The following is a 133166-nucleotide window of genomic DNA, read 5'->3' as shown; positions in this document are numbered from 1 at the left end:
AATCCACCAGTTACCGGGGGCAAGTCAGCCAGTTCAGAACACACCTCCCAGTTTATAGTCGATAATTAAACCATGGGGTCTCAGGGTATTAAGTTGAAAAATCCACTCCAGTTCTTTCTTTTTTAGTAAGCGTGCCTGTAAGGGGGTCGAACACTGTACTTCCCCTTACGTAAAAGAACTGAGTTTATGCTTTTTATTAAGTCTGTTCCATTGTCTATTTGTTTTGCCGTGTATGTATTAAGTGTGTATCAGCTGTAATAATTTACTTTGGCCACTAGATGGCTCCATCCTGGCAGGAAGATATAGAAAGCAGGAGGGAGGAAGTGACGTGCAGTGCAGGGTGAGTGGAGAAAGACTGAGAGGGGCTGCTGAGTGTGTGAGCGAGGAGGCCCAAACACTGACACTTTGGAGTAAGCGGGTGAGCTGCAATATACACACGTGGCCACTGGCGTAGCTATAGGGGTCGCAGCGGTCGCAATTGCGACCGGGCCCCGAAGCCAGGGGGGCCCACGGCCCCCCCGCACCATATCAATAAAAAGTTACTATAGTAACTCGGGCCGCGGGCCCCTGTTACTATAGTAACAGACTTTACTTACCTTCCTGGTTCCGGATGGCAGCGGAGGTCCTGAAGTCACAGCGCTGTGCGCAGCGCATGACGTCACAGCGCTATGCGCCGCGCACAGCATCGAGTCTACAGAACTCCCGCCGCGGCCGAAGAGGAAGGTAAGGTTAGCCCTGACTGGCGGGGTCCGACTCCCGGGACCAGCCAATCAGCTGTTCTGAAGGGGCCGCAGCACTCGTACGAGAGCTGCTCCCCTTCATTCCGGTCACTTCATTCCGGTCACACTGTGAATCGGTGTCGGCGATTCACAGTGTGGGCGAGTAGTGAAATGAAGGGGAAGCAGCTCTCGTGCGAGTGCTGCGGCCCCTTCAAAACAGCTGATTTGCCGGTCCCGAGAGACACATCAGCTATTGATGGCCTATCCTGTGGATAGGCCATCAATGTTTAGGGACTGCACAACCCCTAAGCCTACGATGTAGCAGGCTTAGGGGGCCCATGAGACAGGATCACAGATTGTGTGATGCTGTCTGCTGGGCCCTGTATCTAAGCCAATCACATGGTAGGCTTAGATACATGGCCCATGCGTGATCCTGTCTGATGGGCTCTGTATATAAGCCTACCACACTGTCGGTTTAGATACAGGGCCCCAGCACACAGTAATCTTATACTGTATAAGATTACTGTCTGCTGGACCCTGTATCTAAGCCTACGTTGTGGTAGGCTTAGATACAGGGTCCCACAGACAGTATCACACATGGGCCCTGTATCTAAGCCTAACACGTGTTACTAATCATTTTTTGTGTGTTTTCTTACAGGTTCGGTCGTTGGACTACGTCGGATTCCAGGACTACTTCGATGACGGCTTTTTTTATTATCAATATAATGGATAATGAGGGCTGTGTGGGTTTTTTTTTTATTTCAATAAAATATTTTTTCTATGTCTTTGTGTTTTTTTTTTTTTAAACTATATTACTACCGCCTTAGTAATGGCCGCCGGCTGATTGACAGCGTCCATTGCTAAGGCGGGGCTTAGTGTTAGCCGATGCAGAGGCGAACACTAACCCCCTTTATTACCCCGGTACCCACCGCCACCAGGGGTGCTGGGAAGAGCCGGGTACGATCCAGTACCTGACCATCTGTAGTGATGGTCGGCCACTGGGGCGGCCGCAGGCTGGTATTATCAGGAGGGGAAAGGCCAAAAACAGTGGACCTTCCCACCCTGGTGATGCTAGGCTGCTGCTGCTTTATTGTATCTGGCTGGTTATGAAAAATGGGGGGGACCCCACGTCATTTAAAAAAAAATAATAATAATTGGAAAGAACGATGTGGGGTCCCCCCCAATTTTCATAACCAGCCAGATACAACAGCAGCAGCAGGCAGCATCACCAGGGTGGTAGGGGCCACTGTTTTTGGCCTTCCCCAGCCTAATACTACCAGCCTGCAGCCACCCCGGTGCCTGCCCGTCACTACAGATGGTCGGGTACTGGTTCGTACCCGGCTCTTCCCAGTACCCCTGGTGGCGGTGGGTACCGGGGTAATAATGGGGGTTAGTGTAGCCTCTGCACCTGCTAACATTAAGCCGCGCCTTAGTAATGGAGGTTGTCAATCAGCCGGCGGCCATTACTAAGGCGGTGATAATAAAGTTTAAAAAGATACAAGCACATAGAAAAAATATTTTATTGAAATAAAAAAACACAACCCTCATTAACCATTTTATTGAGAATAAAAAAAACGCCGTCATTGAAGTCCTCGTATCCGAAGTCCAACAACCGAACCTGTAAAAAAACACAGACACACAAAAATAATCAGTAACACATAAAGAAGCAAAATTATTATTCTTACCTGTCCTGGGTCCAGCGCTGGAGACGCAATGTCAGCGAGCTGGGCCCTGTATCTAATCCAATCATGTGTAATACTGTCTGCTGAGCTGTGTATCTAATCCTATCATGTGTGATACTGTCTGCTGAGCCACTGTATCTAATCGTATCTTGTGTGATACTGTCTGCTGGGCCCTATATCTAATCCGATCATGTGTGATACTGTCTGCTGAGCCACTGTATCTAATCCTATCATGTGTGATACTGCCTTCTGAGCCACTATCTAATCCTATCATGTGTGGTACTGTCTGCTGAGCCACTATATCTAATCCTATCATGTGTGGTACTGTCTGCTGAGCCACTGTATCTAATCCTATCATGTGTGATGCTGTCTGCTGAGCCACTGTATCTAATCCTATCATGTGTGATACTGTCTGCTGGGCCACTGTATCTAATCTTATCATGTGTGATACTGCCTTCTGAGCCACTGTATCTAATCCTATCATGTGTGGTACTGTCTGCTGAGCCACTGTATCTAATCCTATCATGTGTGATACTGCCTTCTGAGAAACTGTATCTAATCCTATCATGTGTGATACTGTCTGCTGAGCCACTGTATCTAATCCTATCATGTGTGATACTGTCTGCTGAGCCATGTATCTAATCCTATCATGTGTGATACTGTCTGCTGAGCCACTGTATCTAATCCTATCATGTGTGATACTGTCTGCTGAGCCACTGTATCTAATCCTATCCATAGTTTATAGGGTCGTAGTGCTATAGATATGCTATGCTGTCTCATATACACACTTTTTTTTGGGCGGACACATATGTATTGGGGCTATTTCCCTGACATTTTAAGCCCTGGGAGTATGTTCACACGGCAGCGTCTGTTACGGCTGAAATTACGGAGCTGTTTACAGGAGAAAACCGCACCGTAATTTCAGCCGTAATGGCATGTGCAGGCGTCTTTCGCTGCGTCCATTACGGACGTAATTGGAGCTGTTTTTCTATGGAGTCCATGGAAAACGGCTCCATTTACGTCTGAAGAAGTGACAGGCACTTCTTTGACGCGGGTGTCTTTTTTACGCGCCGCCTTTTGACAGCGGCGTGTAAAAAAAAATGACCGTCGGCACAGAACATCGTAAGACCCATTCAAATGAATGGGCAGATGTTTGCCAACGCTTTTGAGCCGCATTTCCGGACGTAATTCAATGCTAAAACGCCAGAATTACGTCCGTAAATAGGGTGTGTGAACCCAGCCTTAGTGACGCCCCGGCTGCTAGTGCTGCATTGTTGGGTCACTTAGAAGACCCAGCGATGCAGCTGAAAGCTGCGGACTGTCGGCCATGAGAAGTTTGCGGGGGGGCCCTGTAAGAATTTTTGCATCGGGGCCCATGAGCCTTTAGCTACGCCCCTGCACGTGGCAAGGACTCGAGTGAGGGACCTGAAAACCCTGAGTACTGAGCGGTGCTGTACAACTAGGTCCGTGTAATGACATGGGGATTCAAGCCAGTTTATGGAACACATGGAGCAGTGAGCAGTAAAGACTTGTCCTCCCCTTTGATAGCCAAAGACTGGTCTGAGGACACGAGTAAAGTAAGTGACCACAATAGATGGCCGCCCGGATCACAGATAAGGGTGTGTGTGCAGAGTCTAGATATGCCAGGTGGGCCGGGAGCCACCAAGGACTGTGAATACCCAGATTGCTAAGCAGGGCATAAGCCACGGAGTACTGCTCGAACTGTATGCCAGACGGGGCGGGAGCCGTCAAGGGCTGTAATCAGCCGGATTGCCAAGCGGGGCGAGAGCCGCTGAATAGGCCTCAGTGCTGGATTGCCAAGCGGGGCAGGAGCCGCTGAATAGGCCTCAGTGTTGGATTGCCAAGCGGGGCGGGAGCCGCTGAATTGATATAAATGCTGGATTGCCATGCGGGGCACAAGCCGTCAAGGGCTGGTAATGACCAGGTTGTCAGCCAATGGATATAGTTGCATTTATTAAGAGACTGTGTTATTGCATTTGTAACGTTCAAGAATTCTGCCTCTCCAAGAGAGTTTATCTCCAGTAAAGTGTGAACATTGAATCAACTGTGTCTGCTACATTATTGTACCTGTATAAAGGGGGCCTGCAATTTCTCCTGGTGTGGACTATTTAGTTGCAAACCAGACTAGATAAATTAGCCACTGTGGCCCCCATGCACCCTCTAACATGCCCTATCCCCCCTCATCTCAGGGGTGGCCCACTATTAATTACACGGAATCTCAGTAGTTTTGTGTTTAGCCTCCACAAAATGTTTGGGGACTGGTAAATCCAGGCGTCTACACCGAATTGTATACCTGTGTTGATTAATTCTAATCTTCAGATCCAAAGTTGTTCCCCCACATACAACAGATTACACGGACATTGTATTAAGTAGATCACAAAATCACTATGGAATGTCAGGAAATAAATGATTCTATACACCCTATTGGTGATGAGGTGTGAGAATGTGTCTCCCTTGAGAGGGACTGCAGGCAGCAGTGAAGAATGGTGGAGGGTTCTGGAGAGTGGTATAATTATAAGGGACTGCAGGCAGCAGTGAAGATGGTGGAGGGTTCTGGAGAGCGGTATAATTATAAGGGACTGCAGGCAGCAGTGAAGATGGCGGAGGGTCCTGGAGAGCGGTATAATTATAAGGGACTGCAGGCAGCAGTGAAGATGGTGGAGGGTTCTGGAGAGCGGTATAATTATAAGGGACTGCAGGCAGCAGTGAAGATGGCGGAGGGTCCTGGAGAGCGGTACAATAATGACGGTCTGCAGGCAGCAGTGAAGCATGGTGGAGGGTCCTGGAAAGCAGTATAATAATGACGGTCTGCAGGCAGCAGTGAATATGTGGAGGGTCCTGGAGAGTGGTGCAATAATGAGGGTCGGCAGGCAGCAGTGAAGAATGGTGGAGGGTCCTGGAGAGCGGTAGAATAATGAGGGTCTGCAGGTGTCAGGGATCATTACCATGTATATTGTTTGCAAAAATATTATCCTTACACGCCTATGGAAGACACCGCCCCTGGAATGCAAGAGGAGTGTACAGATGAACTTACAGCTGAATAGAGCCAATCGGGCTTAAGCACGTCCCACATCTCTAGGGAGGAGATATTTGTGTTTCTTTGTTCAATAAAGTTTAGTCTTTACTTCCTACTTCACTGAGGGAGGATCTGTACCAACTTGTCTCCTGGTATATTTCTTCCACACATGCCCTCAGTTTCCAATTTACAGAGGTGGCTATTCGGTGTGGAATAACAGGGAGAAGGAAGTTTACCCTGACAATTGGCACCCAAACGTGGAGCCACACTCGAGGGGATCTTGGAATCCGGACAACCGACAATCACAGGGTGAAGCAGATGACCCGCAACTGCCCACTAAAGGAGCCTGATCACCTCCAAAATAACACGGTAAGTCAGTTGATTTTATAAATCTTCGACTTATCTGTGTTAGTTGACGGTCTTGTGGTAGTCTGTATAACCCTTGTCGATGGCCTGGATTAGCTCAAGCGTCAGGAGCGACATCCCCGCTGTGTGGTCACGAACCCGTAAGAAATTAGTCGCGCCCGACTAACCATCCTCTGGGTAATTAGGGACTAGATAGAAAATATAACCTGTTTTATACAGGGGCACGATACGGCATGTGATAAGTCGTGAGTAATTTTCCAGCGAGACCTGTGAGTTGCAGACTGGGAAATTGTAATATTCCAGCCAGATTTAATGAGTTGCAGACTGAGAAATTTTAATATTCCAGACAGATTTAATGAATTGCAGACTGAGAAATTTTTATATTTTGGCCAGACCACGGTGAACCGGTCACTAGGGTTACAGACCAACAGGTGTTATATAAATTACGTGAAAAATATAGACGGTTAGAATAGATGGTTTACAGTCCATATTCAAATCATCAGGATCACCCGTACCCGGACGATCCTATTCCTATGATTTGGTGAAGCGAAGGGAAGGGAAACCGTATGTGAGTAAAACAAATAAATTGATGGAAGTGTGTGCGATGCATAGGGGAGGGTGGCTACAAGCCGGAGACTGGGCAAAAGGTATTCGAGAGAACAAAGGGAAGTTGGAAATAAGAACGGCATTGTATGTTATATGTATTAGAAACCACAGGACCAGCCGCCGCCCTGTAATGGAGGCAGTCCCTCATGTTGGGTGTGTCCTCATTGTGGGCAACAAAACCCCCCCTCACAGTTGAGCAATGTGCTTCCTGTGGGAGAGGCTGCCCCCCACCCCCTGATGAGGTCACGCCCGGCCCAATCAAATCAGTATGAAATGATAGCCTTGTTAATTTTGTCATTTCCCTCAGTAACGAGTTGCCAGTAACACATGCTGCAGTGTTTTCTTCTATTCTAGATTCCGTCCCAGGGGTGCAGGACGCTGTGCACTGTTGAAAGACACGTCATCATAATATAGAGATAGTGGCCGACAGATTGGACACTGTTACAGATTATGTGTTTGATGTTTTGAACGTAGATAATTCCTATACAATAGTGTGATGAATGATTGCAGAAACGTACGTTATCTTGTGTTGTTGTACAGATGTGTGACTCTTGGAGGTTCATTGTATGGGAGAATTTTTGCCGGCATTGAAATTGTTAAGATTGTGAGATCAGAAACTGTGAGGAGTGAGTGCATGACCCCTTCCTGTAGAATGCCATGACTGATATCGATTGTGTGGGGAGGGGGGCTGTGTGCAGTGTGAAGTCTGAAAAGCAGACTGGTATATAGAGCGTGGACTGATGAGACAAGTGATTACAATATTGCACTGATTTTAGATCTATATTGTATGCTCTTATTTTTAACAGCAGTAATGTCTTAAAAAAAATCTTAGTGTTTTGTGTATGGGGTTAAAATCAGTTTCTTTTTTTTTTCTGTGTAAAGGAAAGTTTCTTATCTTTGCACATGCGCTGTTGTCCGTAACTTCACCAAGCGAGGAAAATATTACAGACCACTGGATATGTCTGCAAAACGATAAAAGTTACGCTGCATATTTATGTGTTATGATGTGATAAGATTTAATGTTGGAATGTTTTGATGTTAATTCACATAAATTAAACTACAGATATTGTGAGACACGGGGTCTTAAAAATGTATGTACCCCCACTGTTCCCTATTTTTATATATAGTTTATTGGTTTGCAGTAATTAATATTACCATTAGAGATGAGAGCAAACTTATGAAAAGTTCGGTTCGGCTAGTTCGCCGAATTTCACGAAGAAGTTCGATTCGGACCGAACTAGTTCTGACCGAACCTGTAATTTTCGTGCGCCGAGCATGGTACTGTCAAGGGTGCTGAAAGAGTTAATGGGCTGCACTAACTCTTTCAGCAACCTTGACAGTACCATGCTCGGCGCGCGTAAAATACAATTTTAATGTAATAAAAAAATAAAATAAATACGTTCATACTTACATTCCTCCTGTACGGCCTCCAGCGATGACGTTTCATCCATGTCGCCACTCGCTGCAGCCAATCACAAGCTGTAGTGGCGGTCACGCACGTCACGTGACCGCCTCTGCAGCCAATCACAGGCTGCCGCGGCCTCTGCAGACAATCACAGGCTGCCGCGGCCTCTGCAGCCACTAACAGGCTGTAGTGGCGGTCACGCACGTCACGTGACCGCCTCTGCAGCCAATCACAGGTTGCTGTGGCCTCTGCAGCCAATCACAGGCTGCCGCGGCCTCTGCAGCCAATCACAGGCTGCAGCGGCCTCTGCAGCCAATCACAGGCTGCCACGGCCTCTGCATCCAATCACAGGCTGCAGCGGCCTCTGCAGCCAATCACAGGCTGCCGCGTCAGGAGAGAAGGTCGGACTGGAAGAAGAAGAGGGACTCGTCACCAAGACAACGACCGGGAACGTATGAAATGCTTTTTATTTTATTTTTAATCAGCAGCCTCTTTTCTCTATCACTGATTGATAGAGACAAGTGGCTGCCGATTTGTATAATATTTTTGACCGGGTTCGGTCAAAACGTGTTCGGCCGAACCCGGTGAAGTTCGGATTCGCTGCGAACCGAACTTTTCCCGATGTTCGGACCGAAACCGGGTTCGGTTGTCCCGGTTCGCTCATCTCTAATTACCATATATATTATTTTCTGTTTTATTGAATAACTAATTACAATTGTTTTGTTTTTGTTTTCACACATGAGGCACGTGCTATAGTACTGCCTAAATGTTCTTTTGGATAAAATTTATTTTTGTCAGGAGAAAATCATTTTTGTTCCAGGCTATTGTGTATTACAGGGGGTTAAACTAGTGCCCCCCAGATAGAGTGCCCAACCTTATTATGTTGAGATGTAGTTTTGAACCCTGCTACATTACTTTCGCAGAGTCCAAAATTGGGGGAATGCTGATGGACTAATCATGTACAATTTTGGTTTGTTTTGAATTAATGAATTTGGTTCCAGGAGATCTACAAAATGTATATGAGACCCCAATGAGTAATCCAGATCAAATGTGTATGAGAGTAACCTAAATGTTGAGTTTTTTTCTGTGTAGATCCTTCCAGAACAGTAAGTATGGCACTGGGTATGTTGTGCTGTAGTCTCCACCCAATATGAGGTATTGTGTAAGAGACTATCCCCCTCCATCAAATTTACACAAGAGGCCGAGGTCACTCACAGATCAGTCTTTACAGATTTAGGAGGGAAGGAGGTGAAAATTATCTGAACATTGTTAATTTTATGTAAAGATTTTAGTAATTTTTATTTGTTTTTGTATTAATCAAGTATTTACAGAACCTGATAAAGTGAGATTCTCAAAGTGCTCTGGATTATCAGATGAGTGTGGAGAAGTGTATAACATTTGGTTTTATTTTTGAGAATGACGACGCCACCCCTTTGAGATGTTCTATCTATATGTGACATGGGTTTCCAATGTAAATTTGTAATGTAGAAATACTTGATCATATACAGTATGTACAAGACAGGATACGAGGCACCAGGTAAATTATCCATATACCACTCTCACATTCTCATTCATCTCAAGGAGCGGAGCTGGAGGTGCTCGCTGAGGCTGTAACCTGGCAGAAGGTAAGACGGCCGACATTTACACTGACTCTAGGTACGCTTTTGGCATCGCCCACAATTATGGGCCCATTGGTAGTAGGAACTTTATTGGGTCATCGGGTAAGCCAATTGAGAGAGCAAGAGAAGACAGACCTGACAACAAGGGTATGTGCAGCCAGGTATCAGTAAATTGGCTTGTCCCTGGATACAATAATGTCACCACTAGGTTTGTAGCAGCCGGCATGATGTGCGCACGGCATGACATAGGTAAAACAGCAAAGGTACCCGGCCAGATTACCCGTACCAGCGACTGCAGAACATACAACTACCCGAGGTAGAAGTGTATGACAATGTGCTCGTGTGTGTAGATCTGTTTTCAGGGGGGCCTGAAGCCCGGCCGGTATCTTCCCCACTGCAGAACATACAACTACCCGAGGTAGAAATGTATGACAATGTGCTCGTATGTGTAGACCTGTTCTCAGGGGGACCTGAAGCCCGGCCGGTATCTTCCCCACTGCAGAACATACAACTACCCGAGGTAGAAATGTATGACAATGTGCTCGTATGTGTAGACCTGTTCTCAGGGGGGCCTGAAGCCCAGCCGGCATCTTCCCCACTGCAGACGTTGTGTGTAAGTGACAGGGGAACAGTGTTATCCCAAGTATTGACCTGGTGTTTGTACAATGATAATATGTCAGCAGTTCTCCAGATGTTATTCCAAAGTTAGTTTGTTTAATAACGAACGATATTCAAAAAGTGTTGTGGGAATATTAAATACTGAGGTAAAGTTTTATGTAAAGTTCTGGACCAGCCTTAGTATTGGACTATTGGAGGCGTCAGTATTATGTTTGTGTAAATTATAACTTCTCAGTGCAAGTAGATTCCCATTTGAAAATATTTTTGTTGTGAAAGGAAAATTTTAGAGCAGAGAATTCTGTGCAGTGTATATGTGTATGTATGACTCAGTTTGTAGGTATCAGTTTTAGTTACTGCCCAGTGTGAACGTTTAACATAAATCTGCCATTGTTAATGTTTTTCTTCAATTGAATTATCCGATTAAGATCAATTACTGATTATGCGATGAAAAGATTGTTCTCCACAGGAAGTGTCCAACTGGGAGCGAAAGGCGTGAGAACCAGATTCTGACAGAATGTGGACGGATAAAGGCAGGTAAACCGGTAGCACCCAAGGCACTCTTGATGGCCCTTGCATTGATGGCGTGACCTCACATATGCCCCAAGACTGCAAGGATCGATGTGGTGAGATCTAATTGGTATGTCCCAGGCTTTACAGCTGATGCTGCTAAATTCTGTTAGAGATGTTTGATTTGCCTACAGAACAGTCCTGGCAGACCGGTGCCAACCTTATCATACCCGCCTCCCACAAAGAGAACAGACTTTGAGAGGCCTTCCCAGGTAAAACAAACCAGAGTAGGGGGAGAAAAATTGGTTTGAGACACTTGTCGGATAAACATGTGGAATCTGTGTATATTTCTGTGAATAGGAGCTGTTACAAGTAATCAGCTGAGAATAAGATATAAATCCTGCTGGAAAGGGTAACACCAAGTGCAAATACAATGTATCCAGTAACTACACATTGTCTAGGTGCCCTGTCCAGTGGAACAGAGAAGTTTTTCTTATATAAAGGCGTTTGATGTAGTTTAAGGGCCTGACATTATTATTGTATGTACTTAGAACAACGTTTATAGTGTATGTGGATGATGTTATCACCAGATTAGCATTTATTTTAACAATTGACAAGGGTTGGGGGTCCCCGGAAAGTGCCAGTACACATGAACTAGAAGACTTTTAATATGATGAACTCCATCACTGAGATGCGGCAGGTGCAGCCTGAGCCAGTACAACGCATTTATCATGAACTGACGGCAGTATCACAATTCTAAGCATCCGGCCAGACAAGTAACTTACTGGAGGAAGAGGACAGATGCGGAGGGTTTGTGGTAGTCACAATAAAACCGGCTCACAGCATGAGGTGCTATGTACAGCCCGGTGACGTATACTAAAGGAGACGGTGTCTGACATTAGAGAAGGACCAAACCAAGTCCTGATGACATCAGCAAAGATCAAAGTAAAGACCACAGACCTGAGTGAATCCGTCAGCAGTATCAAGTGTTTTAATAAGTAAGTGACCAGGTGGAGCATAATAATAAATCCCCCACTGGACACCACTGTACAGTCCGACTCCACAATTGTGTGGGTTACCCTGAGGGCGACAGTCAGTGAAGAGCAGAAGACAGAAGAAGAAGAGGACGATGATGTACAGGACTTGCAATGAACTGATGGGACCCAAAACCTGAAGGTGATAGCATGAGATTGGTGATAGCATTATATTATTAGTTGAGGCCCTATTGTTTATATTGTCTGAGGTTTATAATTATAATGTATGTAAATATGCCACTGTGCTGCAAATTACAATCTGAGGTGTTTTATGTGGAGGTGTGAGGTGAAGGTCACTGGTTGTTGTCACTCATGTGTAAGAAGTACATGGCTGCAATGACAGCCCGGAGGTTATGTTACCCGGGTGTCTTTAGGTTTGGGGAAGATGCTGCCCATGACCTGTTATATCTGCAGGGGTAAAAGTCCCATTAGGACAGTAACTGACAGTGCAACAATTATTACCATTAATAAAAATGTAGACTGGATTAATGATATATATTACAATTAGCAGTGGTTTGTAGATTATACCAAGACAACCATCCTGTATCCTGAGGAGAATAGGGAAAGTTAGGACCATTCCGAAACCTTGGAAGTCCAGGTACAAATGGGGGGGGGGGTTACTCATAAGGAGTAGCTCGTCTCAAGCTGGTGAAGAAATAAAAACCCCCTACCCGCCTGGTTCGAGTGGTCAGTAATAGGTTGCTAGGCAAGACTCAGGGATAGAGTAATAATATTTTTAGGGGGGACTGTCAGGGATCATTACCATGTATATTGTTTGCAAAAATATTATCCTTACATATATATATATATATCAGTATATTACACAAAGAGATTGAATCTATGCAACACAATGGAGTCTGTATGAGGTACACGCCTATGGAAGACACCGCCCCTGGAATGCAAGAGGAGTGTACAGATGAACTTACAGCTGAATAGAGCCAATGGGGCTTAAGCACGTCCCACATCTCTAGGGAGGAGATATTTGTGTTTCTTTGTTCAATAAAGCTTAGTCTTTACTTCCTACTTCACTGAGGAAAGATCTGTACCGACTTGTCTCCTGGTATATTTCTTCCACACATGCCCTCAGTTTCCAATTTACAGAGGTGGCTATTCGGTGTGGAATAACAGGGAGAAGGAAGTTTACCCTGACACAGGCAGCAGTGAAGCATGGTGGGGGCTTCTGGAGAGCGGTACAATAATGAGGGTCTGCAGACAGCAGTGAAGCATGGTGGAGGGTCCTGGAGAGCGGTACAATAATGAGAGTCTGCAGGCAGCATTAATTTATGGTGGAGGCTCCTGCAGAGCGGTACAATAATGAGGGTCTGCAGGCAGTGAAGCATGGTGGAGGTACAATAATGAGGGTCTGCAGGCAGCAGTGAAGCATGGTGGAGGTACAATAATGAGGGTCTGCAGGCAGCAGTGAAGCATGGTGGGGGTCCTGGAGAGAGGTACAATAATGAGGGTCTGCAGGCAGCAGTGAAGCATGGTGGAGGGTCCTGGAGAGCGGTACAATAATGAGGGTCTGCAGGCAGCAGTGAAGCATGGTGGAGGGTCCTCGAGCGCGGTACAATAATGAGGGTCTGCAGGCAGCAGTGAAGCATGGTGGAGGGTCCTGGAGAGCGGTATAATAATGAGGGTCTGCAGGCAGCAGTGAAGCATGGTGGAGGGTCCTGGAGAGCGGTACAATAATGAGGGTCTGCAGGCAGCAGTGAAGCATGGTGGAGGATCCTGGAGAGCGGTATAATAATGAGGGTCTGCAGGCAGCAGTGAAGCATGGTGGAGGCTCCTGGAGAGCGGTACAATAATGAGGGTCTACAGGCAGCAGTGAAGCATGGTGGGGGTCCTGGAGAGCAGTACAATAATGAGTGTCTGCAGGCAACAGTGAAGCATGGAGGAGGGTCCTAGGGAGCGGTACGATAATGAGGGTCTGCAGGCAGCAGTGAAGCATGGTGGAGGGTCCTGGAGAGCGGTACAATAATGAGTGTCTGCAGGCAGCAGTGAAGCATGGTGGAGGGTCCTGGAGAGTGGTACAATAATGAGTGTCTGCAGGCAGCAGTGAAGCATGGTGGAGGGTCCTGGAGAGCGGTACAATAATGAGTGTCTGCAGGCAGCAGTGAAGCATGGTGGAGGGTCCTGGAGAGCGGTACAATAATGAGTGTCTGCAGGCAGCAGTGAAGATGGTGGAGGGTCCTGGAGAGCGGTACAATAATGAGGGTCTGCAGGCAGCAGTGAAGATGGTGGAGGGTCCTGGAGAGCGGTACAATAATGAGGGTCTGCAGGCAGCAGTGAAGATGGTGGAGGGTCCTGGAGAGCGGTACAATAATGAGTGTCTGCAGGCAGCAGTGAAGATGGTGGAGGGTCCTGGAGAGCGGTACAATAATGAGTGTCTGCAGGCAGCAGTGAAGCATGGTGGAGGCTCCTGGAGAGCGGTACAATAATGAGTGTCTGCAGGCAGCAGTGAAGATGGTGGAGGGTCCTGGAGAGCGGTACAATAATGAGGGTCTGCAGGCAGCAGTGAAGATGGTGGAGGGTCCTGGAGAGCGGTACAATAATGAGGGTCTGCAGGCAGCAGTGAAGATGGTGGAGGGTCCTGGAGAGCGGTACAATAATGAGGGTCTGCAGGCAGCAGTGAAGATGGTGGAGGGTCCTGGAGAGCGGTACAATAATGAGGGTCTGCAGGCAGCAGTGAAGATGGTGGAGGGTCCTGGAGAGCGGTACAATAATGAGGGTCTGCAGGCAGCAGTGAAGATGGTGGAGGGTCCTGGAGAGTGGTACAATAATGAGGGTCTGCAGCCAGCAGTGAAGATGGTGGATGGTCCTGGAGAGCGGTACAATAATGAGGGTCTGCAGGCAGCAGTGAAGATGGTGGAGGGTCCTGGAGAGCGGTACAATAATGAGGGTCTGCAGCCAGCAGTGAAGATGGTGGAGGGTCCTGGAGAGCGGTACAATAATGAGGGTCTACAGGCAGCAGTCAAGAATGGTGGAGGGTCCTGGAGAGCGGTACAATAATGAGGGTCTACAGGCAGCAGTGAAGCATGGTGGAGGGTTCTGGTGGAGAGGGCTGTATTACAGCGCATAACAAACAGATGCCAGAGGCAGAATAGCCTTATTTCCCAGCTACCATTAAAAGTCTTTTGTAATCTTTATTGTGCTATATTTAGCAAAAGGACCAACAGACAAATCAAACATAAAGAGTTAAAATTGCCAATGCATGGAGCGGGCTAACGGACTTGAGTAATTATGGCAGAGTGCACGTGTATACGACCCCTGTCAAACAAGATGTACAACCTAAACACAGAGACCGCTGGTGTTAGCAGCAGTCACCTAGGTAGATTAGTATTGTGCCCAATATCCAAGCATGAATTAAAATTGTAAGAGTAGCCCCCCCAACATGTTTCGCCACAGATGCAGCGTCCTCAGGGGTTATCGGGGCTAATGACGGCGCGCCGGAATGTTCTCTCTGTTATGGGAATCTCCGATGACGTAGCAGAAGGTGTGCGGATATGCTGTACCAATCAAAACGGGACCAGGCAGGGTCAGCCCTCCCCACTAAAGCGACAGATGAAGTCACCAATGAGGTAGGGAAGAGGTCAGCCGCCTGAAGACGAGGATGCGCGCATGCGCTTATGTGTTTTTCAGCACATCGAAGATCAGCCCTGGTCACAGGAGTCCACAATAAGGTAAGTAATGTGCCTGTGCAAAGACCTAGTTTAAAAAAGGACAATCGTATCAATATTAATACAATGGATGCTGACGCTGCGCTTGTGCATAACTTAGCACATATAAAATAATTGAATCCACGGTCCAATATGAATAAAGGATAAAGAAGATAAGTGCTTATACGGAGACATATGTGCAATGAATGCAATACTAAGTGGAAGCTATAAAGAAAATATATAATAATCTAAGGATAAAGATAAATGACGTGCTGTTGTATATATAGGAGGGCTTGATCATTTTTTATAGTAAACGGCCAAAACCTCCCAATAATGTTTTTATATATAAATAAATAATGTTGCCAAATTTAGAACGTGAATTCCACATGGATTATAACAAGTGCCATCAGGTTTCAGATGGAAATATGTTAATACGTTTATTTGACCTTAAAAATAGAAGGGGAGATAACCTGCATGATCCCAATATATCTTGATATTAGCTGTTATTTAGAATAAAAAGGGGGTGGAGAAAGAGAGAAAGAATGGGGCCGCCACCATTGTTTTCAATGAGCCCGGACCGCAGAACAGGGCCGTAATAAGACATGCCCGTTCTTTCTGCGGTCCGGGCTCCCGGGCCGTGCACGGACCGCAAAAACTACAGTCGTGTGCATGGCCCCATAGAAAAGAATGGGGCCGCAATTCTCCCGTGGATTTTCGGGGGAATTGCGGCCGCAAAAACACGTTCATGTGCAAGGGGCCTTAGACGGCGTAGGGTGCTGTTCTGGGCTTGGGTTTACGGTTTGTGTTAGGCGTAGGGTTTAGGTTTAGGTTTGAAAAAAAAAAAAACGTTTCATTCTTTTAGTGTTCTTAGTTGATTAGGCTTCATGCACACGACCGTGCTCGTAATTACGACTCGTAATTACGAGCATGGCCGGGCACGGCCGGCCGCGGGCAGCCGGCCGCCTTTGCGAGCCGTGCTGTCATTATAAGGTATAGCAGCACGGCCCGTAAAATAGAAAAATAGAACATGTAATTACGACCCGCAATAACGGGTGTTTTTACGGTCGTGTGCATGAGGCCTTAGTTGATAAAAAAAAATTTTTTAACCGCTAGTTCCATTTATTATTTGCGGTTTAGACTGTATTATCATTATGGCTGCCAGAAGATACAGCGTTGAGGACGCCTATCAGATGCTATGCTCAGATACGGATTCTGCATCTGAAGTTGAGCTTTTAGGGTATGTGCACACGTAGTGACCAAAAACGTCTGAAAATACGGAGCTGTTTTCAAGGGAAAACAGACCCTGATTTTCAGACGTTTTTTGAGCAACTTACGGTTTTCGCTGTGTTTTCGCTGCGTTTTTTACGTCCGTTTTTGGAGCTGTTTTCATTGGAGTCTATGAGAAAACGGCTCCAAAAACGTCCAAAGAAGTGTCCTGCACTTGGAAATTTTCAGCAATAAAGAGGCAGAGACTCTTCCTCCCCATCGTAGAAATGATTGCCCAGTCGAGTTACTTCTCGACGCCTTACCACTCCGTGGGCGAGTCTATCCCCTCTCTCTGCCAGAGACCCTAGCCATGTCTGCCTACGTTAAGGAGAATCTGGAGAGAGGGTTCATCCGAAAGCCTTCCTCCCCAGCCGGAGACAGATTCTTCTTTGTGTTAAAGAAGGATGGATCTCGACGTCCTTGTATCGACTACTGTGGTTTGAACCAAATCACGGTCAAGATTAAGTACCCCTTGCCGGTCATTTCAGAACTCTTCGATATAATTCGCAGGGCCAAGGTGTTCACGAAGCTGGATCTACGTGGGGCCTATAAGTTAATCCGTATCCGCAAAGATAATGAGTGGAAAACCGCATTCAACACCTGAGATGGTCACTACGAATATCTCGTAATGCCCTTTGGACTGTGTAACGCTCCAGCTGTGTTCCAGGAGTTTGTGAATGACATCTTCCGGGATCTGCTGTATGTCTGTGTGGTGATCTATCTGGACGACATCCTGATCTACTCGACCTGATTTGACGACACACCAGAGGCATGTTCACCAAGTTCTGTCTCGATTAAGGGGGAATCTCCTGTATGCTAAACTCGAGAAGTGTGTGTCCGAGAGGAACTCTCTGCCCTTGCTGGGTTACATAGTGTCCGACCGTGGACTCAAGATGGATCCAGAGATGGTGAAATCCGTCTTAGAGTGACCACATCCACAAGGGCTTCGGTCCATACAATGATTTCTAGGATTTGCACATTTCTATCGGAAATTTATCCCGAACTTCTCGTCTCTGACTGCCCCAATCTCCTCCCTCACCAAGGGGGTGAACGCCAAGGTTTGGCCTCTGGAGGCAAAGTCAGCATTTATAAAACACAAGAACGCTTTCACCTCAGCCTCCATTCTTCATTACCCTGATGCATCTCGGCAGTTCTTTCTGGAGGTGGACGCATACTCTGTTGGTGCTGGAGCACTACTATGTAAAAAAAGGGCAAGATGGTGGCTTGTGGCTTCTTTTCAAACTATTCTCTACGGCTGAACGTTTACTCCATCTGGGTTCTGGAGTTGCTTGCCATCAAGTTGGCATTAGAGGAGTGGAGACACTTGCTGGAGGGTGCGGTTCGCCCTATTACCATTTATACAGAGCACAAGAACCTCACGTACCTACAGTCAGCACAATTACTAAATCCTCGCCAAGCCAAGTGGTCATTGTTCTTCGCCCGATTTCTATTCTTGCTTCACTTCCATCCTGCTGATAAGGATGTGAAGGCTGATGCCCTGTCTCGATGATTTGAGACTAGTGACTCTGAGGAGATTCCTCAATATATTATAGATCCTTCTAGGATTATTACCGCTAACCCTCTGCAAATTAGAGACATTCCGCCCGGAAAGACTTTTGTTCGGCTTGCAGACAGGAGGAGAATTCTCCGCTGGGGACACAGCTCCAAACTGGTGGGGCACTATGAATGTTCGAAAGACTCAGGTCTTGGTAGCTCGTCATTACTGGTGGCCCACGTTGCCTAGAGATGTTGCGGATTATGTCTCTTCATGTATAAACTGTGCCTCGAACAAGTCCACCCGCTCTTTTCCTCTCCCTGATGCCCCTTAGCAGCATATCGTTTTGGACTTTATTACAGACCTTCCCCCCTCAGCTGGATGTACTGTGGTCTGGGTAGTAGTGGATCGTTTCTCTAAAATGGCACATTTTATTCCATTGACTGGTCTTCCGTCTGCTCCTCGCCTGGCAAACCTGTTTATTCTTTTCATTTTCCGTCTGCACGGACTTCCTCTGCATATTGTCTTGGATCGGGGTGTACAGTTCACGTCCAAGTTCTGGAGGGCCCTGTGAAAACTACTAGATGTTAAGCTGGACTTCTCCTTCGCCTACCACCCACAGTCCAATGGTCAGGTGTAGAGGACCAATCAAATTTTGGAGAACTATCTTCGTCATTTTGTTCCCGCCCAACATGACAATTGGGTACAACTTTTGCATTGGGCGGAATTCTCATTCAACAATCACACTAGTGAGTCTACTACTTCTCTCCCTTCTACAATGTGTACAGTCAGCATCCTTGAGTTCCTCTTCCTGTGCCAACCATGACTCAAGTACCGGCAGCTAACTCTTCATTTGGGACTTTTGTTCACATCTGGCAGCAAACGAAGGCTGTCATTCTCCAATCTGTGGCCCGCATGAAAAAGCAGGCCGACAAAATAAGAAAAGTTCCTCCTCAATTCTCTCCTGGAGTCAAAGTCTGGCTGTCCTCGAGAAATATTAGACTCAAGATGCCTTCTCACAAATTCGCTCCCAGGTTCCTCGGTCCTTCCGAAATCCTGCAAAGGATAAACCCTGTATCCTATTAACTTCGGTTGCCTCCTACGCTCAAGATTCCCAACTCTTTCCACGTGTCCCTCCTTAAACCTGTGGTCCTGAACCGCTACAGTAAAACTCCTGGTACTGTGGTTGCTCCCAACGGTTCATCTGATGTGTTTGAGGTGAAGGAGATCGTGGACTGCAAGAGGGTAGGAGGAAGTACTTTCGATTTATTGGACTGGGGAGGATTTGGTCCTGAGGAGAGATCCTGGGAGCCAGACGAGCACCTCAATGCCCCTACCCTCATTAAAAATGTCTCTCTCGCTCTGGACCCAAGAAGAGGGGGCGTAAGGGGGGGTACTGTTATGGCCACGGTCACAAACTGCGACCTCCACTTACCTGCCTCCCACAGATCTTCCTCTTCCTGCAAGCGTCTCCCTCCCCGGAGATGACGGCACAGGCGCCCGCTCTGTCCCCTAGCTGCTCTGTCCCATAGTGCTCACTAGAGGGCGCACGCGCGACGGGTTCCTGGCCTTAAAGGGCCAGCGCGTGCATATGTAAATAATTAATTATTCCCAGATCACCCTGAACTATAAAAAGGGCCCTGCCCTTCAGATACTTGCCTGAGCGTTGTTTGCAAATAGTTCCTTAGTGTTGTCCCATTCACAGTGTTCCTGTATCCCGTGCTGTGTTATTGTTCCTGAGCCTGTTTAGTGATTGGACTTGTGTCCTACTATACCCGTTGCCCTCCGCCATGTCTGGCGCAACCTACTGCACCCGTTGTCCTCCACCACGTCTGTCGCAACCTACTGCACCCATTGTCTTCCACCACAACCTACTGCACCCGCTGTCTTCCGCTGCATTTGGCACAACCTGCTGCACCTACTACCATCTGTGCCAGAGCCCCTGCCACCATCTGGACTATTTAAGGTACCCTTGTGCTACGAACTTGTACAGACTTTTGCATAGACTGTGATTGGCCAGCTGCCTCTCCACTACAGCGAAGCGGCCTAGTGGGTCCACATACCCCTAGATCGTGACAAGCTGCATGGAGGATATTATGCTGCAGTACTGAGCAGAGTAGCTGGGTATCCAGAACTGGTGTGAGATATAACACCTACTAGAGCAGCATTGAGAACATTACAGCAATACTGAGCAGTGTAGCTTTGAATCCAAGACTGGGCTGAGACTTAACAATTACTAGAAGCTTTAGCATGTCAGACATTATACAGCAATAATGAGGAGTGTAGATGAGAATCCAGCACTGGGGTGAGACATAGCTCTTACTAGAAGCTGCAGCAGCATGGAGGACATTATACAGCAGTACTAATCAGTGTCAATGTGAGTCCAGGATTGATGTGAGCTCGAACACTTGATAGAAGCTGCAACAGCATGGAGGACATAAAACAGCAGTACAGAGCAGTGTAGCAGTGAATCCAGCACTGGGGTGAGCTAGTACACTTACTGAAAGGATTTATTTCTTTATTTTTGCAATGGTACCTACAGTCTTCAATGTACTCCATGGAGTGCAGAGAAATGTGGGAGGACACAGTGACTATAAGGGTATGTTCACACGGCCTATTTACGGACGTAATTCGGGCGTTTTTGCCCCGAATTACGTCTGAAAATAGCGCCTGAATAGCGCTGACAAACATCTGCCCATTGAAAGCAATGGGCAGACGTTTGTCTGTTCACACGAGGCGTATATTTACGCGCCGCTGTCAAATGACGGCGCGTAAATAGACGCCCGCGTAGAAGAAGTGACCTGTCACTTCTTTGGCCGTAATTGGAGCCGCTATTCATTGACTCCAATGAATAGCAGCGCTAATTACGGCCGTAATTGACGCGGCGTTCAAGCGCCTGCACATGCCGGTACGGCTGAAATTACGGGGATGTTTTCAGGTTGAAACATCCCCGTAATTTCAGCCGTTACGGACCCCCGACGTGTGAACATACCCTAAATGGTAATAAAATGGGACCAATTAGAGGTACTGAGTTGCTCGCAGCTGTGATTTATTTTGAGCTTTGAGCAGGGGGCTGGAGCTGTGCTTTGAGAAGTCCTGTGGGAGGGGCTGTGATCTGTGAAGAGTCCTTTGGGAGAGGTTGTGATCTATGGAATTCAAAGCCAATCCAAAAACAAAGGCCGGAACCAAGGATCCAGCAGAGATCAGCAGAGATTCAGACGTGACATTGTCCATATATCAGTAACTGCAAAGTCCATCCCTCTTTTGTTGTGACATCAGGAAGTGCGGCCATATTGATTGTTACCTCTGAATTTTATTTTCAACAAGCGAAACAGATTCAAGACATTAAAGGAGACAACAGTTTTTGGGGACATTCAACCTGAAACCTTCACACTGCCGGGGCTAAACCAAACAGTAGAGAACCCACGTGACGGAACATCATTGTTTTACGTGCGGATTGGCCACGCATATTTTCGTGCAGCAAATCCACAACATAATACAGAACCAGCAAAGTAAATGTGATCTTAAGAAATCTCATTCCCACGTTGCGGATTTTTTTCTGCACATAAATTGACCTGCAGTGCGTATTTTAGAATCCGCAATATGTCGATTTATCTTGTGTTTCTGCCTGCGAACTGTATCTGATTAGTTCCGCAGCATAAAATCGCACCTATTTCCACATCAAAATGTAAAAACTGCACCTAAAAAAACAAACACACTATTGGGTGCGGATTTGACCGCGGAATTACCTGCGGTTTTGACGCAATGTGTGCATGAGGCCTTACAGTCTAGATATTGTGGCTCCTGTGATATGTCCATATCCCGGTAATCGCAGCATATCCATGTTTGGGCCCCGTACGGTCACTAGTCGGGCCCCTTCATGGATATTGGACAGTATTGTATAATCCATGTAAATAATGTTCTTTTACCTTTGTTTTATTTAACAACATTTTATATTTTAACCCCTTAATGACCGGGCCAGAAAAGCCCTTAATGACCAGCTACATTTCTTAGTTTTTGCCTCTCTGCCTTTCAGTAGCCATAACTTTTTTATTTTTTCACTCTTTGCGGCTGGATGAGCCCTTGTTTTATGTGGGAAAAAAATCTGGGGGTAGAAAGTATTTACTGTGTAAGGCTTCGTTCACATATGCGTCGGGGCTCCGTTCGTGAGTTCCGTCAGGCCTTTCCTTCAGGGGAACCCATGAATGGAATCCAAACGGATGACAAATGGAAACCATAGGTTTCCGTTTGCATCACCATTGATTTCAACGGTGATGGATCCGGTGCCGATGGTTTCCGTTTGTCACCGTTGTTTAAGGGTTCCGTCGTTTTGACGGACTGAATAGCGCAGTCGACTACAGTATTAATTCCATCAAAAAGAGGGAACCCTTACACAACAGTTACAAACGAAAACCGATCACTAGAGGGGAGATAAAAGATACACAACGGCGTAAACATCGTGCATTATCCCACGTTTAAATGTAGAATTGGTTCTTCTGTTAAGGCGTGCTCGTCTGGTGACGTCCTGCTCGGAGCACGACACCCCCGTAGATATGGTCTTTCCGATGTGAAGGCCCAGGGAAATGCAAGCCACGGGTTTTTCCGGATACGAATTGTCCAGTTCCAAATGATAGTGTTATTGTGAAAATCTCACTCTAAGGCCTCATTTACACGAGCGTGTGCGTTTTGCGCGCGCAAAAAACGCAGCGTTTTGCGTGCGCAAAACGCACTTGACAGCTCCGTGTGTCATCCGTGTATGATGCGCGGCTGCGTGATTTTCGCGCAGCCGCCATCATAGAGATGAGGCTAGTCGACGTCAGTCACTGTCCATGGTGCTGAAAGAGTTAACTGATCGGCAGCAACTCTTTCAGCACCCTCGACAGTGCATTCCGATCACCATATCGAGTAACCTGTTTAAAAAAAAGAGGTTCGTACTTACCGAGAACTTCCCAGCCGTTACCTTGGTGACGCGTCCTTGGTGACGTGTCCTTGGTGACGCGCCTCTCTTGACATCTGGCCCCACCTCCCTGGATGACGCGGCAGTCCATGTGACCGCTGCAGCCTGTGCTTGGCTTGTGATTGGCTGCAGCTGTCACTTGGACTGAATTGTCATCCCGGGAGGTCAGACTGGAGGAAGAAGCCGGGAGTTATCGGTAAGTCAGAACTTTTTTTTTTTTTTACACGTTCACGTATATTGTGATCGGAAGTCACTGTCCAGGGTGCTGAACCAGTTTAACTCTTTCAGCACCCTGCACAGTGACTGTCTCCTGCCGGGTTCGGTCAAAACGAGTTCGGCCGAACCCGGTAAAGTTCGGTTCGCTCATGTCTAAGACACTCCGTTCGGATGTTTGTAAACAGAAAAGCACGTGGTGCTTTTCTGTTTACATTCAGTTTGACAGCTCTTGCGCGAATCACGCAGTTCGCAAGGAAGTGCTTCCGTGCGACCTTTGTGGTTTTCACGCACCCATTGACTTCAATGGGTGCGTGATGCGCGAAAAACGCACGATTATAGAACATGTCGTGAGTTTTACGCAACGCACTCGCGCTGCGCAAAATTCACGCATCGTCTGCACTGCCCCATAGAGTAATATAGGTGCGTACGACACGCGTGAAAAGCACGCGCGTCGCACGCGCGTATATTACGCTCGTGTAAATGAGGCCTTATTGTAATGATGGGGTAGGGAGACAGACAGGTGAGCCCTAATCTACCCGCCACTCAGTCCCTGCCTACTTGCAACGACCCGTCCTAGGCGACGGGGTACAACTGGGCGACGGTCCCTACGCTCAGTAAGTGCACGACAGACAAACAGACAAGGGTACACAGAAGCTAGGGAAACGGGGCAGCTGCCCACGGAGACACCGTGAGCAACGAGAGTAGTGAACGAGCCGAGTCAAACCAGGAGTGCACGAGGTACAAAACGCTGAGCAGGAGAGTGGTCAGAAAGCCAAGGTCAATAACAAGCAGAGGATGAGTAGTTCAAGCAGCAGCAGAGCCAGGAAACAAGCAGAGCAGAATCACAGGCAAAGGAGGAACAGGAAAGGCAGGTATAAATAGACAGTGGGCGGGAGCTAGCTCCGTCTGGTCAGGCTGTGATAGGCTCTACCACTCCTAAGCCTGCCATCCTGAGTGGTGGAAGATGGAGTCAGTCTCACAGACATAGGAGCAGGTGCAGACTGATTACCCACGGGCGTCGACACAGAAGCTGTGTCTGGCAGATCCTTTACACTTATCGGGTGAAATTCTCGGAAAAAACAGCCCTTGGATCGGCGCCGTTCACTTTAAAGTTGGTATTTAGCTCGTTCCCAGTGCCAATTTTGACCATTTATCAATAGGAACAAGCTAAATACCACGTTTTAAGTGAACAGCGCCGATCCAAGGGCTGTTTTTTCTGAGAATTTCACCCGATAAGAGTGAGATTTTCACAATACCACTATCAAACGGAAACCATTGGCACAGGATCCGTCACTATTGAAGTTAATGGTGATGCAAACCTATGGTTTCCGTTAGTTTCAGTTTGGATTCCATTCGTGGGTTCCCCTAACTGAAAGGTCTGACGGGACCCATGAATGGAGTCCTGACGCAGATGTGAATGAAGCCTTAGTTATATCATTTATTTTTGCAGGGTAAAAAAAGAAAAAAGCGATTTTCGGCATTGGTTTTTTGTTTATTTTTTATCTTGTTCACATTTCACACTAAATAACCAGTTCAATGAATTCTTCAGGTTATTACGGTCGTGTAGATACCTGATAGGTGCAGATTTTCTTGTATTTATATCATGTAGGGGCAATAAAATATATTTCATGCAATATTATTGTAGCGTACTCCTGTATTACGTATTATACGGTCACATCACGTTACATAGTGTGCCCTGACAGCCGGCAGACTGAGCCCTTCTAGGACCCCAGGGCTGACTGCACAGGGTTCCCCCAGTCTCCAATCACGTCACTGGGTTTCCGGAGTGTTCGGAGAGAGGATTCCCCTTTGATCATGCTGCAGTCACGGACCGTGGCTATCAAAGGGTTAATCAGCTGGGGTCGTTGAGGACATTATTAAATGGCGGCTGGAATCCCCTTTCAATCCAAGAGCAGAGGAGCCGGAGGCCAGAACATGGATATATGAAGCAGAAGCGTCTTCGAGGATACGTCATAGTTATAAGGTCGGGCGCGGCCCCACCCGCTGCGCGAAATGTACGTGGTGGGAAGACAATGTCAGGTCCAAGGTGAAGAAGCGTCCCCCGCGCTGTAGAGGCGTCGGATTCTCGTCTTGGCGGCTTGCCCGGGTCACAGGTCCTGTTCTTCGTTCTTATGCTGCAGATCACGGATCATGGATATCAGAAGGACGGTGAACAAGACAAACACCAGGATCTTACAGACAACATGGGCAGTGAGATGAGGAGCGGGAGCTGGAAGATAAAGCAGCGTTAATACAGCAGAGACTCCGGGACTGTGGAATATATATATATATAGACCGAGTCCTGCTCTCAGCTGAGGGTTGGTTACAATGATTCAGTCCAGGCAATGCTCTGTGAGCTAAATGCATCAGCAACAGCTGCACAGATCTCCCTGGTAGTTTGCTACAATGTATCATTCTGGAGTCCAGGCTGTTTAGCTGTCAGAGAATTATCTAGAATGGATACATTGTAACAAACCCTCTGCTGAGGACAGGACTAGGTATGTGCATTCTCCAAATCTACACAAGAGTGTTCTCATTCACTGACAGAAACTGATATCTTAGAAACGATGAGGAATTAAAACACAAAGGGGCAAATCTACTAATGACGTGCGAGTTTCAGACAGTGGACAAGGCGGTCAGATAAAGAGCGCCAAACGTATCAACGTGCACGATATGAGAGATACCAGGATGACGGCGTGCAGCTCGCTCCACCTCTACACGGCTCCTGCCTCCCTACCCCATGATACAGAAGGTTCCTACCACTGTTATGGGGTTGATAGAATTTCATGGGCAGTTCCTCGTGGTTGTCATTGCCACCAATCCTGTATGGAGGAACATCTATAAGGCGGCTCCTCTGTGTGGAATCTATTATGTGGCAAACTCAAGGCGTCATTACTGCCACTCAGGGTGGTGATGATGAGGATGGGGATAATGATGATAATGATAGTGTTAGTTATAATGATGATAGTGTTGGTGGTAGGTATGATGAGTATAATGGTGTTGGTTATGATGATGATAATGGTGTCGATGGGGGCGGTTGTGATGATGATAATGGTGATGATGATAATGAAGATGATAATGCTGGTTATGATGATGGTAATGAAGATGATAATAATGGCGGTGGTAAGGAAAATGGTAATGATGACGATGGTGGTTATGATAGCGGTGGAGGTGATGATGATGGTGGTGGTGGTGATGATTGGGGTTATGATAGTAGTGGTGGTGGTGATGATGATGGTTGTGGTTATGATAGTGGTGGTGGTGGTGATGATGATGATGGTGGTGGTGGTGGTGATGATGGTGGTTATGATAGTGGTGGTGGTGGTGATGACGATGATGATGGTTGTGGTTATGATAGTGGTAATGATGATGATGGTGGTTATGATATTGGTGGTGGTGATGATGATGGTGGTTATGATAGTGGAGGTGGTGATGATGACGGTGGTTATGATAGTGGTGGTGGTGATGATGATGATGGTGGTGGTGGTGGTGATGATGGTGGTTATGATAGTGGTGGTGGTGGTGATGACGATGATCATGGTTGTGGTTATGATAGTGGTAATGATGATGATGGTGGTTATGATATTGGTGGTGGTGATGATGATGGTGGTTATGATAGTGGAGGTGGTGATGATGACGGTGGTTATGATAGTGGTGGTGGTGATGATGATGATGGTGGTGGTGATGATGGTGGTTATGATAGTGGTGGTGGTGATGATGATGTTGATGGTTGTGGTTATGATAGTGGTGGTGGTGATGATGATGGTGCTTATGATAGTGGTGGTGGTGATGATGACGGTGGTTATGATAGTGGTGGTGGTGATGATGATGATGGTGGTGGTGATGATGGTGGTTATGATAGTGGTGGTGGTGATGATGACGGTGGTTATGATAGTGGTGGTGGTGATGATGATGATGGTGGTGGTGATGATGATGGTGGTTATGATAGTGGTGGTGGTGATGATGATGATGGTAATGGTGATGATGGTGGTTATGATAGTGGTGGTGGTGATGATGACGGTGGTTATGATAGTGGTGGTGGTGATGATGATGATGGTGGTGGTCATGATGATGGTGGTTATGATAGTGGTGGTGGTGATGATGATGATGGTAATGGTGATGATGGTGCTTATGATAGTGGTGGTGGTGATGATGACGGTGGTTATGATAGTGGTGGTGGTGATGATGATGATGGTGGTGGTGATGATGGTGGTTATGATAGTGGTGGTGGTGGTGATGATGATGGTGGTTATGATAGTGGTGGTGGTGATGATGATGGTGGTTATGATAGTGGTGGTGGTGATGATGATGATGATGATGGTGGTGGTGATGATGGTGGTTATGATAGTGGTGGTGGTGATGATGATGATGATGGTTGTGGTTATGATAGTGGTGGAGGTGGTGATGATGATGATGATGGTTGTGGTTATGATAGTGGTGATGATGATGATGGTGATGATGATGATGATGATGGTGGTTTGATGGTGGGGATGATAATCGTGTTAATGGCGGAGATTGCACTTTTCCCCTAAATATCTCTTACGTCCCTGCTGTTATATACCTGTATACACCCCTACATACAAGAGCCACTAGTTCTGTAGATCTATGGTCATGGATATGTGTGAACTTGCAGTTCCAGCTTTGGCCTCTGGGGGCGTAAACTCTTTTCACTTCACTTGCACACACTTTTTTCCAACAAAAATGACATTTGGACACGTGCTAGATTTTGGTGCTGGGTACAATAAGAAGGTATTCTGCCTTAGTTCTCATAGTCGGTTTTGTGGGGGCCTCATTTAGGATTCCTACATGGTCTGAGCTCCCCAAAATGTCAATGTCCCCACTTGTATAGTAATATAAGCACCCTACACATATACATGACACATATATATAAGTCTGTGAAGATGACGATGATCATCAGTTTGTGCTCCGTGATCTCCCAGCACAAGACTGCGGCAGAACAGCAGCGGGGAGCAGGACTATGAATCACACCGCAGTCCTTCCACATACCGCTCCTTTCTGTGCTTAGTGGAGTCACGGTCAGGCCTCTGGACAGTCCACGTTATATATGTCTTCGGACTAAACTGAGGTGCGGAGTCTGAGGGATTATTCGATCTTCACCTTAAAACTCCCCTCACCGGGATGGATATTCCAGAGGGAACCCCAGGTCATGTCCCAGAGTAGCCTCCAACAACAACAGCTGAAGATATCCAGATGGTATTTTTAATGGCACCAGAATCTATAAACAAGCGTGGTCCCACAAATCCGAGATCGGGGCTGGTAGAGTTCATGCAATACCGGAAACCGGACCAAATCACTCCAAACAGGAACTGAAGAACCTTGTTGCTGCGGGACGGTGTGGACATCCTGAGCAGATGTAAATAATCCAAGGTGATCAGCCAGAGGCTGCATCTGGTCCGTCATGGAGAGCCTGGCGGCGGTGACACATGGAGAGGGACGTCTGACGTGATGGTAAACACAGCGGCGTCCCATTATAAGATAAAAACACCGAAAAAGGCCATACTTACAGATGGACACAGCCAGGCCAGAAATGCTGATGAAAGGGCGAGCAGGTGCTTTAAATAATAATAGCCACTCCCACTAGTCTTGAGGGGAGTGGTGTGTGGTGCATGGGATGTGTAGTAAGAAATAATAAATGAATAGTGTGTGTGCAAGTGTAATACTATAAGTGAAATATAGGGGGCAGTAATAAATGAAGTGCCTCAATAGAAATAAATGGATAATGGGGTGCAAGTGAGTGAAACATGGAGGGATAGTGTGTACGTCATGAGGCACAACGTGTATAGCCAGGTAGAAGCATATTTGTGACGCCTTGATAGTTCATAGAGCGGGCTACCCTGCTTGCTAGGCCAAACAACAACACACCATGCTCTCCCAGCATCAAAGACACGGCTGTGTCCAAGAGAAGCGAATATACGTAGTAATGAAAAATACCTGGGGTATTGGTAATCATTTTGGCCAAAAGGACGCAAGCTCGCAATCCACGACAAGGATCCCCAGACTTGCGAGTCCCTAAATCCTAAACTGGAACAGAACGTTCCTGATGCACAAACAGAACCGATAAAAACACAGGGACATATACAAAAACACCGAAAAAGGCCATACTTACAGATGGACACAGCCAGGCCAGAAATGCTGATGAAGGAGTGAGCAGGTGCTTTAAATAATAATAGCCACTCCCACTAGTCTTGAGGGGAGTGGTGTGTGGGAGATGTAGAACAGAAATGACCCATACAGGAAAGTGTTTTTACCCTTGAATAGTCGTCGTTCAGTTTTAGACGAAGGGCAAATAACCTGTTCGTCAGCACGTGGAGCCCCTATGGTTCAGCATCTTGGAGCCATGATGTGCGCCGCTGTCTGGTGTCTCGCAGTATTCTTACTCATACCTCCATAATACGACAACTAATGGAACTTGCCAGAATTTTTTTGTCTTAATTCTGCATGAATCCATGAGATCGAACCCTCTATTGTATGAATTCAGGGACACAGAAGTACAGTATGGGCCCATAGATTTGTGACCGGATCCATACAACATGTGACATATACGGTTGTGTGTCCTTATATCTCACTAGACTTCTTTAAATTTCACCCTCCGAAAGAGGCAAAACTTGAAGCTCTTGGGCCCTAGAACTCCCACATGGTGTCCTCCTACGTGGCCGAGGATCTGTAGTGCCCCCTCAGGCCCCAGGCCTCACGTGCAGCTGCAATCTCTGCTCTCCATATAGTTACGCCCCTGACTCCAGCCCCTTTTACATAAAGAATTTGACTAAAGGAATTGAGCTAATCTAGTGGTCGGACTTCCTCCGAGGCTCCATGGTAGTGGTGGAGTTTATACGGCAGCTATGTTATAGGCTTTGCTACTCACCTAGACATGTCACTGTGGCCACAGGACTCTGGACTGAACTGATCGCGTTCCTCGCGGAGCAGCTGACGTTCACAGCCACGTTGGTAGAGCCGGATAATAAATTCTCTGTAACTTTCCATAAAGATGTAGAGGGAACAGGATTCCCATCTATAAACCAAGAAAGGGAAGGTTCTGAGCCATTCTCTGTCTTACAGGAGATCTCCAGAGAGCCATCCGGATGGCACAACGTTTCCACACTGGGCTCAGAGAGAGTCACTAAGGAAAAAGAGAAGAGACGAAGAAGTGACAACTTCTCACAAGTTCATGACTTGTAGTTTCTTTTGCTCGGGTTCTTTTACTTTCTTACTTTAAAATTATACTTAACAATAACCTGAGATATATGACTCCCCTCCCCCATAGCGTTAGTTTTTGAACTTCTCACCTGCACATTTTCAGGGCCGGGTTCACATAAATATGGCGTTAAAGGTGGGTACTGATGACTGGCAGCCGCAGCTTTTATTAAAGGCTTTGGCTGTCATCCACATGACAGAGGGGTCCACTCCAGAAATGTGACAGGCTCCACCCCATTCCCTTTTGCTATACAAGTGTCAATCAGGTGCACACAGTTATAGAATAACAAAGCGCCACCCAAACTAGGGAAGATTTTATAAAACAAAACAAAATGTCATCTGGACAAAACAAATCATGAAACAAAGTCGAAGAAAAAAGTAACAGGTTTCTACATTTCCATTCTACAAATCTGTCTCTGTGGTTTATTAGCGGGCGGTCATTAGTGTTACATTATATGACGATGTCTTGAATTCTTTACACCAGAGCTCGCCCACAAGTTCTTCTCAAGAACCCGAACTCTAAGGAGAAGAAAGAGACCAGAGAAGGGGGCAGACGAGGAGCAGAAGACCTGACCAAATTATAAACTCCAGTCAAACACCAACCATATACAATACAGGTCTGAAAGGAATCACAGGGTGGAATTAGGGGATTGGGGTGTAATGACCGGGGGTAGGGAAACAGAAAAGTGAGCCCTAATCTACCCGCCACTCAGTCCCTGCCTACTTGCAACAACCCGCCCTAGGCGACGGGGTACAACTGGGTGACGGTCCCTACGCTCAATAAGTGCACGACAGACAAACAGACAAGGTTACACAGAAGCTAAGGGAAATGGGGCAGTTGCCCACGGAAACACCGTGAGCAACAAGAGTGGTGAACGAGCCGAGTCAAACCAGGAGTGTACGAGGTACCAAACGCAGAGCAGGAGAGTAGTGAACAAGCCGAGTCAAACCAGGAGTGTACGAAGTACCAAACGCAGAGCAGGAGAGTAGTCAGTAAGCCATGGTCAATATGAAGCAGGGCCAAATAGATCAAGAAGCTGCAGCAGGGCCAGGAAACCAAACGAGAAGAATCACAAGCAAGGAGGAACAGGAATGGCAGGTATAAATAGACAGAGGGCGGGAGCTAGCTCCGTCTGGCCAGGCTGTGATAGGCTCTCCCACTCCTAAGCCTGCCATCCTGAGTGGTGGAAGATGGAGTCAGTCTCACAGACATAGAAGCAGGTGCAGACTGATTACCTATGGGCGTCGACACAGAAGCTGTGCCTGGCAGATCCTTTACATGGGGCTCATGTATTATTCCCATTACAACAAGAAAAGGGGCTGCACAGACATGTGAAAATATGGAAGTTTAAACATGAGCCCTATTCATAACCATACTGGGTCGATTCTCCCTCAATCCCAACAGCTCGGACAGGTCTGTCCATGAACAAGGGGGTTGTTCCTGGAAGGCTGGAATATTCTAACCCACTACACCAGTATATTCTACGCATATATCAGGTTAGACAGGACACCACCAAGGACCCATCGAGTCACCTAAGATCCTCCCAGGACTAGAGGTAAGACATGACACCACCATGGCCCCATCAAGTCACCTAAGAGCCTTCCAGGACTAGAGGTAAGACATGACACCACCGCAGCCGCATCAAGTCACCTAAGATCCTTCCAGGTCTAGAGGTAAGACATGACACCACCAAGGCCCCATCAAGTCACCTAAGATCCTTCCAGGACTAGAGGTAAGACATGACACTACCGAAGCCGCATCAAGTCACCTAAGATCCTTCCAGGACTATATGTAAGACATGACACCAATGCGGCTCAATCGAGTCACCTAAGATCCTTCCAGAACTAGAGGTAAGACAAGACACCTCCGCGGCCCCATCAAGTCACCTAAGATCCTCCCAGGACTAGAGGTAAGACATGTCACCACCACGGCCCCATGAAGTCACCTAAGATCCTCCCAGGACTAGAGGTAAGACATGACACCACCACGGCCCCATGAAGTCACCTAAGACTCTCACAGGTCTAGAGGTAAGACATGACACCACCACATCCCCATGCAGTCAACTAAGAGCCTCCCAGGACTAGAGGTAAGACATGACACCACAACGGCCCCATGAAGTCACCTAAGATCCTCCCAGGACTAGAGTTAAGACATGACACCACCACGGCCCCATGAAGTCACCTAAGATCCTCCCAGGACTAGAGGTAAGACATGACACCACCACAGCCCCATGAAGTCACCTAAGATCCTCCCAGGACTAAAGGTAAGACATGATACCACCGCGGCCCCATCGAGTCACCTAAGATTCTTCCAGGACTAGAGGTAAGATATGACATTACCACAGCCCCATCAAGTCACCTAAAATACTTCCAGGACTAGAGGTAAGACAAGACACGACCACGGCCCCATGCAGTCACTTAAGATCCTTCCAGGACTAGAGGTAAGACATGACACCACCACGGCCCCATCAAGTCAACTAAGAGCCTCTCAGGAAGGCAAAATTATAAGACATCAGCTCCTCACAGAAAAGGGGATTCTTCTCTCTTATACCGCAACAGGCAAATCGATTTTTCAGGAGGGTCTGCCCAAGACGGACTCAGCGTTAACAACTCATTGTGGGTAGAAGTTCGCAGACCACAATACCCCAGCCTTAGAGGTCACCACCATTACAAACCAGCAGATGGATTCTTATTTCTAAAAATATTTACATCCTGTGATATGACTACATATTGTATATAGCAATGACTGAATGGGATAGAACAGTTGTGGTATTGTTTGTGGCAACAGAAGGGATTTGTGGAGTATACAGAATATATCCCCAAATATTAAGTCTGTGATTAAAAAAGTGCGCTAGAGCACCGGACTGGATAATTTGATCAGGAATTGACTCAAGTAGTAGCCACGACAATGAATATACCCTCCAAGGTTGGCAATAGGGAAACCCTGGGAGTATCATTCCCTAAGGAAAAAACAGGGAATAAAGCAGAGGCTACGAATAAACTCAATAAACTCTGGAAAACCCCAACAGTAAATACTCGTCTCGAAAAGAGAAATCTAAATAATGAGACAAGACATGACCCAACTGGTAACATTGTTCAGGAACACGTTTTGCGGTCTTGGAGGTGGAGGAGAGGGAAGGCGGCCTCACTAATAGAGGAGGGGAAAAGATAATGATAGCTTCATGAAAATACCGGCAGCAGGTAAAAAGTGTAACGATTCCAATGAGAACCTGGCAGCTAAACTTGGAAGTGTGCAAAATGGCATCCTACTGATTAGAGACGATCTAAATAAAATAAGAGACAGTTCACATGAGTCAGAAGGGAGGGTTGATAAGCTGGAGAAAGACTCTGATAACATGAAAGGAAATCCAGCCAAAGTGGTGGCAGAAAACAAGGTGTTAAGGGAAAATATTACGGACATTGAGGATAGATCGTGGAGGGGGAACCTTTGTGTCCTCAGCTTCCCAGAAGGATGCGAGAAAGGGGACACGGTCTCATTTGTTCAGAGCAGGCTTACAGAATCGGTGGCAAAGAGTTTCCATCCCTGCTGTTTGGCATAGAATGCGCCCATCGAGTGCCGGACAAAAGCCCCAACCAGGGATGCCATCACGCCCATTCCTTGTAAAAACGTTGTGTAATAATGATAGAGATATGAAGTCGTGAGACAATCACAATTTGATGTATAACAATGTGAAAATCTCAATCTATCCGGATTACTCAAAAGTCACTCAGCAAAAAAGGCGATGGAGGTGAAAAGACGGCTGGCACAAGTCAACGTTACGTATTCACTATTATTTCCTGCAAAACTGTGAGTAATCTATCAAGAACACACCAGCTTTATTGCCTCACCAGAACAGGCGGCAGACGGGCTTGACGAAAATGGACTTTAATATAGATAGTATGGCGCAATGGGATACAATACTCTATTATTGGTATAACGGTCATAAAGGGTTGTGGGGGAGGGGGTTGCCTGAAGTGGAAGAGGGCCGCAGGTATGTTCTGCATTGCAGGTCATGTGGCAGGTTAAGGGGGGGATTACTGGCAATGATGGTGTGGGGTTGTGTGGTGTCAATGTGTGCTCGAAACATATTTGACAGGGTAGAAGTAAGAAATTATTTAAAAAAATTGTCTCCGTTGGAGCACGTTTGGGAGCTGTAACACGGGACGAGGAAGAATGTAGAAGATTTTTCTCTCAGTTATATTTTTCTCTCCGGTATTTACCTCCACGATTGAGCTGGACCAGACTAGGATTGAAATTTATCTAGAACAAATAAAATTGCCGGCTCTCTCTGAATCTCAGAGGGCATCACTGGAGGAGCCATTTTTCCTGGAAAATTTAAGGATTGCGCTGAAAAAATTTACTGGGAATTCGTCTCCTGGCTCAGATGGTTTTCCGTTTGAGACTTACAGGAAATACGGCGATGTTATTTTACCAATGTTGCTGGAAGTTTTGAGTGAATGTAAAAAAACAGGAAAAGTGACGAGTTGTATGAAGGAAGCGGCTATTGCCTTAGTATTAAAATAGAATAAGAATCCTAACGAGGTCGAGTCATATCGACCAATCCCACTATGAAATACGGACATTAAAATACTAGTCAAGATGTTAGATCTAAGATTGAAAAATAATTGCAGATATAACCCACCCCTGAATATCTGGGTATAAAGGTTGGAGTAGACGTTGGGAACTATACGATGCTGAATGTTATGCCGGTAATAACGAAGATTAGATTTAAAGTGAATATCAGGGAGAAACTTCCCTCATCAAAGAGGGATAAACTCCTCTGGGACCCGCACCTATCTCTAGAACGTGGCCCCCTAAACCCTGTTCTACCTTTCTAGGTTCTATCTGCCTCCCGGCCACTTCATAATTTCCAACCATGTAACCAGGAAGGGGCCGTGAGGCAGGGGAAACCGAGAAAGGTAGAGCAGGGTTTAGGGGGCCCCATTCTAGAGATAGGTGCAGGAACCAGAGGTGGAACCCGCATCTATCTGACATTTATGACATGTCTTGTGGATATGCCATAAATGTCCAAGATGAGCAAACCCCTTTAAGTTAATAGAAACTGATTATTCAACTGATTTGAGGGAGAAAACTGGAACATATCAAACAGAATCTTCTCTGTAAATTAGAAAGGAACGGGGGAACATCTTTACCTTATTTCATTGGAAATTTTCAAGCTGCGCAATTACATTTTACATTTGGGTGGAAAAGCTCTGTATTATCAGGAGGCCATTAGATCAAGCTGGGGGGTCCAATAAATAATAGCTTGAAATTACTGGAAACGGATCAATTGAGACCAGGCCGCTCCTAACATGGCCAATTAGCAGACTTCTCTATAAGTCTTAGGAAGCATCCAGGGGGATTTTGGGGGTAAAAGGAGCACTTATCTTCACCCCGTTATATGTGTAATGTCCGCGGTCGCTGACCGGACTCCTATCATCCTGCAGACGTCTTCCTCCCCAGAGATGCAAGCACATGCAGCCATCCTGTCCTGCAGTGACCACTAGGGTGCACGCTCGAGCTCATTCCCGGCCTTGATGAGCCAGAGTGCACACATGTTTGACATTGACTGATTGCTCCCATGATTCCCTGGACTGTAAAAGGGGCCCTGCCCTTCTGATCCTTGCCTGAGTGTTGTTAGTTTATCCCATGTCAGTCTTGCAAATGGTCCCTTTGTGTCATCCCAGTCCTGTTGTTACCCGTGCCCAGTTTCCTGTATCTTGTATCCCGTGCTGTGTTCTTGTTCCTGTGCCTACTAGTTGGAGTCGTGTTTTCACTGCATCTGCTGTCATCTGCCACGTCCTGTGTCCTCTTCCACATCGAGTGTGATCCGCCACGTCTGGCGCAACCTCCGGCACCTGCTGTCAGCCACCACGTCTGACGTAACCTGCTGCACCCACCTCCATTCGTGCCAAAGCATCGGCTACTGTCTGGACTATTCAGGTACCCTAGTGCGGGACTTTGTATTGCTGGGGTGGCCAGCTGCCTCCCCGCTACGGCAGTGCGTCCACATACTCTCAGACCATGACAGTACGCACAGGCCATGGACCCCGCTGGTCAACCTGAGACCTTGACGACACAAGCCATGCTGGCCGAGATGCAAGACATCCAGTCACGGCAAGACCAACTCCTCCTGTCGGTGAACACCATTGCTCATCGGCTGGTTGCTCAAACCACAGTCGTCACCGCACCTATTCCTGCTGTTCCTCCTGCTACACCTCCTGTCAATATCAGTGCCGATCCCCTATGCTTCCTGCCGCTACCTCCTCACTATAACGGAGACACGAGGACCTGCAGGGGATTTCTGAATCAGTGCCAGATCCACTACAGACTACATGCCAGGGCCTTCTCTTCTGATGATGTCAGAATCGCTTTCATCTCTCTCCTTACTGGCAAAGCCCTGGAATGGGCAAATCCTCTGTGGGAACATCAGGGACCAGAGACCCGTGACTTGCAGTGCTTTTTACGGACTTTCCATTCGATATTTGAGGAACCTGGCAGAGTTTCTTTGGCTGCTGCATCCCTGCTGACACTACACCAGGGAGACCTCTCCATGGGCGGGTATGCCATACAGTTTCGTACCCTGGCAGCTGAATTAACTTGGAACAACGAGGCTTTGGTGGCCACATTCTGGCAGGGACTGATCGTATCTAAGACTAAGCCGCTGAAGCTCCAAGTTGGAGCCCTTCAATCCGAACTAATTTAATTTCTTGTTTTGCCCAAAGCCATCAATCCAGTTCTGCTGGGCCTGCCTTGGCATCGACTGCATGCAGTAGTCCTGGACTGGAGTTCTGGAGATGTTCTCCAATGGGGCTCCAAGTGCCTCGGTCGCTGTCTGTTGCGGATCCATCCTGTCCAGCCACCTCGGCCTCAGTCATTGGCAGGACTGCCCCCCCATTTTGCTCAGTTTGCAGATGTCTTCAGCAAGAGGGAGACTGAAACGCTGCCTCCACATCGGACTTATGACTGCCCCATTGAACTGGTTCCAAATACCTCTCTCACCCGTGGACGGGTATATCCTCTCTCCTTGCCAGAGTCTCTATCCATGTCGGCCTATATCAAGGAGAATTTGGAGAGGGGTTTCATACGAAAGTCTTCCTCCCCGGCCGGGGTCTCAACCAGATCACGGTCAAGAACAAATACTAGTTGCCACTTATTTCCGAACCTTTTTGACCGAATACGAGGAGCCAGGATTTTTTCAAAACTAGACTTGCGTGGGGCTTATAATTTAATCCGAATCCGTCGAGGGGACGAGTGGAAGACGCGTTCAACACCAGAGACGGGCACTACAAATACCTGGTGATGCCATTCGGACTGTGTAACGATCCCGCGGTCTTCCAGGAATTCGTCAATTATATCTTTCGAGATCTCCTCTATGTCTGTGTTGTAGTTTAACTCGATGATATTTTGATTTTCTCCCCAGATCCGACGACTCATCGGAGGCATGTCCGTTAAATTCTACTGCGATTAAGGGAGAATCGCTTATATGCCAAGCTGGAGAAGTGTGTCTTTGAAAAGAATTCTCTGCCCTTCCTGGGATACATCATCTCGGATCAAAGTCTCAAGATGGATCCTGAGAAAGTAAAATCTGTCCTGGAAAGGCTACGTCCTCAAGGCCTGAGGACCATACAGCGTTTCCTGGGATTCGCCAATTTCTACCGGCAGTTTATCCCAAACTTCTCATCACTGGCGGCTCCCATCTCTACCCTTACCAAGAAGGGTGTGAACGCCAAGGTGTGGACTCCAGAGGCAAAATCCTCATTTATTAGCCTCAAGAAAGCCTTCACTTCAGCTTCAATCCTCCATCATCCTGACGTATCTCGGCAGTTCTCACTGGAGGTGGACGCTTCTTCTGTTGCAGGTGCACTTCTGTTCCAGAGGACCTCCAGAGGAAAGGCAGTAGTATGTGGCTATTACTCAAGACTTTTTTCTTCTGCAGAGCGGAACTACTCTATTGGGGATCGGGAGCTACTGGCCATCAAATTGGCCCTGGAGGAGTGGAGATATCTGCTAGAGGGCGCAATTCACCCCATCCTGATCTACACCGACCACAAGAACCTCACCTATCTCCAGTCCGCTCAAAGACTAAATCCCCGTCAAGCCAGGTGGTCGCTGTTCTTCACCCGTTTCCAATTTGCGCTCCACTACCATCCCGCTGTGAGGGCTGATGCCCTGTCCAGGTAATTTAAGACGAATGACACGGTGGAGTTCCTTCAAAGTATCATAGACCCGTCCTGCATTGTCACTGCCAATCCTTTGCAGGTAAGAGACATCCCTTCGGGGAGGACTTTAGTTCGGTTGGCAGACAGGAGAAGAATTCTCTGCTGGGGACACAGCTCTAAACTGGCTGGGCATGCTGGTGTTTGTAAGATCCGAGACCTGATTGCTCGTCACTTCTGGTGGCCCACGCTACCCAAAGATGTTCTGGACTTTGTCTCTTCCTGCACAGTGTGTGGTTCTGACAAGGTTACTCACTCTAAGCCTGCCGGCCTGTTCCAACCTCTGCCTAAACCCAATGCCCCCTGGCAGCACATTGCAATGGACTTTGTCACAGACCTTCCTCCCTCAGCAGGATGCACATTTTATCCCGTTGACCGGCCTACCTTCGGCTCCCCAACTGGCGAGTCTCTTCATTCAGCATGTCTTCCACCTGCATGGCTTGCCTCTTCACATCGTGTCCGATCAAGGGGTTCAATTTACCTCTAAGTTCTGGAGAGCCCTCTATAAGCTCCTGGATGTGAGATTTGACTTTCCTCAGCCTATCACCCCCAGTCCAATGTGCAAGTTGAGAAGATTAACCAGATCATGGAGAATTATCTTTGCCACTGCATCTCCTTGCAGTATGATGATTGGGTACAGCTTCTTCCATGGGCCGAGTTCTCGTATAACAACCACACAAGTGAGTCCACCACTTCCACACCATTCAACATTGTGTACAGTACACATCCTAGAGCTGCTGACTCTGCATTTGGGGACTTTCTGCAAATCTGGCAACAAACCTCTATTTCTATTTTGCTAGCAGTCGATCGCATGAAGCGAAAAGTAGATATAAAAAGAAGAGAGCCGCCTCAGTATCTTCCAGGTACCAAAGTCTGGCTGTCCTCACGGAACATTCGTTTAAAGGTGCCTTCATACAAGTTTGCCCCCACGTTCCTTGGACCTTTTGAGATATTGCAACAGATAAACCCTGTCTCCTGTAAGCTTCGGCTGCCTCCTAGCCTCAGAATCCCCAACTCCTTTCATGTGTCTCTCCTGAAGCCTGTGGTCCTGAACCGCTACAGTAAGGGTATGTTCACACGGCCTATTTACGGACGTAATTCGGGCGTTTTTGCCCCGAATTACGTCTGAAAATAGCGCCTCAATAGCGCTGACAAACATCTGCCCATTGAAAGCAATGGGCAGACGTTTGTCTGTTCACACGAGGCGTATATTTACGCGCCGCTGTCAAATGACGGCGCGTAAATAGACGCCCGCGTCAAAGAAGTGTCCTGTCACTTCTTTGGCCGTAATTGGAGCCGCTATTCATTGACTCCAATGAATAGCAGCGCTAATTACGTCCGTAATGGACGCGGCGTTCAAGCGCCTGCACATGCCGGTACGGCTGAAATTACGGGGATGTTTTCAGGCTGAAACATCCCCGTAATTTCAGCCGTTACGGACCCCCGCCGTGTGAACATACCCTAAGACTCCCAGTCCCGCAATTGCTTGTTCATATGATGTGTTTGAGTTGAGGGAGATCCTGGACTGCAAAAGGGTAGGAGGAAGGACTTTCTATTTAGTGGACTGGAGAGGGTTTGGTTCTGAGGAGAGGTCCTGGGAGCCGGAAGAGAACTCGCTCGCTCTGGCCCCAAGAAGAGGGGGCGTAAGAGGGGGGATACTGTAAAGTCCACGGTCGCTGACCGCAGGCTCTTATTATTCTGCAGATGTCTTCCTCCCCAGAGATGCAAGCACATGCGGCCGTCCTGTCCTGCAGTGACCACAACCACTAGGGTGCTCGCTCGAGCTCATTCCTGGCCTTGATGAGCCAGAGCGCACACATGTTTTAGATTGACTAATTGCTACCATGATTACCTGGACTGTAAAAGGGGCCCTGTCAATCTGATCCTTGCCTGAGCATGGTTAGTTCATCCCATGTCAGTCTTGCAAATGGTCCCTTAGTGTCATCTCGTTCCTGTTACACGTGCCCTGTTTCCTGTATCCTGTGCTGTGTTCTTGAGCCTGTAGTGTTGGAGTCGTGTTTTCACTGCAACTGCTGTCGTATGCCACGTCCTGTGTCATCTTCCACATCCAGTGTGATCCGCCACGTCTGGCGCAACCTGCGGCACCTGCTGTCAGCCGCCACTTCTGGCGTAACCTGCTGCACCCACCTCCATTCGTGCCAAAGCATCGGCTACTGTCTGGACTATTCAGGTACCCTAGTGCGGGACTTTGTATTGCTGGGGTGCTCTGTTTGGCCAGCTGCCTCCCCGCTACGGCGGTGCGGCCTAGTGGGTCCACATACCCACAGACCATGACAATAGGTACTGAAACGTCTATGGTCACGGACCATCGTTCTGACTTAACCCTCGACGGCCGTGGCCATGGACATCCTACCTCTGTGTAGTGTCGTCCTCCTGTGAGGCGCCGGCACTCACTTCCGGACATCGAGACTGTCTCCGGAGTGCACACGCGCCCTCACGTGCACGATCTTAAAGGGCCAGTGCGCGCATATTGGAAGTCTGCAATCTTGCCCAGGATGCCCTGGGCTATAAAAAGGGCTCTGCCCTCTTGTTCCTTGCCAGAGCATTGTTTGTTACCCAAAGTTTGTCGTGCTAATGGTCTCCCAGTGTCTTCCAGTTTCCCAGTGTACTTTGTTCCTGTATCCTGTTTCAGTGTTACCCAGTTCTAGTGCCGTGCTGTTGCCCTATTGTGCTGCGGTCTACGCCTGGTCTGCAGCTCCTCACCTGACGTCTTCCTGCCGCCTGGTCCCAGACGTACCTGACTTGCTACTGTCTAGGTTGCCTCAGGTATCCTCACTGAACTATTGAACTCTGTACTTTACCTGTTTGGCCAGCTGCCACCCCGCTACGTGGTACGACCCAGTGGATCCACACCCCGCATCGTGACAGGTACATAGGTATTTTAGTCAATTTAATAAATTGACTAATCTAGAATTCTGGGTTAGACACGGGATCACTCAGAGGGACAGTCATTATATTTCTCAGAGATTCAAAATAAATGTGGGGCGGGTAAGAAATATTATTTCAGATACCGTCAAATGTCTCCTGCATATGAAAAAAGAGGTCAATAAACTTCTGTTTAACCCCTTCCCCCTGCTGGCATTCTGGGCCCTAATGTCCAAGCCATTTTTTACATTTCTCCATTGTCACATTCGAAGAGATATAACTTTTTTATTTTTGCGTCGGCATAGCTGTATAAGGTCTTGTTTTTTGCGGGACGACTTGTAGTTTTTATTGGTACCATTTGAGAGTAGATGCGACTTTTTGATCACTTTTTATCAAATTTTTTTAAAGTCAGGATTAACAGAAAACAGGAATTCTTCCAAAGTTTTTTATTTTATTTTTTACGGCGTTCACAGTGCAGGTTAAATAATGTAATAGATTTGTAGTTGGGGTCGTTTTGGACGCGGCGATACCAAATATGCGTAACTTTTTTGCTTTAGTGTGTTTTTGTAATAGTAAAGCAGTTTGTAAGGGGAAAAGCTGGGTTTTTCATTTTTTTTTTTCACATTTTTTTATATTAACTTTATTAAACTTTTTTTACTTTTTTACTAGTCCCACTAGGGGACTTCCCTATCCTCCGATCGCTATTATAATACACTGAAATACTTTTGTATTACAGCGTATTACTGCCTGTCCGTTTAAAACAGACAGGCATCTGCTAGGCCTCCTGCATGACCTAGCAGGCATTCACCACAGGCAGACCTGGGGGCCTTTATTAGGCCCCCGGCTGCCATCGGAGACACTGACACTCGGTGATCTTATCGCCGGGTGTCGTGGGATGAGAGGGAGCTCCCCCCTCCCTCTCTCCAAAACCACTCAGATGCGGCGCTCGCTATTATGCACCGCATCTGAGCGGTTAAACGGGTGAGATTGATACTAATATCGATCTCACCCAGGAGAGCAGGGACGCTCCCAGCCCTCAGCTCCCTCCTCTGTTTAATTTATTCTAATGCAGCGCCGTGGAATAACGGCACTGTAGAATAAAGCCCATTAATGACCGCCGTGAAAAGGCTAATCGGCGGTCATTAAGGTGTTAAAGTCTCTGCACATTGGGGACTGAATTATTGATTGAACTTAGTAGGTCTAGACATTCACGTTCACTAATTTATAAGTTCCTAGTTGGAGAAGAACTCGGTGAACTCATTGGATAAGAAAAGTTGGGAAAATACAGTGAAGGAAATAAGTATTTGATCCCTTGCTGATTTTGTAAGTTTGCCCGCTGTCAGAGACATGAACAGTCTAGAATTTTTAGGCTAGGTTAATTTTACCAGTGAGAGATAGATTATATATAAAAAAAAAACAGAAAATCACATTGTCAAAATGATATATATTTATTTGCATTGTGCACAGAGAAATAAGTATTTGATCCCTTGGGCAAACAAGACTTAATACTTGGTGGCAAAACCCTTGTTGGCAAGCACAGCAGTTAGACGTTTTTTGTAGTTGATGATGAGATTTGCACACATGTTAGATGGAATTTTGGCCCACTCCTCTTTGCAGATCACCTGTAAATCATTAAGATTTCGAGGCTGTCGCTTGGCAACTCGGATCTTCAGCTCCCTCCATAAGTTTTCTATGGGATTAAGGTCTGGAGACTGGCTAGGCCACTCCATGACATTAATGTGCTTCTTTTTGAGCCACTCCTTTGTTGCCTTGGCTGTATGTTTCGGGTCATTGTCGTGCTGGAAGACCCAGCCACGAGTCATTTTTAATGTCCTGGTGGAGGGAAGGAGGTTGTCACTCAGGATTTGACGGTACATGGCTCCATCCATTCTCCCATTGATGCGGTGAAGTAGTCCTGTGCCCTTAGCAGAGAAACACCCCCAAAACATAATGTTTCCACCTCCATGCTTGACAGTGGGGACGGTGTTCTTTGGGTCATAGGCAGCATTTCTCTTCCTCCAAACACGGCGAGTTGAGTTAATGCCAAAGAGCTCAATTTTAGTCTCATCTGACCACAGCACCTTCTCCCAATCACTCTCAGAATCATCCAGATGTTCATTTGCAAACTTCAGAGGGGCCTGTACATGTGCCTTCTTGAGCAGGGGGACCTTGCGGGCACTGCAGGATTTTAATCCATTACGGCGTAATGTGTTACCAATGGTTTTCTTGGTGACTGTGGTCCCAGTTGCCTTGAGATCATTAACAAGTTCCCCCCGTGTAGTTTTCGGTTGAGCTCTCACCTTCCTCAGGATCAAGGATACCCCACGAGGTGAGATTTTGCATGGAGCCCCAGATGGATGTGGATTGACAGTCATTTTGTATGTCTTCCATTTTCTTACTATTGCACCAACAGTTGTCTCCTTCTCACCCAGCGTCTTACTTATGGTTTTGTAGCCCATTCCAGCCTTGTGCAGGTCTATGATCTTGTCCCTGACATCCTTAGAAAGCTCTTTGGTCTTGCCCATGTTGTAGAGGTTAGAGTCAGACTGATCATTGAGTCTGTGGACAGGAGTCTTTTATACAGGTGACCATGTAAGAGCTGTCTATAATGCAGGCACCAAGTTGATTTGGAGCAGTAACTGGTCTGGAGGAGGCTGAACTCTTAATGGTTGGTAGGGGGTCACATACTTATTTCTCTGTGCACAATGCAAATAAATAGAGATCATTCTGACAATGTGATTTTCTGTTTTTTTTATATAATCTATCTCTCACTGGTAAAATTAACCCAGCCTAAAAATTCTAGACTGTTCATGACTTTGACAGTGGGCAAACTTACAAAATCAGCAAGGGATCAAATACTTACTTCCTTCACTGTATCTCCAAAAATATGAAAATAGTTTCACTTAATATTAAGCATAGATGGACACAAGTTAATATGATGTATAGATTATACTATATCCCGGCCCTCTTACAAAAAACGGGCCTCAGAAATAATGCCGTATGTAATAGGTGTTCATATAGTAATACGGATCTATTGCATATGGTCCGGAGCCGGCTAGGCGTAGCAGTACCTCTCACTGTATTGTATGCGATACTCGGCTGCACAGAGGGTTCTGGAAGGTTCTGTTGAGTTAAAGTTCATGATTGATGGACTGTTATTCCTGGCAAAACTGGTCATTGTTAGGAAGTGGAGATCCCCGGATCCTCCTGCCATAAATGAATGAATCTAACCAAGGGAGAAATGAAGAAATGGGATAGTACGTGGGGAAATGGTGAAAACTCCTCCCTGCCTTTGATTCTCAAGATTTTCTCTCGTTCTTCTTCTTTTGACCCCCTCCCCCTTTTTTAATTATTTTTTTAAAAAAACAAACTTTTTTTAAAAAGAAAAACTAAAAGATTAAATATATAATAATAATAATAATAATAATAATAATAATTTAAAAAAAATATATCACCCCAGGAATAGAGGAGAGACATGACATCACTGTGGCCCCATCAGGTTACATGAGATCACCCCAGGAATAGAGGACAGACATGACACCACTGTGGCCCCATCAGGTTACATGAGATCACCCCAGGAATAGAGGAGAGACATGACACCACTGTGGCCCCATCAGGTTACATGAGATCACCCCAGGAATAGAGGAGAGACATGACACCACTGTGATCCCATCAGGTTACATGAAATCACCCCAGGAATAGAGGAGGGACATGACACCACTGTGGCCCCATCAGGTTACATGAGATCACTCCAGGAATAGAGGAGGGACATGACACCACTGTGATCCCATCAGGTTACATGAAATCACCCCAGGAATAGAGGAGAGACATGACACCACTGTGGTCCTATCAGGTTACATGAGATCACCCCAGGAATAGAGGAGAGACATGACACCACTGTGGCCCCATCAGGTTACATGAGATCACCCCAGGAATAGAGGAGAGACATGACACCACTGTGATCCCATCAGGTTACATGAAATCACCCCAGGAATAGAGGAGAGACATGACACCACTGTGGCCCCATCAGGTTACATGAGATCACTACAGGAATAGAGGAGAGACATGACACCACTGTGGTCCCATCAGGTTACATGAGATCACCCCAGGAATAGAGGAGACACATGACACCACTGTGGCCCCATCAGGTTACATGAAATCACCCCAGGAATAGAGGAGAGACATGACACCACTGTGGCCCCATCAGGTTACATGAGATCACCCCAGGAATAGAGGAGGGACATGACACCACTGTGGCCCCATCAGGTTACATGAGATCACCCCAGGAATAGAGGAGGGACATGACACCACTGTGGCCCCATCAGGTTACATGAGATCACCCCAGGAATAGAGGAGAGACATGACACCACTGTGGCCCCATCAGGTTACATGAGATCACCCCAGGAATAGAGGAGGGACATGACACCACTGTGGTCCCATCAGGTTACATGAGATCACCCCAGGAATAGAGGAGAGACATGACACCACTGTGGTCCCATCAGGTTACATGAGATCACCCCAGGAATAGAGGAGACACATGACACCACTGTGGCCCCATCAGGTTACATGAGATCACCCCAGGAACAGAGGAGGGACATGACACCACTGTGGCCCCATCAGGTTACACGAGATCACCCCAGGAATAGAGGAGAGACATGACACCACTGTGGCCCCATCAGGTTACATGAGATGATCCCAGGAATAGAGGAGAGACATGACACCACTGTGGCCCCATCAGGTTACATGAGATCACCCCAGGAATAGAGGAGGGACATGACACCACTGTGGTCCCATCAGGTTACATGAGATCACCCCAGGAATAGAGGAGAGACATGACACCACTGTGGCCCCATCAGGTTACATGAGATCATCGCAGGAATAGAGGAGAGACATGACATCACTGTGGCCCCATCAGGTTACATGAGATCACCCCAGGAATAGAGGAGGGACATGACACCTCTGTGGTCCCATCAGGTTACATGAGATCACCCCAGGAATAGAGGAGAGGCGTGACACCACTGTGGCCCTATCAGGTTACATGAGATCACCCCAGGAATAGAGGAGAGACAGGACACCACTGTCGCCCCATCAGGTTACATGAGATCACCCCAGGAATAGAGGAGACACATGACACCACTGTGGCCCCATCAGGTTACATGAGATCATCGCAGGAATAGAGGAGACACATGACACCACTGTGGCCCCATCAGGTTACATGAGATCACCCCAGGAATAGAGGAGAGACATGACACCACTGTGGCCCCATCAGGTTACATGAGATCATCCCAGGAATAGAGGAGAGACATGACACCACTGTGGCCCCATCAGGTTATATGAGATCACCCCATGAATAGAGGAAAGTATTTGCCTTGAGCTTCTTTTGGCATCTTAAAAATTAACCTCAAAATACTCAATATTCTCAGGACTGGACACTTGTCATCGCTGACGAGCCCAAGAACATCCGGGGCCTCAATGTAGAAAACCTCAGTAATTCGGATCATTTTCACCCATTGTTGGCCAAACATTTTCTAAACAGTTTTAAAGGTTAAGTTTAATGTGTAAGAAGACGGTGGGATTTCCTGAGTATATATATATATACACACACACACACACACACACACACACACTCACCCGGCCCTCTACTCACCAGGACACATGTTGTACAGGACATTGGTGGTTTTCTGGCTGATCTTGTTTGATATGGAGCAGCTGACGTTCCAGGGGGCCGATGATGACACGGTGAAGTATTTCTCGTACCCCTCAGATACAGACTTTTTCAGTAATAATTCTCCATTTGATATTATGGAGGTTGAGATCTTCGTCCCGTTCACTGCAAAGCAGGAAATTACTGGCTGACCATCCGCGAGACACAAGAGACTGACGTCCGGCTGTGAGACGGCATCTAACAGGGGGGAGAGACAGGTCCAGGAGATTACCGGGACAATATAGAAGTATAGGGACAGCTCAGGCACAGGCTACACTACAACCTGCAATAAGAGGATTCTGTAATGCTGTGGAGACCTCATTCTCCTAAGCCAGAGACGTTCCAGCTTATAGGGGCTACATGTCCCATGTGATATATTGTATGTGAACAGGGGCTTCCTGCTCAGAACTGTCTTTAAAGGAACACTCCGGGGAAACGGATACACTGTGTTATGCTGAGTGCAGGGCCTGAGGGGCGGAGCAAGACCCATCATTCTCTCTTTGGTGTTCTTTGAATCTTTGGGTCATGCTCCGCCCCCTTAGACCTTGCACTTGACATAACACATTGTATCAGTTTTATCTGGAGTGTTCCTTTAAGGATTAGCTCATGCACTGATCTAAGGATTGTAAACATGAGTCCTGGAAACCGGCCTATTGACCATTATTATACGACGTGTCAAGATATAAATGTATCACAGGATAATCTGGATAATGTCCTCCATTGTGGGACTAAAGTATGGAGCAGGAGAGTCATTGTAACCCACCTGATATCTGCTGCTGTACAGAATACGGGTCCCTGATGATAAGGGGATCTGGAAAGAGTTTACGGCTACGACCTGCAGCAGATAATATTTGGAGCTTTTCACTAATAGACTTGGTAAGAATTCTGCTGCCTGTTTCCCTGCGCACTTATTATTACCAGACACAACTCCCCATCCCCCCTCAGGCAGCGGCAGATGTTGGTAACCTCTAGATGTTGGTTAATTTTCTCTCTATAGCTGTGCTGAGCGGGCGGCTCCTCCTGGTGTGCTGAGCGGGCGGCTCCTCCTGGTGTGCTGAGCGGGCGGCTCCTCCTGGTGTGCTGAGCGGGCGGCTCCTCCTGGTGTGCTGAGCGGGCGGCTCCTCCTGGTGTGCTGAGCAGGCGGCTCCTCCTGGTGTGCTGAGCAGGCGGCTCCTCCTGGTGTGCTGAGCGGGCGGCTCCTCCTGGTGTGCTGAGCGGGCGGCTCCTCCAGGTGTGCTGAGCGGGCGGCTCCTCCTGGTGTGCTGAGCGGGCGGCTCCTCCTGGTGTGCTGAGCGGGCGGCTCCTCCTTTGTGCCAATCACATATCTCCTCCCTGCTCCTCCCCTCTCACAGTAACATGACTCCTCCTCCTTCCCGCACTCTCACCCCTCAATGTCTTACTGCTGCAGCTGCATCCCCCCCTTTTCCTCCCTTCTCTTTGTCTAGTATTTGCTGTATTATTCGAGGTTGATTTTTTGGGTTAATAAGGAGGTTTCTGAACTTTTACAGAGAGGCCCAATGTAGAGAAACAAGAACTACAGGCGGCTGCTAGGTGAGGGGGATGATCCCTGATCAGATACGTTCCGTATACTCACCTTCCTGGCTTCCTAATGCCCCCACAGAGGGATGACCTGTCTGAGGTTGCTGCTCCGGTCAATAGGAGCCTTTGACCCTGTCCACACAGAGTTTTTGGCAGGCAAGAATTTTGAGGCAGATTTTGACCTGTCTGCACTCTCTTTGCCGTGTTTTTTTTGCAGAGTTTTTCTACTGCGGCCATTGAGTAACTCGGGCAAAAAAATGCAGCAAAAAACGTTTTCTCTGCCTCCCATTGATGTCAATGGGAGGTCAGAGACAGAAACGCCTGAAGGAAGAGCATGGCGCTTCTTTAAACCGTGAGCGTTTTTTCTGCTCGCGGGAAAAAAACGACTGCCTCCCATTCGGCTGTTTTTTGGTGCGGCGTCCAACGCGGTTTCTGTGCAAAAAAATCTCAGTGTGAACTCGGCCTTATACTACAGTATACGGATCGCCCCCTAGTGGCAGCAATAGGTGGCCAGGATTGGCAATCTGAAGGTTTCTAGTTTATGGACTCACCCAGAACATGAAGGTTGAAGGTGACCTCTGTGTTTTTTGCTCTGCTGATGTGGTAGGTGGCGATGGTGTATTCTCCAGCATCATCCGGCTTCACATCATAGAGCTGCAGGCTTCCATTACCGGACAGTGAGCAGCGAGGTCTTGTCTCATTAGTGCAGTCATCTCTGATACAATTCTCCTTTCCACCGGCCAGTCTTCTGATGTAGGGTCCCGAGCCCAGGAATGTCCATGTATACTTATTACATATTACGCCACTTGTGTGCTCGAGTCTCGTGTCCAGGGGAATCACAATCTTCCCTCCACTAGCCGCGTATACGTCCTGGACAATGGCTGCAAGTAAAGGATCCACATATCACAATCATATCGATATAAATTACAGCCGACAAAACTGACAGCAAGCGAGCAGAATATAGTAATCAGCTAAGGGTGGGGGAGGGGATGGGGTGATAACAGAGAATCATGGAAGGAAAGGAGTAGAAGCTTTCGCGTTATAGAATGAAAAATGTTGCAACTTTCTAATAGATTTAGTTACTTTCACTTCATCACCATTCCTAATATGTCTGCTTGCTGTCAGTGAGCTACACAGTCTGAACTTTAGAGAGATACATTTTACCTACACTGATACATTGTAACAAGCCCAACAGCTGTGTGAGCAGGACAGGGTTAGGACAGGTTTTCAGCAGATATAATTGTTTCCATTCACTGACAACAAGCATAAATCTGAAAAATGGTGAGGATGTGATACACAAAGCATATTAGTAAGTTGCGGACCTTTTCATTATACAATGATGGAACTTTATTTCTATCAGACTGGATGAGTCCTGTAAAAGAGCTGAAGTGTTCCACCTATAGATTCCACTCCGGCAGCAGGAAGGACTGCGGCATCAGGGGCTGCACACACGGGCTTGTCCCATCCTTGTGGTGGTGTCTTCAGGGATAGATTGAGGACAGGAGTTTTCCTTCCACCGTCTAGAATAGTTATTACCAAGTATCTTTTATGAAACCCACAAAGCATGGACGTCAGCATTGTGTCCTTCCACCGCTGTGACCACGTCCTGCCTGACACCTCCACACCCCGAGAAAACATTCTCAGAACAATGACAGCACAAATCTGTGGGGGTGGGGAAGACATATAGCTAATATCCAAAAAATGGTACAAACTGAAACTTCCTGGCCCCAGTTCTAAAGCTTTAATGAGGATCCAAACTAACAAGACCTCAAACTATGACATCACCAGCGGCCATATATGATGATGATGTCACACAGTACAGGAGCTACATACACATGACACAATATAGGTGGTAGATTTGTCAGTATTTGGTTGGAAGTGGTACAGTCATGATCCAGTCCTTTATGGTGAGTGGTATGGTTAATAATAGTCAGCGAAAGATTTGGTCTCTAACATTGTATGGTCAATAGCATGACTTGTGCCTCATCAGAGCAATGCCTGCTGGTCCAGTGGTAGCATTATTATACCTGGTGGTCTAGTAGTAGCCTTATTATCCCTGGTGATCCAGTGGTAGCCTCATTATCCCTGGTGGTCTAGTAGTAGCTTTATTCTTCCTGGTGGTCCAGTGGTAGCCTTATTATCCCTGGTTGTCCAGTGGTAGCCTTATAATCACTGGTGGTCCAGTGGTAGCCTTATTATCCCTGCTGGTCCAGTGGTAGCATTATTATCCCTGGTGGTCCAGTGGTAGCATTATTATCCCTGCTGGTCCAGTGGTAGCCAAATTATCCCTGGGGGTACAGTGGTGGCCTTATTATCCCTGGTGGTCCAGTGGTAGACTTATTATTCCTGGTGGTCCAGTGGTAGCCTTATTATTCCTGATGGTCCAGTAGTAGCCTTATTATTCCTGGTGGTCCAGTGGTAGCATTATCATCCCTGGTGATCCAGTGGAAGCCTTATTATCCTTGGTGGTCCAGTGGTGGCCTTATTATCCTTGGTGGTCCAGTGGTAGCCTTATTATTCCTGGTGGTCCAGTGGTAGCCTTATTATCCTTGGTGGTCCAGTGGTAGCCTTATTATCCCTGGTGATCCAGTGGAAGCCTTATTATCCTTGGTGGTCCAGTGGTGGCCTTATTATCCTTGGTGGTCCAGTGGTGGCCTTATTATCCTTGGTGGTCCAGTGGTAGCCTTATTATTCCTGGTGGTCGAGTGGTAGCCTTATTATTCCTGGTGGTCCAGTGGTAGCATTATCATCCCTGGTGATCCAGTGGAAGCCTTATTATCCTTGGTGGTCCAGTGGTAGCCTTATTATTCCTGGTGGTCCAGTGGTAGCCTTATTATTCCTGGTGGTCCAGTGGTAGCATTATTATTCCTGGTGGTCCAGTGGTAGCATTATGATCCATGGTAATCCAGTGGAAGCCTTAGTATCCCTGGAGGTCCAGTGGTAGCATTATTATCCCTGGTGATCCAGTGGTAGCATTATTATCCCTGGTGGTCCAGTGGTAGCCTTATTATTCCTGGTGGTCCAGTGGTAGCATTATAATCCATGGTAATCCAGTGGAAGCCTTAGTATCCCTGGAGGTCCAGTGGTAGCATTATTATCCCTGGTGGTCCAGTGGTAGCATTATTATCCCTGGTGGTCCAATGGTGGCCTTATTATCCCTGGTGGTCCAGTGGTAGCCTTATTATTCCTGGTGGTCCAGTGGTAACATTACTATCCCTGGTGATCCAGTGGAAGCCTTAGTATCCCTGGAGGTCCAGTGATAGCATTATTATCCCTGGTGATCCAGTGGTAGCATTATTATCCCTGGTGGTCACGTAGTGGCCTTATCCCTGGTGGTCCAGTGGTAGCCTTATTATTCCTGGTGGTCCAGTGGTAGCCTTATTATTCCTGGTGGTTCAGTGGTAGCATTATGATCCATGGTAAACCAGTGGAAGCCTTAGTATCCCTGGAGGTCCAGTGGTAGCATTATTATCCCTGGTGGTCCAGTGTTGGCCTTATTATCCCTTGTGGTCCAGTGGTAACCTTATTATTCCTGGTGGTCCAGTGGTAGCATTATTATCCCTGGTGATCCAGTGGAAGCCTAATTATCCTTGGTGGCCCAGTGGTAGCCAAATTATCCCTTGTGGTCCAGTGGTAGCAGTATTATCCCTGGTGATCCAGTGGTAGCCTTATTATCCCTGGTGGTCCAGTGAAGGCTCTGTAACTCCTGGTGGTCAGACATGATCTTTTAATCCCTGATGGTCTAGTAAGTGGACTTGTAATTTTTGGTCTTGTAATCCCCAGTATCCAGTAGGGTAGAGTTGTCATCCGCTTCGTCTTTACCTGATCCTTCTTGTATTGGATGAGGTGCCAAAGTATAGGACGGGGTCATAGTCAAGGACTGAGGTCTGGGACTGGAATAGGTTTGTGGTCAAGTAACAATAAGCATGGTCAGCGATGCAGGAAACTGGTGTCCTTGACTCTTTCTCCGGCTTCTTGAATGTCGATACAAACTTATTACATACACAGGACAGCGGAAAGCCAAGGTCGGTGCATAGAGACCACAAACATGAAAGAAAGCCACAATGAAGGTTACAGAAGAGTTGACATTTTTGCACTATGAGAAGGGGGAAGAGGTCATGGTCCGACATTTCAAGCGGAAACGCAGGTGGTCAACACAACGAAAATATGCAAAGCGAAGAGTCAGGGCTGCAGCATCGGTCAGGAGATTTATAGAATCATCGCCAATGCCGCGGCGAGCTCACACCTGGAAATCTTTTATGACGTATGCCGCAACTAAAATCATGCAGGCGATACAAATAAATTGGGCAGAAAAATGCTCACGGGTGGGGTGTAAAAGTAGATGGGTTCATGAACTTTCTCATATTCACTCGGGCTCGCAGTCATGGTATTCGGGGGCTCCTATGCAGAACATGTAACAGGGCCCCCAACTATCAGGCATCATTTCTAGTACTGGTCTCCATATGGAGTAGAGGGACCTTCTGGGCCTCATCAGGCTCCAGGGCCCGGGTGTGACCATAACCCCTGCACCCCCATATAGGTACTCCCTGGGGATCACAGAGATATTCCGGACCCTGATTGGCGAGTTTCACCAGTTGTTTTGATGTTTTGTCCGGGTTTAGTCTCTTGGGGACCCGAGAAGTCTCATGAGCTGATGACTTGTATCTGGTGAAGTCTGATGACTACTGGTCACTAATGATCTCCTCACGATGCTGGAGATGTGACTCCCGCAGAATGATCACTTATCTCGGTGTCGTACTCATACTGACAGGGCGTAGCTATAAGGGGTGCAGAGGCAGCAATTGCACCAGGCCCTGGTTTCTGAGGGGGGCCCAAGGCGCCTCTGCTACGTGAAGAGATACCAGTATTATAAATGGCACACGGCAGGTGGGCGCCTTGGTACAGATTTTGCAGAAGCTTCACCTCTACTTACGAAATATCATGATTTAAAGGAACTTGCTTGTCCTTGGACCAGCTCTGCCAGGTAGTTCTGTCTCTGCTCTGGGCTCTATTCTCAGAAGATAGATCGCCTGGGTAGGCATTTAACTGGCGCTGTGATAACCTGGCACCAACATGTCAGTGCTCACCGAGCTTCTTCTCAATGTGTGCACCGACTTCTGACCTTTTGATTTCTAAATTGTGTTGTGGTTTGTCTGAGGGTACACGACCAGATATGGCATGTGACCCCTGACTGATGGGCATGGTGTGTATCCCCCTTCCTTTTATATGATTATGGCACCTGCTTGGGGGATGGGAGTAATAGGCAGTGAAAGTTGGTATACCCCACCAAGCAGCCATTAGCGGCATAGACCCTCCGATGGGATGGGGTTATTTTAGAGGGGGTACTCACATCCCTCTTTCCCAGAAGCAGGGGTCAGTTTCCCCGCCTGCGCCACGTGTCGAGATGTGTTACTGCCGCTTTCCTCTATTGGTTTCTGTTCATTGTTTTCTACTGTTCTGTTCTTCAGTGCGTTGATTTTCTTGATCCATTTTAACAAGTCACAGCTGGCGGGTGGGTCCCAGGGAAATCGGTGGTGATGTAGCTTGGAAGGAGGACGTGTCTGGCGGAGTCCGGCGGCAGGAATAACGCTTCCAGGCTTGTGGTGGTTATAAGTAAATCGCCTGTCAAAACCTATGGCCAAGATTCATTTAATAAAGCGGTGACCGACCCCCACCCAATAAATGGTTTTGGTGTAATTTGTTTCAGGTGCCAGAGCTGATTGGGGTTCGGTTTAGTCTTCCAGTCATCGCTGACCACTCTGCACATCCGCCCGGTTGGAGTGACACCACTTCTTCTGGTTACTCTCGACTTTAATCCAACCCACAAACATTATTGAAGACATCAGTTTGGGGAGAACCAACTCACACCCTGGGGTCCTGAGGCCAAAGAGTGCCAGTGACCAAAACCAAAGTCTACAGGAGAAAGAGGTCCTACTGATGAAGAGAGTGATGCTCCAAACTCAGTCCCTGAATCACAGACGACCACAAATGACGGGACGCGTCCGTATTTTGCATGCAGGCATTTATGAGTCCTCTGTCTTGGCTTCCTTTGGTTTATCGGATATGTGAAGGTTTACAGAAGATTGTACATCAGAATCCATGTTCAACTCTAAATCCTGGAGAAGCACCTCCGGTATCGACTACTATATTCTAGAACAGTGTTCCCCAACAAGTGGCTCTCCAGCTGCTGCAGAACTACAACTCCCAGCATGCCCTATGAGTCTGCGAATGTCACAGCAAGATAGAAGTTCTGCAACAGCTGCAGAGCGACAGGCTGAAAACCACTGATCTGGAACCGTTAATAACGTACATGGCCCTGCACTCACAATCGTCACGCGGAGATGTCAGAATTTGGCTCCTGATGGTGAGTCTAGCTCTCTAAAATAAGGGTATGTTCACATGTACAAAAAGAAGTGGCTGAAAATTACGGAGCTGTTTTAAGGGTAAACAACCTCTGATTTCAAGTTGGAAATTAAGCTTTTTTTCATTTAAAGCTTTTTTTGAAGCGATTTTTATAAAGTCAATGGAAAGTCAGCTCCAAACTCCTCAAGAAGTGCCACGCTCCTTCATAACTCCGCAACGTAAAAATACTCCTCATGTAAACACCACCGTGTATTTCGTATTGAATTCAATATGAAGCTGTTTGTAGGCATTTTGCTAGCGTTTTCCCAGCCGTATTTGAAGGCGTTTACGCTCAGAAATAAGTCTGAAAAAACGACATGTGAACATTCCCTTAGGTAAACTCCATAAAGCAGATCTGACAAAAGAAAACGGCATCCGATAAAGAGGGCAGCGTATTTCAGTGACAGGTCCGTACAAGTAGCCCAAATAGCACAAACATTGTTTCATTTAGTAACTAGAACCTAACACAATACAGCGAACCCATAATCATACAATAAGGAGCGTCTCCTCATACATTACTGTGTGTCTCCTCTCTCCTCATACATTACTGTACCCTCTCTCCTCATACATTACTGTGTGTCTCCTCTCTCCTCATACATTACTATTCGTCTCCTCTCTTCATACAATACTATGTGTCTCCTCTCTCCTCATACATTGCTGTGTCTCCTCTCCTCATACATTACTGTGTGTCTCCTCTCTCCTCATACATTACTGTGTGTCTCCTCTCTCCTCATACATTACTGTGTCTCCTCTCTCCTCATACATTGCTGTGTCTCCTCTCCTCATACATTACTGTGTGTCTCCTCTCTCCTCATACATTACTGTGTGTCTCCTCTCTCCTCATACATTACTGTGTGTCTCCTCTCTCCTCATACATTACTGTGTGTCTACACTCTCCTCATACATTACTATTCGTCTCCTCTCTCCTCATACATTATTATGTGTCTCCTCTCTCCTCATACATTACTATTCGTCTCCTCTCTCCTCATACATTACTGTGTCTCCTCTCTCCTCATACATTACTATGTGTCTCCTCTCTCCTCATACATTACTATGTGTCTCCTCTCTCCTCATACATTACTATGTGTCTCCTCTCTCCTCATACAATACTGTGTGTCTCCTCTCTCTTCATACATTACTGTGTCTCAACTCTCCTCATATAATACTATGTCTCCTCTCTCCTCATACATTACTGTGTGTCTCCTCTCTCTTCATACATTATTATGTGTTTCCTCTCTCCTCATACATTACTGTGTGTCTCCTCTCCTCATACAATACTATGTCTCCTCTCTCCTCATACATTACGGTGTGTCTCCTCTCTCCTCATACAATACTAGGTCTCCTCTCTCCTCATACATTACAATGTGTCTCCTCTCTCTTCATACATTATTATGTGTTTCCTCTCTCCTCATACATTACTGTGTGTCTCCTCTCCTCATACATTACTATGTGTCTCCTCTCTCCTCATACATCACTGTGTGTCTCCTCTCTCCTCATACATTACTATGTGTCTCCTCTCTCCTCATACATTACTGTGTGTCTCCTCTCTCCTCATATATTACTGTGTGTCTCCTCTCTCCTCATACATTACTGCGTCTCCTCTCTCCTCATACATTACTGTGTGTCTCCTCTCTCCTCATACATTACAATGTGTCTCCTCTCGCCTCATACAATACTATGTGTCTCCTCTTGCCTCATACATTACTATGTGTCTCCTCTCGCCTCATACATTACTGTGTGTCTCCTCTCTCCTCATATATTACTGTGTGTCTCCTCTCTCCTCATACATTACTGCGTCTCCTCTCTCCTCATACATTACTGTGTGTCTCCTCTCTCCTCATACAATACTGTCTCCTCTCTCCTCATACATTACTGTGTGTCTCCTCTCTCCTCATACATTACTGTGTCTCCTCTCGCCTCATACAATACAGTGTCTCCACGCTCCTCATATATTACTGTGTGTCTCCTCTCTCCTCATACATTACTATTCGTCTCCTCTCTCCTCATACATTACTGTGTCTCCTCTCTCCTCATACATTACTGTGTGTCTCCTCTCTCCTCATACAATACTGTCTCCTCTCTCCTCATACATTACTATGTGTCTCCTCTCGCCTCATACAATACTGTGTGTCTCCTCTCTCCTCATACATTACTGTGTGTCTCCTCTCTCCTCATACATTACTGTGTGTCTCCTCTCTCCTCATACATTACTGTGTGTCTCCTCTCTCCTCATACATTACTGTGTGTCTCCTCCCTCCTCATATATTACTGTGTGTCTCCTCTCTCCTCATACATTACTGTGTGTCTCCTCTCTCCTCATACATTACTGTGTGTCTCCTCTCTCCTCATACATAACTGTGTGTCTCCACGCTCCTCATATATTACTGTGTGTCTCCTCTCTCCTCATACATTACTGTGTGTCTCCTCTCTCCTCATACATTGCTGTGTCTCCTCTCCTCATACATTACTGTGTGTCTCCTCTCTCCTCATACAATACTAGGTCTCCTCTCTCCTCATACATTACTGTGTCTCCTCTCTCCTCATACATTACTGTCTCCTCTCTCCTCATACATTACTGTGTCTCCTCTCCTCATACATTACTGTGTGTCTCCTCTCTCCTCATACAATACTAGGTCTCCTCTCTCCTCATACATTACTGTGTCTCCTCTCTCCTCATACAATACTAGGTCTCCTCTCTCCTCATACATTACTGTGTCTCCTCTCTCCTCAAACAATACTGTGTGTCTCCTCTCTCCTCATACATTACTGTGTCTCCTCTCTCATACAATACTGTGTCTCCTCTCTCCTCATACATTACTCTGTGTCTCCTCTCCTCATACATTACTGTGTGTCTCCTCTCCTCATACATTACTGTGTGTCTCCTCTCTCCTCATACATTATTATGTGTCTCCTCTCTCTTCATACATTACTGTGTGTCTCCTCTCTCCTCATACAATACTAGGTCTCCTCTCTCCTCATACATTACGGTGTGTCTCCTCTCTCCTCATACAATACTAGGTCTCCTCTCTCCTCATACATTACTGTGTGTCTCCTCTCTCCTCATACAATACTGTGTGTCTACTCTCTCCTCATACTTTACTGTGTCTCCTCTCTCCTCATACATTACTGTGTCTCCTCTCTCCTCATACAATACTGTGTCTCCTCTCTCCTCATACATTACTGTGTCTCCTCTCTCCTCATACAATACTGTGTCTCCTCTCTCCTCATACATTACTGTGTCTCCTCTCTCCTCATACAATACTGTGTCTCCTCTCTACTCATACATTACTGTGTGTCTCCTCTCTCCTCATACATTACTGTGTGTCTCCACGCTCCTCCTATATTACTGTGTGTCTCCTCTCTCCTCATACATTACTGTGTGTCTCCTCTCTCCTCATACATTGCTGTGTCTCCTCTCCTCATACATTACTGTGTGTCTCCTCTCTCCTCATACATTACTGTGTCTCCTCTCTCATACAATACTGTGTCTCCTCTCTCCTCATACATTACTCTGTGTCTCCTCTCCTCATACATTACTGTGTGTCTCCTCTCCTCATACATTACTGTGTGTCTCCTCTCTCCTCATACATTATTATGTGTCTCCTCTCTCTTCATACATTACTGTGTGTCTCCTCTCTCCTCATACAATACTAGGTCTCCTCTCTCCTCATACATTACGGTGTGTCTCCTCTCTCCTCATACAATACTAGGTCTCCTCTCTCCTCATACATTACTGTGTGTCTCCTCTCTCCTCATACAATACTGTGTGTCTACTCTCTCCTCATACTTTACTGTGTCTCCTCTCTCCTCATACATTACTGTGTCTCCTCTCTCCTCATACAATACTGTGTCTCCTCTCTCCTCATACAATACTGTGTCTCCTCTCTCCTCATACATTACTCTGTCTCCTCTCTCCTCATACATTACTGTGTGTCTCCTCTCTCCCCATACATTGCTGTGTCTCCTCTCCTCATACATTACTGTGTGTCTCCTCTCTCCTCATACAATACTAGGTCTCCTCTCTCCTCATACATTACGGTGTGTCTCCTCTCTCCTCATACAATACTAGGTCTCCTCTCTCCTCATACATTACTGTGTCTCCTCTCTCCTCATACATTACTGTGTATCGCCTCTCTCCTCATATATTACTGTCTCCTCTCTCCTCATACATTACTGTGTCTCCTCTCCTCATACATTACTGTGTGTCTCCTCTCTCCTCATACAATACTAGGTCCCTCTCTCCTCTCTCCTCATACATTACTGTGTCTCCTCTCTCCTCATACATTACTGTGTATCGCCTCTCTCCTCATATATTACTGTCTCCTCTCTCCTCATACATTACTGTGTCTCCTCTCCTCATACATTACTGTGTGTCTCCTCTCTCCTCATACAATACTAGGTCCCTCTCTCCTCTCTCCTCATACATTACTGTGTCTCCTCTATCCTCATACAATACTAGGTCTCCTCTCTCCTCATACATTACTGTGTGTCTACTCTCTCCTCAAACAATACTGTGTGTCTCCTCTCTCCTCATACATTTCTGTGTCTCCTCTCTCATACAATACTGTGTCTCCTCTCCTCATACATTACTGTGTGTCTCCTCTCCTCATACATTACTGTGTGTCTCCTCTCTCCTCATACATTATTATGTGTCTCCTCTCTCCTCATACATTACTGTCTCCTCTCTCCTCATACATTACTGTGTGTCTCCTCTCTCCTCATACATTACTGTCTCCTCTCTCCTCATACATTACTGAGTCTCCTCTCCTTATACATTACTGTGTGTCTCCTCTCTCCTCATACAATACTAGGTCTCCTCTCTCCTCATACAATACTAGGTCTCCTCTCTCCTCATACATTACTGTGTGTCTCCTCTCTCCTCATACAATACTGTGTGTCTACTCTCTCCTAATAGTTTACTGTGTCTCCTCTCTCCTCATACATTACTGTGTGTCTCCTCTCCCCTCATACATTACTGTGTCTCCTCTCTCCTCATACAATACTGTGTCTCCTCTCTCCTCATACATTACTGTGTGTCTCCTCTCTCCTCATACATTACTGTGTGTCTCCTCCCTCCTCATACATTACTGTGTGTCTCCTCTCTCCTCATACATTACTGTGTGTCTCCTCTCTCCTCATACATTACTGTGTGTCTCCTCTCTCCTCATACATTACTGTGTGTCTCCTCCCTCCTCATATATTACTGTGTGTCTCCTCTCTCCTCATACATTACTGTGTGTCTCCTCTCTCCTCATACATTACTGTGTGTCTCCTCTCTCCTCATACATAACTGTGTGTCTCCACGCTCCTCATATATTACTGTGTGTCTCCTCTCTCCTCATACATTACTGTGTGTCTCCTCTCTCCTCATACATTGCTGTGTCTCCTCTCCTCATACATTACTGTGTGTCTCCTCTCTCCTCATACAATACTAGGTCTCCTCTCTCCTCATACATTACTGTGTCTCCTCTCTCCTCATACATTACTGTCTCCTCTCTCCTCATACATTACTGTGTCTCCTCTCCTCATACATTACTGTGTGTCTCCTCTCTCCTCATACAATACTAGGTCTCCTCTCTCCTCATACATTACTGTGTCTCCTCTCTCCTCATACAATACTAGGTCTCCTCTCTCCTCATACATTACTGTGTCTCCTCTCTCCTCAAACAATACTGTGTGTCTCCTCTCTCCTCATACATTACTGTGTCTCCTCTCTCATACAATACTGTGTCTCCTCTCTCCTCATACATTACTCTGTGTCTCCTCTCCTCATACATTACTGTGTGTCTCCTCTCCTCATACATTACTGTGTGTCTCCTCTCTCCTCATACATTATTATGTGTCTCCTCTCTCTTCATACATTACTGTGTGTCTCCTCTCTCCTCATACAATACTAGGTCTCCTCTCTCCTCATACATTACGGTGTGTCTCCTCTCTCCTCATACAATACTAGGTCTCCTCTCTCCTCATACATTACTGTGTGTCTCCTCTCTCCTCATACAATACTGTGTGTCTACTCTCTCCTCATACTTTACTGTGTCTCCTCTCTCCTCATACATTACTGTGTCTCCTCTCTCCTCATACAATACTGTGTCTCCTCTCTCCTCATACATTACTGTGTCTCCTCTCTCCTCATACAATACTGTGTCTCCTCTCTCCTCATACATTACTGTGTCTCCTCTCTCCTCATACAATACTGTGTCTCCTCTCTACTCATACATTACTGTGTGTCTCCTCTCTCCTCATACATTACTGTGTGTCTCCACGCTCCTCCTATATTACTGTGTGTCTCCTCTCTCCTCATACATTACTGTGTGTCTCCTCTCTCCTCATACATTGCTGTGTCTCCTCTCCTCATACATTACTGTGTGTCTCCTCTCTCCTCATACATTACTGTGTCTCCTCTCTCATACAATACTGTGTCTCCTCTCTCCTCATACATTACTCTGTGTCTCCTCTCCTCATACATTACTGTGTGTCTCCTCTCCTCATACATTACTGTGTGTCTCCTCTCTCCTCATACATTATTATGTGTCTCCTCTCTCTTCATACATTACTGTGTGTCTCCTCTCTCCTCATACAATACTAGGTCTCCTCTCTCCTCATACATTACGGTGTGTCTCCTCTCTCCTCATACAATACTAGGTCTCCTCTCTCCTCATACATTACTGTGTGTCTCCTCTCTCCTCATACAATACTGTGTGTCTACTCTCTCCTCATACTTTACTGTGTCTCCTCTCTCCTCATACATTACTGTGTCTCCTCTCTCCTCATACAATACTGTGTCTCCTCTCTCCTCATACAATACTGTGTCTCCTCTCTCCTCATACATTACTCTGTCTCCTCTCTCCTCATACATTACTGTGTGTCTCCTCTCTCCCCATACATTGCTGTGTCTCCTCTCCTCATACATTACTGTGTGTCTCCTCTCTCCTCATACAATACTAGGTCTCCTCTCTCCTCATACATTACGGTGTGTCTCCTCTCTCCTCATACAATACTAGGTCTCCTCTCTCCTCATACATTACTGTGTCTCCTCTCTCCTCATACATTACTGTGTATCGCCTCTCTCCTCATATATTACTGTCTCCTCTCTCCTCATACATTACTGTGTCTCCTCTCCTCATACATTACTGTGTGTCTCCTCTCTCCTCATACAATACTAGGTCCCTCTCTCCTCTCTCCTCATACATTACTGTGTCTCCTCTCTCCTCATACATTACTGTGTATCGCCTCTCTCCTCATATATTACTGTCTCCTCTCTCCTCATACATTACTGTGTCTCCTCTCCTCATACATTACTGTGTGTCTCCTCTCTCCTCATACAATACTAGGTCCCTCTCTCCTCTCTCCTCATACATTACTGTGTCTCCTCTATCCTCATACAATACTAGGTCTCCTCTCTCCTCATACATTACTGTGTGTCTACTCTCTCCTCAAACAATACTGTGTGTCTCCTCTCTCCTCATACATTTCTGTGTCTCCTCTCTCATACAATACTGTGTCTCCTCTCCTCATACATTACTGTGTGTCTCCTCTCCTCATACATTACTGTGTGTCTCCTCTCTCCTCATACATTATTATGTGTCTCCTCTCTCCTCATACATTACTGTCTCCTCTCTCCTCATACATTACTGTGTGTCTCCTCTCTCCTCATACATTACTGTCTCCTCTCTCCTCATACATTACTGAGTCTCCTCTCCTTATACATTACTGTGTGTCTCCTCTCTCCTCATACAATACTAGGTCTCCTCTCTCCTCATACAATACTAGGTCTCCTCTCTCCTCATACATTACTGTGTGTCTCCTCTCTCCTCATACAATACTGTGTGTCTACTCTCTCCTAATAGTTTACTGTGTCTCCTCTCTCCTCATACATTACTGTGTGTCTCCTCTCCCCTCATACATTACTGTGTCTCCTCTCTCCTCATACAATACTGTGTCTCCTCTCTCCTCATACATTACTGTGTCTCCTCTCTCCTCATACATTACTCTGTCTCCTCTCAACTCATACATTACTGTGTGTCTCTTCTCCTCATACATTACTGTGTCTCCTCACCTCATACATTACTGTGTGTCTCCTCTCTCCTCATACATTATTATGTGTCTCCTCTCTCCTCATACATTACTGTGTGTCTGCTCTCTCCTCATACATTACTGTGTCTCCTCATACAATACAATACGGTGCATCTTCTCTCTCCTCATACATTACTGTGTGTCTCCTCTCTCCTCATACACTACTAGGTCTCCTCTCTCCTCATACATTACTGTGTCCCCTCTCTCCTCATACAATACTGTGTGTCTCCTCTCTCCTCATACATTACTGTCTCCTCTCTCCTCATACATTACTGTGTGTCTCCTCTCTCCTCAAACAATACAGGGTGTCTCGTCTCTCATATAATACTGTGTGTCTCCTCTCTCATACAATACTGTGTCTCCTCTCTCCTCATACAATACTGTGTCTCCTCTCTCTCCTCATTCATTACTCTGTGTCTCCTCTCAACTCATACATTACTGTGTGTCTCCTCTCTCCTCATACATTACTGTGTCTCCTCTCTCCTCATACAATACTGTGTGTCTCGTCTCTCATACAATACTGTGTCTCCTCTCTCCTCATACAATACTGTGTCTCCTCTCTCCTCATACATTACTCTGTGTCTCCTCTCAACTCATACATTACTGTGTGTCTCCTCTCCTCATACATTACTGTGTGTCTCCTCTCTCCTCATACACTATTATGTGTCTCCTCTCTCCTCATACACTACTAGGTCTCCTCTATCCTCATACATTACTGTGTCTCCTCTCTCCTCATACAATACTGTGTGTCTCCTCTCTCCTCATACATTACTGTCTCCTCTCTCCTCATACATTACTGTCTCCTCTCTCCTCATACATTACTGTGTGTCTCCTCTCTCCTCAAACAATACTGTGTGTCTCGTCTCTCATATAATACTGTGTGTCTCGTCTCTCATACAATACTGTGTTTCCTCTCTCCTCATGCAATACTGTGTCTCCTCTCTCTCCTCATACATTACTCTGTGTCTCCTCTCAACTCATACATTACTGTGTGTCTCCTCTCTCCTCATACATTACTGTGTGTCTCCTCTCCTCATATATTACTGTGTGTCTCCTCTGCCCTCATACATTATTATGTGTCTCCTCTCTCCTCATACAATACTGCGTGTCTCCTCTCCTCATACATTACTGTGTGTCTCCTCTCTCCTCATACATTACTAGGTCTCCTCTCTCCTCATACATTACAGTGTCTCCTCTCTCCTCATTCAATACTAGGTCTCCTCTCTCCTCATACATTACTGTGTCTCCTCTCTCCTCATACAATACTGTGTGTCTCCTCTCTCCTCATACATTACTGTCTCCTCTCTCCTCATACATTACTGTCTCCTCTCTCCTCATACATTACTGTGTGTCTCCTCTCTCCTCAAACAATACTGTGTGTCTCGTCTCTCATATAATACTGTGTGTCTCGTCTCTCATACAATACTGTGTTTCCTCTCTCCTCATGCAATACTGTGTCTCCTCTCTCTCCTCATACATTACTCTGTGTCTCCTCTCAACTCATACATTACTGTGTGTCTCCTCTCTCCTCATACATTACTGTGTGTCTCCTCTCCTCATATATTACTGTGTGTCTCCTCTGCCCTCATACATTATTATGTGTCTCCTCTCTCCTCATACAATACTGCGTGTCTCCTCTCCTCATACATTACTGTGTGTCTCCTCTCTCCTCATACATTACTAGGTCTCCTCTCTCCTCATACATTACAGTGTCTCCTCTCTCCTCATTCAATACTAGGTCTCCTCTCTCCTCATACATTACTGTGTCTCCTCTCTCCTCATACAATACTGTGTGTCTACTCTCTCCTCATACATTACTGTGTCTCCTCTCTCCTCATACATTACTGTGTGTCTCCTCTCTCCTCATACATTACTGTCTCCTCTCTCCTCATACAATACTGTGTCTCCTCTCTCCTCATACATTACTGTGTGTCTCCTCTTTCCTCATACAATACTGTGTCTCCTCTCTCCTCATACATTACTATGTGTCTCCTCTCGCCTCATACAATACTGTGTGTCTCCACGCTCCTCATATATTACTGTGTGTCTCCTCTCTCCTCATACATTACTGTGTGTCTCCACTCTCCTCATACAATACTGTATGTCTACTTTCTCCTCATACTTTACTGTGTCTCCTCTCACCTCATACAATACTGTGTCTCCTCTCTCCTCATACATTACTGTGTGTCTCCTCTCTCCTCATACAATACTGTGTCATCTCTCTCCTCATACATTACTTTGTGTCTCCTCTCACCTCATACAATACTGTGTGTCTCCACGCTCCTCATATATTACTGTGTGTCTCCTCTCTCCTCATACATTACTGTGTGTCTCCTCTCTCCTCATACATTACTGTGTGTCTCCTCTCTCCTCATACATTACTGTGTCTCCTCTCTCCTCATACATTACTGTGTGTCTCCTCTCTCCTTATACAATACTGTGTCTCCTCTCTCCTCATACATTACTATTTGTCTCCTCTCGCCTCATACAATACTGTGTGTCTCCACGCTCCTCATATATTACTGTGTGTCTCCGCTCTCCTCATACATTACTGTGTGTTTCCTCTCTCCTCATACATTACTGTGTCTCCTCTCTCCTCATACAATACTGTGTTTCTCCTCTCTCCTCATACATTACTGTGTCTCCTCTCTCCTCATACATTACCGTGTCTCCTCTCTCCTCATACAATACTTTGTCTCCTCTCTCCTCATACATTACTGTGTGTCTCCTCTCTCCCCATACATTGCTGTGTCTCCTCTCCTCATACATTACTGTGTGTCTCCTCTCTCCTCATACAATACTAGGTCTCCTCTCTCCTCATACATTACTGTGTCTCCTCTCTCCTCATACATTACTCTGTGTCTCCTCTCCTCATACATTACTGTGTGTCTCCTCTCCTCATACATTACTGTGTGTCTCCTCTCTCCTCATACATTATTATGTGTCTCCTCTCTCTTCATACATTACGGTGTGTCTCCTCTCTCCTCATACAATACTAGGTCTCCTCTCTCCTCATACATTACTGTGTGTCTCCTCTCTCCTCATACAATACTGTGTGTCTACTCTCTCCTCATACTTTACTGTGTCTCCTCTCTCCTCATACATTACTGTGTCTCCTCTCTCCTCATACAATACTGTGTCTCCTCTCTCCTCATACATTACTGTGTCTCCTCTCTCCTCATACAATACTGTGTCTCCTCTCTCCTCATACATTACTGTGTCTCCTCTCTCCTCATACAATACTGTGTCTCCTCTCTACTCATACATTACTGTGTGTCTCCTCTCTCCTCATACATTACTGTGTGTCTCCACGCTCCTCCTATATTACTGTGTGTCTCCTCTCTCCTCATACATTACTGTGTGTCTCCTCTCTCCTCATACATTGCTGTGTCTCCTCTCCTCATACTTACTGTGTGTCTCCTCTCTCCTCATACATTACTGTGTCTCCTCTCTCATACAATACTGTGTCTCCTCTCTCCTCATACATTACTCTGTGTCTCCTCTCCTCATACATTACTGTGTGTCTCCTCTCCTCATACATTACTGTGTGTCTCCTCTCTCCTCATACATTATTATGTGTCTCCTCTCTCTTCATACATTACTGTGTGTCTCCTCTCTCCTCATACAATACTAGGTCTCCTCTCTCCTCATACATTACGGTGTGTCTCCTCTCTCCTCATACAATACTAGGTCTCCTCTCTCCTCATACATTACTGTGTGTCTCCTCTCTCCTCATACAATACTGTGTGTCTACTCTCTCCTCATACTTTACTGTGTCTCCTCTCTCCTCATACATTACTGTGTCTCCTCTCTCCTCATACAATACTGTGTCTCCTCTCTCCTCATACAATACTGTGTCTCCTCTCTCCTCATACATTACTCTGTCTCCTCTCTCCTCATACATTACTGTGTGTCTCCTCTCTCCCCATACATTGCTGTGTCTCCTCTCCTCATACATTACTGTGTGTCTCCTCTCTCCTCATACAATACTAGGTCTCCTCTCTCCTCATACATTAATGTGTCTCCTCTCTCCTCATACATTACTGTGTGTCCCCTCTCTCCTCATACATTACTGTGTGTCTCCTCTCTCCTCATACATTACTGTGTGTCTCCTCTCTCCTCATACATTACTGGTTGTCTCCTCTCTCCTCATACATTACTGTGTGTCTCCTCTCTACTCATACATTACTGTGTGTCTCCTCTCTCCTCATATTTTACTGTGTGTCTCCTCTCTCATACATTACTGTGTGTCTCCTCTCCTCATACATTACTGTGTGTCTCCTCTCCTCATACATTACTGTCTCCTCTCTCCTCATACATTATTATGTGTCTCCTCTCTCTTCATACATTACTGTGTCTCCTCTCTCCTCATACAATACTAGGTCTCCTCTCTCCTCATACATTACGGTGTTTCTCCTCTCTCCTCATACAATACTAGGTCTCCTCTCTCCTCATACATTACTGTGTCTCCTCTCTCCTCATACATTACTGTGTATCGCCTCTCTCCTCATATATTACTGTCTCCTCTCTCCTCATACATTACTGTGTCTCCTCTCCTCATACATTACTGTGTGTCTCCTCTCTCCTCATACAATACTAGGTCCCTCTCTCCTCTCTCCTCATACATTACTGTGTCTCCTCTATCCTCATACAATACTAGGTCTCCTCTCTCCTCATACATTACTGTGTGTCTACTCTCTCCTCAAACAATACTGTGTGTCTCCTTTCTCCTCATACATTTCTGTGTCTCCTCTCTCATACAATACTGTGTCTCCTCTCCTCATACATTACTGTGTGTCTCCTCTCCTCATACATTACTGTGTGTCTCCTCTCTCCTCATACATTATTATGTGTCTCCTCTCTCCTCATACATTACTGTCTCCTCTCTCCTCATACATTACTGTGTGTCTCCTCTCTCCTCATACATTACTGTCTCCTCTCTCCTCATACATTACTGAGTCTCCTCTCCTTATACATTACTGTGTGTCTCCTCTCTCCTCATACAATACTAGGTCTCCTCTCTCCTCATACATTACGGTGTGTCTCCTCTCTCCTCATACAATACTAGGTCTCCTCTCTCCTCACACATTACTGTGTGTCTCCTCTCTCCTCATACAATACTGTGTGTCTACTCTCTCCTAATAGTTTACTGTGTCTCCTCTCTCCTCATACATTACTGTGTGTCTCCTCTCCCCTCATACATTACTGTGTCTCCTCTCTCCTCATACAATACTGTGTCTCCTCTCTCCTCATACATTACTGTGTCTCCTCTCTCCTCATACATTACTCTGTCTCCTCTCAACTCATACATTACTGTGTGTCTCTTCTCCTCATACATTACTGTGTCTCCTCACCTCATACATTACTGTGTGTCTGCTCTCTCCTCATACATTACTGTGTCTCCTCATACAATACAATACGGTGCATCTTCTCTCTCCTCATACATTACTGTGTGTCTCCTCTCTCCTCATACATTACTAGGTCTCCTCTCTCCTCATACATTACTGTGTCCCCTCTCTCCTCATACAATACTGTGTGTCTCCTCTCTCCTCATACATTACTGTCTCCTCTCTCCTCATACATTACTGTGTGTCTCCTCTCTCCTCAAACAATACTGTGTGTCTCGTCTCTCATATAATACTGTGTGTCTCCTCTCTCATACAATACTGTGTCTCCTCTCTCCTCATACAATACTGTGTCTCCTCTCTCTCCTCATTCATTACTCTGTGTCTCCTCTCAACTCATACATTACTGTGTGTCTCCTCTCTCCTCATACATTACTGTGTCTCCTCTCTCCTCATACAATACTGTGTGTCTCGTCTCTCATACAATACTGTGTCTCCTCTCTCCTCATACAATACTGTGTCTCCTCTCTCCTCATACATTACTCTGTGTCTCCTCTCAACTCATACATTACTGTGTGTCTCCTCTCCTCATACATTACTGTGTGTCTCCTCTCTCCTCATACACTATTATGTGTCTCCTCTCTCCTCATACACTACTAGGTCTCCTCTATCCTCATACATTACTGTGTCTCCTCTCTCCTCATACAATACTGTGTGTCTCCTCTCTCCTCATACATTACTGTCTCCTCTCTCCTCATACATTACTGTGTGTCTCCTCTCTCCTCAAACAATACTGTGTGTCTCGTCTCTCATATAATACTGTGTGTCTCGTCTCTCATACAATACTGTGTTTCCTCTCTCCTCATGCAATACTGTGTCTCCTCTCTCTCCTCATACATTACTGTGTGTCTCCTCTCCTCATATATTACTGTGTGTCTCCTCTGTCCTCATACATTATTATGTGTCTCCTCTCTCCTCATACAATACTGCGTGTCTCCTCTCCTCATACATTACTGTGTGTCTCCTCTCTCCTCATACATTACTAGGTCTCCTCTCTCCTCATACATTACAGTGTCTCCTCTCTCCTCATTCAATACTAGGTCTCCTCTCTCCTCATACATTACTGTGTCTCCTCTCTCCTCATACAATACTGTGTGTCTACTCTCTCCTCATACATTACTGTGTCTCCTCTCTCCTCATACATTACTGTGTGTCTCCTCTCTCCTCATACATTACTGTCTCCTCTCTCCTCATACAATACTGTGTCTCCTCTCTCCTCATACATTACTGTGTGTCTCCTCTTTCCTCATACAATACTGTGTCTCCTCTCTCCTCATACATTACTATGTGTCTCCTCTCGCCTCATACAATACTGTGTGTCTCCACGCTCCTCATATATTACTGTGTGTCTCCTCTCTCCTCATACATTACTGTGTGTCTCCACTCTCCTCATACAATACTGTGTGTCTACTCTCTCCTCATACTTTACTGTGTCTCCTCTCACCTCATACAATACTGTGTCTCCTCTCTCCTCATACATTACTGTGTGTCTCCTCTCTCCTCATACAATACTGTGTCATCTCTCTCCTCATACATTACTTTGTGTCTCCTCTCGCCTCATACAATACTGTGTGTCTCCACGCTCCTCATATATTACTGTGTGTCTCCTCTCTCCTCATACATTACTGTGTGTCTCCTCTCTCCTCATACATTACTGTGTGTCTCCTCTCTCCTCATACATTACTGTGTCTCCTCTCTCCTCATACAATACTGTGTGTCTCCTCTCTCCTTATACAATACTGTGTCTCCTCTCTCCTCATACATTACTATTTGTCTCCTCTCGCCTCATACAATACTGTGTGTCTCCACGCTCCTCATATATTACTGTGTGTCTCCGCTCTCCTCATACATTACTGTGTGTTTCCTCTCTCCTCATACATTACTGTGTCTCCTCTCTCCTCATACAATACTGTGTTTCTCCTCTCTCCTCATACATTACTGTGTCTCCTCTCTCCTCATACATTACCGTGTCTCCTCTCCCCTCATACAATACTTTGTCTCCTCTCTCCTCATACATTACTGTGTGTCTCCTCTCTCCCCATACATTGCTGTGTCTCCTCTCCTCATACATTACTGTGTGTCTCCTCTCTCCTCATACAATACTAGGTCTCCTCTCTCCTCATACATTACTGTGTCTCCTCTCTCCTCATACATTACTGTGTGTCTCCTCTCTCCTCATACATTACTGTGTGTCTCCTCTCTCCTCATACAATACTGTGTGTCTCCACGCTCCTCATATATTACTGTGTGTCTCCTCTCTCCTCATACATTACTGTGTGTCTCCTCTCTCCTCATACATTACTGTGTGTCTCCTCTCTCCTCATACATTACTGTGTGTCTCCACGCTCCTCATATATTACTGTGTGTCTCCTCTCTCCTCATACATTACTGTGTGTCTCCTCTCTCCTCATACATTGCTGTGTCTCCTCTCCTCATACATTACTGTGTGTCTCCTCTCTCCTCATACAATACTAGGTCTCCTCTCTCCTCATACATTACTGTGTCTCCTCTCTCCTCAAACATTACTGTGTGTCTCCTCTCTCCTCATACAATACGGTCTCCTCTCTCCTCATACATTACTGTGTCTCCTCTCCTCATACATTACTGTGCGTCTCCTCTCTCCTCATACAATACTAGGTCTCCTCTCTCCTCTCTCCTCATACATTACTGTGTCTCCTCTCTCCTCATACAATACTAGGTCTCCTCTCTCCTCATACATTACTGTGTCTCCTCTCTCCTAAAACAATACTGTGTGTCTCCTCTCTCCTCATACATTACTGTGTCTCCTCTCTCATACAATACTGTGTCTCCTCTCTCCTCATACATTACTCTGTGTCTCCTCTCCTCATACATTACTGTGTGTCTCCTCTCCTCATACATTACTGTGTGTCTCCTCTCTCCTCATACATTATTATGTGTCTCCTCTCTATTCATACATTACTGTGTCTCAACTCTCCTCATACAATACTATGTCTCCTCTCTCCTCATACATTACGTTGTGTCTCCTCTCTCCTCAAACAATACTAGGTCTCCTCTCTCCTCATACATTACTGTGTGTCTCCTCTCTCCTCATACAATACTGTGTGTCTACTCTCTCCTCATACTTTACTGTGTCTCCTCTCTCCTCATACATTACTGTGTGTCTCCTCTCCCCTTATACATTACTGTGTCTCCTCTCTCCTCATACAATACTGTGTCTCCTCTCTCCTCATACATTACTGGGTCTCCTCTCTCCTCATACTTTACTGTGTGTCTCCTCTCTCCCCATACATTGCTGTGTCTCCTCTCCTCATACATTACTGTGTGTCTCCTCTCTCCTCATACAATACTAGGTCTCCTCTCTCCTCATACATTACTGTGTGTCTCCTCTCTCCTCATACATTACTGTGTGTCTCCTCTCTCCTCATACATTACTGTGTGTCTCCTCTCTCCTCATACATTACTGTGTGTCTCCACGCTCCTCATATATTACTGTGTGTCTCCTCTCTCCTCAAACATTACTGTGTGTCTCCTCTCTCCTCATACATTGCTATGTCTCCTCTCCTCATACATTACTGTGTGTCTCCTCTCTCCTCATACAATACTAGGTCTCCTCTCTCCTCATACATTACTGTGTCTCCTCTCTCCTCATACATTACTGTGTGTCTCCTCTCTCCTCATATATTACTGTCTCCTCTCTCCTCATACATTACTGTGTGTCTCCTCTCTCCTCATACATTACTGTGTGTCTCCACGCTCCTCATATATTACTGTGTGTCTCCTCTCTCCTCAAACATTACTGTGTGTCTCCTCTCTCCTCATACATTGCTGTGTCTCCTCTCCTCATACATTACTGTGTGTCTCCTCTCTCCTCATACAATACTAGGTCTCCTCTCTCCTCATACATTACTGTGTCTCCTCTCTCCTCAAACATTACTGTGTGTCTCCTCTCTCCTCATACAATACGGTCTCCTCTCTCCTCATACATTACTGTGTCTCCTCTCCTCATACATTACTGTGCGTCTCCTCTCTCCTCATACAATACTAGGTCTCCTCTCTCCTCTCTCCTCATACATTACTGTGTCTCCTCTCTCCTCATACAATACTAGGTCTCCTCTCTCCTCATACATTACTGTGTGTCTCCTCTCTCCTCAAACAATACTGTGTGTCTCCTCTCTCCTCATACATTACTGTGTCTCCTCTCTCATACAATACTGTGTCTCCTCTCTCCTCATACATTACTCTGTGTCTCTTCTCCTCATACATTACTGTGTGTCTCCTCTCTCCTCATACATTATTATGTGTCTCCTCTCTCTTCATACATTACTGTGTGTCTCCTCTCTCCTCATACAATACTAGGTCTCCTCTCTCCTCATACATTACGGTGTGTCTCCTCTCTCCTCATACAATACTAGGTCTCCTCTCTCCTCATACATTACTGTGTGTCTCCTCTCTCCTCATACAATACTGTGTGTCTACTCTCTCCTAATAGTTTACTGTGTCTCCTCTCTCCTCATACATTACTGTGTGTCTCCTCTCCCCTCATACATTACTGTGTCTCCTCACTCCTCATACATTACTGTGTCTCCTCTCTCCTCATACATTACTGTGTCTCCTCTCTCCTCATACATTACTGTGTCTCCTCACCTCATACATTACTGTGTGTCTCCTCTCTCCTCATACATTATTATGTGTCTCCTCTCTCCTCATACATTACTGTGTGTCTGCTCTCTCCTCATACATTACTGTGTCTCCTCATACAATACAATACGGTGCATCTTCTCTCTCCTCATACATTACTGTGTGTCTCCTCTCTCCTCATACACTACTTGGTCTCCTCTCTCCTCATACAATACTGTGCCCCCTCTCTCCTCATACAATACTGTGTGTCTCCTCTCTCCTCATACATTACTGTCTCCTCTCTCCTCATACATTACTGTGTGTCTCCTCTCTCCTCAAACAATACTGTGTGTCTCGTCTCTCATATAATACTGTGTGTCTCGTCTCTCATACAATACTGTGTCTCCTCTCTCCTCATACAATACTGTGTCTCCTCTCTCCTCATACAATACTGTGTCTCCTCTCTCCTCATACAATACTGTGTCTCCTCTCTCCTCATACATTACAATGTGTCTCCTCTCTCCTCATACATTACTGTGTCTCCTCTCTCCTCATACAATACTGTGTGTCCTCTCTCCTCATACAATACTGCGTGTCTCCTCTCTCCTCATACATTACAATGTGTCTCCTCTCTCCTCATACATTACTGTATGTCTCCTCTCTCCTCATACAATACTGTGTGTCTCCTCTCTCCTCATACATTACTGTGTGTCTCCTCTCTCCTCATACATTACAATGTGTCTCCTCTCCCCTCATACATTACAATGTGTCTCCTCTCTCCTCATACATTACTGTGTCTCCTCTCTCCTCATACATTACTGTGTGTCTCCTCTCTCCTAGTAACAATAATGTGCGTCTACTCTCTCCGAATAGATTAGTATGTGTCGCCTCTCCTCATACAATACTGTGTGTCTACTATCCTCATACATTACTGCGTCTCCTCTCTCCTCATACATTACTGTGTCTCCTCTCTCCTCATACATTACTGTGTGTCCCCTCTCTCCTAAATTACTGTGTCTCCTCTCTCCTCATACAATACTGTGTGTCTCCTTTCTCCTCATACAATACAGTGTGTCTCCTCTCTCTTCATACAATACTATGTGTCTCCTCTCTCCTCATACATTAATATGTGTCTCCTCTTTCCTCATGCAATGCTTTGTGTCTTCTCTCTCTCTCTCTTTCTATCCTCATACGCGTGCCTCCCTCTTATTCTCTTACCAAGTTTTTGGTATCATTATATTATCCTCATACAAGAAACACACTGCATAGTGGCTCAGTGGTTCAGAATCATGTTATTGTCGGTTTTACTCCAGGTTCTCCTTTTTCCTCCCACACTTCAATAACATACTGATTGATGTTTTTGTCTTCCCATGACTTTGGTTTCAGTGTGAGTATGAGATAGTAATTTTGCCAATCCCTGTATAACGCTGTGAAATATGTCTGCGCTATATAAATATAAAAAATACTTACCGATAGTCGCAGTCATAACAACACAGATATGAACAAGAAGCACAACAGAATTCATGGCTTGTGTTTCTTCTGTTAATCTGACCATTTGAACGTTTTACGGCAGAGAAGAGGAAGAATCTGGTCAGTTCCTGTGTTAATGCGGTTTGATGTTATTCTCTTAAGAATCTTCCCCACACTCTCATCTGTACAGGCGTTAAATGCTTTTAAACATTTGCTAAGTTAATATAGTACATTTAATTTAAAGAGACTCTGTCACTAGATTATAAGTGCCCTATCTCTTAATGTGATTGGCGACGGAATGTAGATAACCATGGTTTTTATTTTGAAAAACGATCTTTTTTGACCAAGTAGTAACAATTTTAAGATTTATGCTAATGAGTTTCTTAATAGACAACTAGGTGTTTTTTTATTTTTTTACCAACTGGGTGTTTTAAAGAGAAGTGTATGACGCTGACCAATCAGCGTCATACATTTCTCTTCAGTCATGTTTAGCTCTACTCACAGCACAGCGTGATCTTTCGAGATCACGCTGTGCTGTCACATACTCCCACAGTAACTTTACCGAAGTGCCTTGAGAGTGAATAGACATCACCTCCAGCCAGGATGCGATGTCCATTCACACTCCCGACACTTCGGTAACGTTTCTGTGGGACTTACTCACAGCACAGCGTGATCTCGCGAGATCACGCTGTGCAGTGACAGAAGCTGGGTTGGAATGATGAGAAGTGTCATACACTTCTCTTTACAGCGCCCAGTTTTCTATTAAGGAACTAATTAGCATAAATCTAAAATTGTTCATAACTTGGTCAAAAATAATAGTTTTTCAAAATAAAAACCACTGCTGTTATCTACATTACAGCGCCGTTCAGATTATGTAGGAGACAGGGCACTTAAAAAATGGTGTCAGAGCCTCTTTAAGGTGTCTCGACTAAAGGCCCTTGTACACGTGTCAATTATCGGGCAAAGGAACATTCACAGAACGCTTGTTCCCGATCATTGCCTTGTGTAATCAGAGACATGTGCTGCCGACATGATAGAAATGTTTGGGGACGATCGATCGTAGTAACGAGCGATTATCCCAGTACTAGCTCCTTGTGAAAGGAGAAAACAAGTGCTGATCAACGAGCTGTCTCATTGATCGGTGTTCATTTACACAGCCCATGTGTGATTGAGGTAAAGGAAAATACCCCTCCCCATATCTCTTACTTATGGGGGTACGGAGTGTAGAAACACATTCTGCTGTCTGCAGGGTCTTTGCACTGATGGGTGGCTTTATCTTTTCTGGGAACACTGGTCAACAGCTAAAGGGGGTTTTGAACTGGACGATTATTGGGCAGACGAGCCTTCATAGAACACTCAATGCCGATAATTGCCCAGCGATCAGCAGGTGAACGAGGAAACGCTCAATCATCTGCGGATCGTATCGTTTTAAAAAAGTTAAATATTATCGTCGTCGACAGCACATCTTGGTGTGTAAACAGGGAGACGCGCTGCCGACATGATAATAATGGATGGGGACGAGCGATCGGAGTAACGAGCGCTCGTCTCCATCCATAGCTCCGAGTCACAGGAGCAAAAGGGCGCCGATCAACATTGATCGGCGCTTGTTGCCCCGCACAATTGGCCGGTGTAATAGGACCTTAATTCCATCCCCTCACTAACATAACAGAGGCTGCACAGAGATATGAAGGCAAAAATGAACATTTCTAAATCTTCCATGTCTAACTGTGGCTCAGGAAATAAAATAAAAGCGCTTCTTTAGATAAAGGGGTGTTTAAACTTATGCAAACAACTGAATCTTGCAGCACTTGAAACAAAGGTCTTTGAGATAATTGTAAGGAAGTGCTTTAGAAAAATTGGAGCATTGACCAGCACCCCTTACACAATATTGCACTTAAACTGTCCTCTTATTGCTGTGCATTGGAACCGTTGATGCCCCAGCAATCATTACAGGTGGGCACAGTGGGCTGGCGAGGTGTCTGGCCATGTAACAGCGTGGCACCACATGGGCTCTGTACTAGGATGGAGCAAATCTAAATAGGTGTTTTGGCGTGCCTCGTGTTCAGAGTGCCGACTTGGGATCTGAGAGCATACAGAGAGAGCCTGTAAGTAGCGCACGGCACTGACATTGTAGCAGAGATCAGGAGGAGGTCTGTGAGAGTGGGCCCTGCCAGCATTCATCGCTAAAAAGTCAGTGATCCCATGTATCCTGAAAGGGTATGTTGTCTGCTTCCAGCATGCTCCTGTACTTAATGAGTGTAAAAGCTGTATCACATCTGCAAGTGTCTTTAAAGAATAGAGACTGCAACCACCAAGCTAAGTGCCCATCAGAGACTGGAACCACCAAGCTAAGTGCCCATCAGAGACTGGAACCACCAAGCTAAGTGCCCATCAGAGACTGGAACCGCCAAGCTAAGTGCCCATCAAAGATTGGAACCGCCAAGCAAAGTGCCCATCAGAGACTGGAAACGCCAAGCTAAGTGCCCATCAGAGACTGGAACCGCCAAGCTAAGTGCCTATCAAAGACTGGAACAGCCAAGCTAAGTGCCCATCAGAGACTGGAACCACCAAGCTAAGTGCCCATCAAAGACTGGAACGGCCAAGCTAAGTGCCCATCAGAGACTGGAACCGCCAAGCTAAGTATCCATCAGAGACTGGAACCGGCAAGCTAAGTGCCCATCAGAGACTAAAACCACTAAGCTAAGTGCCCATCAGAGACTGAAACCGCCAAGCTAAGTGCCCATGAGAGACTGGACTTGCCAAGCTAAGTTAAGGCCCCACCAGACATCATAACTGCCAAACTGTGTGCCCACATTGTAACAAGGAACATGGCCAGCATTAGGGGTTTGCAGCCTAAGTAAAGGCGCTTAGTTACTGCCAATAAACAGGGAACATGCTACCTCCTCTTATTAGAGAGTATAACACAGTATTATATATGTTTAGACTATATATAGCGGTATTAGATGTGTTTAGAGTATATATAGCCGTATTATATGTGTGTAGAGTATTAAGCGGCATTATATGTGTGTAGAGTATATATGGTGGTATGTCACGTTGGGTATGTGGACCCACTGGGCCGTACCGCCTTGACGGTATGGCAGCTGGCCAAAAGGACACAGGTCACAGTCTATAGTTCGTATAGTGTACCTGTGGTAGCTCAGACAGTAGCAAGACAGGCTTGGCTGGGACTAGGCAGCAGGTAGGAGCCAGGCGTGGTATAGAAAAACAGGCGTGGTATACAGCAGAGCATGACTTCTCAACACGATAGTTGACCAGGATAGCACGGGATACAGGTTACAGGTAGCAGGAACGGGAAACGCACCTTGGTGGTCACTGTGGAACAGGACGGCCATATGTGCAGACATCTCTGGAGAGAAGGGCGTCGACTGGATGGAAGGAGTTTGTGGTCAGCGACGGCGGCCGTTACAGTATCCCCCCTCTTACGCCCCCTCCTCTTGGGACCAGAACTTGTTTTTTTGGATATAGAGAAAAATAGCTCCTTGCATCGGGCGCTTCTGTGTAGCTGGTTTTTCGTTCACTATAGACCCATTTTTTCAGATAAAAATGTTTTTATTTGACATTGCTTAGGTATAAACTAATGGACATTAAAAGGATAAAATAATGGATGGACTGCAACGCGTTTCAACGCCGCACCGGCGTCTTCGTCAGCCAGGTAAAAAAGAATTACATATGCCATGGATGTATGTATATATAGACGTGTTGGTGATTTGTGATCATGCTAATTGCACTAATTGGGATGGAACATCAAAGAAAAACCGCCAAAACACAAAGGCAGGTCAGAGTTCAAAGGTGCAAGGTAGAGACATGCATTATATAAACAGTGTAATAAACAGATAGTCACATAGATATACAATTTCTTGGATCGGGTGCTTCCTGTATCTATACTTAACTGATTTTTCGTTTCTCCCTAACAGGGATGTTGTGATTTCGTTTCGGTGTCTTATTGTGAAAAATCTTATTGATGTTTCCGCTATCAGCTTCCTTTTGGAGTGTCATGGTTCCTCTCTGCATTGGGAAGCACAACCCGAACAAGAGCACAACAATGGTCATGTTATAATCTCATGAAAGTTCTATTCTTTATTATATTTTTATTCTTATTAGACTATTAATATTATAGTAGTATTTTTTTGTGTGTATATTATTGCTAATTAGAAGGGTTATACTGAGTCTATTTTCTCATTCAGTCCGTTTGGGCTCAAGGATTCAAATTTGAAGATCCAAAATGATTCTCTCTTGTTCAATGTTTGTACTCTATTATGTGTATTTGCATCTATTTGTTCAATGGGCGAAATTCTGATATTTTTAAAATTGGATTGATGATGCTGCAACAAATGTCTTGATAGACTATGTTTAAGAAAGCCTTTTTTGGCATTAAAACTATGTCCATTTAGCCTGCCACGGAGTGTCTGAGTCGTTCTCCCTATATACTGCAGCCCGCATTCACATTCGATCATGTAAATCACATGGTCCGAATCACAATTCAAGTGTGAATAGATGGGAAATGTTTCTTTAGTTCTATTTGACATGATTTCCTTTTTTCCAGCGTTGATGCTCTGGCAGCATAAGCAGTTTTTTTTGGCACATTTAAAAATCCCTATTGGTTCTTAAAAAAAATCGGGATTGGAATCATGAGTTTTAGCCCTTAAAGGACGAGTGTCACGAAAAAAATTTTTTTAGATCAATTTGACTTTAGTGTTTTATTAAACATTTTTTTATTTATTTGTGTGTTTGTGTTTTACTTTTTTTTATTTTCTCACTTTTTCTTCCCTATGGGGGCTGCCATTTTTTTTTCCATTTCTGTATGTGTCGATTAACGACAGATACAGACATGGAATACGGCACATACAGTCCCATAGTGAATGCGAACGGGGCCCGTTCCATCAACTATGCTGTACGCCGTCTGTGTGGGAACGGCGCATGCGCCTCTCCCACACAGTCCAAGTTGAACTGTGCGACGTCCGGCGCCATTTTCCTGTGGGCCAGAAGTCGCGGCCGGACAGTAAGATTACTACTTCCGGTCGCGGCTTCCGACATGTGCACTTGGAGCGGAGGTAGCAGACGGAGCGGACGGACCGGAGGGAGCGGAGGCGGCAGGAGCAGGTAAGTTAGGTCTGTGTATGTACGTGTTTTAGTGTGTGATTACTACTGTATGTAAACCTACTACACTGTGTGTTGGCTCAAAATATGGTGACACACAGTGTAGGAGGTTAGACCGTTCAAACCCCTCGTTTATCCCGGCACTAGCCAGGATAAAGGAGGGGGGGATTCTGAGAGCTCACTAGAGCGAGTGTGTATTCTCAAATTTTGCAGCATAAAGCAATGTGTTTGCTTTACCACAGGCCAATGCTGCAATTTTGGGAATTGCTCCATCTAGTGACCAGCACTGGGAAATGTTATAAATTAGAATCTAATTTATAATATTTCCTGACTTGTGAAAAAATGAAAAAAATTAGAACAATGTCTAATCACCTACACACTAATTGTTTAACTAAAAAAGAAAAAAAAGTTTTTCTAGTGTCACATTCCATTTAATCTACTCGGTGCTATAATATTTTTTATTGTTCTTCCTCGACGGAAGGTGATCCCTGGTTTTTGTGGGATCATTTTATTGAGAATTGGGTCACTCTGGAGTATACCCCAGTGCTTGCATGAAGAGTTTCTGATACTTTATGATCATAATTATATGTAGTTAGGCAGTTACTGGAGTATTTTTTATGTGCAGTGTCTGTGTTAGAGTATATTATATATATTTTTTTTTCTTCAAGGCAGATGTCCTGTGTAATAGCCAGGTTTCTTTGGTAGGCATTTTTAATAAATTTTTGGGGGTAGCCTTTTTCTTCGAACCTTTCTTTTAAAATTTTCGATTGGTCTATATAAACTTCTGTAGATGAGCCGTTTTTCCTGATCCTCCTGTATTGACTATGTGGGATGTTAGTGGTCCATTTTTTGTAGCGAGCACTCTTGATCTTGAAGTTTAAAAAACTGTTTTTATCTACGTTTTTAAAATGAGTTTTCGTGCTAAATTTGTTGGACTTGTGGCCAATTATCAGATCTGAAAATGTGATTTCTTGTTTCGATGTACTGGGGGTAAATTGTATTCCCCATTCGTCAGTGTTTAATTGATTTAGGAAATTGTCAGCCTCCTCTTGGGTGCCGGCCCATATAAAGGACAGGTCATCAATGTATCTTTGACAATATACTATGTTTTTTGTATATAGACAGTTATTTTCTATGTTTTGTTGTTCAAAATGTCCCATAAATAGGTTGACATAGCTGGGTGCTACCCTGGTTCCCATTGCTGTTCCTTTCTTCTGTTTGTAAAGGTTGGAATTGTGTGTGAAGATGTAGGTTAATCCTTCTATTAAAAATGTATTTTGTTCTTTCGGCAATGTACCGTTTTGTTGTAGGAAATGTTGAGTGGCTCTGAGACCGAGTTTATGATCAATATTTGAATATAGGGATGTTACGTCTAGTGTCATCAACATGTAGTTGTCCTTCCAAGTGTACTTCAGCAGGTCTCTAATAAGACTAGCAGAATCCTTTAGATAAGATGGTCATTTTGTGACCAATTTTTGTAAATGTAGGTCAATGTAGTGTGATAGTTGGCTTGTTAAAGAGTTAATGCCCGATATTATCGGTCTACCAGGTGGGTTATTTTAGTCTTTGTGAATTTTTGGTAGGTGGTAAAAAAAGGGGGTTTCTGGGTTTATTACTGTAATGAATTGTTTCTCTTTCTTATTTATTATCCCTTTGTCAAAATTTCTTTTGATCAAATCTAGAAATTCTTTTTTCATATTGAACTGAAGGATTATTTCTCAACATGTCATAGTATTGGCTGTCTGACAGTATTCTGTTTGCCTCTAGTAGACAAGCTTCCCTATCTTGTATTATTATACCCCTCCTTTATCTGCTGATCTGATCACAATTTCCCTCTTGTTCTGTAGGTCTTTAAGTGATCTCTTTTCTAGTTTATTGAGATTGTTCTGATTGTTTCTGATTAGCCTTTGATTGTTAATTTTTTTCATATCGTTTAGAACGAACGTATAAAAAGTTTCTAGAGAATGACCTCTGTGGTGTAGTGGATAAAAGTTTGATTTTCCCTTGACTTAGAGGTGAGTGTATTGGTCCTCTGTGTCAGAGTGACTTTCTGATAGTTTTGGTTTGCTGTTCTCGATAGCATAATGTCGTTGTAGTGTAAGTTTTCTGATGTAGTTGTTAAGATCTAAAAATAGTTGAAAATCGTCTGCTTTTTGGGTAGGGCAGAATGATAGTCCTTTTAGTAGGAGATTTTTTTCATCTTTTTTGAGTTTGTATTTAGATAGGTTAAAAATATTGTAGTCTTTTTTCTCTTCCCCTGTGGGGTCAGACTTTATATGCAATGTTGTATCAGCCTGGGCTGTCATTAAACCTCTCTGCTTTTTTTTGTTTGATTCTATGTTTCCCCCCTCTACATCCTCTGGTCTTTTCTTTTTGTGGACGTTAGTAGGTGTCTTCTATTTGGAAGAGTGTGGAAGTATTTGGTGATCACATGATTGTTGGTCACTGAGACTGTATTTGGTTTGTGTATTTGAGGACTTATCTCTGGGATGAGGGGAAACTCTATAAAAGAAATATTGGACAGTGTACTGCGTGGGGATAGGTTGGGAGATGGGATGGTAGGAGTAGATGTAGTGCTTCCTAACGGTATCGATTCATTTAAATAGAGGACTAACGGGGATGGATGTGTTTGTTCTTGAGTTATATCTGCATGGAACTTGACGGTCTAAGCCAAGGCAGGCCAAGCAATACAGGGTTAACAGATTTTGATAGGACATAGAATGACAGGAGTTCGGAGTGAAGAGCTGCCATTTGGAGCCTCAGCGGCTTGGTCATAGCTAAAACTAGGTCTGGCAGAGGTAATCCATTTACAGAAGCAACTGTCAACGGGCTCTCCAGAGGGGTGGTGGGTAATTGCAGAAGATCCACCAGGTCTCTACGGATGAAATTAACAGCGGAACCAGAGTCCAGATACGCAGAGACCTGATGCGTTTTCACACCGGACACTATGGTCACAGGTGTGGACAATTTAGACGGAAGTCCATTCTTACCCAAGGTTGTCACTCCTAGCAACCCTAGGCTTTGGGATCTTTGGGGACTCAAGCGCACAAGATGGCCACCGAGGCCACAATAACGACGGAGTCCAGAAGTGCGTCTGCGTAGTCTCTCCTGTGTGGATAGCTTACATTGTATGGTGATGCTGGAGGAGACTGTCAGCAGTATTGGGTGGTGATGCTGGAGGAGACTGTCAGCAAGATTGTATGGTGATGCGTCCCCACCCAATCTTGCTGACAGTCTCCTCCAGCATCACCATACAATCCTGCTGACAGTCTCCTCCAGCGTCACCATACAATCTTGCTAACAGCCTCCTCCATCATTAAACCCAATCTTGCTTACAGTCTCCTCCAGCATCACCACCTAATACTGCTGAAAGTCTCCTCCAGCGTCACCATACAATCCTGCTGACAGTCTCCTCCAGCATCACCATACAATCCTGTTGACAGTCTCCTCCAGCATCACCACCCAATACTGCTGACAGTGTCCTCCAGCATCACCATACAATCTTGCTGACAGTGATGCTGGAGGAGACTGTCAGCAGGATTGTATGGTGCTGCTAGTGGAGACTGTCAGCAGGATTGTATGGCGACGCTAGAGGAGACTGTCAGCAGTATTGGGTGGAGATCCTCGAGGAGACTGTCAGCAGGATGGCGGATTAAAGACATTTAGCAGGACAGGCATGTAAAATGCGCAAAAAAAGTGTCAAATACACGCTGTGTGAACCTGTCAACTGAAAAGTCATTCACTTCACTTTCATTATTCTAAGGGTATGTTCACACAAAGTGTTTTACGCCATTTTTCGGGCAGTAAACGTCCCGAAAAAAGGCTGAAAAATCGTAAACAGAACGCCTCCAAACATCTGCCCATTGGCTTCAATGGGAAATACGGCGTTCTGTTTCCGACGGGGCGCTTTTTTTTAAGCTGCCATTTTCCAAAAACGGCACGTAAAAAGACTCCCACATTTACGGCAGAAGTGAGTCAGGTTGCTTTGCCTTATTCACCTTGCTGTAATTCTGTGAAGTGCTCTCTCTGGTGGCCAACATAGGAAAGCATGTCAAATTATTATTTCATTTTTAATACTTTCCACCTTGTGGAAGAAAAAGAAAAAATACAGCAAAAAACGTAAAAATATAATAGAAATAAGTAACTTACTTAAAAAACAAAGGTTTAATTTGCGACACATTCCCTTTAAGAAGCCAAAGCGCACGCAGGTGGGAGATTGAGCTGATTGCTCCCAGAGCACCCTGGGCTATAAGAAGAGCTGTGCCCCTCCCTGCAATGCCTGAGCGTTGTTCGTCGTATCCAAAGTTTGTCTATGCAAATGGTCTCCTAGTGTTTTCCAGTTCCCAGTATCCCGTGCTATCCTGGTCAAGTGCCGTGCTGACCTGTAGTCGTGCTGTGCTGTATGCTATGCCTGTCCTGCTACTCCACGCCTGACGTCTGCCTGCTGCCTAGTCCCAGCCGAGCCTGCCTTGCTACTGTCTGAGCTGCCACAGGTACACTATACAAACTATAAACTGTTACCTGCGCCCTGTTGGCCAGCTGCCATACCGTCAAGGCGGTACGGCCCAGTGGCTCCACGAACCCAACATGACAGTATGCTCAGTCCATGGACCCCGCTGGTTGAACCAAGACCAAGATGACGTCACAAGAGATGCGGACGGATATGCTAGACCTCCGGTCTCGACTCCTCCAGGCCTTAAACATTATCGCACGTCGGCAGGAGGCGCTAGCTGTCGTTCCTCCTACTACACCTCCTGGCAGTGTTGATCCTCAGACTACACCTCCTGGCAGTGTTGATCCCCGTTTTTCTTTGCCACTTTCTGACCGCTATGATGGAGACGCAGGGACCTGTCGTGGATTTTTTAACCAGTGCCATATCTACTTCAGCCTGTATTCAAGGACATTTTCGTCTGATGACGCAACTTAAAAAATATAATAAAAATAAGTAACTTACTTAAAAAAAAGGTTTAATTCGCAACACATTCCCTTTAATTTTAGGAGCCAGTCCATGCTAGAATGTAGCCACCAGAGCCTCATTGTTCCATAACAGTTCTCCCGCCAGGGTGCGGACATGGATGGCGTACTCACTCACGGAGTAGTCTCCTTGGCGTAGGTTAATCAAAGAAACCGCTGCCGATGAGACCCAACCAGGCTCCTCAAACATCATACGAAAAGTCCGGAGTGAGGCTTGGAAGTCACGGGTCTCTGGTCCTTGTCTCTCCCATATAGGGTTCGCCCATGCAAGAGCCTTGCCAGTGAGGAGAGAAATGATGAAAGCGACCCTTGTACCATCAGACGAAAATGTCCTGCTGAAGTGGATCTGGCACTGATTCAGAAATCCAAGACAGGTACTTTCGTCTTTATCATAGCGCTCAGGAAGTGGCAAAGAAACACGCGGGTCAAAACTGCCAAGAGGTGTAGTAGGAGGAACGGCAGCTTGTACCTCCTGCCGACGTGCAAGAATGTTCAACGCTTGGAGGAGTTGGTCCTGTCGAGACCGGAGGTCTAGCATATCTGCCCGCATCTCTTGAGACGTTGTCATAGTCTTGAATTGACCAGCGGGGTCCATGTCCTGAGCGTACTGTCACGAATGGTCTGTGGACCCACTGGGCCGTACCGCCTTGGCATTAAGGCAGCTGGCCAACATGGCACAGGTCAATGTCTATAGTTCGTATAGGTACCCGTGGCAGCTCGGACAGCAGCAAGGCATGCTCGGCTGGGACTAGGCAGCATGGAGACATCAGGCGAGGTGAAGCAGGTCAGGCGTGGAATGCAGCACGACACAACTTTGGCACAGCACAGTACTCGACCAGGATAGTATGGAATACTGGGAACAGGAACACACTAGGAGACCATTGCATAGACAAACGAGGGAAACAACAACAACAACGCTCAGGCATAGAAGCAGGGGCTGGACCCCTCTTATAGTCCAGGGTACTCACGGGTTCAAAGTTCATAAAAAGTCCCGTGCGCACTACCCCTTTAAGAGCGGGCACGAGCGTGCGTGCGCACCCTACGGCATCCGGCTGAGGTGAGTGTAAGCGAGCACTGGCGTCTCCTGAGGAGGAGGCTGGGGCCAGCGCTTGCCGACTCGTGGCTACGACTGTCAGGGGGGATTGGAGATGACGGCCCGCAGCCATGGACATTACAATAGAATGGTCCTGGATATGTTTCTAGCAGAAAAAGGGGGTGTCTGCAAAATGTTTGCTACCTTCTGTTGTACAGGGTGGGCCATTTATATGGATACACCTAAATAAAATGGGAATGGTTGGTGATATTAACTTCCTGTTTTTGGCACATTAGTATATGGGAGGGGGGAAACTTTTCACGCTGGGTGTTGACCATGGCGGCCATTTTGAAGTTGGCCATTTTGTATCCAACTTTAGTTTTTCAATGGGAAGTGGGTTATGTGACACATCAAACTTATCGAGAATTTCACAAGAAAAACAATGGTGTGCTTGGTTTTAACGTTACTTTATTCTTTCATGAGTTATTTACAAGTTATGGGTGACTTTATGGGTGTCAGGTCCGAGCATTCCTAGATGAACAGTTTCCTGGAAAGTGGATTGGTCATTGTGGGCCAGTTGAATGGCCCCCTAGGTCTCCCGATCTGACCCCCTTAGACTTTTATCTTTGAGGTCATCTGAAGGCAATTGTCTATGCTGTGAAGATACGAGATGTGCAGCAACTGAAACTACGGATACTGGAAGCCTGTGCTAGCATTTCTTCTGCGGTGTTGCTATCAGTGTGTGAAGAGTGGGAGAAGAGGGTTGCATTGACAATCCAACACAATGGGCAGCACTTTGAACACATTTTATAAGTGGTCAAAAACTTGTAAATAACTCATGAAAGAATAAAGTAACGTTAAAACCAAGCACACCATTGTTTTTCTTGTGAAATTCTCGATAAGTTTGATGTGTCACATGACCCTCTTCCCATTGAAAAAAACTAAAGTTGGATACAAAATGGCCATATACTAATGTGCCACAAACAGGAAGATAATATCACCAACCATTCCCATTTTATTTAGGTGTATCCATATAAATGGCCCACCCTGTACTTTTATTCCCAATAATACAGCACCTGATGGCAGTATTACCAAGGCATTGGAAGGACTCAATTCCCTGTCCGAAGAGCTTGAGGAGACTCCGGAATAAATGACATCTTCACTAATTGGATTGAAGGATGGTTTAGAAACTGGAGTAACCACATATCCAGTCTATTGATTTCCTTTAGCAACAGTAGCAGCCATACTTGTAACTCGTGGATGTTGTTGCATTTCCTGCATAAGGGGACTAATTCAGAGACTCATTGACACTTTAATTACTAAGACAATGTACCAAGAGATTCAAAATGAGGACACATATGATGACTTGGAAACACCTCATGACGACTGTCAAGATTGTATGAAAAAAATTGGTGAATACTTAAAGAGGCTCTGTCACCAGATTTTGCAACCCCTATCTGCTATTGCAGCAGATCGGCGCTGCAATGTAGATTACAGTAACGTTTTTATTTTTAAAAAACGAGCATTTTTGGCCAAGTTATGACCATTTTCGTATTTATGCAAATGAGGCTTGCAAAAGTACAACTGGGCGTGTTGAAAAGTAAAAGTACAACTGGGCGTGTATTATGTGCGTACATCGGGGCGTGTTTACTACTTTTACTAGCTGGGCGTTCTGATGAGAAGTGTCATCCACTTCTCTTCACAACGCCCAGCTTCTGGCAGTGCAGCACTGTGACGTCACTCACAGGTCCTGCATCGTGTCGGCACCAGAGGCTACAGATGATTCTGCAGCAGCATCGGCGTTTGCAGGTAAGTCGATGTAGCTACTTACCTGCAAATGCTGATGCTGCTGCAGAATCAAGTGTAGCCTCTGGTGCCGACACGATGCAGGACCTGTGAGTGACGTCACAGTGCTGCACTGCCAGAAGCTGGGCGTTGTGAAGAGAAGTGGATGACACTTCTATACACAACGCCCAGCTAGTAATAGTAGTAAACACGCCCCGATATACGCACATAATACACGCCCAGTTGTACTTTTACTTTTCAACACGCCCAGTTGTACTTTTGCAAGCCTCATTTTCATAAATACGAAAATGGTCATAACTTGGCCAAAAATGCTCGTTTTTTAAAAATAAAAACGTTACTGTAATCTACATTGCAGCGCCTATCTGCTGCAATAGCAGATAGGGGTTGCAAAATCTGGTGACAGAGCCTCTTTAAGAAGAGAACCTGTTTTGGATGTGTCACAGAACATTCCTTGGTAAATTTACAACAGGGGGGAATGTTAGGAAAGTTTTACATTTATGATTAGTTTATCTAATGAAGACTAAAAATGTGTATGCAAGCTTATCTTTAAAAGCCTTGACTAACAAAATGTCTAATATGTTTTAATGTTAAGGTAACTGATATTATATATGAGGAGGGGGTATCTGAATTCCTAGAAAGGGATATTAGAATTTCCAAACAGAGATTAAAATTCCACTTAGTATTGCTTTTAGGTGTCAAGTGCGATAATGAAGCAAACTGTATTAAGAACTAGTTCGGACATGTCTTTCTCAGAATATGTATAAAAACCCTGTCATACAGGGTAGATGCAGCCATTTGCTGGTGGATGACTGATTTACCTGTCATATTGTCTCCTTATTGATAAGAATAAAAGCCAGCTTATTCAGATGACTCCTCAATACTATTTTGAGAATAGAAAATTCTCCGATCAGACGCCCAAATTCTTCATCATATGCCACCAAGATGAACCTTCGAGCAGCTTGTAGGCGCTAAAAAATGTTGTCTTAATAGACAAATAACAATTCCAAAGAGCCTTTTGTTCCGAACTTCTCTCCATCATCATCTCCTTGTCGATCATCACCTGGTCCAGGAAAATCTTCTGCATTTTTTCCATAGAAAAGTGATGACCTCCTCCTCTGATTATACTGGAAGAGCTACCAGATGAGAAGAAGCACCTGGTGAGGGTATACGGTGACCTGTTCCCCGACTGGTAAGGCAAAAAATTACTAACAATAGCCGAAACTTGAGCTAGGAATAAAACAAATGGCTGAACTCCAGCGCTGACTAGAGACATAGCAGCCTGGGCGCTGTTGTGGGTGACGTCTCATCACTGTGGAGTGCTGTTACATAACCCACAAGTAATTTAGCAACCAGGCTGACCCCTCTTTGGCAAGGTCTCCCGGATCATCCTGGTAAGATTGTCGTTGTTAGACATCACGTTGTGTAACGCTGCAAGCACAAGTCATTAAAGAGGCAGAGCCTATGGGAAGACTCGATTCAACCTATTCCACTGCCTCTCCCTTAAGGTTCCAAACAACCAATCCCCAAGGACGTTGTACCCAACATGGGCCCTCCCAACATGACCAATCCTATCTCCCCCTATGTCCCTGCAGTTCCTGGCATCTTCCCAAATCAGTTTAATGCCTATTTGACCACCAGGGACTTTACCAGTAACCATTTTATTGCCCTTGGCCACTAGAGACTTTACAATTAACCACTTCACCGCTCTAGACCACCAGGGAATTACTGCCTTAGATAACCAGAAAAATCACCAAAATCTCCTTTAGTTCCCTAGATCATCAGGAACTTTACTATTAACCCATTCAAATAAACAGAGCGCCGAGCACTAGAAAAATATATTAACCCTTTCCCGTCGCTGTAGATTTACGTCAGGAACATGGCGCCCGCTCAGAAGCCGAGCGGGCGCCATGTCCGCCAAGTCTCTGCTGTGTTACACAGCAGAGACCCAGCAGCAATGCTTGCAATCAAAAAAAATCTCTGAACGCAAGCATTCAACCCCTTAGATACTGGTGTCAGATGGGACCAAATGGAGGCATTATAGTGTATGGGGAGCTCATATGGGGGGCATTATACTGTATGGGGAGCGGATATGGAGGGGCATTATACTGTATGGGGAGCTGATATGGAGGGGCATTATACTGCATGGGGAGCTGATATGGAGGGGCATTATACTGTATGGGGAGCGGATATGGAGGGGCATTATACTGTATGGGGAGCTGATATGGAGGGGCATTATACTGTATGGGGAGCGGATATGGAGGAGCATTATACTGTATGGGGAGCGGATATGGAGGAGCATTATACTGTATGGGGAGCTGATATGGGGGGCATTATACTGTATGGGGAGCGGATATGGAGGAGCATTATACTGTATGGGGAGCGGATATGGAGGGGCATTATACTGTATGGGGAGCTGATAAGGAGGAGCATTATACTGTATGGGGAGCTGATATGGAGGAGCATTATACTGTATGGGGAGCTGATATAGAGGAGCATTATACTGTATGGGGAGCTGATATGGGGGGGCATTATACTGTATGGGGAGCTGATATGGAGGAGCATTATACTGTATGGGGAGCTCATATGGGGGGCATTATACTGTATGGGGAGCGGATATGGAGGGGCATTATACTGTATGGGGAGCTGATATGGAGGGGCATTATATTGTATGGGGAGCTGATATGGGGGGGCATTATACTGTATGGGGAGCTGATATGGAGGGGCATTATACTGTATGGGGAGCTGATATGGAGGGGCATTATATTGTATGGGGAGCTGATATGGGGGGGCATTATACTGTATGGGGAGCTGATATGGGGGGCATTATACTGTATGGGGAGCTGATATGGAGGGGCATTATACTGTATGGGGAGCTGATATGGAGGGGCATTATACTGTATGGGGAGCGGATATGGAGGGGCATTATACTGTATGGGGATCTCATATGGGGGACATTATATTGTATGGAAGGCTCATATGGGGGGCATTATACGGTATGGGGGGCATTATACTGTATGGGGCTGCTGGGCAATGCGTCTGGGCATAGGCGCGCGCAGGGGTCTGGTGTTGGGGAGGGGTAGGGGGGCCCAAGCTGAGTTCTTGCACCCGGGCCCATGAGCCTTTAGCTACGCCCCTGCTCAGCATTCTTGTGTTCAGATGCTAGATACTCATGACTATCAGCCGTACGGCTCTTCCCCCACTCAGTGGTGTCTTGGGACATATCTCTAGTAAATTACTATTGCTTTCTGTTATCAGCCGCTCACACAAGGAGACGCATACTTTTTTATATTGCTGGAAATCTTGGATCTGCTTAATGTAAAACATTTAGAAACAACTGCGGCAGTCTGGGCATGGCTACTATATAATCATTGCCTTACCCTATAGACTCAGTATAAAGGGATCTAGTGTAAAGATCTTATGTTAAACAGTCGAATAAAAGGGAGGGTTTTTTATACTCTATGTCCACGTCTATATTAAAAGAAATGGGCTGATTCTGTTTTCTGTTTTGTAGAGATCACTTTTCATCTTGTGATGTGCGACATCTCAGAGAGACACGCTCCCCTCTGGACGAGCGATGAGGATCCTGAACAGACGACCCCCTCCCCCGTCTATTATCTTAGGACTCAATCACATGTATGAAAATCGTTTTTCTAAACTAGAAAACTTATTTAAAAATGTAATTTTTTTTGACCCCCTGTGTAATGTGTTTCTTCACATTTGTGTTTCTTCACATTTGTGACCATAAAAAAATTCCCATGATAAAATAAAAAAACATGGCTGATTTTTCCAAAAAACAGCACCACACCTGTCCACAGGATGTGTCTGGTATTGCAGATGAGTTTCATTGAAATGAATAGGGATGAGCTGCAGTACCACAAACAACCTGTCGACATGACGAGTGGCGCTGTTTTTGGAGGAAGGCAGCCATGTTTTTCTAATCTTGGAAACCTCTTTAAACATCAAGAATAAGGTGGAGAACTCTGAAGCAAATACAAATTATATTCTGCACGGTCATCCCTTCTACTTAATGAGAACAGATAAAGAAAAACAGATAAACTACAAGAGAAGATCAAGTAAAGTCATTGACGGCTATTAACCCCTTAAAGGGAACCTGTCACCAGCATTTCACCTATTAAATCAGCAACACCTGGTGGTACTGGGTGAAAAATCATGTATTTGTAACCTATAATTGTCGTCTTAGTCGGCTCTGTAACTTTAGTATTCAGTTTTTTAGTGTTCCAGCACCGTATGCTAATGAGCATAAGAGTCAAATATTCATTCCTCAAGTCTCTCTGAGTTAACCCCGCCTCCTTACTTTTGATTGACAGCATTCAGGGTGGGCCAGTTTTCGGCAGTGGGCGGGCTTAAGAAGAGGACGAATGAGACTGCCGGATTATTACCATAATCGGCTTTTGAAACTTTCTCATCCCTAGTGGGTAAGGATTTTGGTTCCCTGGGGGACCCTTCTGTCACTCATGATAATTTGACTATCTCCGAAAGGAGAGCCATCAAATCTCTGAAGAACATTTCAGCTATAGTTATCCGTCCTGCAGACAAAGGTGGGGGATTGTTTTACAGGAAAGGTCCGATTACATCCATGAATCTCTTGGAAATGAAGCCCCTTTCTTCATACACCATTGCATACAAATCCCTTATAGAATTCCCTCCCACATTTTTTAAATACTAAAATATTACAAGTCCAGCAGTAAAATAGACGACCGTTATAAACCCCAATTATAGACATCAATGATCGAATCCCTCATTAAACCACTGCCCCTATAGATAGCGCCACAGACCCCTGTAGATATCACCACACAGACCCCCTATAGATAGTGCCACACAGACCCCCTATAGATAGCACCACAGACCCCTGTAGATATCACCACACAGACCCCTGTAGATAGCGCCACACAGACCCCCTGTAGATAGTGCCAGACAGACCCCTGTAGATAGTGCGACACAGACCCCCTGTAGATAGCACCACACACAGACCCCCTGTAGATAGTGCCAGACAGACCCCTGTAGATAGTGCGACACAGACCCCCTGTAGATAGCACCACACACAGACCCCCTGTAGATAGCGCCAAACACAGACCCCCTGTAGATAGCGCCACACACAGACCACTGTAGATAGCGCCACACAGACCCCTGTAGATAGCGCCACACAGACCCCTGTAGACAGCGCCACACAGACCCCTGTAGACAGCGCCACACAGACCCCCTGTAGATAGCGCCACACATACCCCCCCCTGTAGATCCTGGCACACAGACCCCCTGTAAATAGTGCCACACACAGCCTCCTGTAGAGAGTGCCACACAGCCCCCTGTACATAGCGCCACACAGACCCCTGTAGATAGCGCCACACAGACCCCTGTAGATAGCGCCACACAGACCCCTGTAGATAGCGCCACACAGACCCCTGTAGATAGCGCCACACAGACCCCTGTAGATAGCGCCACACAGACCCCTGTAGACAGCGCCACACAGACCCCTGTAGATAGCGCCACACAGACCCCCCCTGTAGATCCTGGCACACAGAACCCCACCCCCTGTAGATAGCGCCACACTGACCCGCCCTGTAGATCCTGGCAAACAGACCCCCTGTAAATAGTGCCACACACAGCCGCCTGTAGATAGTGCCACACTGACCCCCTGTAGATAGCGCCACACAGACCCCTGTAGATAGCGCCACACAGACCCTCTATAGATAGAACCACACAGACCCCTGTAGATAGCGCCACACAGACCCCCCTGTATACAGCGCCACACAGACCCCCCTGTAGACAGCGCCACAGAGACCCCCCGTAGATAGCGCCACACAGACCCCACCCCTGTAGATTCTGGCACACAGACCCTCCCTGTAGATAGCGCCACACTGACCCCCCCTGTAGATCCTGGCACACAGACCCCCTGTAGATAGTGCCACACACAGCCCCCCTGTAGAGAGTGCCACACAGCCCCCTTGTATATAGTGCTACACAACCCCTCTCCCCTTGTATATAGCGCTACACAACCCCCCTCCTCTTGTATATAGCGCTACACAGCCCCCTCCTCCCCTTGTATATAGCGCTACACAGCCCCCTCCTCCCCTTGTATATAGCGCTACACAGACCCCTCCTCCCCTTGTATATAGCGCTACACAGCCCCCTCCTCCCCTTGTATATAGCGCTACACAGCCCACCTCCCCTTGTATATAGCGCTACACAGCCCCCTCCTCCCCTTGTATATAGCGCTACACAGCCCCCTCCTCCCCTTGTATATAGCGCTATACAGCCCACCTCCCCTTGTATATAGCGCTACACAGCCCCCCTCCCCTTGTATATAGCGCTATACAGCCCACCTCCCCTTGTATATAATGCGCTACACTGCCCCCCTCTCCTTGTATATAGCGCTACACAGCCCCCTCCTCCCCTTGTATATAGCGCTACACAGCCCACCTCCCCTTGTATATAGTGCTACACAGCCCCCTCCTCCCCTTGTATATAGTGCTACACAGCCCCCTCCTCCCCTTGTATATAGCGCTACACAGCCCCCTCCTCCCCTTGTATATAGTGCTACACAGCCCCCTCCTCCCCTTGTATATAGTGCTACACAGCCCCCTCCTCCCCTTGTATATAGCGCCACACAGCCCACCTCCCCTTGTATATAGCGCTACACAGCCCACCTCCCCATGTATATAGCGCTACACAGCCCACCTCCCCTTGTATATAGCGCTACACAGCCCACCTCCCCTTGTATATAGCGCTACACAGCCCCCTCCTCCCCTTGTATATACCGCTACACAGCCCACCTCCCCTTGTATATAGCGCTACACAGCCCCCTCTCTCCACTTGTTTATAACGCTACACAGCACCCCTCCTCTCGTTGTATAGTGTTACACAGCACTATATATAGCACTATACAGCCCCCTTCCTCCCCTTGTATATAGCACTACACAGCCCCCCTCCTCCCCTTGTATATAGCACTACACAGCCCCCATCCTCCCCTTGTATATAGCACTACACAGCCCCCCTCCTCCCCTTGTATATAGCGCCACACAGCCCCCTTCCTCCCCTTGTATATAGCGCCACACAGCCCCCTCCTCCCCTTGTATATAGCGCTACACAGCCCCCTCCTCCCCTTGTATATAGCGCTACACAGCCCACCTCCCCTTGTATATAGCGCTACACAGCCCCCTCCTCCCCTTGTATATAGCGCTACACAGCCCCCTCCTCCCCTTGTATATAGTGCTACACAGCCCCCTCCTCCCCTTGTATATAGTGCTACACAGCCCCCTCCTCCCCTTGTATATAGCGCCACACAGCCCACCTCCCCTTGTATATAGCGCTACACAGCCCACCTCCCCATGTATATAGCGCTACACAGCCCACCTCCCCTTGTATATAGCGCTACACAGCCCACCTCCCCTTGTATATAGCGCTACACAGCCCCCTCCTCCCCTTGTATATACCGCTACACAGCCCACCTCCCCTTGTATATAGCGCTACACAGCCCCCTCTCTCCACTTGTTTATAACTCTACACAGCACCCCTCCTCTCGTTGTATAGTGTTACACAGCACTATATATAGCACTATACAGCCCCCTTCCTCCCCTTGTATATAGCACTACACAGCCCCCCTCCTCCCCTTGTATATAGCACTACACAGCCCCCCTCCTCCCCTTGTATATAGCACTACACAGCCCCCATCCTCCCCTTGTATATAGCACTACACAGCCCCCCTCCTCCCCTTGTATATAGCGCTACACAGCCCCCTTCCTCCCCTTGTATATAGCGCCACACAGCCCCCTCCTCCCCTTGTATATATTTCTACACAGCCCCCTCCTCCCCTTGTGTATAGTGCCACACAGCCCCCTCCTCTCGTTGTATAGTGTTACACAGCAATCCTCCCCTTGTATATAGCGCTATACAGCCCCCTTCCTCCCCTTGTATTGTGTTACATAGCAATCCCCCCCTGTATATAGCGCTATACAGCCCCCTTCCTCCCCTTGTATATAGTGCCACACAGCCCCCTCCTCCCCTTGTATTGTGTTACACAGCAATCCCCCCTGTATATAGCGCTATACAGCCCCCTTCCTCCCCTTGTATATAGCACTACACAGCCCCCCTCCTCCCCTTGTACAGTGTTACACAGCAATCCCCCCCTGTTTATAGCACTACACAGCTCCCCCACAGCTCCTTAAAAAAAAAAAATTGTACTTACCTTGCCCCGTTTCCGGGACAGACAAAGCGCTACACCGCCTCTCCGGCGGGACGCATGTGCAGACTGGCGTGATGTGACGTCATAACGCCGGCCTGCGCGACTCCCATTGCCTTATAGGCTGTAGGCTTAACGTGGCTTGCAGCCTATAGTATTCATTTGTATGTGTGTCCGGAGGAAGTGAATGTGGCGACGCCGCTGCATCCGCCGGCCACCCGTGACAGTGCGCGGGCTTTAAACTTTAGGGAACACTGCTTTCCCCCCATGTTCTGTGCACCCAAATGAAAGATGTCTAAACCAACATCAGAGAGTTGAATACCGTCCAACCTGTAAAGACCGACTAGAAAACCTTCTAGATCAATATGCCCATAACTAAATCCCCCGCGGCAAGGGAGGAACTTGCTGTTTACTCGTTTCTGAATTCCTTCTATAAAAACATTCCTCTTACCGGCTCAAATTAGTCTAGGAATTATTTCTGAGGAAACCAAAACCGTATCCGGGAACACGCATTTCAGAAGAGCAGGATCCCCTGTAACTTGCCACATTAAATTATCGTTACACCTACATGCAAAATCAAAACCTCCGGAGTAGACCAACGAGATAGAAGTTTTCTAACTTCTCCGATCACTCCTCCAATGAAGGCCTCTAATTCCACACCAGGAAATATTAACGCTCATGGAATTAAGAAGTTTTTAGTGTAACTCCGTCTTTCAGCTTTCTTTCTGGACCAACAAAATAAGAGAGTCCCACTATCCAAATAATTAAAGGAGAACCTAAAGAAAAATAAAATTTGCTTTTAATCGGAAGATCAGATCTAACAAAGTTTATATCTATTGAACTCCCACCTACCAACCCTTTTTATAATGGATTCATCCAGACCAATCTAGCAGCTTCCGTTGCTGCCCCTATTCGAAGCGAGTAAGACAAAATTTTAAAATGACTTAAATTCAACAAAATCAAAGATTTCAAAACAGAATTTAACTGGAATTTCGTTAATGGTGACAAATTTTCATGAAGAAAAAAGGGCAATTGGACAAAGAAATGAAATCTAATTTATATAAACTAACAAAGGAACCTCGTCCTAATTGATCCGTTTTAGATTTTTTAATGAAAATCCTAACGTCCTCTTAACCTCATTTATTCCTAAACCTGAAACATATTTCAATGCGGCAAATAGTTCACCAATACGGAGGGCTGCAAAGAACGCAACTACAAACGCCGACCTGACCAAATAGAACTCAAACTTATTAAAAGAGATTTTTTTTTCAAAACTGACCACAGGCGGCTCAATAACTCAATAATTCTTCTCTGATCATTTAAAGGAAGTGATCTACTAGATCCCTCTTAGAATTTGCTTAATGGGAAAGAAAGCAGAAAAGGCCGACTACCATATAACATATAAAATGAAATGCCTGCCAAATTTTAGAGAAAGGGCAGAAAAAGATAACCCCTAATTCATTAATTCAAATAAATAAAACAGACAAGAACTCACATCAGAATCTGAATAATCAGCCCACGTTCTAGGGGAAATAGAAGAACGACTGCTCTCCATAAGCAATCCCATATTAAATCCCATAAGTGAGTAGGACATTGCTGGATCCGTCCTTGGCACAGGCTCCCGAATCCTCGCCCACCGGGAACGAGACAAACATGCAGCTATTACATTCCTCCTACCTTCAATATAACGAGCTTTTAGCCAAATGTTCAAACGCATACAACATAAAACTAAATGCCGCAAGAGTTTAACCACTAAGTCCGAGTGTTGATAGCGAAACATTTATTATCTGAATTAATTAGAATTCTTTTGTTCCTAAAATTAGAACCCCAAATCACAATAAAAACAATTCCAATAAAACGATATTCTTGGTAGCGCCGTTCTTTATCCAAGACACCGGCCATTGCTCAGCTGCCCAACGTCCATTCCAGAAAGCTCGGTAGCCTGTACTTCCTGCAGCGTCTGTAAACCTTGTGAGGGAATTGGAATATCGACATTCCTGCTGCCAACAACTATGACCATTCAACTTACTAAGAAACTCACGGCAATTTCCTAACTCTTCCCTCAAATACTTTGCTAGTCTTATGTGCGAACCCGGAACACTGAGCCCTCGAGTGCTAAAATACAGTCATTTACAAAAAACTCTTCCCATTGGAATAAGTCTGGAAGCAAAGTCTAATAAACCTGGTACAGACTGCAACTCCCTCAAAGTCGTCTTCTCCTGTTATAAGGCTTATTAATAATGGACGTATTCCATCTAATTTATCCAAAGGCAATGTAAAGTCCATCTTTTCAGAATCCATAATAATCCCTAAAAATTCTAAACTAACACAAGGATGAACGGTCTTATCCCGAGCTTCAGGAATAGCAAACACGTCAGAAATGTCCAAAAACTTCTCTAATAATTGTGAACAAAACAAAGAATCGGCAGGACCAATAAATAAAAAACAGTCAAGCGTCGAGTTTTACCACCAGAACTTTCAGATTCAATTACCCAATGAATGAAAGTGGAAAAAGCCTCAAAATAACGGCAAGACGTAGTAAAACCCCATTGAGACATTTATCTAAATAAAACGCGTTGTCAAACTGAAATCCCATAGAGTTGAAACCTTTGGATCCCCCGGTAATAATCTGAAGGCAGATTTGATTTCCGCTTTTGCTAACAGAGACCTGTGTCCACAAACTGGAAGCAAATCCACCGCTTGATCAAAAGAAGCGCATTCAACTGGTGACGCGTTTCTGTCAATTCCATCATTTAAAGGATTTGTATTAGGAGAAGATAAATGGTGACTGAACCGGAATTCTCCAGATTCTCTTCGGGATTATACCAAGCGGTGACGATCAATTAAATGGACCTGCGATTCTCTCTAATTCTAACTCGTTCCTTAATTTATCTTTAACAAAACTAAAATGAAGATCAAGTGACTTTAAATTGTTAACCCAAGAACAGCCTATGCCTAAATATTCAGGAATCTCAAAACCTTCACCAAAACCGTGAACAACCAAGCTCGCTCTCTCCCTGCCGTGGTGACGCTCTGGCCACGGGCACATTTTTAGCAGCTTCGCTGGAGTCCATGCTCTTTAGCGCTAAGCGGCTGTTGGTTACCAGAATTTGGACTTCGATACCGATACTTCGTTTAGTATTTGCGATTTTGATACCAATTCGATACTTTGCCAACAGTAATTAAAAAAAAAAGAGTTCCTTCATATTCTGATGAGGCGCGAGGCGCGATGATGAATTTAACCTCCACGTGCCTCACATTAATAGTAATTAACCCCCTCATGTTTCTCAGTCATAATGGGTTAATGTGCGAGGTACATGACGGGGTTAATTACTATTAATGTGAGGCACATGGAGGTTAAATTCATCATCATCATCGCACTTCGCGCCTCACATTAATAAGTGATAGAAAGCCGTGTTTATTTTATTTTTTTACAGCGTACACATCATAAATGACGCAAAAAAATAGCTGTGCAGGTTATTACGGCCGCGCCAATACGGGATATGTGTATATTGTAAGTAGTGAGACTTATTTTAAGTCCGACCTGGAATCCGCAGGACATTCCATGCGTTTTTTTTTACGGAAATCCTCTGCGCAAAACCGCGCTCATACTCATATTAACCCCCCCATCTGACGTCCGCTTCGGCCTCCCTGGATGACGCGGCAGGCCATGTGATGCTGCAGGCTGTGATTGGCCTGTGATTGGCTGCAGCGGTCACATGGGATGCACCGTCATCCCAGGAGGCCGGACTGCAGGAAGAAGGACGGCATTCTGAGTAATTCTGGGTAAGTATGAATTATTATTTTTCCCAGAGTTGCAATTTTTGCGGTGTAAACGCTGCGATTACGCCACATGCGTCGCATCACTGGGATTTCTGTTGCGGGTTTTGCATCCATATTGAATTGAAAGGGGAAAACCCGCAGCAGAAAATCAACGGAAACGCAGCATAAATTGACATCGATTTAAATTCTGCACCGCAGGTCAATTTATTAACGTTTATGCTGCGTTTTTTTCCGCGGCGTCGGCCGGAGATTTACAAAATCTCATCCTCTTCGCTGCTGCTGTAAATGCTGCGGAATTTCCGCACAGAATTCCGTTACGTAAGTTCCGCGGCGTTTATACTACATGGGAACCCGGCCTTACCGATCACATATAAGTTATGTACAAAGATGTGATGGAGAAGAGCTCGATCCGACCGCTGTCACTGAACCCGTCAGTCCCGCTGAGCTGACGGATTCAGGTCTCAGAACTAGATACAACTGCTCTGTATACAGGATATAAAGCAGCTGGATCTCAAATGGTAAAAATTATTTGTAATAAAATGTAAGTGCAAAGTTGCACCAATCACTGAGACATTTTAATTTAAAAAAAAGTTTTCAAAGGTTTACACGGAATCCCCTGATAGGTCGGCCGCATTTCCCGGAGCGAACACAGTGCAGGGAGGAACGCCACTAGCATCATAGTTATGTACGACGCCGGGAGTCGCTGCGGGAGAACGGTCCTGTCCTGTAATCATGTTTTCAGCACGGGACGGGGGTGGCAGGGACACCTCGTACAGAACTGTGACGCTAGGAGCGCGGCTCCCGGCTCTGTGTTCGGTCCGGGAAATGAGGCCGGCATGTGGTCTGTATATCACGGACCTAACACGATCGTGTGGATTAGGCCTTAGGGTCAGTTCACACGCAGCATAAATACTGCAGTTTTTCCGCAACGGAATTCGTTGCAAAAAATCTGCAGCAAATCCAGTAGCAGCAAAGTCCTCCACACGCTGCGGAAATAGCGAGCGGTAAAAACGCAACTTTTATTCCGCAGCGCGTCAGTTGTATTTGTGGAATCGCTGCTTATTTGTTGCAGGTTTTCTCCATTGAATTAAAAAAAAATACAAAATGAAAATCTTATACTTGCACAACATGTAGTGCACTAAAATGACATATCAGTGGAAAATTGTAATTTTCACTCTGCACCATCCGCTGTGCATTAACCCCTTCGCGCACCATGTCTTAATAGCATGTCGTGGTGCGGGGGGGTTAATGTATGGAGCGGGTTCACGCGCTGAGCCCGCGCCACGTGCTGCAGGTGTCAGCTGTGTATTACAGCTGACACCCGGGACTAACGGACAGGAACAGCGATCACGCTGTTACAGCAGCCTGTAAAAATGAGAATATACTGCAATACATTAGTATTGCAGTATATTGTACCAGTGATCTAACGATTGCTGGTTCAAGTCCCCTAGGGGGACTAATAAAATGTGTAAAACAAAAGTAAATAGTTATTATTAGTGGAAAAATTTGTAATAAATATTTAAAGTTGAAAAAAAAACCTTTTCACATCTTTTCTCTAAAGTAATGTAAAAAATAAAAAAAGACAAAATTGGTATCGCTGCGTCCGTAAAAGTCCAAGCTATTACAATATACCATTATTCAACTCGCACGGTGAACGCCATAAAAAATAAAGTATTTAAAGCGGCAAAATCGCTATTTTTTGGTCACCTTGGCTCTACCAAAAAATGTAATAAAAAGTGCTCAAAAAGTTGTATGTACCAAAAAATGGTACCAATAAAAACTACAGCTCGTCCCGCAAAAAATAAGCCCTCACACCGCTCTATTGACGGAAAAATAAAAACGTTGTGGCTCTCGGAAAGTGGGGAGGGAAAAACGAAAAAGTAAAACATGGATCAGTCCGGAAAGGGTTAACTACTTTCTAATGAAAAACCATTTATGACCACGTGTGGGGTATCGCCGCACTCGGGAGAAATTGCTTTATAAATGTTGGGGTGCATGTTCTCCTCTATACTTTGTGAAATGTTAAAAAAAAAATCAACATTTTAGTGGAAATAACGTTGATATTAATTTTCACGGCCTAATTCTAATAAATTCTGCAAAAGACCTTTGGGGTCTAAATGTTCACTATGCCCCTAGATAGATTCCTTAAGTGGTGTAGTTTCCCAAATGGGGTTACTTTTAGGGGTTTCCACTATTTTGGTTCCTCAGGGGCTTTGCAAATTCAACATGGCACCTGAAAACCGTTTCAGCTAAATTTGAGCTCCAAGTGCCTAATGGTGCTCCTTCCCTTCTAAGCCCCGCTGTGGGTCCAAACAGCAGTTTATTACCACATATGGCGTATTTACGTAATCGGGAGGAATTGTTTTACAAATGTTGGGGGGCTTTTTCTCCTTTATTCCTTGTAAAAATGAAAAATGTCTAAGTTTTTTTCAGAAAAAAAGTAGATTTTTACCTTTACAGACTAATTCCAATGAATTCAGCAAAACTGTGTGTTCAAAATGCTAACTTTAAACCCCTCAAGGAATTTTTCCAGGGGTAGTTTCCAAAATGGGGTCACTTTTGGGGGGGTTTCCACTTTTTTGGTCCCTCCAGTGACACGACACTGAAAACTATTCCAGCAAAATAAAAAATCCAAATGGTGCTCCTTCTCTTCTGAGCCCTGCCGTGGGTCCAAACAGCAGTTTATTACCACATATGGGGTATTGCTATAATCGGAAGAAATTGCTTTACGAATGTTGGGGTGTTTTTTCTCCTTTATTCCCTGTAAAAATGTAACATTTATATATTTTTTTCAGAAAAAAAAGTAGATTTTCATCTTCACATACTAATTCAAATAAATTTAGCAAAAAAACTGTGGCTTCAAAATGCTCGCTATACCCCTAGATAAATTCCTTTAGGGTGCAGTTTCCAAAATGAGGTCACTTTTGGGGGTCTTTATTGTTTTGGCCCCACAAGACCTCTTCAAACCTGACATGGTGCCTAAAATATATTCTAAAAAAAAGGAAGCCCCAAAATCCACTAGGTGATCCTTTGCTTCGGAGGCCGGTGTTTCAGTCCATTACCGCACTAGGGCCACATGTGGGATATTTCCTTAATCTGCAGAATCTGGGCAATAAATATTGAGTTGCATTTCTCATGTAAAACCTTCTGTATTACAAATTAAATTTGTAAATTTCCACTCTACTTTGCTTTAATTCCTGTGAAACGCCTAAAGGGTTAAAACACTTTTTGAATGCTGTTTTGAATACTTTGATGGGTGCAGTTTTCAAAATAGGGTGATTTATGGGGACTTTCTAACATATAAGGTCCTCAAAGCCACATCAGAACTGAACTGGTCCCTTAAAAAATGGGCTTTTGAAATTTTCTTGAAAATATGAGAAATCGCTGCTAAAGTTCTAAGCCTCGTAACGTCCTAGAAAAATAAAGAATGTTCAAAAAATGATGCAAACATAAAGTAGACATATGGGAAATATGAACTAGTCACTATTTTGTGTGGTATTTCTATCTGTTTTACAAGCGGATACATTTAAATTTAGAAAAATGCAAATTTTTTCACTAACATAAAGTACAATATGTCACAAGAAAACAATCTCAGAATCACTTGGATAGGTAAAAGCATTCCGTTGTTATTGCCACATAAAGTGACACATGTCAGATTTGAAAAATTTACTTTGTCCTGAAGGCCAAAACAGGCTCAGTCCTGAAGGGGTTAATATAAAGGCTCCCCCACTGTAGTTGTACATGAAGAATAGAAGCAGATGTCCAATTACTAAGATCCACGACTCCATACTCCTTGCCTCTCGTGACCACTGCCGACAAGTCCATGACATCTAGTAATACATAACCATCAGTGGCGTAACTACCGCGGTAGCAGCAGTAGCGGCTGCTACGGGGCCCGGAGCTTGAGGGGGCCCGTGCCGCCAGCCGACACGCCCTCCCAAATGCCCGGTGGCGCCGCTAGCAGCCGTTATGGCTGCTACAGGGGTAGCACCGCTACTGTGGGGCCCGCGCCACCGAGCCTTACACAGGCACTCTCATGCCTGTAGGTGTCGCTAGCACCGGAGGGGGCCCCGGTGCTAGCGGCAGCCAAATACATGTATTAGCACTGAATGGCCGGGCATGTTCCGTGCCTGACCATCCAGTGCCTTACAATGACACTGATTGGCTAGCGGCGCGATGACATCATCGCGCCGCTTCCATGCTTGGAAGGTGCTGATTGGCGGGGCAAGTCATTCTGCCCCGCCAATCAGCGTCATTGAAGGACGCTCATTCAGCTCCTGCAGACATGCTCAGAAGAGAGCATGTCTGCATCGCCAGTGAACAGCGTGGGAACCGGAGAATGTGAGTATGTCAACTTTATATATTTTTTTCCTCATAAAAATGTGAATGGCATTATCTATAGTGGGGGGTCTATCTACAGGGAGGGGTCATCTTTATGTGGGCTATTATATATAGGGGGGTCTATATGTGGGGCAGTAGCTACAGGGGGTCTATATGTGGGGCAGTAGCTACAGGGGGGTCTATATGTGGGGGTGTGGGCCACTATATACAGGGGGGTCTATATGTGGGCCACTATATACAGGGGGGGTCTATATGTGGGGCACTAGCTACAGGGGAGGTCTGTATGTGGGGATGTGGGCCACTATCTACAGGGGGGTCTATATGTGGGGCAGTATATGTGAGACACTATACAGGGGTGGGCTATATGTAGAGCACTATCTATAGGGGAGCTATTTTTTAGGGTACTTTCTATAGGGGTGGGCTATGTGTGGGACACTATATACAGGGGTGGGTTACCTGTGGGGCACTAGCAACAGGGTGGCTATATGTAGTGCACAGTCTACAGGGGTGGGCTATACGTGGAGCACTAACTATAGGGGAAGCTATATGTAGGGCAGCACGGTGGCTCAGTGGTTAGCACTATTGCCTTGCAGCTCTAGAGTCCATATGTGGGCACTATCTACAGGGGGCACGGTGTGTGTGTGTGTGTGTGTGTGTGTGTGACAGTTATATTTAGAGGTGTTGAGAATTTTAACTTTGTTTATAGGTGCAGAAATGTTTTAAAATTAGAAGCTGAAGACATCTGAGCGGAAAACTGCAGAAATGGGTCATGGCCGGAAGAAATTCATCATAAAGGTCTGGACCGGAGGGAGAAGAAAAGAACTCGAATCTGAGACGTCACCGGTGAGTCACTTAATGTAAATGTTTATTCTGCCTCTAATCAGTATTGTAGTCACTGTGTGATCTGCAGCGAGATGATGGGTGGTATTATTTTTTTTTTTATGAAACCGCATCTCCCAGCATATCCTTATCATTGTTTCGGCCATGCTGGGAGCTGTAGTTTTACGCCGTACAAACCTATGCGCAGTGGCGTAACTACCGCTATAGCAGCCGTAGCGACTTCTACGGGGCCTGCAGCATGAGGGGGCCCGTGCCACCCGCCGGCACGGCCCCTCCCATGGCCGCAGACTCCGCTAGCAGCCGCTATGGCTGCTACAACGTGACGCCACTGAAGGGGTTGTTCCTACAAAAGACATGCATCCCCTAACCACAGGATAGGGGATACATGTGGGATCGCTGGGACGCCCAGCGATGAGGAGAACGGGGGACCGAAAGTCCCCCCTAAGTTCTCCATGACAAACCTCGGACTTCCGTAGTCTGTCTGCAGCTCCATAGAAATGACTTGCGCACCGGTCGTGCTTGTGCGCATGCGTGACCAGCGCACCTTTCATTTTTATTGAACTGCGCAGACGCCGGAAGTCCGAGGTTAGTCATGGAGAACTTCGGGGGACTTTCGGTCCCCCGTTCTCCTTATCGCTGCCAGCGATCACACATGTATCCCCTATCCTGTGGATAGGGGATGCATGTCTTTTGTAGGACAAACTATAGGCCGTTTTGTTTTGGGGGGGGGTCTGTATGGCGTAATCTACAGAGGGGGCTGTATGGCGTTATCTACAGAGGGGGTCTGTATGCCGTTATCTACAGAGGGGGTCTGTATGGCGTTATCTACAGAGGGGGCTGTATGGCGTTATCTATAGGGGGGCTGTGTGGTGGAATCTATAGGGAGGCACTATCTACAAGGGGGGGGTTGTGTGATACCCAGCAGAGGGGGGGGGGCCCAGTCAAAAGTTTGCTATGGGGCCCAGTCTTTCCTAGTTACGCCCCTGATAACCATAAGATCTGAGTACATGACCCCATATATGAGGAGATAATGGGAACGACAATCCCGACAACTCCACAGAATGAAGATCCAGCACTGGGAGAATCCCTACAAGTATCACTGCCCCTCATCAGATTAGGACAGAAGTTATGAGGCGGAAGGTCAACTCCACCCTCCTCTCATTTATGGATCTCTGGATTCGTGACTATCAGGATCCAGTTAATGGTAACAGATATGATGAAGCGTTGCCCATGTTTACGGGAAGCCTCCACTTTAAAACCTTATTTTATAATGTTTAGAGAAACTTTCTGAATCCTCAGGACTGTCGAGATTCTGGACGTATTGCAAACCATCGGACACCTGTATGTACACCCTTACACACAGGTATATCCTGTATGTACCTACCTTCTCCCCAGTGGCTTCCCAGCACCTCCTGAAGACCATTGTCCAGTCCCTCCTGCACCCAGAATCATCTATAAAGTAGTCGACAATGCAACCTGTGGTATCAACACTACAACACTGGAATAAGCACGTCAGCACTGCTATGAAATGCAACAGGTCGACACAGACACAAAAATGTGGACGTCCTCCTGCACATGCCAGTGTCTCAGTGTATGAGCCGCCACCTTGCACTTCATAGCAGCCTTGGCATGTGATTCCGGTGCTGCAGTGTTAATGCCAGTGGTTGCATTGAGGACATCACCATCATTTTGTTTGGCATCAATATTACAGCACCGGACACTGGTGCACAAACACTCTGGTGTGGGCATAAGAACGTCACCATCCATGTGAGCCTACGTGCAGCCACCAAAGACCTGGCATGGATGTCAAGTTCCCGACTCTCCATAAATTTCTGTTAATCAGTCATGGGACAATTTTTATTTCATGCCATGTTATTGGGCTTTCCAGACCACAAGGTGCCAGCTTAGATGTTTTTTACTGTATTTCAAAAGTTATGTAAAAATGTATGTGGAGTTAAACTGTCAAGTTTGTTAAAAGCAGAATTAGACTTCAATGTATTCTAAGAGAATGATCCGTGTCATGGTGGGAACCAAGCAGAATTCATGATGCAATATATATAATGAGATGACACCCAAGACCCAGCACCTCACAGGTTGTAACTCAACCAGAATTGAGGAGATCAAGTGCACAACTGAAACTCCATGTGAAATGCCCCGGCTGCACCCTTGATCTCATCACAATGATTTCTTATACCATTTCCCTGCTATAAGTACATGTGACCAGCTCTCCACTCCTCAGATACCTGTGGCACATTTTTCTGCCCCCACATTTCACCACCTTGAATATCTCCATACCTTGAATGGATGGAAGCTGGAGCTGGATGAGCAGACTGACCACGAGCAGCATCTTTTCTCTAGATAGCCCTATGAATAATGAAGGAAGTCCACAGAGAAACTGAATAGGAGAACTATGATGTTCCCACAGATGTAAATTGTGTGCAATCAGAGATTGCGAAAACATAAAAATAGGACGACAGAGACCGAAGAAAAATAAGGCAATTGTAACAGAAGAAGAAAACCATTCTGACAGAACAACAAAAGGATAGTGACAGAACAAGAAGATGGTGACTGAAGAGCTACAAGACAGCGATAAAACAAGAAGACGGGGTCAGAAGAACAAGAAGACGGGGTCAGAAGAACAAGAAGACGGAGATAAAAGAACAAGAAGACGGAGATAAAAGAACAAGAAGACAGTGAGAGAAGAACAAGAAGACGGGGACAGAAGAACAAGAAGACGGTGACAGAAGAACAAGAAGACGGTGACAGAAGAACAAGAAGACGGTTACAGAAGAACAAGAAGACGGAGACAGAAGAACAAGAAGACGGAGACAGAAGAAGAAGAAGACGGGGACAGAAGAACAAGAAGACGGGGACAGAAGAACAAGAAGACGGAGACAGAAGAACAAGAAGACGGTGACAGAAGAACAAGAAGACGGATACAGAAGAACAAGAAGACGGGTACAGGAGAACAAGAAGACGGTGACAGAAGAACAAGAAGACGGTGACAGAAGAAAAAGAAGACGGTGACAGAAGAACAAGAAGACGGTGACAGAAGAACAAGAAGACGGTGACAGGAGAACAAGAAGACGGGGGCAGAAGAACAAGAAGACGGTGACAGAAGAACAAGAAGACGGAGACAGAAGAACAAGAAGACGGTGACAGAAGAACAAGAAGACGGAGACAAAAGAACAAGAAGACGGAGACAGAAGAACAAGAAGACGGGGACAGAAGAACAAGAAGACGGGGACAGAAGAACAAGAAGACGGGGACAGAAGAACAAGAAGACGGGGACAGAAGAACAAGAAGACGGTGACAGAAGAACAAGAAGACGATGACAGAAGAACAAGAAGACGGAGACAGAAGAACAAGAAGACGGAGACAGAAGAACAAGAAGACGGAGACAGAAGAACAAGAAGACGATGACAGAAGAACAAGAAGACGGAGACAGAAGAACAAGAAGACGGGGACAGAAGAACAAGTAGACGGGGACAGAAGAACAAGAAGACGGGGACAGAAGAACAAGAAGACGGGGACAGAAGAACAAGAAGACGGTGAGAGAAGAACAAGAAGACGGTGACAGATGAACAAGAAGACGATGACAGAAGAACAAGACGACGGGGACAGAAGAACAAGAAGACGGGGACAGAAGAACAAGAAGACGGGGACAGAAGAACAAGAAGACGGTGACAGGAGAACAAGAAGACGGTGAGAGAAGAACAAGAAGACGGTGACAGAAGAACAAGAAGACGGTGACAGAAGAACAAGAAGACGGTGACAGAAGAACAAGAAGACGGGGACAGAAGAACAAGAAGACGGAGACAGAAGAACAAGAAGACGATGGCAAAAGAACAAGAAGACGGGGACAGGAGAACAAGAAGACGGTGACAGAACGAGAAGTCGGTGACAGAACGAGAAGTCTGTGACTGGAGAACAAGAAGACGGTGACAGAAGAACAAGAAGACGGAGACAGAAGAACAAGAAGACGATGACAGAAGAACAAGAAGACGGGGACAGGAGAACAAGAAGACGGGGACAGAAGAACAAGAAGACAGTGAGAGAAGAACAAGAAGACGGAGACAGAAGAACAAGAAGACGATGACAGAAGAACAAGAAGACGGGGGCAGAAGAACAAGAAGACGGGGACAGAAGAACAAGAAGACGGGGACAGAAGAACAAGAAGACGGGGACAGAAGAACAAGAAGACGATGACAGAAGAACAAGAAGACGGTGAGAGAAGAACAAGAAGACGGTGAGAGAAGAACAAGAAGACGGGGACAGAAGAACAAGAAGACTGTGACAGAAGAACAAGAAGACGGGGACAGAAGAACAAGAAGACGGGGACAGAAGAACAAGAAGACGGTGACAGAAGAACCAGAAGGCGGTGACAGAACGAGAAGTCGGTGACAGGAGAAGAAGAAGACGGGGACAGAAGGACAAGAAGACGGGGACAGAAGAACAAGAAGACGGTGACAGAAGGACAAGAAGACGGTGACAGAAGAACAAGAAGACGGTTACAGGAGAACAAGAAGACGGTGACAGAAGGACAAGAAGACGGTGACAGAAGAACAAGACGACGGTGACAGAAGAACAAGAGGAGCCCAATCATTTCTGACCACTGACATTTTTAGATTACCGGTCCAAGACTTGAAGCAAAAGCAAAAAGCTACAGCGCTCCACTTGAAGAAAAAAAATAAAATAGTTTATTCACCAAGCATGAAGTTGCAACATTTCATCCCTATAGGCTCTGTCTCAGGCATCAAAACATAGTCAGTGTGATTGGTGTAACTTTATAATTCATTTATAAAAAAATTGTTTTACTTTTTGAGATACAGCTGCTTTGTATCCTGTATATAGAGCAGCTGTATCTTTCGCTAAATCCTGTTCCCGTCAGGTCCGCGGGACTGACGGCTTCAGTGACAGCAGGTCCGCATGTCTGTGACCATTCATAACTTAGATGTGATCGATTACAGGTGGATCCTGTGTGTCAAAGACCCTCAGGACCCGCTGACCTGACAGATACAGGATTCAGTGCAGGATACAGCTGCTCTATATACAGAATACAAAGCAGCTGCATCTCAAAAAGTCAAAATAATTTTTAATGAAAACTAATTATAAAGTTACACCAAACACACTGACTGACCTATTAAAAAAAAAGAAATGCCCTTCAAAGGTTTACATAGACTTTAATTATCATACAAAGTGTTCAAAACTCTATTTAACCCCTTAGTAACCACCAATACGCCTTTTCATGGCAGCCTAAGTCCTGCACGGCTGTCCGGCTAGATCGGGTGCTCGGCCGTCTAATGACAGCCGGGCTCCTGCTCCAACGGTAGCGATCAAGTTTACTTAGATCGCGGCCATTGAGTCCCTTAAAGGGAACCTGTCACCAGCATTTCACCTATTGAACTTTACTTATCCGTCACCGGCCGCTGCTATCAAAAGTTCATTGCCGTTATCCCCGCTCCTAAATTCATCCGATTGTAAATAACGGTCTCCAAACATTTTGCGCCTTTTATTGTAATAATTCGGTGTCCCGTTGTGCGCACACACCAGAGGAGGACATCAATGCACAAGCGCGGGATTTTGTGTGCTGGGGGAAGGCGAGGAGCCTGAGAACGCTGTCTAAGATAATGTAGGTTTAGCTAATTTATTTTCATTTCCACAAGGACTAAAGGAAAATAAGTACTGCAAAATTTGTAAAGCAATTTCTCCCGAGTAAAACAATACCCCACACGTGGTAATAAACGGCTGCTTGGACACACGGCAGGGCTTAGAAGGGAAAGAGCGCCATTTGGCTTTTGGTGCTCACATTTAGCAGGAATGGTTTGCGGAGGCCATGTCACATTTGCAAAGCCCCTGAGGGGACAAAACAGTGGAAACCCCCCACAAGTGACACCATTTTGGAAACTACACCTATTGAGGAAATTATCTAGAGGTATACTGAGCATTTTGACCCCACAAGTGTTTCATAGAATTTATTAGAATTCAGCAGTGAAAATAAAAACAATCCATTTTCTTCAGTAAGACGTAGCTTTAGCTCAAAATTTGTCATTTTCTCAACAAATAAAGGAAAAAAAGAACCCCAATGTTTGTAAAGCAATTTCTCCTGAGTACAGCGATACACCACATGTGGTCATAAACTGCTTTTTGGGCACACGGCAGGGCTCAGAAGGGAAGGAGCGCCATTTGGCTTTTGGAGTGCAGATTTTGCTGGATTAATTTCTGGACGCTATGTCATAGTTACATAGTTACATAGTTACATAGTTAGTACGGCTTAAAAAAGACACATGTCCATCAAGTTCAACCAAGGAATGGGAAAAGGGAAGGAAAAAATTTCTACACATAGGAGCTAATATTTTTTTGTTCTAGGACATTATCTTTGCCTTTTTGCAGCATCTCCTGTCCCTGCTGTGACGGCTCCTGCGATAGGCTATTCCATAGATTCACCGTTCTCACTGTAAAGAAGGCTTGTCGCCCCTGAAGCTTGAACCTTTTTTTCTCCAGACGGAGGGAGGGCCCCCTTGTTTTTTGAGGGGGTTTTACATGGAACAGGATTTCACCATATTTTTTGTATGTGCCATTAATATATTTATATAAGTTAATCATGTCCCCCCTTAGTCGTCTTTTTTTCAAGGCTAAAAAGGGTTAAATCTTTTAATCTTTCCTCATAACTTAGATTCTCCACGCCCCTAATTAGCTTCGTTGCTCTTCTTTGTATTTTTTCCAACTCCAGGGCATCCTTTCTATGAACTGGAGCCCAGAACTGAACTGCATATTCTAGATGAGGCCTCACTAATGCTTTGTAAAGTGGTAATATTACATCCCTGTCCCGCGAGTCCATGCCTCTTTTTATACACGACAATATTTTGCTGGCCTTTGAAGCAGCTGATTGACACTGCATGCTGTTATTTAGTTTATGATTTACAAGTACACCCCGATCCTTCTCAACAAGTGACTCCCCCAGTGTAGCTCCCCCTAGGACATATGATGCATGCAGATTATTACACCCAGATCCTTCTCAACAAGTGACTCCCCCAGTGTAGCGCCCCCTAGGACATATGATGCTGCAGATTATTACACCCAGATCCTTCTCAACAAGTGAATCCGCCAGTGTAGCTCCCCCTAGGACATATGATGCTGCAGATTATTACACCCAGATCCTTCTCAACAAGTGACTCCCCCAGTGTAGCGCCCCCTAGGACATATGATGCTGCAGATTATTACACCCAGATCCTTCTCAACAAGTGAATCCGCCAGTGAAGCTCCCCCTAGGACATATGATACTGCAGATTATTACTCCCAGTGTAGCGCCCCCTAGGACATATGATGCTGCAGATTATTACACCCAGATCCTTCTCAGCAAGTGACTCCCCCAGTGTAGCGCCCCCTAGGACATATGATGCTGCAGATTATTACACCCAGATCCTTCTCAACAAGTGAATCCGCCAGTGTAGCTCCCCCTAGGACATATGATACTGCAGATTATTACTCCCAGTGTAGCTCCCCCTAGGACATATGATGCTACAGATTATTACACCCAGATCCTTCTCAGCAAGTGACTCCGCCAGTGTAGCTCCCCCTAGGACATAAGATGCATGCAGGTTGTTCGTACCCAGATCCTTCTCTACAAGTGAATCCACCAGTGTAGCGCCCCCTGGGACATATGATGCTGCAGGTTGTTCGTATCCAGGTGCATAACTTTACATTTATCTACATTAAACTTCAGTGGATGCCCAAACACTTAGTTTGTTTAAATCTGCCTGTAATTCATGAACATCTTCCATAGTCTGAACTATATTACATAGCTTGGTGTCATCTGCAAAAAATAGAAATAGTGCTATTAATCCCATCCTCTATATCATTAATAAATAAGTTGAATAATAGTGGTCCCAGCACTGAACCCTGGGGTACACCACTTATTACCGGGAACCATTCAGAGTAGGAATCATTGACCACAACTCTCTGGATACGGTCCTTGAGCCAATTCTCAATCCAATTACAAACTCTACTTTCTAAACCTATAGTCCTTAATTTACCCATTAGACGTCTATGGGGGACAGTGTCAAATGCCTTTGCGAAGTCCAAAAACACTATGTCAACAGCGGCCCCTCTGTCTAGACTTCTCACCTCTCATATAATCATTATATCCACAGCGGCCCCTCTGTCTAGGCTTCTCCTCACCTCTCATATAAACACTATGTCCACAGCGGCCCCTCTGTCTAGGCTTCTGCTCACCTCTCATATAATCATTATATACACAGCGGCCCCTCTGTCTAGGCTTCGGCTCACCTCTTCATAAAAACAGATTAGGTTGGTTTGACAACTTCTGTCCTTAGTAAAACCGTGCTGGCTGTCACTTATAATACTATTTTTTGTCACATAATCCTGTATATAGTCCCTCAATAGCCCCTCAAACATTTTCCCCACGATGGATGTTAAGCTTACTGGTCTATAATTACCCGGGGAAGACCTAGAGCCATTTTTGAAAATAGGCACCACATTTGCCCTGCGCCAGTCCCTTGGCACTATACCAGTCACTAGAGAATCTCTGAATATTATGAAAAGGGGGACTGAAATAACTGAACTAAGCTCTTTAAGAATTCTAGGGTGTAACCCATCTGGTCCCGGGGCCTTGTGTACATTTATTTTATTTAACTTAGCTTGGACCATATCTACATTCATCCAATTCAGTATATCAACTGATATATTAACAGCACTGGCACCGGCTACATCAGATCCTCAGCACTGGCACCGGCTACATGAGCTCCTCAGCACTGGCACCGGCTACATCAGCTCCTCAGCACTGGCACCGGCTACATCAGCTCCTCAGCACTGGCACCGGCTACATCAGCTCCTCAGCACTGGCACCGGCTATATCAGCTGCTCTTTCTTCAGTTGTATATACAGAGCTGAAGAACCCATTTAGTAACTCTGCCTTCTCTTGATCCCCTGTGACCAGCTCCCCATTACCACTATCTACATGTTCAGACCTTGGCTTTTTAGCATTTATATACTTGAAGAATTTTTGGGGATTTGTTTTACTATCCTTGGCCACCTGCCTTTCATTTTGTATTTTTGCTGATTTTATTATCTTTTTACAGATTTTATTAAGCTCTTTATATTTTACAAAGGCTACAGCTGTACCCTCAGATTTGTATTTTTTAAATGCCCTTTTTTTGTTGTGTATTGCCCCTTTCACAGAAGGTGTAAGCCATGTGGGGTTTAATTTTAGTCGTTTATACTTGTCACCTATAGGAATACATTTTGCACTATAATTACCCAAAGTAGATTTGAAAATCTCCCATTTATCATTTGTCCCATTATTTGACATTAGTTCTTCCCAGTCTATAAATTGGCTTTCTTAAAATTAAGTGTTTTTGCCCTCCCAGCCTGCGTTTGTTTTTTACAGTATAGGTAAAATGTAACTACATTGTGATCACTGTTACCGAGGTTTTCACGAACATTGACGTTCCCAACAAGATCTGCATTATTAGAAATGACCAGATCCAACAGAGCTTCACCTCTAGTCGGGTCTTCCACAAACTGGCCCATAAAATTTTCCTGCAACAGGTTGAGGAAATGTCTCCCTTTGCAGTTGAAGCCGAACCATGACACCAATTAATATCCCGGAAATTAAAATCTCCCATTATCACTACAGTACCCGCCTGTGCAGCCCGCTCCATCTGTTTATATAGCTGACCTTCCATCTCCTCAGTTATATTGGGGGGTCTATAGATTACACCAAAAGTAATTTTTTCAGTGTTTACCTCCCTTTCTAGTTCCACCCACAAGGTTTCAACCTCCTCACAGTATTCACCCACTGTTGTCTCTTTCACACTCGCCTTCATATAATTTCTCACATACAGACATACACCACCACCTTCATATTATTTCTCACATACAGACATACACCACTGCCTTCATATCTCTTCTCACATACAGACATACACCACCGCCTTCATATCACTTCTCACATACAGACATACATCACCGCCTTCATATCGCTTCTCACATACAGACATACACCACCGCCTTCATATCACTTCTCACATAGACATACACCACCGTCTTCATATCACTTCTCACATACAGACATACACCACCGCCTTCATATCACTTCTCACATACAGACATACACCACCGCCTTCATATCACTTCTCACATACAGACATACACCACCGCTTTGATATCGCTTCTCACATACAAACATACACCACCACCTTCATATCACTTCTCACATACAGACATACACCACCGCCTTCATATCACTTCTCACATACAGACATACACCTCCGCCTTTCCTATTTGTCCTTTCTTTCCGAAACAGTGTAAAACCCTGTAGATTTACAGCCCAGTCATGTGAAGAGTACAGCCATGATTCAGCAACACCAACTATATCTATATTTTCTTCCAGTATCAAGGCCTCCAGCTCCCCCATTTTGCTTGCTAGACTTCTGCCATTTGTGAACATACACTTTAACTTGCCTGTCAGTTTTTCACTTTTATTATCAGAAATGTGATTTGACATTAATCGGGCCTTTTTATTTACACTGATGTTTTGTAACGAAAGGATCTCCTTATCTTCTTGTCTAGTCCTCTCCCCAAATTCTGTTTTTCCCCCCACCAATATAGTCTGACCCCTCTCTAACCTGGCTACCCCTTTTTTTTCTACATTGAACTCCCTCCTCAGCCCTAGTTTAAATACTCCGCCACCCCAGCTAGAATTCTCTCCCCCAGCACAGCGGACCCCCTTCCATTTAGGTGCAAATCATCTGCAGAATACAGTTTGTACCCCAATGAAAAGTCAGCCCAGTGCTCTAGGAACCCAAATCCTTCTCCTCTACACCAAGACTTCAGCCATTCATTTAACTCCCTGAGCTCCCGCTGTCTTTCCTGTGATGCGCATGGCACAGGCAGGATTCCTGAGAATACAACCTTGGAGGTCCTTCCCTTCAGCTTGTAGCCTAGTTCTTTAAAATTATTCTTAAGGCTCCTCCACCTACCATTTATTCTGTCGTTGGCACCGACATAGACCACGACAGCTGGATCATCACCAGCCCCTCCCAGCAATTTGTCCACCCGTTAACTTACCCAAAACTCTTCTTCTTCTTCTTCCTCCAGTCCGGCCTCCCGGTATGACGTTTCATCCCATATGACCGCTGCAGCCAATCACAGGCTGCAGCGGTCACATGGACTGCCGCGTCATCCAGGGAGGTCGGACTGGATGTCAAAAGTGGGACGCGTCAGCAAGACAATGGCCGGGGTACGTACTTTCAAACGCTGCGGAAACTCTGCCCGAAAGGGCCGCCCCTTCTCTCTATCCTGATAGAGAGAAGGGGCTGCTGATTAGTGCAGAGAAAATGGGTCCGTAAATGCGGTTGGAATACTGGTGACACCGGACCCGTATTTAAAGGCAGGGGTCCGTAAATACTGGTGGAATACGGGTCGAATGCGTGTGACAATGGACCCATATTTATGCCAGTATTTACAGGAGGAAAAAAATAAGTTTGTGTGCATGGGGCCTTATACTGTACATATATATCATATACCCCTCCTATACTGTACATATATATCATATACCCCTCCTATACTGTACATATATAACATATACCCCTCCTATACTGTACATATATATCATATACCCCTCCTATACTGTACATATATAACATATACCCCTCCTATACTGTACATATATATCATATACCCCTCCTATACTGTACATATATAACATATACCCCTCCTATACTGTACATATATATCATATACCCCTCCTATACTGTACATATATAACATATACCCCTCCTATACTGTACATATATAACATATACCCCTCCTATACTGTACATATATAACATATACCCCTCCTATACTGTACATATAACATACCCCTCCTATACTGTACACACACACACACACACACACACACATATATATATATATACAGTGAAGGAAATAAGTATTTGATCCCTTGCTGATTTTGTAAGTTTGCCCACTGTCAAAGTCATGAACAGTCTAGAATTTTTAGGCTAGGTTAATTTTACCAGTGAGAGATAGATTATATAAAAAAAAAAAAAACAGAAAGTCACATAGTCAAAATTATATATATTTATTTGCATTGTGCACAGAGAAATAAGTATGTGACCCCCTACCAACCATTAAGAGTTCAGCCTCCTCCAGACCAGTTACTGCTCAAAATCACCTTGGTGCCGGCATTATAGACAGCTCTTACATGGTCACCTGTATAAGAGACTCCTGTCCACAGACTCAATGATCAGTCTGACTCTAACCTCTACAACATGGGCAAGACCAAAGAGCTTTCTAAGGATGTCAGGGACAAGATCATAGACCTGCACAAGGCTGGAATGGGCTACAAAACCAGAAGTAAGACGCTGGGTGAGAAGGAGACAACTGTTGGTGCAATAGTAAGAAAATGGAAGACATACAAAATGACTGTCAATCCACATCGATCTGGGGCTCCATGCAAAATCTCACCTCGTGGGGTATCCTTGATCCTGAGGAAGGTGAGAGCTCAGCCGAAAACTACACGGGGGGAACTTGTTAATGATCTCAAGGCAGCTGGGACCACAGTCACCAAGAAAACCATTGGTAACACATTACAATCCTGCAGTGCCCGCAAGGTCCCCCTGCTCAAGAAGGCACATGTACAGGCCCGTCTGAAGTTTGCAAATGAACATCTGGATGATTCTGAGAGTGATTGAGAGAAGGTGCTGTGGTCAGATGAGACTAAAATTGAGCTCTTTGGCATTAACTCAACTCGCCGTGTTTGGAGGAAGAGAAATGCTGCCTATGACCCAAAGAACACCGTCCCCACTGTCAAGCATGGAGGTGGAAACATTATGTTTTGGGGGTGTGTCTCTGCTAAGGGCACAGGACTACTTCACCGCATCAATGGGAGAATGGATGGAGCCATGTACCGTCAAATCCTGAGTGACAACCTCCTTCCCTCCACCAGGACATAAAAAATGGCTCGTGGCTGGGTCTTCCAGAACGACAATGACCCGAAACATACAGCCAAGGCAACAAAGGAGTGGCTCAAAAAGAAGCACATTAAGGTCATGGAGTGGCCTAGCCAGTCTCCAGACCTTAATCCCATCGAAAACTTATGGAGGGAGCTGAAGATCCGAGTTGCCAAGCGACAGCCTCGAAATCTTAATGATTTACAGATGATCTGCAAAGAGGAGTGGGCCAAAATTCCATCTAACGTGTGCAAACCTCATCATCAACTACAAAAAACGTCTAACTGCTGTGCTTGCCAACAAGGGTTTTGCCACCAAGTATTAAGTCTTGTTTGCCAAAGGGATCACATACTTATTTCTCTGTGCACAATGCAAATAAATATATATCATTTTGACAATGTGATTTTCTGTTTTTTTTTTATATAATCTATCTCTCACTGGTAAAATTAACCTAGCCTAAAAATTCTAGACTGTTCATGTCTTTGACAGTGGGCAAACTTACAAAATCAGCAAGGGATCAAATACTTATTTCCTTCACTGTATATATCCTGCTGCCCTGCTGCTTCCTATATATCCTGCTGCCCTCCTGCTTCCTATATATCCTGCTGCCCTGCTGCTTCCTATATAACCTACTGCCTCCTATATATCCTGCTACCTCCTATATATCCTGCTGCCCCTATATATCCTGCTGCCCCTTATATAACCTGCTGCCCCTTATATATCCTGCTGCCCTGCTGCTTCCTATATACCCGGCTGCCTCCTATATACTCTGCTGCCCCTATATATCCTGCTGCCCCTATAAATCCTGCTGCCTCCTATATACACCCTGCTGCCCCTATATATCCTGCTGCCCCTTGTATAACCGGCTGCCTCCTACATACCCTGCTGCCCCCTATATACCCTGCTGCTTCCTATATACTCTGCTGCCCCTATATATCCTGCTGCTCCCTATATATCCTGCTGCCCCTTATATAACCTGCTGTCCCTTATTTAACCTGCTACCCCTTATATAACCTGCTGCCCCTTGTAAAACTTACTGCCCCTTTATACCCTGCTGCCCCTTATATACTCTGCTGCCCCTTATATATATGCCTCTGTGTGTGTTTATATGTGGCTGTGGGTATAGTTATCATCTACTACATTTTCTGTACTCGGAGAGTTATCACTGTGTTATCTGTGGTGTTACATAGGACTGCAGGTAACATCTACTACATTATCTGTACTCAGAGAGTTATCACTGTGTTATCTGTGGTGTTACATAGGACTGCAGGTGACATCTACATTATCTGTACTCAGAGTTATCACTGCGTTATCTGTGTGTTACATAGGACTGCGGGTAACATCTACTACATTATCTGTACTCAGAGAGTTATCACTGTGTTATCTGTGGTGTTACATAGGACTGCAGGTAACATCTACTACATTATCTGTACTCAGAGAGTTATCACTGTTATTTGTGGTGTTACATAGGACTGCAGGTAACATCTACTACATTATCTGTACTCAGAGTTATCACTGCGTTATCTGTGTGTTACATAGGACTGCGGGTAACATCTACTACATTATCTGTACTCAGAGAGTTATCACAGTGTTATCTGTGGTGTTACATAGGACTGCAGGTAACACTATTACATTATCTGTACTCGGAGAGTTATCACTGTGTTATCTGTGGTGTTACATAGGACTGCAGGTAACATCTACTACATTATCTGTACTCAGAGAGTTATCACTGTGTTATCTGTGGTGTTACATAGGACTGCAGGTGACATCTACATTATCTGTACTCAGAGTTATCACTGCGTTATCTGTGTGTTACATAGGACTGCGGGTAACATCTACTACATTATCTGTACTCAGAGAGTTATCACAGTGTTATCTGTGGTGTTACATAGGACTGCAGGTAACACTATTACATTGTCTGTACTCGGAGAGTTATCACTGTGTTATCTGTGGTGTTACATAGGACTGCAGGTAACACTACATTATCTGTACTCAGAGAGTTATCACTGTGTTATCTGTGGTGTTACATAGGACTGCAGGTAACACTACTACATTATCTGTACCCAGAGAGTTATCACTGTGTTATATGTGGTGTTACATAGGACTGCAGGTACAACTACTACATTATCTGTACTCAGAGAGTTATCACTGTGTGTTATCTGTGGTGTTACATAGGACTGCAGGTAACACTACTACATTATCTGTACTCAGAGAATTATCACTGTGTTATCTGTGGTGTTACATAGGACTGCAGGTAGCATCTTCTACATTATCTGTACTCAGAGAGTAATCACTGTGTTAACTGCGGTGTTACATAGGACTGCAGGTAACATCTACTACATTATCTGTACTCAGAGAGTTATCACTGTGTTATCTGTGGTGTTACATAGGACTGCAGGTAACATCTACTACATTATCTGTACTCAGAGAGTTATCACTGTGTTATCTGTGGTGTTACATAGGACTGCAGGTAACATCTACTACATTATCTGTACTCAGAGAGTTATCACTGTGTTCTCTGTGGTGTTACATAGGACTGCAGGTAGCATCTTCTACATTATCTATACTCAGAGTTATCACTGTGTGTTATCTGTGGTGTTACATAGGACTGCAGGTAACATCTACTACATTATCTGTACTCAGAGAGTTATCACTGTGTTATCTGTGGTGTTACATAGGACTGCAGGTAACATCTACTACATTATCTGTACTCAGAGAGTTATCACTGTGTTATCTGTGGTGTTACATAGGACTGCAGGTGACATCTACATTATCTGTACTCAGAGTTATCACTGCGTTATCTGTGTGTTACATAGGACTGCGGGTAACATCTACTACATTATCTGTACTCAGAGAGTTATCACAGTGTTATCTGTGGTGTTACATAGGACTGCAGGTAACACTATTACATTATCTGTACTCGGAGAGTTATCACTGTGTTATCTGTGGTGTTACATAGGACTGCAGGTAACACTACATTATCTGTACTCAGAGAGTTATCACTGTGTTATCTGTGGTGTTACATAGGACTGCAGGTAACACTACTACATTATCTGTACCCAGAGAGTTATCACTGTGTTATATGTGGTGTTACATAGGACTGCAGGTAACATCTACTACATTATCTGTACTCAGAGAGTTATCACTGTGTTATCTGTGGTGTTACATAGGACTGCAGGTAACACTACTACATTATCTGTAATCAGAGAGTTATCACTGTGTTATCTGTGGTGTTACATAGGACTGCAGGTAACATCTACTACATTATCTGTACTCAGAGAGTTATCACTGTGTTATCTGTGGTGTTACATAGGACTGCAGGTAGCATCTTCTACATTATCTGTACTCAGAGAGTTATCACTGTGTTATCTGCGGTGTTACATAGGACTGCAGGTAACATCTACTACATTATCTGTACTCAGAGAGTTATCACTGTGTTATCTGTGGTGTTACATAGGACTGCAGGTAACATCTACTACATTATCTGTACTCAGAGAGTTATCACTGTGTTATCTGTGGTGTTACATAGGACTGCAGGTAACATCTACTACATTATCTGTACTCCGAGAGTTATCACTGTGTTCTCTGTGGTGTTACATAGGACTGCAGGTAGCATCTTCTACATTATCTGTACTCAGAGAGTTATCACTGTGTTATCTGCGGTGTTACATAGGACTGCAGGTAACATCTACTACATTATCTGTACTCAGAGAGTTATCACTGTGTTATCTGTGGTGTTACATAGGACTGCAGGTAACATCTACTACATTATCTGTACTCAGAGAGTTATCACTGTGTGTTATCTGTGGTGTTACATAGGACTGCAGGTAACATCTACTACATTATCTGTACTCAGAGAGTTATCACTGTGTTATCTGTGGTGTTACATAGGACTGCAGGTAACATCTACTACATTATCTGTACTCAGAGAGTTATCACTGTGTTATCTGTGGTGTTACATAGGACTGCAGGTAACATCTACATTATCTGTACTCAGAGAGTTATCACTGTGTTATCTGTGGTGTTACATAGGACTGCAGGTAACATCTACTACATTATCTGTACTCAGAGAGTTATCACTGTGTTATCTGTGGTGTTACATAGGACTGCAGGTAACTACTACATTATCTGTAATCAGAGAGTTATCACTGTGTTATCTGTGGTGTTACATAGGACTGCAGGTAACATCTACTACATTATCTGTACTCAGAGAGTTATCACTGTGTTATCTGTGGTGTTACATAGGACTGCAGGTAACATCTACTACATTATCTGTACTCAGAGAGTTATCACTGTGTTATCTGTGGTGTTACATAGGACTGCAGGTAACATCTACATTATCTGTACTCAGAGAGTTATCACTGTGTTATCTGTGGTGTTACATAGGACTGCAGGTAACATCTACTACATTATCTGTACTCAGAGAGTTATCACTGTGTTATCTGTGGTGTTACATAGGACTGCAGGTAACACTACTACATTATCTGTAATCAGAGAGTTATCACTGTGTTATCTGTGGTGTTACATAGGACTGCAGGTAACATCTACTACATTATCTGTACTCAGAGAGTTATCACTGTGTTATCTGTGGTGTTACATAGGACTGCAGGTAGCATCTTCTACATTATCTGTACTCAGAGAGTTATCACTGTGTTATCTGCGGTGTTACATAGGACTGCAGGTAACATCTACTACATTATCTGTACTCAGAGAGTTATCACTGTGTTATCTGTGGTTTTACATAGGACTGCAGGTAACATCTACTACATTATCTGTACTCAGAGAGTTATCACTGTGTTATCTGTGGTGTTACATAGGACTGCAGGTAACATCTACTACATTATCTGTACTCAGAGAGTTATCACTGTGTTCTCTGTGGTGTTACATAGGACTGCAGGTAGCATCTTCTACATTATCTATACTCAGAGTTATCACTGTGTGTTATCTGTGGTGTTACATAGGACTGCAGGTAACATCTACTACATTATCTGTACTCAGAGAGTTATCACTGTGTGTTATCTGTGGTGTTACATAGGACTGCAGGTAGCATCTTCTACATTATCTGTACTCAGAGAGTTATCACTGTGTTATCTGTGGTGTTACATAGGACTGCAGGTAGCATCTTCTACATTATCTATACTCAGAGTTATCACTGTGTGTTATCTGTGGTGTTACATAGGACTGCAGGTAACATCTACTACATTATCTGTACTCAGAGAGTTATCACTGTGTTATCTGTGGTGTTACATAGGACTGCAGGTAACATCTACTACATTATCTGTACTCAGAGAGTTATCACTGTGTTATCTGTGGTGTTACATAGGACTGCAGGTGACATCTACATTATCTGTACTCAGAGTTATCACTGCGTTATCTGTGTGTTACATAGGACTGCGGGTAACATCTACTACATTATCTGTACTCAGAGAGTTATCACAGTGTTATCTGTGGTGTTACATAGGACTGCAGGTAACACTATTACATTATCTGTACTCGGAGAGTTATCACTGTGTTATCTGTGGTGTTACATAGGACTGCAGGTAACACTACATTATCTGTACTCAGAGAGTTATCACTGTGTTATCTGTGGTGTTACATAGGACTGCAGGTAACACTACTACATTATCTGTACCCAGAGAGTTATCACTGTGTTATATGTGGTGTTACATGGGACTGCAGGTAACATCTACTACATTATCTGTACTCAGAGAGTTATCACTGTGTTATCTGTGGTGTTACATAGGACTGCAGGTAACACTACTACATTATCTGTAATCAGAGAGTTATCACTGTGTTATCTGTGGTGTTACATAGGACTGCAGGTAACATCTACTACATTATCTGTACTCAGAGAGTTATCACTGTGTTATCTGTGGTGTTACATAGGACTGCAGGTAGCATCTTCTACATTATCTGTACTCAGAGAGTTATCACTGTGTTATCTGCGGTGTTACATAGGACTGCAGGTAACATCTACTACATTATCTGTACTCAGAGAGTTATCACTGTGTTATCTGTGGTGTTACATAGGACTGCAGGTAACATCTACTACATTATCTGTACTCAGAGAGTTATCACTGTGTTATCTGTGGTGTTACATAGGACTGCAGGTAACATCTACTACATTATCTGTACTCAGAGAGTTATCACTGTGTTCTCTGTGGTGTTACATAGGACTGCAGGTAGCATCTTCTACATTATCTGTACTCAGAGAGTTATCACTGTGTTATCTGCGGTGTTACATAGGACTGCAGGTAACATCTACTACATTATCTGTACTCAGAGAGTTATCACTGTGTTATCTGTGGTGTTACATAGGACTGCAGGTAACATCTACTACATTATCTGTACTCAGAGAGTTATCACTGTGTGTTATCTGTGGTGTTACATAGGACTGCAGGTAACATCTACTACATTATCTGTACTCAGAGAGTTATCACTGTGTTATCTGTGGTGTTACATAGGACTGCAGGTAACATCTACTACATTATCTGTACTCAGAGAGTTATCACTGTGTTATCTGTGGTGTTACATAGGACTGCAGGTAACATCTACATTATCTGTACTCAGAGAGTTATCACTGTGTTATCTGTGGTGTTACATAGGACTGCAGGTAACATCTACTACATTATCTGTACTCAGAGAGTTATCACTGTGTTATCTGTGGTGTTACATAGGACTGCAGGTAACTACTACATTATCTGTAATCAGAGAGTTATCACTGTGTTATCTGTGGTGTTACATAGGACTGCAGGTAACATCTACTACATTATCTGTACTCAGAGAGTTATCACTGTGTTATCTGTGGTGTTACATAGGACTGCAGGTAACATCTACTACATTATCTGTACTCAGAGAGTTATCACTGTGTTATCTGTGGTGTTACATAGGACTGCAGGTAACATCTACATTATCTGTACTCAGAGAGTTATCACTGTGTTATCTGTGGTGTTACATAGGACTGCAGGTAACATCTACTACATTATCTGTACTCAGAGAGTTATCACTGTGTTATCTGTGGTGTTACATAGGACTGCAGGTAACACTACTACATTATCTGTAATCAGAGAGTTATCACTGTGTTATCTGTGGTGTTACATAGGACTGCAGGTAACATCTACTACATTATCTGTACTCAGAGAGTTATCACTGTGTTATCTGTGGTGTTACATAGGACTGCAGGTAGCATCTTCTACATTATCTGTACTCAGAGAGTTATCACTGTGTTATCTGCGGTGTTACATAGGACTGCAGGTAACATCTACTACATTATCTGTACTCAGAGAGTTATCACTGTGTTATCTGTGGTTTTACATAGGACTGCAGGTAACATCTACTACATTATCTGTACTCAGAGAGTTATCACTGTGTTATCTGTGGTGTTACATAGGACTGCAGGTAACATCTACTACATTATCTGTACTCAGAGAGTTATCACTGTGTTCTCTGTGGTGTTACATAGGACTGCAGGTAGCATCTTCTACATTATCTATACTCAGAGTTATCACTGTGTGTTATCTGTGGTGTTACATAGGACTGCAGGTAACATCTACTACATTATCTGTACTCAGAGAGTTATCACTGTGTGTTATCTGTGGTGTTACATAGGACTGCAGGTAGCATCTTCTACATTATCTGTACTCAGAGAGTTATCACTGTGTTATCTGTGGTGTTACATAGGACTGCAGGTAGCATCTTCTACATTATCTATACTCAGAGTTATCACTGTGTGTTATCTGTGGTGTTACATAGGACTGCAGGTAACACTACTACATTATCTGTACTCAGAGAATTATCACTGTGTTATCTGTGGTGTTACATAGGACTGCAGGTAACATCTACTAGATTATCTGTACTCAGAGAGTTATCACTGTGTTATCTGTGGTGTTACATAGGACTGCAGGTAACACTACTACATTATCTGTAATCAGAGAGTTATCACTGTGTTATCTGCGGTGTTACATGGGACTGCAGGTAACATCTACATTATCTGTACTCAGAGAGTTATCACTGTGTTATCTGTGGTGTTACATAGGACTGCAGGTAACATCTACTACATTATCTGTACTCAGAGAGTTATCACTGTGTTATCTGTGGTGTTACATAGGACTGCAGGTAACACTACTACATTATCTGTAATCAGAGAGTTATCACTGTGTTATCTGTGGTGTTACATAGGACTGCAGGTAACATCTACATTATCTGTACTCAGAGAGTTATCACTGTGTTATCTGTGGTGTTACATAGGACTGCAGGTAACACTACTACATTATCTGTAATCAGAGAGTTATCACTGTGTTATCTGTGGTGTTACATAGGACTGCAGGTAACACTACTACATTATCTGTACTCAGAGAGTTATCAGTGTGTGTTATCTGTGGTGTTACATAGGACTGCAGGTAACATCTACTACATTATCTGTACTGGGTACATATGGGTCCGTTTGTGAATGTGTCTTTGTGCTTGTATATATGTGATTTTATGTATTTGTATATGACCCTGTCTGTATATATATCTGCCGGTGTGTGTGTGTGTGTGTGTGTGTGTGTGTGTGTGTGTGTGTGTGTGTGTGTGTATATGTGTTTGTACATCTATATATTTACCTGTATGTATATATTCCAGATGTGTGTATGTATATTTGCCTGTATGTCTTCATGTATGTACAGTATATATGTTCCAGCGTGTCCATATATGTGGTTAATTTTTGGTTTGTGTAGGGGGCGGCAATAGAGAGTCCCGCACAGGGCGCCATCCAACCTAAGGCCGGCCTTGCAACCGGGGACTGTGAAGCAGGACCATGACTAGGAATGAGAAGCGAGCGTTTCACCGGTGCCTGGATGTACTGCCACATATGACCTCTCTGTATAGGGGGTGCTTTATAGAGGTCTGGAGGCTTCTGGTGATCAGGTACATGAGAGACTTATTAGGTCAACCACAATGTGCACCTTCTAATAAACAGTTGAACTTTCCTGCGCTCCTGTCGCCTGCTGCCCTGTAACTGTGTGCACACCGGCTGTTTATGCTCCAGACACGAGAAGAAGCTGCTTTCTGTCAGCCATACTAACTCTTCTGGGGCGAATGTCTCATATTGATGCTTAAATAGAAAGCTCCGCCAACTAGAGCCAATAGGCTGCCAACAAGCTGGTTGTGTCCAATATTACCCAGAGAACTATTGAACTAAAATCTGGTGAAAATCCCTGAAGTAGCCTGAGATGTCTCCACTATCACATCCAGTATCATGGACTGTAAGAGAAGCCGTCACAGAAAGTAATTAGTGGGCAAAGATGACATCAGCTTAGAAATGACGTCACCATTTATATAAAAAAATCCTGGCGCCCCAGAAGCTCGAGTCATTGGGAGATTCCTGCGGCTTTTACCTGGGTGACTGCTTCTCCTCTGCGCTCGTGTAAGGACTCATGAATTGTTCCTTTATGTTTGATTGAAAGCTGAATTGTAATTGAGCACAAACAAATACAGAAATGTCTACAAGTCATTTGTTCTGGTGAGGGACAATAGTCACAAGAGGCTTCATGGCTTTTTAGGTGGGGAGGCCCGTCCGGAACGTCTGCCAGTGACCTCTGCTCATCACATAATTCAGGATCAGCGGCAGCGGCTTAGTCGTCAATGTCATTCAAATAATGTTTTTAACCAACAGGGAAATAAGTAAAAGTTGTCAGACGGCGAGAAGATTTACAAAAAGACAAAAAATCAGGAGGGTGCAATGTCCAGACGTGGGGAGGAAAGACGAAAACCTGACCCGTGAGTCGGGTATATTTCATGTCGAAGGTGGATAATGGTTCAGCAACGTCCAGTGATGGATGGGGTGAGAATGACCAGTCCTGCGGTGAACACACAGATGGAGGTCAAGCTTGTGATCTGCCGCAGGAGGGACGATCCCGGAAAACATGAGGCATGTGGCCAATTTCTGCAAGAGGGAAACCGGTAAAATGAAGGCAAATGATGAAGAATCTGAGGTCCACAACGTGCTGCAGGACCTAAGAAGATCTCATGGTCCACATGACTTCATGGAATGGCAGAAGGCACCGCAGCCTGATTCCCACCAATGATTCCCAATAGACCTGAAGGTCCTCACTCTCAGGACCACCGCTCTCCTGTTCATATCAGAATATATTGGAGCGGGTTAAAGGCGTTCTTACTGGAAGGTGTGCAGGGATTCTCCTTCATAGATCTCCTCCTGATCCCCATCCGGCTCCTGCACCTCAACCCCGGCGTCTAGAACAGAAACAAACAGATGAGTCCAGGGCCCCGGTGGACATACAATCGTGGAGTCGCAGTCATGGGAAAAAGTAAGTACACCCGCCAAGGTTTTATATTTACCGCATGTGGACAGATTATTATCGCACAGAAAATAAAGATAAAGGAGATGGAACTGACCAAAAACACTGACAACTTCACTTCACAATAAGGGACTAAAAAAGCACCGATCTCATCCTGCCCCCCGTATTACCGGGAACAGCAGCTCTGGAGAACAAACTGCTGCTGTAACACGTAAATAATGAGAAGCACATAGAGGTTTATTACAGGTCTGGACATGGTATTGGCCTTGTAAACCGTATATTCATCTTACTGACATTGTATCATCGAGTCTTCCCATGTCCACAGTCTATGTCATCACATGTTTTCTGGATTCTCCTACCTAGAACATTCCTTAAATTACTCCATTCAACATTTCGGTTGGTGTTGATCCGGCACGTGATGTATGAGACGCTGTGTTTACCATTGTCTATAAATACAATATTCAGACTTGTTACTAATAATATCATCATCATCTATACAGGCTATTTATCAGTAATAGGGGGCGGGGCTGTGACAACCTCTCACACATGATATACAGGCTGGTTGTCAGTAGTAATAGATGAATACCTGTTACTGTATATAAGATGTGTGGATCTCATGTCTGATCACAGTGTAATTATATTATATATCAGTGATGTCAGTAACAGGGGGCGGAGCTGTGACAACCTCTCACACATGATATACAGGCTGGTTGTCAGTAGTAATAGATGAATAGCTGTTACTGTATATAAGATGTGTGGATCTCATGTCTGATTACAATGTAATTATATTATATATCAGTGATGTCAGTAACAGGGGGCGGGGCTGTGACAACCTCTCACACATTATATACAGGCTGGTTGTCAGTAGTAATAGATGAATAGCTGTGACTGTATATAAGATGTGTGGATCTCATGTCTGATCACAATGTAATTATATTATATATCAGTGATGTAAGTAGCAGGGGGCGGGGCTGTGACAACCTCTCACACATGATATACAGGCTGGTTGTCAGTAGTAATAGATGAATAGCTGTTACTGTATATAAGATGTGTGGATCTCATGTCTGATCACAATGTAATTATATTATATATCAGTGATGTCAGTAACAGGGGGCGGGGCTGTGACAACCTCTCACACATGATATACAGGCTGGTTGTCAGTAGTAATAGATGAATAGCTGTTACTGTATATAAGATGTGTGGATCTCATGTCTGATCACAATGTAATTATATTATATATCAGTGATGTCAGTAACAGGGGGCGGGGCTGTGACAACCTCTCACACATGATATACAGGCTGGTTGTCAGTAGTAATAGATGAATAGCTGTTACTGTATATAAGATGTGTGGATCTCATGTCTGATCACAGTGTAATTATATTATATATCAGTGATGTCAGTAACAGGGGGCGGAGCTGTGACAACCTCTCACACATGATATACAGGCTGGTTGTCAGTAGTAATAGATGAATAGCTGTTACTGTATATAAGATGTGTGGATCTCATGTCTGATCACAGTGTAATTATATTATATCAGTGATGTCAGTAACAGGGAGCGGGGCTGTGACAACCTCTCACACATGATATACAGGCTGGTTATCAGTAGTAATAGATGAATAGCTGTCACTGTATATAAGATGTGTGGATCTCATGTCTGATCACATGTAATTATATTATATATCCGTGATGTCAGTAACAGGGGGCGGGGCTCTGACAACCTCTCACACATGATATACCGGCTGGTTGTCACTAGTAATAGATGAATAGCGGTTACTATATATAAGATGTGTGGATCTCATGTCTGATCACAATGTCATTATATTATATATCAGTGATGTGAGTAACAGGGGGCGGGGCTGTGACAACCTCTCACACATGATATACAGGCAGGTTGTCAGTAGTAATAGATGAATAGCTGTGACTGTATATAAGATGTGTGGATCTCATGTCTGATCACTATGTAATTATATTATATATCAGTGATGTCAGTAACAGGGGGCGGGGCTGTGACAACCTCTCACACATGATATACAAGCTGGTTGTCAGTAGTAATAGATGAATAGCTGTTACTGTATATAAGATGTGTGGATCTCATGTCTGATCACAGTGTAATTATATTATATATCAGTGATGTCAGTAACAGGGGGCGGGGCTGTGACAACCTCTCACACATGATTTACAGGCTGGTTGTCAGTAGTAATAGATGAATAGCTGTCACTGTATATAAGATGTGTGGATCTCATGTCTGATCACAGTGTAATTATATTATATATCAGTGATGTCAGTAACAGGGGGCGGGGCTGTGACAACCTCTCACACATGATATACAGGCTGGTTGTCAGTAGTAATAGAGGAATAGCTGTTACTGTATATAAGATGTGTGGATCTCATGTCTGATCACAATGTAATTATATTATATATCAGTGATGTCAGTAACGGGGCGGAGCTGTGACAACCTCTCACACATGATATACAGGCTGGTTGTCAGTAGTAATAGATGAATAGCTGTTACTGTATATAAGATGTGTGGATCTCATGTCTGATTACATGTAATTATATTATATATCAGTGATGTCAGTAACAGGGGGCGGGGCTGTGACAACCTCTCACACATGATATACAGGCTGGTTGTCAGTAGTAATAGATGAATAGCTGTTACTGTATATAAGATGTGTGGATCTCATGTCTGATCACAATGTAATTATATTATATATCAGTGATGTCAGTAACAGGGGGCGGGGCTGTGACAACCTCTCACACATGATATACAGGCTGGTTGTCAGTAGTAATAGATGAATAGCTGTGACTGTATATAAGATGTGTGGTTCTCATGTCTGATCACAGTGTAATTATATTATATATCAGTGATGTCAGTAACAGGGGGCGGGGCTGTGACAACCTCTCACACATGGTATACAGGCTGGTTGTCAGTAGTAATAGATGAATAGCTGTTACTGTATATAAGATGTGTGGATCTCATGTCTGATCACAATGTAATTATATTATATATCAGTGATGTCAGTAACAGGGGGCGGGGCTGTGACAACCTCTCACACATGATATACAGGCTGGTTGTCAGTAGTAATAGATGAATAGCTGTTACTGTATATAAGATGTGTGGATCTCATGTCTGATCACAATGTCATTATATTATATATCAGTGATGTGAGTAACAGGGGGCGGGGCTGTGACAACCTCCCACACATGATATACAGGCTGGTTGTCAGTAGTAATAGATGAATAGCTGTCACTGTATAGAAGATGTGTGGATCTCATGTCTGATCACAATGTAATTATATTATATATCAGTGATGGGTGGACAGAGGGCGGGGCTGTGACAACCTCTCACACATGATATACAGGCAGGTTGTCAGTAGTAATAGATGAATAGCTGTTACTGTATATAAGATGTGTGGATCTCATGTCTGATCACAATGTAATTATATTATATATCAGTGATGTCAGTAACAGGGGGCGGAGCTGTGACAACCTCTCACACATGATATACAGGCTGGTTGTCAGTAGTAATAGATGAATAGCTGTTACTGTATATAAGATGTGTGGATCTCAGGTCTGATCACAATGTAATTATATTATATATCAGTGATGTCAGTAACAGGGGGCGGGGCTGTGACAACCTCTCACACATGATATACAGGCTGGTTGTCAGTAGTAATAGAGGAATAGCTGTGACTGTATATAAGATGTGCGGATCTCATGTCTGATCACAGTGTAATTATATTATATATCAGTGATGTCAGTAACAGGGGGCGGAGCTGTGACAACCTCTCACACATGATATACAGGCCGGTTGTCAGTAGTAATAGATGAATAGCTGTTACTGTATATAAGATGTGTGGATCTCATGTCTGATCACAGTGTAATTATATTATATATCAGTGATGTCAGTAACAGGAGGCGGGGCTGTGACAACCTCTCACACATGATACACAGGCTGGTTGTCAGTAGTAATAGATGAATAGCTGTTACTGTATATAAGATGTGTGGATCTCATGTCTGATCACAATGTAATTATATTATATATCAGTGATGTCAGTAACAAGGGGCGGAGCTGTGACAACCTCTCACACATGATATACAGGCTGGTTGTCAGTAGTAATAGATGAATAGCTGTTACTGTATATAAGATGTGTGGATCTCATGTTTGATCACAGTGTAATTATATTATATATCAGTGATGTCAGTAACGGGGGGCGGGGCTGTGACAACCTCTCACACATGATATACAGGCTGGTTGTCAGTAGTAATAGGTGAATAGCTGTTACTGTATATAAGATGTGTGGATCTCATGTCTGATCACAGTGTAATTATATTATATTATCAGTGATGTCAGTAACAGGGGGCGGGGCTGTGACAACCTCTCACACATGATATACAGGATGGTTGTCAGTAGTAATAGATGAATAGCTGTGACTGTATATAAGATGTGTGGATCTCATGTCTGATCACAATGTAATTAGATTATATATCAGTGATGTCAGTAACAGGGGGCGGGGCTGTGACAACCTCTCACACATGATATACAGGCTGGTTGTCAGTAGTAATAGATGAATAGCTGTTACTGTATATAAGATGTGTGGATCTCATGTCTGATCACAATGTAATTATATTATATATCAGTGATGTCAGTAACAGGGGGCGGAGCTGTGACAACCTCTCACACATGATATACAGGCTGGTTGTCAGTAGTAATAGATGAATAGCTGTTACTGTATATAAGATGTGTGGATCTCATGTCTGATCACAATGTAATTATATTATATATCAGTGATGTCAGTAACAGGGGGCGGAGCTGTGACAACCTCTCACACATGATATACAGGCTGGTTGTCAGTAGTAATAGATGAATAGCTGTTACTGTATATAAGATGTGTGGATCTCATGTCTGATCACATGTAATTATATTATATATCAGTGATGTCAGTAACAGGGGGTGGGGCTGTGACAACCTCTCACACATGATATACAGGCTGGTTGTCAGTAGATGAATAGCTGTGACTGTATATAAGATGTGTGGATCTCATGTCTGATCACAATGTAATTATATTATATATCAGTGATGTCAGTAACAGGGGGCGGGGC

The 133166-nt window shown here is 45.1% G+C and overlaps 1 protein-coding gene across 1 annotated transcript; it reads right to left on the bottom strand.

The window, feature by feature from the left end:
• Window positions 1-24720: 24720 nt before the first annotated feature.
• Window positions 24721-74768, bottom strand: CD2 (CD2 molecule). The gene is made up of 5 exons (XM_075851029.1): window positions 74697-74768; window positions 49296-49625; window positions 47149-47403; window positions 30067-30321; window positions 24721-25413 (listed from the first exon to the last, which is right to left on the bottom strand). Exons 1-5 carry the CDS (start codon window positions 74749-74751, stop codon window positions 25292-25294), a joined length of 1017 nt encoding a protein of 338 aa, XP_075707144.1. The 5' UTR covers window positions 74752-74768; the 3' UTR covers window positions 24721-25291.
• Between the last annotated feature and the right edge of the window lie 58398 nt (window positions 74769-133166).

Source organism: Rhinoderma darwinii, chromosome 2, assembly GCF_050947455.1.
Source record: "Rhinoderma darwinii isolate aRhiDar2 chromosome 2, aRhiDar2.hap1, whole genome shotgun sequence".
In the NCBI taxonomy this organism is placed as follows: domain Eukaryota; kingdom Metazoa; phylum Chordata; class Amphibia; order Anura; family Rhinodermatidae; genus Rhinoderma; species Rhinoderma darwinii.
This window is presented reverse-complemented; position numbering and strand designations above follow the sequence as displayed.

Excerpts from the sequence above, each read along its gene's own strand:
- CD2 (XM_075851029.1), bottom strand. The coding sequence starts at position 74,751 with ATGAATTCTGTTGTGCTTCTTGTTCATATCTGTGTTGTTATGACTGCG. Across the intron at positions 49,626-74,696 it reads TGTTATGACTGCGACTATCG|CCATTGTCCAGGACGTATAC; the intron begins GTAAGTATTTTT and ends CTTTACTTGCAG. Across the intron at positions 30,322-47,148 it reads CCTGTACAACATGTGTCCTG|TGACTCTCTCTGAGCCCAGT; the intron begins GTGAGTAGAGGG and ends CTTTTTCCTTAG.